A 144,179-nucleotide genomic window follows, 5' to 3' on the forward strand; every position below is an offset into this window, starting at 1 on the left:
GGCTGGTCTCGTTAGCTGTAAAATCAGGAAATTACTGGGTCTCCAAGATGTCATGTAGCTTGAATATTGCCATTCATTCCTTAGCTGTGTGGGAGCCTGCAGCACTAGTCCGTGGATGATTCATTTCTCCCCCGACCAAACACCTACCACGAGCCTTGTGTTGTCTTCTCTATCTTCTACCAGTTAAAATCGCCCAGACTTGTTGACCCCACACAGTAAACTCTAGGCTCTTGGACATTCAAGATCTTCTGTAACTGCCCCCCAACTGACATTTTCTAAGTGTTAGCTTTCTTCAATTCAAGGCCCAAACTACTATTTGCTATTCTGCTCAAATGCCGTGTACATCCAACATTTACATTGGGTGCACTCTGGTGTCCTTTCAGATGTCAGCTTTTGGCAAAATCCTATGCGTGTTGTCCCCAGACACGGGACCATAGGGGTCCTTTTTGGAGATACCATAGATTTCTGCATCAAGTTACCGGTTCTGCTCATCCTGCCCCTGCATTTGAATTCTGTTCATGTTCTTACAATTAGACTCAGGTCTTGTCCCCATACCATGTATTGGTAACTTTTTGGGAAAGCCTATGAAATCCAAGCCTGGAACTCTTTGCTTGCTCCTTCCCTCAATCTTAAAAATGTAGCCTGAACTACTCCCCGTCCCCATCCCTTTAACTCATCTCCCTCTAACTAATTGAGAGAATTTAGCTAAAGGTCTACTTGGGCTCCCTTTTCCTACTGCTGGACCCCTCAGAGGTGTTTCCTTCCTACTGGACTTTCTTTTCGTTCCACTTCCTGCATCCACCCTTTGCCATCTGCCCTTCCCTTCCAGTTCTGGAAATGGCCGATCCTAGAAAGAACACATCTGACTGCTGTCACTACACCCACACCCACTGAGGCCTGTGACCATCTCACCTGATGAAATAATGAAGGAAATTCAGAGCTCTAAAGATTTTACAGAGCTGTACCCTCCAAGAGCAGTCTTGTATTAAGGGCCAGAGACTTGAAATGTCAAGTTCCTAGTATTTCTTGAGCCATCTTCTTTTTTAAAATTTTATAAACATTTTATATTCTTAATAAAGCTTTATACTATGTACATTCTTTAAAAATAAGTCTTGTGGTCCTACGTATATGACTCCAGATACTGGTGCCACATGCTTATTACCATGGGTACCATACTAGACCTCTCTGAGCACCAGTGTCCTCATTTATAAAACAGCCATGGTCTTACCCCCATCACTGGGACATTGTGAGCAATAAATGGGGCCAGTTATATACCAAAGTCTAGCACAAGGCCCCCTACACCCGGGCTCCTTTCTTTCAATAACAGAGCCTTTCCCTGGAACGAAGACACAAATTCCATTTTGAGAGAAGGCTTCTAAGTTTGAGGACTGCCTGTTGGTTAGTAGGAGCCAGACCCAAGTGCATCCTTGCATGTCTACCAGAGGAACTCACATCATTGAAACTCCCGGTCCTTTCCTATGGCTCTTATAAGCCACAGATCCACCTTTAACATGCTCTCGCTGAAACTTTTAACCACAGGGGTCTTGGGAGACCTCTGCCTGAACTTTTGTGGGTTGAAAAGGGAGGCGGAGCTCAGGGAGGGGTTGTCTAGAATACTCTTGAAGTAGAATAGTCCACGGTAAGAAGATTCCCAAGTGATTTTATATACATTATCCCATCTAATTTCTAATCGACTATGTAGTGTGTGTGTGTGTGGTTCCTGTGATGGCAGCTGCTGCTATTATTATATGATTATTACTGTTACTGCTACTACTATTTAATACTCAAGAGAGTTGAGAAGTGTCCCAACAAAGCAGTTAAGGTGATGACTATTGAAACCAGACTGCCTGCTTCCGAGTGGAACTCAGTTTCGCATTATGGAATTGGAATGAGGATATTAACAGCACCCACTACATGGTATGGTTCTGGAAATTAAATGCACTGATATACATGAAGAGCTCAGAGAAGAATTTGGACAAAGGAAGCACTGTATAGAAGTTGTAGCCGCTGGTATGGCGCTCATAGTATTATTGTGCGCAGTCATGACTTAGCTTAGTATCAATTCCTTAGCCTGAGACCAGAGAATACACTAACCCTGCAAATGCCCAGGGCTGGTTACTATTTATAATTTATGATGATATGCGTATCATCATAGCATAGTGTGAAATTTCCTACATTAGATTCTGAGTTCCTCAGGCACAGAACCATGCCAACGAGATAGCAGAAGTATGAAAAAAGCGTGAGAGGGACCATGGGTCCAAATCTGGGAATACTTACATGGAAGAGGCATGATGGCACGTCAGTGCTGTATATAAAGGGCTACAGGAAGTGCATTTGCATGTAAGAGCAAATTTAACAGGGAGCTGTAACTTAAGTAACGTTAAAACATCCAGAAATATTATAGACTGGAAGGCCAAGTTGGTCTAATTCTTAGGGGAGCCATTAGTCCTTAAAGGACTCCTGCAGAGGTGGCTTTGGGCTCTGATCAGATGTCCCTGAGGGCCCTAGAGGTGCAAGAGACTGGAGGCAGGGGGACAAGTTTGGAGGTCTCCATAGTCACCTGCGGGGAGACGATGGTGTCAGCTGATGGTAGAATACTCCTCACAAGGCATAGGTACAGGCTGGAGAGAGAAAGTAACCTTGGCCATTTGGACCATTTCACGGAACTTCCTTGTGCCTTCAGGGCTTATTTGAGCCCAGTCTCGACTAAACCACTGCCATTGGATGATAGAGTACTACTGTTTGTGCCTAACTTTATGGCTTGGTCCTAGTCAAGGTGAAACACATCCAGTTCATTATGAGCAGCTTGGGTTGCATGGTAACTCGGTTAAGTGTTCAGCCTCCACTAAGGCCCAGTAGCAGGCCAGGGAAGTGGCTATGGGGATAGAAAGAAGGAAAACAATAGGAGAACAATGTAAAGGGAGGTAGGAATGGTACCCCAAGGTAGTAATAAGCCAATATGCTCCTGCCCTGAGACAGAGGATATCAAAAGTCATGGGGGCTGCTGGGGGCAGAGCATATAATATTGGGAATATACTTCAGAGCATAAAATATTGGGAAGGATGTGGTGTTTGAGACATAATTTGTGTTGTTTTTTTTTTTTTCCCTGCTTAAAATATGCAGGGTAGAGCCACCTGGGTGGCTCAGTCAGTTAAGCAACTGATTTCAGCTCAGATCAGGATCTCGCATTTTCTGAGTTCAAGTCCTGTGCTAGGCTCTGTGTTGACAGTTCAGAGCCTGGAGCCTGCTTCGGATTCTGGGTCTCCTCCACTCTCTGCCCCTCCCCTGATCTCTCTCTCTCTCTCTCTCTCTCAAAAATAAACATTTAATAAATAAAATATGCTGGGCATCGAATGGGTAGTAGAGATGGAATGTTAGGAGTTCAGAAAAGGCAACAGTAACTATGCATTGAATATGGTAGAGAGGTGGGGAGTAGAGGCAGCATTTTAAGTCAATGGCACTTGGCCTGAGCCTCAAAGACTTGGTAGGACTTTGCAGGGAATCGAAGACCATTCCAGACAGGGAAAAGGCATCAAGCTTGAAGTCCCTACAATAGTACAACTTGGCTCCTCACTTTGATTCACGGGGGAAGAATTCACCCAAGGCCATCAGCCAAGTGGAGGAGCTCAGAGGTCAAGGACTGTACATTTTTTTGGAGCAGTTCTCATTTGTTTGAGCTTAAATGAAGCTGAACCCTGCAGGGAAATGAGCACATGTTACACATCCCCAAAGCCAGGAGGCTTCGTGGCCAGGAAACTATGCTGGTCAGATAGTAACACAAATGAGTAATACTCCCTTTCTAGGTCTCATGTGGTTTGAGACCCTGGGAATCTGGGCCAGGCAGGAGACAAATAGGCCCGGCTCCAAGGAAGGGTGGTAAAGAGCATTGTTTTGGGAATTACAAGAGGAGTTTTCAGTCCATTGGCCCTGAACAAGCCAGGTTCCTTCTCTGGACTTTATTTTCCTCATTCACATCTTGATGTGATACTCTAGAGGATCATGAATTGCCAACAGGTGTACATGCCTTCCACCAGGGCTGCATCCTAATGACAGATGCTAAAATCCAACCACACAGGGCCCAGACTTAGGGACAAGTCATTTCACACATATTCCTACTCATCCTTTAAGATTCAGTTCAATGCCTCTTCACTGGGAAGCTCCGACTCCCACGGAGAGAGCTGTCCGTGCTGTCCTGTGTTCCCACGGCACTTAGGAATACATCATCATCACAATCGGGACTGTGAAAAGCCATGTCCAAAGAGCCATCTCTCCTCTCTTTCCCCTGTGGGTATTTCAGATTTATTCAAGTCTTTCAACTAGGATTTTTGGATCAGAATTCTCAGCCTCTAACACTCTGTGTGCCTGGCAAAAGGTGAATAAATAAGACATTGAATTCTCAGAGATAGGAAATTTCTCCTAATGAAGGCCGAGAGACTTATCTGTTACTTGGTCTGTGTGAGTGGGCAACCTCTTCATCTGCATCAACCAAGGTGTATTTATCATGAGGCTCGGATATTCCAGAACCTAACTAAATTGACTTTTCTCCCCCAGCCCTTACATTATAGGTGCAATATTAGAAAGAGCACAGGGCACAGAGTTACACAGTCGTTGGTCAAACCCAAAGTCTACCACTTGCTTGCTATGCTTTCTTAGAAAGCCCACCTCCCTTCTGAGCCTTCATTTCTCCATCAACAAAATCCACTAGTATTAAGTCCAAAGGGTTATTGTAAAGATTAACTAAAGCAGTATGCAAAAAACTAGCACAGTTGAAGGTTTTAAAAAGATCCAAGTTGAAAACCTACTGTATGCCAGTCTGACACCAAAACATACTTGGGCTTCCCTGTAAGTTTGTTGCAAAGTCAGAGAAAGTAGAGTTTTCCTTCAGGCAGAGGCTGGAGGTCAATTTCCTTCCTTCCTAATCAGGCTAGAGCAGAAGAGGGTTGCCGATGGGTCGGCAAGGCTAGGCCTGCTTTGTGCCTGGCCAACACCCAGCCGGGCTTAGCTGGGTCCATCCTGATGCCAAAGAGGCTCAACCACGGAGCAAAGCTTCACCCCTTGGAAACCACAGGAGCAGCTGCCCCCAGCAATGCTGGTCAAACGTGACTTGGCCGAGATAAGCAATGTGTGTGACCTACACCTCCTGACTAGGTCCTCTCGCCCCGGTACTGATGGTGGCTCTTTGCAGAGCACGGCTCTCCATGCAATGGGGATTCAGGTGACAGTCACTGAACTCCCAAATCGGCACCAGGCTGTGTGATTGGTGTCTGCTCACAGGCTCTTCACCAGCCCAAGCAACAGCACCATTTAACACGTGGGAAAATTGGAGTCAGCAAATCTGATACTAGAACTCTTTCGAGCTTTAAAAGCTAAATTTCTCTCTGTGATACCACAGAAGGGAAAGCAATCTGTACGTCCTCTTCAGAGGAAGTGGTCAATAATTACAATAGTGAAATTCACAGTAATAGGACATTCATCAGATTGGTAGCAGACGTTATGTGATATAGTTCTTAACGGGGAGTGATGTTGAGCCCCAGGGTCATTTGGGAACTCGAGAGCCCCACATCAAGACACCAGCAGATTTGGTGTCTGGTGAGGGGCCACTTCCTGGTTCAAAGATCTTATCTGCATGTCTTCATGTGGCAGGAGAGGCAAGGGAACTCTCTGGGGTCTCTTTCATAAGGGAACAAATCCCATTCATGAGGGCTCTGCCATCAGGACCCAAGCATTTCCCAAAGGCCTCAACTCCAAATACTATCACACTGGAGGTCAGGATTCCACATACATATTTCAGGGCTGAAACATTCAGTCTATAGCATTCCTAGTACCTAATAGATTCCCTGATGCTTAAGGAGATGGAGGTGCCAGCCTGTGAGGAGATGGTCTGCAAGTTGCTCTGGCCACAGATGAGCTGGTGTGGACTAAGAAATGGTTTCAGACTTCAGAGGGCTGGAAAGCATCCAGAAGCAGAACATTCTGAAGGTCAAGGGAGTCCTAGGAGTCGGAGAGAAGTTCTCTGGAAAGGAATTCCGGACTAAAATAGGCTTTTCCAAGGTCCCACATGCCAAGTGGATGGCAGGGCCTAGACTCTAAGCACCCTCTATACCCTTCAGCCAGGACCCTTGCCACGGTTACAGGACATTTGAGAGTGTCAATGTCAAATGCCTATGGAAGACCGCTGATGTAGGAATGTGAGGGATGAATAGGTAACATGGGCTTTCTGTGAAAGGAGAATGCCCTAAAGCCTTTAAAAATGCACGCATCTCCAGAACGTACCTAATAGAAGTGTTTTGGATGCAGGTGGTAGGGAGGGGTCTTCAGACAATCAAGTCTTACATGGGAACACCTGCACGCAAGTCACTATCTGCGGCTTCGTGCTCATGGTTGACTGTGCAAAACTGTGATCTTATTTAGTGGCCCTAATGCACTTGCTAACTGGTTTTCTACACTACTTTTTTTTTAATTTTCTTATTGGAATATTAATCAAGTTTGTTAAGTTGACAATTAGCACTTGATTTGACAATCCCTCTTAGTTTTCAGTTTATATTGCAATTGTCTCAGCCAAAGGGTCTCCCTTGTGTTTCTTACACCATAGCCCCTCACTTTCTGTACTTAAAATTCTCATGACTCTTTAGTAATAGACCTTGGAGGGACCTAGAAATTATTTGGTGAAACCCAAACATTTTATGGATGTGGTAATTGGGGTTCAGAGGAAAAGGAAATGACTCTGCTATTATAATAATCACAATCATAATAAGCAGGGATTACGATCATGATTAATATCTCTGCATATGTGTATAAAGATTAAGTTTATAAATCATTTTTACTCAACTGATCGTGCTTGAATACCATAGCAACATCATCAGGCAAACAGGACAGAGAGTATCCTCATGTGAATTGCTCAAAAATCACACTTAAGAGAATATATCCAAGTCTCTATACCAACAGCCAGGTCTCGTGGTAAGTTATTGTGTATCCTTGACATTATAGGTCTCTCCACATCGCTGCTTATGGAGTCAAGACAATCTCCTAGATTTGTTTATTGCTTTGAAGGACATAATGAGGCCAAGTTCAATGAGTCAGATTTGGATTCAAGTTCTGTTTCTACCCCAGAAGTATGGCCTTAGACAAGTTATTCAACTTGTCTGGACCACAGTACCTTCATTTGAGATATAGATTTCAATCTAATTATAAATATTTATAAAATGATAGTTATTAAATAGAGTCCTCTGACTCTTTGACCTCAGCTGGCCACGAGTGAGGTTACTATATGGTTATCTGCTGCTCTTGGAGACATAAGGGATCATTCTTGCTTAGGTCTCATTCTTATGCCAAATAAAGGCCCATACTCCTCCCTGAATGGGTGACCTCCCAGTCATGGGCAATGAAAAGTAAAGTGTAAGTTAAGAAGAGTTACAGCAACTGGAGGCATCCATCATGATTAAAGGATAAACAAATCTTTGAAGCAAAGTAGAATGTTTCTTTACAACAATGAAAACAACCTTCTACAGTCACTTACAATGGTTGTTTTGAAGCTGTTTTCCCACTCTAAGGTCAGACAAAGGGCAAGACTTCATTCTTGCATCTGCAGAATTGACTTCTTTTGTAGCTTGGTAAGAGCCAACCATGCCCTGTGGCCACCAAGGAAACGGATACTATACCAGGCTGCTTTACCGATGTGCACCTTCCAGGGGTCTATCTCCCCTAGTCCCTTGCCTCTGTATTGGCTGTGGATTCCTTCAATCTCATTGAAAATGGCACTCACCGTCTTAGGCTCCCAAGGTCCCACAGCCTGTTCCTCTGTGTCTTAGTCTTAGTTATACCAGCATCTCTTTTGTCAATTAAAGCTGAAATCTGTTTCTTATCTTTACCATTTCAAGATAACTGCCAACCATATTCTTTTGGGTTTACCTTTGAGGCTTCTTCTAAATTCAGCCTGGTTTTTTAAAATTTGAACAGAGCACAAGTGCAGGAGGGGCAGAGAGATAGAGAGAGGGAGAGGGAGGGAGGGAGAGAATCCCAAACAGGCCCCACGTGGTTAGTATACAGAGCCCCACACCAGGCTTGAACCCACAAAACCATGAGATCACGACCTGAGCTGAAATCTAGAATCAGACATGTAACCAACTGAGCCACCCAGGCAATCCCCCAATCCCTGGTTTTTAGTTTCTAATCCCATGTCCTCATTATGACCACTCTCCTTACCTACTTCAGTTGTTAAAAGAGCTTTCCCAACCTTCCTTCAAGAGGTCACTATCCAATATTATTGGATAGTAATGGTGAGACATATCAGAGGTCCTATCATGAAGATCTTCAAATGCTATGCTAAGACGTTTAGAATTCATTTGGTAAGTAATGGGGAGCCAAGTGATGGTGTCAGATTTGCATTTGAGAAAAATTCTAGAAGTATAGATGATGAGTTAAAAGGTGTCAGAGTGAAGGACACAGGCCAGGCTAAAGAGGTGATTGCAATAATCTAGCTGCAAGGTGACCAGAAACTTCAACGGAGCAGTGGCAATATAGATGGGTCAGAGGTGATGGTTGGAGAAATAGCAATGTAACAGAACTAAAGGAATTGGTACTTAATAGAGTCTAGGGGATGAGGGAGACCAGACTCTAGGGTGATGACAAGATGGTCTTGGGATGGATGGAAACATTTACAACGGAAAAGGGAAAACACAGTGAGAGAGGATCTTTCCTCAAATACCTCAAAAGCTGTCATGGTAAAAAGAAATTAAAAAACAAAGCAAGCCTTGATTGATTCATGTTCTGAAGGTCTTCTGAAGGCAAACCAAAGGCTGAGGTTGGGAGAGACAGATTTGAGTTTTGCAAAAATAGGGCTTTCTAAATGGTTGCCCCCAAATGGGCTCTGACTAGGAGTTCATTGGTTCATAGATGGGTCCAGTCCAGTCCCCAGTTGTATAATATACGGCACATCACTGATGAATAAAAAGATTCCCTCAAACATGGTAATTCTAGGATTGAGTCCCAGAAAAATCACACTTATGAAGACACACAGCTATGCTAGGACTGACGACAATGTTCGCCTGACAATTTGGTGGCCAGCGTTCTGGTCCCACCTCTGTACCTTCCAAACTTACAGGTGACATTAAGTTGCTTTCCCCTAGGCTCTATTTTCCATCTACGTAAAAGATGAGGAGTTGGAGTAAATCATAAGACAAAAATAGTGAGCACCCCTTAACACTAGCTTCTCTTACTACACCCACACGTCATGTCCTGGATTTCATGTGTATTATGTTCCTTAATCCTCACAATGGCTCTGTAGTAATTTTTTATTTTATAGCTGACTCTCTGGGGATCACAGAGATGTTGTCTGTCATTTTTACACTTTGTGATTCTACTGTTCTAATGCCAATGAGAGTTGGAGCTGAGTCTTGTTATTATAGCATCTGAGAGAAAAGTCCACAAACTGCTGCTGAGGTCCCTGCCTTTCTGTGGTTTGATTATCCTACCTTCCCTGGCTTCTGGAACAGACCACAAGATTCTGCTTGTTGCTCAAACTAGCCAGTATTTCAACTCAAAGGACAATAACAATACACTAGGTATCAAGGAACTTAAGGCCAAGTGAAGGATCTGATTATATACACAATATGCATGCAAGTGGGCACAAATGATTTGTCTGTCTCTCCCTCGAGGTCAGGTACCATGTCTGGCTCATTTTTGTTTACTCAGTGCTTATCCCAGGGTCCAGCACCTCTTAGGCACTCTGCCAGTATTTGTTCAAGGCAAGTTTTAAAACACTTCATCATGATTTTGGAAATGTTATAATATTCATTAAAGTATCGGTACATTCCACACGTATGGGCACAGAACTAAGCTTTGAAAATGGGAAAGCAATAGATTTGTAAAAGAAAAAAATTTAAACTTCTGACATATTTGAGATGCCCACGAGCATCCAACTGGAGCTCTCCCACAGTCACATGGATATACCAAACAGCACAGAAGGGGCGGAGTGGTGTTGAACTTGGAAATTGCAAATTGATCATCTGGATAGGTGGCATTTAAGTCCATGGGACCAGATGAGAGCAGCCAAGGAGTCAAAGAGAAAATAGGAAGTAACCAAAGAAAGAATCCTGAAACACTTCAACATGAGTGAGAAAATGGGGGAGAAACCAGCAAAAGGGACTAAAAAAAAAAAAAAATGCGGCAAATTATACAGGAGAAAAACCAGAAGCGAGGAGAAGAAAACACTTGAAGAAGGAAGTGATGCATAAGGAGTTCCAGTGCTATTGAGAGTTAAATGAGAATTTAGCATAGTATTTGGCAAAGTCCAAGTCATGGGGAATACTGAGGAGAGCAGTTCTGAGGTGTAGGGGTGCACATCTGCCTAGAATCATGTGCGATCATTCGCCTTTTTGATCTTCCATTCCATCCCTTTTCCTCATTCTGTTCTGCATTGCAGAGGAATGCAGTTTCTAACATGCCTTGCCAACTGCCAAACTTCAGACCAGATTGAGTTTGTGAAACATCTTGGCAGGAGACTGAAGGACAGAGGACAAGCCAGGTTATTTCTTCCACATATTCTCTGCTTTGAGTAGCATCTCCAGCAGGGACTGTATCTCCCCTGCGGTCCCACGTAGCTGTGGATAGTCATTTCTCTTTGTGATCCAAGCTTCCCAGTGGGCAGACCCATGGAGGTTCCAGCTTCCAGAGAGGTCTGGAAACAGTGTCTCCTACCTCTGTCTCTCCAGTCTACAGGCAGTCGAAGCTTCCTGAAACAGCTAATATCGGAGTTGCTTTGCCTCACCTTCCCCTTGCCACTCTTTCGTCTCCTCCTTAGGCATAGCCTACTCCTCGGGACGAGTTTGATCATATTCATCCATTTTTGGTCAGAATCTTGGGCCTTACGTTCCACACATTCTGGGCCACTATCCAGACATCCCTGTGGTTTCCAAGCACATTTTTGAGAAGGACATGGGGACCCAAGCCCCAAGAACAATAGTTCTTTGGGTGTTTCTGGAATGGTTCATGGGGGTGGCTGATAGCCTCTTTCTACTTAGCTGGGGTAAAAGCATTCTGCCCAAGGCATAAATCTTTCCTCGGATGTGGTGGGAGGGCTCATCTACAGGAAAGCTGTAGGCAAATAAAGGTGCCACCAGTTCCCAAGGTCCCATCTGATCAAGGCTGAAATGGAGGCAACGCACAAAAATTAACTCAGCATGCTTGGCATAAATGAATGGGAAGCAATCACTGGGCCACAGAAACAGGAAGGAAGCCTCAATTTCACCCAATTTTTTTCAGGTTAACAACGAGTTTCTATGTTTCACAGTTTGAAGATTCTGAGATTCTTAGATTTTGAGTTTCTCGGTGTAGTAGTTCTTGTGTCTCCAGGCTTCACCAGTTTATGGGCATACACTGTGACCTCTTAATAATAATTACAATTTGCTGGCAGTTTTGCCCCATCTGTGGGCTTGTTAGCCTATCCCAAATATCTTACCTCTGGGCTGGCTCTTTTCTTGCCCCCACACACTTGTAAGATGGGGTCCCTTCCGTGGCTCTGGTTCTCACCAGGCTCTGACAACACTGTTCTCTTCTCTTCTCCTTTCAGACCCAGGGGTGGAAAAAGCTTCCCGCAGTTAAGTGGTTCCTGTCTCTGTAGTGTCCCTTTGTTAAGTTCCTATTCAGTTAAACTCTGCTGAGTTTGTGGTCTCTTTCTTGTCAAGGCCAAGATGATATACTCAGGTACTTCTTGGAGTCCCGGCAGCAGGGCTTAGGGGGGAATTTGAGCAAATTCAGGAAACTTTCCATCATGCCATTTAACATCGTGTGCCTGCTCTGGGCCAGGTCCAGGGCTTCCACTCTTATTCTAACTGCCTTCACTGAGATGTGTAGCCTGGAAGCCACTGGAAGACCTCTCCCCACTGCTGAGTCCCACTGGCCATGCCATGGTGCTGTCGAGCTCCTGATGTCCACAAGACTGCAGGCTCTCACTATGCCAATATCTAGTCAGGGCTCTTGGAGTCTCCACCGTGCTGAGGCCTTTCTGGTTCTGCTCAGAGTTGAGAACAAACCTCTCTCTTACCATGAGGTCACTGAGCCAGGTGTCCCCAGTGCCTTACAGAATACCCTCCTTCCCCAGCAAAGTACTGCCATGTAACTTCTCCCTGGAGACCCCTCCATAGTCTCTGGCACAGGTTTGTGCAACTGGGCCAGGGGCTGTAATGGTATTCAGATGAAAGCTATTCTATGGCTATATCAGTCTGGGCAACACCGGATTGAAAAAGAGGGAGGCCCCCCACCCCCAACTATGCAGAGCCTTTAGTAGACTGTGAATCTCCAAAAGGAGGACATAGATATCACATCTGTCCATGTTATTGGACCAGGGAATACTTCTATTAAGAAGCACTTGATGGACTGTACTTTTGGGAGTTGCCGGCCTACAGTGTTACTGCTTTTTATTAACAGTGCATTACTTGGTATCTTTGTCAGTCCCTAATAATAATGAAGCTTTTTTAGGTTTTTAAATTTTCACCCTAGGCGGACAGAATGGACTCACCAATGAGAGGCTACTTTGAGGAGAGGAAGTCTATTGTCATGGAAACTAACTCTGGCTTGGGCTCCGCCAGACTAGAGACTGAATCCTGATTCAGTCACTGAGTAGCATTTGACAAATCACTTAACCTTTCTGGGCCTCGGTCTCCACATCAGTAAAATAGAACCAATAGAGTCTAGTAAATGTGATAATATGATAATGGTTAAGTATCTACCATTGTGTCTGGAATATAGACAGTATCCAGCAAATGATTTTCCCTTGCCTGGAAACAAATGCTCTAGCATATGGGCCAGACATTGCCCACCTCTTATAAGAAGGCTTGTTGCCTATTTCTTTCCAAATTCTTTCTTCTTCTGAACTTCTCCAGTATCTGAAAGATAAATAGGATCTGGAGAGGCAGGGAAATAGATCTCAGTGAATTAGAGAAAGTTACATCAAGAGAGAAACAAACTGTCATTGCAATCCCAACTCATTAACAATGGCAGCGGCTGGAATAGCTTTGAATTCTTGGACCTGCATCTTGCTAATACCCTCTGAGGCAATATCCACAAGGATTTCTTAATTTCTCATTCCAAATCTGGAAAGAACTATTTTCCCCTCTGGTTACTAATTCTCTTAACACTGTTCCATAATCCTTACTACGATAACTCACCAAAGCCTGCCACCCAAACACCTCAGATATTGCCATCTCTGCTGGCGACGTTTGGTTTTTGCAATAGAATATGTTTGTGTACAATCACGTTACGGATATAGAATTAAATATTCTAGGTTGATGCCTGGTCTTCACAATCATCACTAATCTTTACATGATGCTCAAAGATTATTATAAAGATTAAATTCAGGTAACCTTTGAAGGGAAAAAAAAGTCTGCTCTGGTTATATGATGATGACCCCTTTGTTGTCAATTTGTTTTGTTTCTAATCCCTTCACCAGGATATTTTGAGATGTTTTTTTCCCCCTCTCTGTCCATGGCCCCTCACCTGAACTCAGGTCAACTGTTCTTATTCCTGACTAGAGGCAGCCTGGGATTGGGCTAAAAGCACAGCCTTCTAGAAAATTCTTCTCTTCCTGACTTTTGTTTTCAAAGGCTTGAGGTGGGAATGTGGGTAGAGGAGGGATGAAAGGAGAGAGCAACCAGGGCATCTGGAGAGAGGCCGAGTGCCTTGGAAAACAGAACAAGAACATGGTTCCTGCTCTCCTTGTTAGGGGGATGGTGGGGAACATTATCTCCCACACACCCTGGGCTGAGGAAAAGTAGAAAGAGAAAACTACATGACCAAGAACATCAATAAAGCAGGAATCCAAGGTCTTCCTCCCTGACAGGAGAACTAGGAAGGTAACAAGGTCCTACTGTGAGGGTTTAGGCATCGTGTGGGACTGTGGAGACACAGTTGGGAACTTTCTCAGTGATCCTTTTGCTCTACACAAGATGCAGAAGCAACAGAGAGGCAGAGCTCTGGGGTTATCCACAGCGGGTAATGGAACACCAACCTCATCCTAGTCCTAGGAATCTTCAGCATTATGGACAATCCTGGAACCCTACCATGACCCTGTATTCAAGAAAACCCCAATAGCAGAACTTCGACTTTCCAAGACTATTAAAGAAATGGGTTTTGGAATTGGAAATTAAGTTATAGAAAACTAGGATACCATTCGTACCCTGTATAAGCAAGCTATATTTCATACCCATCCTTGAGTTATTTTCGGAGGGGGGGGTATTTTTTACAGATAAATTTCCTGAATAATTTCTGGATCGAGATACATATTTTTCTATCTCATTTCATGGTTCCAGATTATTTTCCAAAAGAATTAGCTTAATTTACTCTAATACCAAGAATGATCAAAGGTATTTTTACCACATAGTTACTTGCTTTAGTTACTTGTACTTTAAAAGATTGTTGCTAATTGAATCATGAAAATGTTACTCAATTTAACAAGCACTTAAGTTACTAGAGGGTTTGATTATTCCATATATTATTTGTGACTTGTATTTCTTGTCATACGTTAAGTTTTTGTTAGTATACAACAGCTTTGAAAGCAAAGATTTAATAGCTAACCCTCCTTGTGCATAATGCCTCTCCCAGAATATATACATCTTAAGTCTTCCCAATCCAGACCCAACCCCCAACCTCTGATCACTGAAAAATAGGTCTTTCATCAAGTGAGGTCAGACCTGACCGACCACCTAAAAGGCCAATTTTTCCCTTTCAGCTGAGATGGGCAGGCTCTAATTGAGCATCATGATTATAAGGAAATGATTCACTTTTGAAATACAGAGGTAATGTGATAGGGAGTAAGGCAACCCATCACATGATATCAAGACTTGCAGACACACGGGAGTTAAGACCTGCTACCATTGGCTGCACATTTTCTAAAGGAAAGGAAAGGAAATTACCCAGATGAGAAATGTGCCTTGGTTACAGACACAATATAAGCCTATGTAAGCAAACCCACGTTTTATTTGTAAAAATGAGTTTAGAAAACTAACAGCCCCACCAAATGTTACTCAGGAGCACTTTCTTCATTCAATCCAGGTAAGTTTGAGAGGCCCCAGTCGTGAAATTGAGAACAGCACTGGATGGGGAATGCCCTATTTTTCTTCATCTACTTCTCTTGCCTGGAGAAATTCACTCATCCTTGATGTAGCTTAACGCAGGGGTTACCTTCTCCAGGTAGCTTTCCTTGACCAACAGATGGAATGATTGGCAATCCTGATCTGGGCCTTGGCAAACATGTTCTTCTGTCGTCTTTGACAGAATCTTCTGTGTCCTTCCCCTGTGTCATTAACTTTTCTCTCTCACCTGGACCCCTTCTGTCAATAATCAAGCAGGCCCCAGTCTCTTCCTATTTATGAAAGACTCTTGGAGTCCACATTCCCCTCCAGGTACTGCTACCTTTCTATCCACTGCCGAATTTCTTGAAAAGATTGCCTACATTCTGCCTTCACTTTATTTTTCCTTCTCTCTTCAACCCATTCCAGTCCGGTTCTGCCGTATAATTCCACCAAATGGTTGTCACCAGAGTTACCTTCATGTTGCTGAATCCAGGCAACCACTTTGAATTCTCATCGTACTAGACTTAAGGGCACCATTTATCACTGCTGACCACCAACCCTCTGTCTTGATTTACTCCTACTTTGGCTCAGGGACACCCCATGTCACTTGACTTTCTTACAACCTTTCCAACTGCCCCCTCGACTATTCTTGCTGGATACTCATCTTTGTCCTGATCCCTAAATGCTGGCACTCTTTCCATTTGTTCATTATCTCTACTTCCAGGGTTTCACTCCATCTAAATGTTTGAGTCTCACCTCTACTCCTCACTTTTGCATTTTAGCTCTGTTTATCCAAACTACAACATGGCCTCTTTCACAGGCACTTTGAAATCAGTGGGCTCCAAGTGAATTCATCACACTCTTTCTCAACTGCTCCTCTTCCAGTGTCCCTCCCTTTAGAACGTTCCCCTTAAAGTTTGGGGTTATAGCTTATTTCCGCTTTGTTTTCTCATGAATTTCCTAATTGACCGGATCTAAGATTTATTTTTCTAATAACCAAGAAGAAAGCTTCACACTTCATTATCAGTTAAAAGCATTTCCTGTTTAATCAAGAGTGCCTCCTCAATTCACCTTTCCAATGTGATTCATCAGTATTGTCTATGATCTCATCAATTCTTTGAAAATTTTGAATGTTTTTAAAGATTTTATAGGATATGGATCCTTTAAAACCAGTAACTTTGAAACCACAGTTTACAGTGTTTCTCCAGCACCGATGGAACTAGATTTAAAGCAAATAAAGCAGAGTTCATTAAAAAAAAAAAAAAAAAAAAAAAGATCTGATGCTTTGAAAGGCTTCCAACTATGTGAAAAGCAATCACAAAAGGCCTATTCTATCCCCTTTGTGGCTATAGCGTGGAGCTGCCATGGAAGAGGCGACTCAGCTGGGACCTATCTTCATCATGTTTGTAGCCAAACTCTTGCAAAAACACATCAGCTAAGAAGATCCTGAATACTAATGACAATCCCTTACGTTTGCATAAGCAAACACAAGCCTAAGGGATTGCTTCACGATTTGCAAAGCACTTTACCATCACTATCTTGCAGCTGCTCTTCCCGCTAGGCAGGACTTTTCATATTTCACAGATGAGGAAACTGAGGCCCGGAGAGAAGGAGGGTCATTCAGTTTGTAAAGCCCTGTGGTGTGTAAGTAAGCTGCATTGCAGGTGATTGTATTCAGGTCTCTACGTTTCAAGTCTAGAATTACACCACCCCGTTCCACCCGCCCGTCCCCCCCGCCCCAACTCTGCCCCTTGTTTTACTCAGACTATGGGAATCCCAGTGAGAAAGCTATGCTCCATCATCTCTTCCAGGGAGAAGGGCAGGTTGATTTTTAAAAGAGGGAAAACATGGGAAAGAGATCATTTAGGATACTATCATGGAGAAGCATACAATTAGGGTAGCCTGAAAATTAGGGTTCGAGTTAAAGAATAGCAGGAGAGAAGACTGGAAAAGGTGGATGGAATCAGGGCAAGAGGGCTTCAGATGTTAGGCTAAGTTGTTTCACAGAGCCTGTTCCCACCACTTGAAGTGGATCACATCCCTGAGATCAAGAGTCACATGCTCTACTGACTGAGCTAACCAGGCATCCCAGGGTCAGCCATCCTTTGGAATAACCAGATGAAGGACTGTTTTAAAAGGGGCCTCACCCAAGAGGGCTTCAGACTGAGGTTGGAGGAGGGGGGTTTTAAGAGACCAGCTGCCATGTCATGAAGACACTGGAGCTGCTCTAAAGAGAACTTCACAGAGCTAAGAACTGACGCCTCAAACCAACAGCCATTTCTATTAGGCCATTTTGGAAACATCCAGCCCTAGTCAAGCCTTGAGTGACTTATTCCCTGTGCCCATGACTCCACTGCAGCCTCCTGAGAAACCCCCAGCCAGCGGTACGCAGCTCAGCTGGTCATAGATTCCCAAACACAGGAACCATGTAAGGTAATGATTCTTGTTTTTAGCTAAGTTTCAGGGTATTTTATGTACACCTCTGTGCTGCTAGATTACAACTCTCTTAACAAGAAGTATTAGTTCTCAAATGTTCCCCAAAGGGGATCACTGAAGGATTCACAGAAGCAGCCCTTTAGAGGAGAAGGTCAGTTGTGAACATTTACCCATCCTCCAGGACAACCATGGACGACCACCATCATTCCAATCTAGGAAGGCTTTATCTTCTGGTTCCTCCCGCTGTGACCCTGCACACACCTGCCCATACCTGGGCTAGCCAGCTTGGGAGAGAAAGAGCAGCAAGAGACAGGCCCTAGAAAGATGCTAATCCCCTCCAATCTGTGAAAGATGTTTTAACTTACAATGAAATTTGGCATTTTTGACTATTAAGTGGAGTTGGGCTCCTTCCTTGCAGAGATGACAAAGAGCGGACAGAAGGGTCAAAGGCAATTGCCCTGGTTTTCACCCAATGAACAGCAAAGACCTCCAAACAGATGCACTCTGAATAGACTCAAGGGAAAAGATTAAAATTCTGTGTCCTGTGGAGGGGTCCTTCAACACCGTCCCTCCATTAGTGTTCAGAATCATCCACAGCTTAGGCTCCACCCGGATTTTCATTAGCTCTTCCTTCGAGAGTCAAAGTTTGACTAGTATTCAGAGCATTTTATATTTTTTTAAATTGTTTTGAGAGCGCACGCACACACAGGGGAGGGGCAGAGAGGGAGGGGGAAAGAGAATCCCAAGCAGGTTCTGCCCTGTCAGCACAAAGCCCGATGCAGGCTTGAACTCAGAAGCCACGAGATCATGACCTGAGCTGCAACCAAAAGTCAGACGCTTCACCGATTGAGCCACCCAGGCGCCCCCATAGTATTTTATAAGTATCATGTATCCCAAGCAAAGTCTCTTGGATACCATGTGAGAATTAACCTCTTCTCAGCCCATGCTCTACTGGCTCTCCATATTTGGTTGTCCCTTTCTTCTGCCCTTTGTACACACCTCCCTTGTGGAGTTTTTTTAAATGTACTTCCTCAAGGTAGGTTTACTGCTCTTGCTCTCGTACTAGACGGCAAGCTCACTGAAGTTGGGTCCTATGTGATAAATGCTGTAATAGAGGTAAAAAGCATTGCTAACGTACAGGTGGATGGTCCCCTTTGTATTTGAGTTACTACAGATCAAGTATGCCTGAAAGACAGCCCATACCTTCCAGACACTATTGAGGGAGGATCAAAGATTAATAAATTCCTCTGAGCCACCAGAGCCCAGAGCCTGTTCAAAGATGAAAACCTGGTATGCACTTGAGGTCAGAGGCTGGGGTCATGGGCAGGTCACCAGCAAGCATACATAGAATCTACTGAGTAGACACTCTGAGGGGAAGCAAAGACAGGAAGTCCCAGAAGACACAGAATGGAGAGCCAATGCCTGAGAGGCAACAACAGGGTTGATAGGGACTCAAATTTATTCAGCAGGTCTCCATGAAGTGACAGGCAGACATTCTACAGTAGTTACCAAGGGCCAAAGCCATACCCCACCCATTGCTCCTTGGCTTAAAGGCATGGTACCCTGATTCTGGTCCAGATTTTCAAATAGGCGGGGTTTGAGACTGCGGTCTGGATCAAGAGGCGACACTCAAAGTACATTTGGAGAACTTTTTCAAAAAGATTAAGGCTGTGTTGATATTACATTTGACATTGAGGAGGGCCAAGGACTGACTGCCACAGGCATTGCTTATCGGACTGTCCCCAAAAGCTTTGCCAAAAAGAAAAAAAAAAAAGAGAAGGTGGCTGATGCAAGCCAAATGAGCTCAATTTAGTGCACAGGCTAACTTGGTGATCCCACAGCCTATCTGGACCCTAACTTCTCTCACTTAATGGGCCCATGAACAAAAAAGCCTCATCAAGACCCTCATGGGTGACTCCATCTTACCTAAATAGGCTCCCTATCACTGCATAGGGATGCTTCCACCTGACTGGGCCCCTGGGGATGGACACCAAAAAATACTAGTGCAGAGGAAAGGCAGCCTGTGCTCTGCTGACTTCCCTTTGGTCACCCCCACCGTGACACTGTAGGGCCTTGGCTTTGAAGGGGCTCCTCCTTTCAAAGGAGGGAAAGGGCTGCCCCTTTCCCCAGCCTCCCACCCACTCCCTTCCCAAAGTGGGGAGGGAGGGGGGTGTCTTGCCTTGAAAGCTCCAAACCCTGGCTTGTTAGCAGCCAGCTGCAACCCATCAACCCCGCTGATTAGGCATTTGAAAGGGTGGAGCATTTTAATGCCATGATTGACAATGGCTCCTATCACACACCTGCTGCTGTAAAATCCCCATAAAATGTCAGCAGGGAGTGTAAGTGATATATGGCAGGGGTGCTGCCCAGGGTAGGAATGTTAAGTGCTAGGAGCTGGGAGTGTCAGAACCTCAGCTACCGAAAACAAAATAAAACCAGCACCCAGTCGAATCCATTTCCAAAGACAGCGCCACCGAGGCCTAATTCACCAAGCCCAGCTCTGCCCGCCAGTGCATGAGCCTTAGCACTGGCCATCACTGTTGAAGCCCTACTGGGTGGGTACTGGGTGACCACCACCAGATTGTTCCTGCCCCATACAGGGGCCTGGCTCCTAGAGTCCAGGCAGCTTCCATGTGGGTCAGCAACTTGCCCGTTTGGGCTCGATTGGAGTCTGACGGACTCCGTGTGTTTTCTTGGTGCCCTTACCGGCAGGAGCCGATCAGTCAAGTGGCTCTGAGTGATAGTTTCCTGGGAGGCAGGTTGCCAAATCCAGGTGGCCCAATGCTAAAACCTCACCCTAGAGCCAAAGCTCATTTTGCTGCAGGCAAAATGAGGATGAAAAAGATTCCAGGTGGATCTGAGATCAAGGGCTGAGGAATTAGGCACAGAGGTGGGTCCCTCAAGGTGGAAGGTAACCTGAGTACAGTTTGCAAAGGTGGTCTTCAGTCCGGCGGGGGGGGGGGGGGGGGGCTCAGTGGGAGGGAGCCGGGAGCAGCAGACCTGGAATATTGCTCTAGAAGACAGTGGCAAGGGAAGCCCAGTTCATGTTTCCTATCTGGTATGCCAGGAAGGGGCTAATCCTGGGTGGTTACCAGTAAGAGCAGGTAGTGTGAATTGTACGCCGTGGGGTTATTAATGAATTAAGTTCTTTTACTTAATAAGTATCAAGTTCTTGGTTGACACCTGGGGTTACCAGAGCCCCCAGATCCTCTTCTTGCCCTCACTGAGCAAAGCGGGTATTATTAACGCACTTGTAGTCCAGCCTGATGAGTATCTGGTGGGATGGCGAGGTACAGGGAACTCCGGGGATCCTGGATCTGAGGGAAAATGCAGGGAATCCTGGAAACAGCGGGAATCTCTTATTTTAATTCAACAAGCATTTGTGAGCACCTGCTATATACCAAGTACTGACTATAAAGGGAATGGGAAAATTCTATCTACTGTCAACAGCTTAAGGACTGAGTGTCCATTTCTTCTAGGTCCACAGAAGCAAGAGGTAGCAAGAGACTATGTCCAGGTACAGGGCAGCAAAAGGGTACGGGTGATTATTACCGACTTAGGTTTTTCTTTTCATTATAAACTATTCAAGGGAGCTAACAGTTGCCAAGGAATGTCCATCATGCTGATTGGACAGTCACCAAGCTGCAAAGCATTCTGTGTCTCTCAAGGATTATGTATAGGACTGCAGCCTGTTCCTCTCAGAGAGCAAAAGTCTCCTGAAGCTGCTAGGGTTCCCAACATTGTTACAACTGTTACTTTATCTGCATGACAAATGTCCTCTCCCTGTGGAAGACTTGTCTTGCCACCTCAAGTACATTGGTTTTGTTCAGGTATGTTCATTTTTGATCCACTCATCTTATTAACCTCTTAGATTTGCTTTTCGTGGTTGGATACAGAAACACTTTCCCTCCCCTGTTGTCATTAGATATTTTGGTGTTCCTTTCTAATAGTTTCAGAGATTTGCTTTGCCTTTTATGGCTAACTCTTCTCCCATCTTGGCTTTTTCATGAATCACAGGCAGCCAATTATCCCAGTGTCATTTGGCAATTAGTCCTTCCTTTTCAACCAACTTTAAATGTCCTTTCTCCTATTCACGGTTTTCATATACGTGTAGACCCATTTCTAAACACACTAATTTTTATGGTTTGTCCCTGTGTCAATACCATACCATTTTAGGGATCATGCCTCTGTTGGGTTAAGGTTTTTTTAAAAATTTTATTGATTTTGGGGCGCCTGGGTGGCGCAGTCGGTTAAGCGTCCGACTTCAGCCAGGTCACGATCTCGCGGTCCGTGAGTTCGAGCCCCGCGTCGGGCTCTGGGCTGATGGCTCAGAGCCTGGAGCTTGTTTCCGATTCTGTGTCTCCCTCTCTCTCTGCCTCTCCCCCATTCATGCTCTGTCTCTCTCTGTCCCAAAAATAAACGTTGAAAAAAAAATTAAAAAAAAATTTTTATTGATTTTGAGGGTGATAGAGGGGAGGAGCAGAGGGCAACAGGGGTGGATACCAGCAGGCGTGCGCAGGGGAAGGGGAGAGAGAGAGAGAGAGTGCTGGAGAGGGAGAATCCCAAGCAGGCTCCACACAGCGTGGAGCCTGGGGCAAGGCTCACACTCCCAAACCTGAGCAGAAATCAAGGGTCAGATGCTTAATCAACAGAGCCACCTGGGGACCCCTGGATAAATTATTGACCCTTCACTTTTTTTTTTTTTTTTTTGTAAAATTTTGGCATCAACATCTTGACCTGCATAAAAAAATCCGTTGTAGAACTTTAGAATTTGAATTATAGGGATTTGGGTATTAATTTAGGGAAAATATCAATAGGACCATCTTCCCAAATTTGAATCCATTTAGATTTTTTTGTTCAGTCAAGTGTTATAATTTCCTCCATAAAGACGTTCGCAGATGCCAACATATGTTTTAAATGAATTATGCCTAAGTGCCCTCCATTTTGGTTGTTATAGTAAAAGGTATTTATAGTTTTTAAATTGCTATAGATTTACAGGTTTACAACTGGATTTTGCTTGATACAGCAAGTTGAAACTTCGGAACTTCATTTTTCTGCGGCTACTCTGCAAGTTTTCGAGTAGACAATTTTATCTCTGCACATGATACTGATTTTTTATTCTCTCCAGTCTCGGTATTTTGTATGCTTTGACTTACTGTTATGGCTCGGAACTTCTGTACAATCTGTGTGCTGCATCTGGCATAATTTGTTAGAATTATAGTTTATTCTTCATTTTCATTTTTCTATTTTGTCTGTTATGTTTACAATCTCCTATTTCATTCTTTGATTGACTTGATTCACTTCCACATTGATCTTTCTTTCCATAGTGTCTTAGATTCAATTGTGCTAGGTCATTTGGCAATAACCTCGAACTCTTGGTGGCTTACAATTTAATGGTGTATGCTCAATGCCCTGAAAAAAAAATTGGTAAAATGCTCCACACAGCCCCCCCACCATAAACGCACACTGATTGTACCATCAACGTCTTGTTTCTGCATCAACTGAAACAGTAACAGCCAACCATGGCACGGGAAGAGAGCCTGTGCTAATGGACTGAATATTTGGGTCTCCCCCACATTCATATGTTAAAGCCCAATCCCCCAATGTGATGGTATTTGGGGAACAGGGCCTTTGGGAGTAGTAAGAGATGAGATCATGAATGGGGAGCCTGCACGATGGAATCTATGCCCTTATAAAAAGCAACACTAGAGAGGGGGCCGTCTTTTTTTTGCCACATGAGGGACACAGCAAGAAGGTAGCATTTAGCAAGTCAGGAAGCAGGTTCTGGCCAGTGAACTACATCTGTCTGCCTACAGGACTTGAGCTTGGACTTTCCAGCCTCTAGACCTGTGAGCAAACACATTTACAAAATTTAACATGATTTATTATTACATATTATTTATTTATTATTATTTATTTCTCAGGCGGTTTCTGTTTTCACGTATTTAACACCTTTACTCTTTCCAATTCTAAAACTGTATTTAATCATCTCTAATTTGGAGGATGGGTTTTATTAACTCTTGTTAACTCTTCTTTTGTAATCATTTCTTGTTTTTACATTTTCTATTATAAGCTGATCTTTTGCTGTCTTCCCAACTTGAAGGGAGCCCGTCGGTTCTCGTATCTCAGAGTGTATTCCCAGAATATTTGTTCGTTTCCTTCTGCCATACACTCCAGGTGTATTACTGGTCAAGGATCATTTTATCTTATTTGATTGGTGTAAGGGTTCCTAAGTCCCATGACTAGAATTCAGACTCCAAATACCAGAGATCTGGATAGGCCTAGTGTTCCAAAATTTTCAGGGAGAGTATTTGCTAGTCAGAGTCCAGGTAGGGGAAACAAGCTTCCTTGGTCTCTTCCTATCTGGGTAGCCATACTACTTTTACAGCATTTTTTGACCAGTGTTGCATCTTTTGGAGCCTCTGTTTTATGCAGGTGTCTTAGTTTCAACTCTTTCGCCTCCCCCTCCCCCACACCACGGCAAACCCAAGCTCTTGGTGTTAAATGCCCTAAGTTGCATGATCAGTGCTGATTTTTGTAATTTTCCCTCATTTCCTGACATCTGATTTTTCCCTTTTCTTATCAAACAAAACTTGTTGTCATTCTTATTCCACAGTTTCTAAGAATTTCAGTGTGTGTATATATTCTTGTAGTTCTTCATGTTGCCACAATTAGAGCTTCTGTAAAACGAATGAATTGAGCATTTAAGCCTTTATCAATTATCAAGCATCTCTTTATCAGGTGCTGTAGAAGGTTCTGGAAATCCATATATACATGGAATAATCTCTGCTCTTGAATTTGTCCTGGTCTTGTGTGAAGAAAGTCAATGCAATAAAAATGCTGTAATAAAGAAATGAGGTAAAAAAACAAAACAAAAAAAAAAAAAAACCATTCTCAAAAAGATGGATAGAAGCCCAGTTCCTAGGTCTTAGAATGTAACTGAGATTTTTTTTCCAACTAGTGATCTTCTCTTTGCATTGATTTTATGTAAATCATTTTTGTGAATTTTTTTTCTGATAAGTTGAGATTCTGAAGAAAAGGAACTAGCACATGTCTTAGGCCTCAAAGGAAGTGTGAGGTTCTTAAGATCACTATCAAGCTGGTAGCAGTTTCCTTGAATTGCAGAAAGGAGTTCAAATATGGAAGCATCGAAAATGTAGGTTGCTTCTAATAGTGGTCCTATGGCTGAAATTGCCCAAGCTGATTATCAGGCACAGGGATTTTATTTTTAATTCTATTTTAACCTTCAAGAATGTAAATAACTTCAAGGGGTCATAAAGTTTGCCATAAAAATTTCAATGCTGATCAATTGCTTTTACATTTTCTAGTGAATCTTAATCCCTACCTATTTTTTTTTAGTTATTCACAATCTAGTATTGCATTTAAAAACGTCCCCCTAACTGTACATGATGGGCATTTTCATTAAAAGTATAATTCAGAACATTCACTAGGTAAGTGCATTTTGTTCTATTTTGTTCCATTTTTATTTCCATAATGTCTGCATAAGCTAACAAATTGAAGTTTTGATCTTGAGTAATTTTTGCAAAATTGAAGATAGGTGCAGTTTGTATTATTCTCATTACTAAATTACTCATGATCAAGTTTTTTTTTTTTTTTTTTAACATTTCAAAGGAGCATTTCCTTTATATCCATTTTGAAAACTTTTCACAGCCATATATCCACTCTCTCAGATACTGAGCAAAGATTCTTGTACTCAATGTTCAGTCGAGTTTGGTGTTAGAAACTCATAGGCAACTTCTCTTTAGTCTTCTTTAGCAGAAACCATCTTTGAATGGACTAATTTATCCAAAAGAAGAGATGCAATTTTTTTTCTTTTAGATCTGAATATTATGCCTTCATCCTCAGTGTAGTAAGTCAGTAATCATGAAATATTGGCATAGGTGATCTTATTTCACTCTCAGAAATTGGAGGTAGGTATTACTATTGTGCATTCAGAGAAAAGGAAACAGAGGAGGATTTTCAGTAATGGTGGCTGAAGATGTTGGGGTTTCCTTTCCACAACCAACGATGAAACTGGACAAAATTGTCAAAAGCAATCGTTTCAGGTCACAAGGACTGGACTACAGGCAGACAAAAAATTGAGAAGCACTTACTCTTGAAAAGCTATAGAACTTTGGGTAAGAAGGACCGGACTGTGGTCCTTTTGCCTGGGTCTGATCCTTGCTTTCTCCCTCCCTTCTTCTCACCAGATTAGCAGGAAGAACAGTAGCTTTGTCAGCCTCGAATTGACTGCAAAAACCAGCAGCTTTCCTGCCAGAAGCAATTAATTCAAGTAGGGACAGGAAGCAAAACCTTTTGGCTTTGCCAGCTAAAATGGCAGACTTAATTGGAAATGGATGGGGAAAACCCACAGCTGTTCAAGACCAAGGTTGCCATTCCAATTTGGAATGAGTGACAGGCCATTCAGAAACTTTATGGAGAGATTGTGGAACGGAGACAGTCATGTAAAGGTTGAGATAAGCTTTTCCACACTTTTCTTCTGTCTAGAAAACTACATATGCATAGGGGAGACCAAAGAGCCTGGTAAAAATTTAAAGCCAAGGTACACTTGAGAATTGCCTTAAACTTTAAATGCATTCCCCAACCCACATAGAACTGACAGTGGGTGAAGGAATCCAGATGTTAGATTTCCTCGATAAAAACTCCAAAGCAGCCATTATAAATATGTAAGCTATGTTTAATAAATTAAAGGAAAATGTCCTAACAATAAATCAACAAACAGGGAACCTACGAAATGGAAAATGTATTATAGAAAGAACCAAATGGAAATTCTTAACTAGCAAAGGAAAATAATTAAAATGAAACAACTCACCAGATGTGCTCAATAATCAATGAATTAGAAGATGGATATAAATTATTCTAGTAGAATAACAGAGGGAAAAAACTTGAAGTCAGCATAGTGTCCGATGTTTGTAGAAAATTATGTGTTCCAACGTGTGTGTATGTGTGTATACATACACACAATGGAGAGTTATGAGGTTAGAGACAGAGATAGAAAAATCTTTGAGGGGCACGTGGGTGGCTCACTCAATTAAGCATCAGCTTCACCTCAGTCATGATCTCACAGTTTGTTAGTTCAAGCCCCGCATTGGACTCTGTGCTGCCAGCTCAGAGCCTGGGGCCTGCTTCAGATTCTGTGTCTCCCTCTCTTTCTGCCCCTCCTCTGTGCACGTGTGCTCTCTCTCAAAAATAAATAAATATTTAAAAAATATTTGGAGATAATGGCCCATGTTTCTCAAATTTGATGAAAACCATTAACTTACAGATCCAAGGTCAATGAACCCCAAAAAGGAAACACACAAAGATTATCACACATAGACAAATTGCTAACAACAACCACCACCACCACCAAAGCCAAGAGAAATACTGGAAGAAAAACAACTCATCACATACAGGCAAAAAATAAATAAAAAATCCAGCTGGCAGTGGAATGACCTATTCAAAGTGTTGAAAGAAAAAAAAACTATCAATCAAGAATTCTATACCTAGCAAAATCATCCTTCAAAAATCAAAGTGAAATGAAGACGTTTTCCAAATAAAAACTGAGGGAATACATCACCAGCATACTTTTGCCAAAAGAAATACTAAAAGTCCTTCAGGTTGAAAGGAGATGACACCATCTGTTAACTTGGACCCACAGTCAGGAATGGAGAGTACCAGAATATACACCAGTTTTGTTTTTCTTTCTTTAGATAAGGGATAATTAGGATTTATTATTGGGTTTATAGCCTATATAGCCATAATAGGGATGATATTACTAGCAACAAAACACTAGGAAGGAAATGGAGCTATATTGGTACAAAGCAACTATCTTGTGCAGGAATCAAGTCAGCATTAACTAGAGTTAGATTGTGATAAATTACAGATAGATATTGAAATTTCTAAACCAGCCTTAAAAATACCTCAAAATTATATTTAAACTATTGCAATAATTTAAATGGTACACTCAATATTTGTATCACACAAGAAAATAAGAGAAAGACAAACAAGTCACAAATGAAAAATCTAGCAAACTGGCAAATTCCTATCAATAAGTACATTAAATGTAAATAAATATATTAATCAAAGGCATATATCATCTGACTAGATAAAGCAAGATCCATCTTTAAATCTTGGATCTAAAGACACAAGTCGAATTTTTTAAAAAGTGCAAACCATATACACAGTAATCATAAGATCATCTATTTTGTTTAATATTAATAAAAACTCCAACTAAGAAAAATTAGGGGCAAAAATGGTAATTTCATAATGATAAAAGCATCAATTTGTCAGGAAAATATGTTATAAATGTACCTAAAAACAGAACCAAAAGATACATTTTAAAATCGACTGTTAGGCATCAGTCTCTTGATTTCAGTTCAGGTTATGATCTCCCCGTTTTCAGATCATGCCCTATGTTGGGCTCTGCACTAATAGAACAAAGCATGCTTGGGATTCTAATAAACATTTTTAAATGTGGCACCTGGGTGGTTCAGTCGGTTAAGCATCTGATTGTGGCTCAGGCCATGATCTCACGGTTCGTGAATTCAAGCCCCACGTCAGGCTCTGTGCTGACAGCTCAGAGCCTCGAGCATGCTTCACATTCTGTGTCTCCCTTTCTCTCTTTCTGCCCCTTGCCTGCTTGTTCTCTTAACAATGAACGTTAAAAAAAAAAAAAGTTGAATGAAACAAATAGGCAATTGAACAATTATAGTTGGACATTACATTAGGGTCCTCCAGAGAAAGAGAATAGGATGTGTGTGTCTATATATGTGTGTGTGTGTGATTATAGATATATTCTTATAATAATGAAGTTTAAGTAGTTATACATTATAAGAAATTTATAAATAATTTATTATAATAAAGGCTTTTATTATAAAGAATTGTCTTGTATGATTATGGAGGCTGAGAAGTCTCAAGGTCTACAGCTGACAGGTTGGAGACTAGGAGAAATAGCTGTGTACTTCCAGCCCAAGTATGAAGGCTGAGAATCAGGAGAGCTAATGGTAGAAGTTGCATTCATGTCCCAGTCGAATAGTCAGGGAGGCAAAGTTTTCTCTCAGGTTTTTTTGTTCTATTTAGGTCTTCAATTGATTACATGAGCCCCACTCACAGTAGGGAGAGCAATCTACTCATGCTACCAACTCAAATGTTGACCTCATCCAAAAACACTCTTGCAGACACACCCATGACATCTGGCCAAATATCTGGGCACTCCATGGACCAGTCAAGTCCAAGTTCACACATAAAAGTAATCATTGCAGAGATTTCAATACAAATCTCTCAATAATCGGTTTAACAGACAATCAGTAAAGAGACTATTTCAACAGTATGATCAACCTACTTGACATTTCCTTTTATTAGCTGCCACATGTGTTACATGAGAGGGTCAGTCTGGTCTAAATGTACATAGTGGAGATAAGTAGGGCTACCAGATAGGTTATCTTGTCAGTAACTTGTAGTGCAACCAGACACAACAATGGGAGCATTAGGAGTGAGAGCTGGGCACAGGCCAGGGTAAGTGGCTTATTTTAGTCATCAGGTCAGATCTTGTGCACTAGCTCTGAATGGCATCAGCAGCTAGGCTGACTTGATACTGAATACCTCAATCACTTACAGTAGATGGTATCATTGTACCCAGTTATTTAGTCCTCTCCTTGTAAGGGATTTACATATCCACCTCAAAGGATTATATAGATCTGTTGCCATGGATATGCAATGCTTCTCTATGGGAGGGGTATAATTCCCTGCAACACAGATGTCCTGCTTGGCCCTATGGTTTGATCTAGCCAATGGAATCCAAAAGCCAATGGAAAGTATGTCTTAACTGACATACTTATGTCTGTGCAGCAACTTTAAAAGCTATTCTGTGGTTCAACCTTTCAAGAGTGGCATGTCACAGACAGGGCCTGCTTCTTCAGCCTGAATTTCAGAATAAAAAAGACACACTAATAGAAAGTTTCAGCTGACCCATAACATGACCCAAAATGGAGCCATGGCCTATCTGAAGCTAGCATGTGACGTTAGTGAAAAATAAGCTTTGTATCACTGCGATGTTTGTTGTTGTAGGATAATCTATTAAAAGGTAACAGATATACCTTGATACTGACCATTTCAATTAATGCTACTACCCCAGTGTGGTAGACCTTTATTGGAATGTCTGCCCCACCAGTTTTCTCTACTACTCAAGAGGTTACAGATCCATAGGTTAGGGCCATGGAAGCCAGACTGATATTCTATCTCCTTATCACATTTGGCCACAGCTGGTCAATGTGCCAAATTCTCTCCTTTGAGAATTTTACCCAAGGCCTGGAGCCTAGAAACTGGGAGCCAATTCACTTTCACTGAAGAGCTTCCAGAAAAGGTCTATGAAGTCCTGCTTGTCCCTGGAAAAATCCTTGTTCTTAGCCCATTCTGCTATTTTATTAATTTCTCTCAGATTCCATATGATATCCCATAATTCTTAAAAAAAAAAAAGTTGCCTTTAAACCTAAGCCAGTGCTAGTTGGTTTGCAACCAAAAGAACCTTAATACCTCACGCACCTAAAACTACTCTGTTATTGCTCACATGTATTCTTTAAATGTTGGCTCAGCAAAAGCCAGTCCCTGCCAACCGGGGGCTGCCCCTCCAGTGGCAGGGGATGTTGAAGGAGCTGCGAGCTAAGGGAATTGGCCACCCCTTTAAGTCCAGCCAGGAACAAAGCAGAGTCTGGTGTTTCCAAATCCCATCCCTGCATCTCAATCTCCGCATCACGTATCCTTTTTTCTCCCTCACCTCCGTAAGTAACATCCAGGTTTCTAGCAGACCTGGTGCATCCTCTCCCTGGATCACTGGGACAGTGGGTGGACCAGAACATGCACAACGCAGAGCCTTCTTGCTGTGTGAATGGGTGGTCCCTGGCACAGTTGTTTTTGGCCAAGTGGGTGTTGTATATTTTCAACTACAGTTGCACATCATTGCCTACACTTTTGGGCAGTATTCCAACTTAATGCATTAAAATATAATTGCCTTTATCAAGAGAAAGAACAGACCTGCATTAGCACATGGTTTTGCCAAGTTAAGGACCGCTAACTAAGGAGTAAAATCTTGTAAGAACAAGCCTTAGTACTTCTTTTATTGGCACTTTCACATGTTCTTCTCTTCTGGGAATTGGAGGAAAATATCCATCCAGCTACCAAATCTTTAGGATGCCTGTCAGATTTCTGGATCAAAGGCTCTAAGGTTTAGCAGTTGATACAACAGAGGAGGGATTTCTCCTTCCCACACGGCTCTAGCCAGAGCATCCTGGTCACCCCTATGAGCTTTAGATCCATGGCCCTAAGTATCTGCTGCATAGTTCCAATCTGTAGGTCAGTCCACCAGGTCTAAGCTGAGTTTGCTGCAAACAAAATTCACTCTCCCTCTCCCTCCCCAGAAGCTACATCTCTTTTCCCTCTCCACAGTTAATGTTGTTAACTATTCACCCATGCGAGCCAATTACAAGTTTCTCTATCATCTTGGACTCTACCCTTTCCATGACATGCTGAACCAATTATTCACAATCTTCTATTTGACTTTCCAAATCGTTTTTGAGTCTGTTACTCCAGTGCCTTAATAGAGATGAATAATGCTGAATCATTACAGTGACTTCATCATTAGTTTTCATATGAGCCACTTACTGTATTACCTCTTCTCCAATTAGTTATTCCCATTGCTACCAAAGTGATCCTTCTAAAGGGTAAATTGGGTGATGCTATTCGTGATGAAATCTTTGAATTCTATAGACAGATCTTTGATACTATAGGCAATACGGAAACACAAACAGTGTAGAAGGGCATTTAAGAACCTCCAATCATGAACTTTATCATCTTTTAAAGTATTAGTGCGTAAAAGTATAGAAAACTTTGGTTGATGTGATGAAAAAGCCAAAGTTCTGAGAATTCAGCTCTTCTCATGTCACCCCTTCATCTCCTACTCAAGTAAAAAGAAAGGATCAGGGAAAACTTGTGTGCCTTCTTTGAATTTTAGATTTTCTTCAGCATTTCCTGTTTTCTGTCCCAGAAAGAGCCACTTATTGGGATGTTTGACCACTTTATGCCAGTATGTGTCCAGTTGGGGCCACAAGATAGATCACTCTTTTTGGAGGTGACGGGGTAGAGACCAAACATATAGGAATGTTTGTCCTCAAGGGAATAAAAACTTTCTATTTTCAAAGAGCAGTGTTCTCGGTCCATCCTTAAACCAGCCTATGGCATGCCTATAGCACAGTGTGTGCCCAGCATTATCACGTTACAACCAGATCTTTCTTACGGACTTCCCAGCGCAGGATCAAGTGAAGGTCAGATGTGCACATCCTTGCTCTGGATCTCCCTTTTAAGCTCCTGAGAACTGCTCAGACAATACCATGCATGCCAATTATTGATGGTTCTCATGTGTGTTCAGACCTGTCCTAAGAAAAAATGTCTCCACACAACTCTTGATTTTGGGGGCACCAGCTGTGTGGTGCATTCTCTGCCTTTTCTCCAATCCCATTCTACATACCTGCTCTCCTCTGTGGAAATCCCACAAGCCTCAGTTCAAGGTCACTACAACAGACACCCCAGCAGAATTAATTGCTGCCTTTTGCTTGCACTGCATTTCACAATGCTCTAGTTAGCGTTTTCATTTTGAGTAGTATTAAATCAAACCCCCCACCCCGTGGTCTAGGCAGTGCGAGAGTCCCATCTGGAAGATGCCATGTCTGGCTTCTCAGATTTGTCCCCATCAGAAATGCAGGCCTTTTTGAGAGAGGTTCATTCCTGTAGTATAACTTTTTAACCTACAGGGACAACAGAATTTGGGGAGACTGAATTGTTCACAGAATGGGCCAGATAATTTTATCCTATCCTTACTGGTAGTGACACCATTTATCATCCAAACTGGGATATTTTGAGTACACCAAGATAAAAAAAATTACGTGAATTTAGTTAAGTATTTATTGATTGCCTAACAACCTATAATTATATTCACACATTTCTAAAACTAAGTTTCTAAAAAAAAAAAAAAAAAAAGGAGTAACAGCTATTAATTGAAGTTCTTTGTATTACTCGTGAACATCAGAAAGCCAAGTAATGCTATGTACCCACATTCTTTACTCAACTTCTTCGCAGTCTCCCTCTGTGGTACGACATCATTGGCATTTTTATGCAGGAAATTTTCAAGGTCATGTTATTTCAAATTTTTTCCATACATTATCAGACATCTTCAAGTTGTATTTTCTGGTTAATGAATTCAACTTGTTTACGGTCACAGTATTTTTGAGAAAAACTAAGTACAGAAGTATCTGGTAAGCTCAGAGGAAATTCCGTTCAGTTAAGGGGTTTACAGTTTTTGTTTTTGTGTGTATTAAAATGTGTGTAGCCCAAATATTTTTAGGGGTACTATCATTTGCCCTCACTTGGAAAATATTTGAAATCTATTTTTAGAAGGTAGAAGTGACCATATAGGTTCTCCCAAGGAGTCTTTTTACTAAATGTAGGTTTCAAAAGTGTAGGTACTCTCCATGTTATTTTTGGTTCCAATACAGAATACTTATCCAATTACAAATAGGAACTTCGAGTGATTTCTACTTGCAATAGCACACTGCTATCAAACTGTCATTAATTAGCTCTTTGCAAATTTTTTCTTCTGCTTAGGATTAGGTAAGCTCATCCAAGTGGGGTCCCCATTATAAGATTAGTGTCCTCCTTAGATTAGAGGTCTCTCTCTCACTACCACCCCCCACCCTGCTACCCCTGCCACACCCTCCCCCCCATAGGAAGACACAGCAAAAAAGGCAGCCATCTGTAAGCCAGGAAGCAGGTTCTCTCCAGAAACGAAATCTGCTAGCACCTTAGACTTCCCAGTCTCCAGAACTAGGAGAAATAAACATCTGTTTTTTGCCACTCTGTCTATAGTATTTGTCACAGCAGCCCGAGCAGGTTTAGACAGTGGCTATTATAAGCCAGATGAGAAAATGGAGGGACAGATCACCTAGAGTCAGACCCAATAACTTAGGCTACATGACCTTCAAACGCCAGGCTCCATCACCTTTTGCCCAGTGGTGTGTCTGAAAGGCAATTCTATCACCAGATTGTCTGGGAAAAGACAAGCCATCTATGTGTAGCCATTTTCTCCTTCCACAATGTGGAAAATTTAAACCCTTTCGGCAGACAGCCTGCCTGCACTCTCCGGAGACACAAAGATCCTGGCAAGTTCTGTGCTCCAAAATCACCCTTCTCCAATTACACTCCCCCAGGTTCCTCAGTTAGCGGGGCCCCAGCAGCTCCTCTCCTCTGAGCCAGTTCTGGGGTTGGGGCCTAATGCATCACAGGTGGGTCCTGGCTCCAAACTCATTCCAGATGGCCTCACAGCCTAAGCTTCCCAGCAACCCATTCTATTTTGGCTATCCTGGGATCATTAATGATGCTGAAGGACCATGAGTTCCGGGGATGACAAAGACACATGCTCTGAAGTCAGGACTTTGAGAGACCTTGTATATTGCAGCACCCACCATAATAAATGCATTCACAGAGAGCAAGTATGTGCTGACCTTGGCACTCAAAGGTCACTGTAAAGGGCCCATGAACTTGATATTGTGAATGGTCTGTCTGCTTGGCTCACAGCACAAGCATAAAGGAATCATCTGTGCTCTTACAGAAAATAACTCCACTGCCCCTGGGCTCTAGAGAGAGTAAGGATATATCCTTGAACCCTACTAATTGCTGTTCCAGTTATTCCTAGGGGGAGGGGGACATGCTGGGGCAATTGCAAGAAAAGTGTAATATTCTGTTAATTGCATCTTTACAGTACTAAATAGCCTTCTCTTCTACAGAAGAATTTCAACTCCCTTTCTAGCTGGAAAGCTTCCCAAGGCAGATACTGAAAGTTTAGCAAATATTAGACTATTCAAGGGGCTTTTAAACTTATGATCTGTTTTTGAGATGGGGGAAAAAAATGTTTGGAATCCATGTTTTAGGGTCTTAAGAACTCAGCCAAAAAATCTTAAGAGTCAAGGGCATGACACTTAAAGCCAGGCACTCAGTCATTTTTGGATTTAAGTTTCAATCCCATCATTTATAAACTTAGAGAATTTGTTGGAGAAAACTGTCCCTTCTCTCATGGTCATTTTCTGTGAAGTTAGGATAACCCCAACATAAAAGCGTATTTGCTGGTTTTGTTTACTTCCTGGCTCATTTTTTTTCCACCCTCATTCATTTGTTTATTCCCCGAGTACCGGCTTGGCCCCACCCTTAGTGCTAGACAGTAGAAGAAATCTAGTTCAGGAGACAAAATGGACCTTTAATTCAACAAATATTTGTTGAGCACTCACTACATGCCATTTGCTGCACTGCAGGGCAGAGAGTGGTGGAAAACAACATGTCAGTCCTCATGGGAGTTGGGACTTAGTAGATCTTAAGTCAGTTAGCCTTCAGTGGAATTATTGCTGCAAATGTGTGTACCTGCACACTGGAATATGATGGGGTGGAGTAGCCTGTACTTGTCTGGCTCCCCACAGCTCTCTAAGGAGAGGACAGTCACTCTGGGTGGCAAGGAGGAAGTTTATGCAGTGGCTGTTCTGGGAGAAGTCCCTATACATGAACACACACCTTCATTCCATAGACAAATTCCTAAAATTCTCCCAAAACTTTTTGTTACCATTCACCTGCTCACTACCAGAAATAGCAAGTTTTAGCACACGATGTTTTACTCCTGAAAAATTACAACAAAACACTAAGCACTGTTGAGGAGGTTAAAGTTCCTTTCAACCACTGTGCTAGAAATGGCTAGTTGTTTATCCCGTTTCCCCTTCTACCGGCTGAGAACATGGCTTTCGTGCTAGCTTAAAGACTGCATTTGTCGGCCTCTTTCTGGTTGAGGCAGATGGTTGGCAATGAGGTGGTTATTTTGTTTTTAAGGTGGAAACTTAACATGGGTTAAACAACAGGTTTGGGCAGGGTGGGGGGTTAATGCAGTAGGGAGTTAAAAGGTTATCACTATAGACCATTGGACGTAAACCTAGGTAAACGTAATGTGACTCTACCATGAGCTTGGGTATGCCACAAATGTTTGTGTGTGACTCTTTACATGTATTAAATGTTCACCTCCAAGCAAGCTGCTTCCTGTTTCTACCATTCACTCACCCAGGGCCACACAGTTCATTAGTAATGGGACTGACATTCCAACTTCAACTCCTTCCTCTACAAACTGGGACTTCCAAGTTTAAGAACAGTAGGACTTGAGACAGTACGTCCAAGACACCTAGCGTTATCTTAGAGCAAAGTTGGTACTCAATCCGTGGCCCGTTTTCACCCCTCCCTTCTCCACCTTTACTTCCTGTATCCTGGACTCCAGCAGGATCACAACAAACGTGTTGAAAACCAGTTTGAGTCTTCAGAATGTGTGTGCGTGTGGTGTGTATTCACACACGCATGGGTGAGGGAGAGAAGTTGTTGAGAGAACACTGTGCAGGCATCACGAAGATGCAGTCCAAGCGCTCGTATTTATTTGTATTGCAAAGGAACACGTATCAGCATCTCATCATCTGGACTGGAGACTGGACCCCTTGATTGGTTTCAATACCCATTAAGAAATCTGGCCTGGCCTGTGAGCCAAGCCTATCTTTTTTCCACGTTCATCTTTGCAGCTCCTATAGCACACCCTCAGGATGTCTAGGCTTCCGTGCAATGTAAGAACCATGATCAAACAAAGGCCCAAGGGTCAGCTACTTTGGGGAGACTCAAGCCATGGATGTGTATGGTTCTCATAGATACGTGCACATGCGCAATAGAAAATTGTTCCCAATAGCAGCTAAAGGAAAGACAACCAGTAGCCAGAGACATTGGGGATCAGTGTTGTGGGAGTAAGTCATTTGGCAGCTGCTGGGTGCAGATCCTGACTCACCACACTTGCGTGCATTGCCTGCCTCCTAGTTTCTATGCACTCTGTCATTTTTCATCTTCCTGCTTGTATTCCTGCTATCCCCTCCTCCCGAGATGCCACGTAACTCCCTCCATCCTCCAAGACTTCGTTAAGGCCAGAAGAGCTCTCCGAGAATTCCCTTCTCTGCAAAATCACAGACTCCTGGATAAAAAGAGATTACATGCTTTAGTACTGTAATCCCCCACACCCAAATAAACTATGGGTATGTAAGGATTTTCTTTTATGGAATGAAAGGCTAGTGTAAACAGTATTTTGTAAGAATGGTCACAATATAAAATTTCAGAACAAATGAAACTACCTTTCAACTCCAGTACCATATTGGCCTTTGTGCAATACACAATGATAGGTAATAGACTTGAGTGATATGCAGTTTGTTCTGAAAATCAGACTTGTTTTTTAGTTTCTTATTTCTGCGTAACAAATGACTTAATACCTGGTGGCATAAAATACGTATTTATCATCTCAAAATTTGAGGATCAGAAACTCAGAAGTGGTTTGGCCAGACAGTTTGGTCTCAGGGTTTCTCAGGAGGTTTCAATGAGAAAGTGAGTAGTCATTCTGCTTTCCATGGGATGGAGGGGTTTCCAGGGATGTAAGACTTCCAGGGCTAACTCCAGGAAAGTACCAGGAAAATGGGAAAGGCTGGTTATTCTACTCACTTCATGGCTGGCAAGTTGGCACTGGCTGTCCATGGGAATCTTCTGTTCCTTCACATGTGTGTGTCCCCCATTCTGCCTGAGTAACTAAACTATGGGGTGAATGCTTTGTACCAAAGAATAGGTGATTAAAAAAGACCGAGGTAGAAGCTGCAATGACCTCATCACCTAGCACGCAAGTCACATAGTCATCGCCATCATAGTCTATTGGTAATACCAATCAGCTCTGATGTAATGTGGATAGAGACCATACAAGGGCATTGCTATCAGGACACAAGGATCATTATGGGTTATCTTAGAGACTGCCTACCACAACTTCTTTGGAGGAGGGCCAGAGTGGAGCAAGGAGACTGGTAGGAGACTCTTAAAATCGACTAGTATGGAAACATTAGTGGATTGGACCATAGCCCTGGCATAAGTAATGAAGAAAAGCAAAGACATGTGATGTAAGAGTTGGGTGTATAATTAATAAGACATTTTTATATGCCCAAGAATACATAGCCATACTTTTGCAGTCTTAGATCCAGGTGTCAATGGTTGATCACTGGGTTTTTGGAATAAGCTACTCATAGTAGGTAATAAGCACCTACTATGTGCCAAGTTCTGGACTAGGAGTTTTAGTTCAGTAAGTCTCATTTGAGCTTCCCCTTTTGCAGATTGTTTATCAGTTAGGTAAGTTGCCTAAAAATCAATACCTAGTCAGAGTGTTGTAACTGAACTCAAACCTCCGGACTTATTGCTACACCAAGTCCATGATCTTGATAGGTTTTCCTAAACAACTAAATATCCTATGGCATTTTTAAAGATCTGGGCTTTTATTAGTTACCTAACCAGGAAAAGTCGAGCTACTTTCTTATCTAAATAAAGTCTAATAATTCTCTTCACATGTTAAAAATATTTTCTCTAGCCTTATTTCAAAATTATCACAAATGTTTACCCATAGGCTTAACATGTATGGGATATCGTTTAATGCCACAACCCTAGATCAATTTTACAGATGAGGAAGCCGAGGATCTAAAATGTGTATGATGTGCCTATGAGCTCAGAGATACTTGGAGTCATTGACAAAAGCTTAGCCTGAGTAATCTCTGTATTATGTAAAAAGCCTTCCCCTTTGGTGGGTGGGGGGGAGGGCATGCAAAGGGCAGGAGGGAAAAGAGGAGACCCTTCTCCCCTCACAGGTAGGGAACAGAAGACACGACTGTGCTCTTCAGAACCAGATAGACTCCAGTCCAAAGTCCTACTTTACCAGTTACCAGCCCTGTGTCCTTGGAAACATTTTAGCTCTTGGAGCCCCTGTTTCCTTTAGCTCTTGGAGCCTCTGTTTCAGTAAAAGATAATTATCTTCAAGTTGTGTAATGTTTAGATGTGTTAGGTTATGTTTAGAAAAACTGACTCCGTGTCTACTTTAAGAATTAAGTTCTTCCTTTTGTCCCCTTGACCACCCCAATTTGAGGCAGATTTGTTTTGTTTCAGTGTTTCAGACATTCAAGGAAAGACCCTTTTTCTCTTGGTGAACCAGAGTTCTGGTCAAAGTGCCTGAGGAGGATTTAAAGATGTACACTTTTCTAGAACACACGACCCAGAACAACCAGGTAGAGCTCTTGAGCTTGGCAGTAAACACGCAGCCCTGGGGCGGCAGTATCAGTCTTCACACGTTTTTGGACCACATTTTCCTAGTACACTTATTCCAAGTTTTGGATATTGTTGCATTTTTCCTTACAAGGTTAAGAAAAAACTTGGAATGGATAACTGTGTATGTCCTCAGACTATGAAATCTTCTATTACTTTTGTAGCATTTTTCAATTGACAAGGACTTTTCACACATGTTCCCTTGTTTCCTCTTGAAATACTGTGGGGAATAGGAAGAACATGAGTTAGTTCCATCTTACAGATGGGCTTGGGCCCAGAGAGGCATGAATAGGTCTTGAAGAGGAATCAGAGGTAAAGAAGAAGGTACCGTGAGGGTTGGGGACAACAGAGGAAAGATGTCACAGGTAGAGATTTACAAGACTATTTTGCAAAACTTTGACAGAATAAAGGAAGATTGGGCACAGCTGCTGGTTGGGTGTTGGGTGTGGGGTTGTGGGAAAGTGTAGATAAGCTAACTGGAGAGCAAATTTTATTATGATTTGTGGTGTGCTGTGAATGGGATCCTACTTGGCATTACTCAGGAGATTACACTGAAGATGTAAATTATCTTTTACATTCTTTTTGGATGTTTATCTGATTTTTTTTCTGATAATGATGCTATACCAAAGGGGACCACAGAATTTTATGCATCTATGTTCATCAGGCCTATTGGCCTGTAATTTTCTTGTCATGTCTTTGTCCTGCTTTGTTATCAGGGTAATGCTGGCCATGTAAAGTAAGTTTGGGAGGTATACCATCCCCTAGATTTTAAAAGAGATAAATATTGGCATTAATGGTCCTTGAAATGTTTGGTAGAATTTACTGGTAAAGCCAGCTGATCCTGGACTTCCTTGTTTGGAGAGTTTTAGTTACTGATTCAATCTTCTTACTGGCAGTCTGTTCAGATTTTCTATTTTTATCATGATTCAGGTCTTGGAATGTTATAGGTTTCTCAAAATTCACCCATTTCTTGCAGGTTATGTAATTTATTAGCATGTAATTGTTCACAGTTGTTGTTTTTTATGATCCTGAGTATGTGTGTCATTAATTCAAATGTTTCTTCTTTCATTTGATTCTGAGTCTTTTTTTTAGTCCAAAGGTTTGTTAATTTTGCTTATCTTTTCAAAAAGCCAGCTCTAGTTTCATTCTGATTTTTCAGTCTTTTATTTTTGCTCTTTTGTTATTTCCTTCAACTTTACTAGTCATTTGGGAAAGGTGTATCAAAACTGCAATGAGACACCATCTCACAGCCATTGAGGATGGCTGCTACCAAAAAAACAAAACAAACCAAACCATGAGTGTTGGCAAGGATGTGCCCAAGTCAGAATCCTCATGCTCTGTGAGAATGTAAATATTGCAGCCACTATGGAAAATAGTATGGAGGTTGCTCAAAAGTTAGAAATTACCATACAAACTAGCAGGTCCAGCACTGGGTATGTATCCAAAAGAACTGAAATCTGTGTTTTGAATATGTATTTGTACACCCATGTTCATAACAGCATTACTGCCAAATAGCCAAAAGTTAACAATCTAAGTGTCCATGGACAGATAAATGAAGAAAATGTATTATATGCATGCAATGGAACAGTCATCAGTCTTAGGAAGGAAAGAAATTCTGACACAGGCTACAACGTAGATGAACCTTGAAGACCATCTGCTAAGTGAAATAAGTCAGTCACCCAGAGATTAATACTGTAGGATTCCACTTACAAGTGTTACCTAAAGGGGTCAGATTCAAAGACAGAGGGCAAAATGGTGAAAGGCTAGGGGCTGGAGGGAGAAAGGAACGGAGCATAGTTTAATAGGTACCAAGTTCCTGCTTTGCAAGATAAAAAGAATTTTGTGGGTAGTTGGTTGTAATGGTACACAACCATATAAAGTACTTTGTTTTTCTAAGTAGGCTTCATGCCCAGCCCAGAGCCCAATGCAGAGCTTGAACTTATGATCCCAAGATCAAGAGTCAAATGCTTAACCGACTGAGCCACCCAGGCACCCCTGAATATATGTACTTGAAAATAGTCGACATGGCAAATTTTATGGTAGGTGTATTTCACCACAATTTTTTAAGTTACCTGAAAGGAGGTTCAGGACACTCATTTTACTAAAAAAGTTGTTTCGTGTGTGTACTTATTCACCTTGTCCCAGCATATAGAAAGTGGGAATGAAGCAGAGTTTAGCGAGGGGACTCGTCTCAGAGGAATCTTCAGGATTACAAGAACTGGTGGGTATCATCCATGTACTGTTCTAAATCCACTTTTCACCCATCCCTTACTTGCCCTCATCCAGGTTGTCCCATGTGGACCATATCCATGATCTCCTTTGTCCTTTGGCTCTAGTTGGGCTTGGCCAATGCGAAGTATCAGTCCATGATCTTTGCACATTTTTCTATTATGTTACAGGCCTTGGTCATGTTGATTTATAAGAGCTCTTTAGAAAAATAGGCTAGAGAAATAGGTTTCTAAGTGTAGGACTTGAGAGGATAGACCAAAGTTGCTGTGGGAGAGGAATAAATATTCATCCTACAAGAAAAGTGCAGTTCCTTTACACTGGGACCCCTCAGTGGGCATCTCCCCTCTCCACACCTTCTAATCCAGATGGATGTACTTGAAACAAATCCCCACACATCCAACTTGGGAACGTTCCTGTGACACTTCATATTTAGAGGCAACATCGAACAGTAGAGGATTCATTTCTCTTTGGCATCAGGGGATTCTGGTTTGATTCGTCATCTTCTAACTGGGTCACATTCCTGTGTTCTCCAGTAAGATGGGCAACAATGCTTACCTTGTGTGATATAGGTAAAACATCTAGCAGAACACCTTGTACGTAGAAGAGACAATAGATGCTTACTAAAAGGCAGAAGAAGGATCAAAGAAGTTATCTAAGGCATACTCCTCTTGAGAACCAAAGAAATTGATCTCCCTTCCTCCAAAAGACTTAGCCAGCAAACCCTCTCATCTAGATGCAAGGGCAGTAATTCAAAACTGCCTTTAAACTTGTTTGGACATTACCTTACCAAATGTTGCCTTTATTAGTGCCATACTAGTTGTATTCTTCTGTGAATAGTGTTTTTCAGTTTGTCCAAACATTTTCAGAGCAAACATCTCTTGCAAACCGCACATCTGCTCTTTCTGCCTCTCCCAATCGTCAAGGTACTTGGTGAGAACCCCCTTCCCCTCAGTTCTGCTACAGTAGGAGTTTATGTTCTTGCCCCATAGCCCAGCTCTGCTGGCTTCCCAATCCCTCCACAGCCTCCAGGAGGAATGGTGCCCTCCTGGCATGGGAGCCCATTTGCTACAAAAATCCCCATCTGCTGAAACCTTGTAGCCACTATCACTGCTGGGGAATAGGAGTCTTGCCTCATTTCTGCCTTTCAAATCTCACACCAATGCGTCTAATGTAGAATTCTGGCAGCAACAGTTTGAGAAATGTAGTTCCCAGGCTTCCAGCCCCTGTGAATCTACACACCTAGCTTTTTCCTAGGATGCATCCTGGTACATGCTCTTCTCCCCCCTAGAAGACCCTTTCTTCCTGCAAGTGGCCTGGCTAGCTCACTTTCCCTCTTCCTTTAGGCATTAGCTGACACATCCTTTTCTTGTGGAAGCCTTCCTGATTGCCCTTCCTGGCTGGGTGCATTCTGCCCATGCTTCCCCATCACCACACACTCTTGTCCTATTTTATACTCCTCTGTTTACTTGTCTATAGCACAGTGCTTTTTATGTAGTGCTCAATGGTCTACGGGAAAGGAGAAAGACCTTCAGCAAGTATTGACTGGGCATGTGCCACAAGCCAAGCATTACGATGGTCTTATTCAAAGACCAAGTGGACAAGAGGAGAACCATTACACTGTAAAGTCCTTATCTATTAAAAAAATTCATCATGATCTTTTGTACCACTAATTATCTCTCCACTTCCAGTGAAGGAGTGGAAGAACCAGCTCTGGAACGATGTTTGTAGTAGTTGCTTCAATGTAATCTTCCTCTTCTAGCAGGCAAAAGAGGATGGTTACCTGAGGCCTCAGACTTCAGTCTCCTTACAGAGATATGCATTCGTAAACCACTTCTGTTCCTGGCCTTGAGCAAGACTGGTCAAGCACGGGACACAACTCCCCTCAGACGGCTAAACTCTCAAGGACACCTCTTGCCTCTGTGAGCTCTTAGGACCTTGGGGTTTCTGACCCTGTCAATGGTCATCAGTGCTGCCAGGACAAATGAAGTCTGTAGTCCATCCCATGTGCAGACAGATGTTGTCAGTGGCAAGTGGGTCCATGGCTTCAAAACTGGTACAGTCTCATTATGGAGACTTTCCCCCCCTCCCCCCATGCTTCAAATCCATCAGTGGTCCTGGGATTGCTCATTAGGAGAGAAATGGCAGTGCATAAAATCTGATCTTTTGAAGATATAGATTGTAGGTTTACACCTGATGTTTAAAACCCCAAGGCATTTGTCTCCATGCCCTGGAGCAGGAGCAAGAGACATTTATTCAGGTACTCTCTACACATCAGCCTGTTTCAGCCCATTTCCTTGCTCTGGGAAGTAAAAAAGCTGATTCCTAACCTTTTGTCACACATTCCTTGGAAATCTAATGATTCCTTGGAAATCTAAGCTGCATACTCAAAGTCTGCAATTCATGTCCTAGTGACCTTAAAACTTAGTTCTTGTTCTCACTGTCCCTGTGTGGTGAAATAAGAATATTTTTTTCCCCTTCAACCTACATGCAAACTCCAAGAGGTCCATGGTTTTTCTGTTCACTCTTCATATTCTTCTTCCGGTCACTTAGGTCAAAACGCGACTTTAATTCAGGAGCCAGAAGATCTAAAACAAGGTATTAACCCCAACCCCAAACTTGAGAGTGAAGTTTTCCCCTTCAGCTTCGGGCTGCTTTGGGGGTCAGTTCCTGACCTGAGAGTCGGTACCAAGAGAGGGCAGTGAGGGGATAACAAAGTTCTTACTGGAACTGGCCTTGCTGTCTCTGTTGGGGCAGATGTCTGGGGTAGACTTGTCTCTGGGCTCTTCAGTAGGGCTCTGGAGCTACCTGCTGGGCACCACCTTCGACGAGAATTCCCGTGATGGGGGCCAGGCTCATTTTCCTCAGCTGGCAGCTGCTCAGCTCCTCCCTCAGCTCTGGGTTTGGGATTCTTGCTCTTCAGTTCCCTAGACCTCTCCCAGAAGCGCTCTTGGGCAGCAGTCTCTTATTACTGGCCCCAGAAAACACTCCTGTATCTGTAGTCCCAATCAGTCTGGGGTGAAGACTGACCTGGAGGGAGCCCCTCCATCCTGGCACCAAGGCTGCTTTACCTTTCTCAAGTGTGAGGTCTGCCTCAGGCTTGTGCCTCCGAAACTCAGGCAATGCTTATCAAATTCTTCCAATGGTCCCATGGAAGCTTCCATGACATTAGGCTGGAAGTAAAGCAATTAGCCTCCTCATTACCCCTATTCTCCTCTTGGATGGAAGTAGATTCTCCCAGACAGTACAAACTCCTCCCAAATCCTTTGCTTTCCCTCCCTCTTTAGCTTTTTTTTTTTTTTTTTTTTTTTTTTTTTTTTTTTTTGGCCCTATCTAAAAGTTCTGGAGTCCTGGAACTGGTTGTCTGTATGTCATTTGGTATCATAAGGGTATGGAATTATGCAGAGTAGGAGACAAGCGATTGATAATTCAATAAAAACGAAAGCAGCAAAATCCCAACATTCTAAATAACATATTCTTTTTTTTTTTTAATTTTTTTTCAACGTTTTTATTTATTTTTGGGACAGAGAGAGATAGAGCATGAATTGGGGAGGGGCAGAGAGAGAGGGAGACACAGAATCGGAAACAGGCTCCAGGCTCTGAGCCATCAGCCCAGAGCCTGACGCGGGGCTCGAACTCACGGACGGCGAGATCGTGACCTGGCTGAAGTCGGACGCTTAACCGACTGCGCCACCCAGGCGCCCCCTAAATAACATATTCAAATGAATCGTTTTGCATATGGTTTCAGGATTCAAGCCAATAAATGGAAGCCAGGACAAACTTGGGTTGGATTTGTTGATCCCGTTTTTATTAAGCTCTGGTTGGTTATAGTCTGGGCAACAACTATAGTAGTAGGGAGCCATAGGTATTCATCGCTATATCCCTATCTTAATATGTAACCAGTTAACAGAGTGCTCTGTGATAAATGCTATAATGGAGCAGAGCAATGGGGCTGGGGGCAGTCAAGCACCTGATTCATTCAAAGGACACGGGAAAGATCTCAGAAATAGGTGACACTTAGAAGGAGACACTTAAAAAGAGACCCAAGGTAGACCTACTGGGTGTAGAGGTGACTGAGGGCATCCGCAGACAGAAGCAACATGAGCAGGGCTGGAGAATCATGACAGCATGTAGAAAACGGGGCTCACGGAGGCACCTGGAAGATGGGACTAGAAAAGGTAGGTAGGCACATGGGGCCTCGACTGCCTTGTTCAGGAGGTCCTTCGACCTTCTTCTAGCTCTCCATTTTGTTCATTAGGGTAAATCCTGGGTCAGAGATCCACACAGGGAATCCTTTAAACATCTTGAGTAATTTAGGCATGAGATTATGACAGACTGGAGCAAAGTACTGGCAGGGAGAGAAAAGCTAGAATGGTAAAGGCAAGTGTAGCTGGGGGAGAAGATGGAAAATCTAACACACGAATAGGACATACATAGCTAACATCTAATATGTCCAATACGAAAAGAAGAACACAGAAAATGGAGCCAATAAGGGAGGGTGCTAACACGGAGGTTGAAGTACCTGTCAGGTTTGGGGCATGCTGATTTTGTAGTGCAGAGGTGTAGGGGGCCAGAACATGTGGCTGCAGTAGAGGATAGGTAGATCTACAGGGCTCCAGTCACTGCCTGGTTGCAGCCAGCTGCTCTGGGCTAGTTTTCCCACAGCGCTCAGTATCAGAGAGATCAATGAAGTGGAGATAGGTTTTAAGACCATGGGGAGACTTATAAATCAGGGGTAAGGAAGTCTTCATTCTTTCATTTCACCTTCGTTTTCAGAAGACAAGGAGCTTGGGGCACCTGGGCGGCTCAGTAGGTTAAGCTTCCGACTTTGGCTCAGGTCATGACCTCATGGTTCCTGAGCTCAAGCCCCACACTGGGTTCTGTGCTGACAGCTTAGAGCCTGGAGCCTGCTTCAGATTCTAGGTCTCCCTCTCTCTTCCCCTCCCCTACTTATGCTCGCTCTCAAAAAAGAATATGAAAAAAAGTTTTGTTTTTTCCAAAAGACAAGGAGCTGAAATTCATAACCCATTCCAGAAATGATTCCAAGGTTAATTCTTTCTGATGGTAGGTTAAATTCCTTGCTTAATGAAGGTGTACATATCTGGATTCAATCCCAGGTTGGATCAGGCAGTTCCACAAATTGGTCAAGTACAGGGCATGAGGCTACATGATCAGACCTGGGTCTGACTCATAGGAGCAGATGCAGGAGAGGTTACAGAAGTACAGTGGACAACTGCTTTTTGTCCACATGCCAACAACTTAATCTAAGGGGATTGCACAGTGTAGGTAAGAACAGAAGTTAGGATTATTTGTTGGGGGGGGGGGTGCCGTACCAAGCTTGAGCTTCAAAAAACAAGAACGTGAATTCAGTCAAGAGGTTAGAAACAAGGACTCGCTTTCCTCATTGCCTAAGGCAGGTGGTTTCCTTACCCATCCCACCAAGTTCGTCTCAGCTCCTTGTTTTGTTTGTGGCCCTTTATAAAGGTTTTTGTTTCCACATGTGTTCACTTGTGACTTCTCCACCAAACTTCAGGGAAACAACTTTATCTTTTCTACTCAACCTCAGAATATGCCTGGGAGAGTGACTGGCATGGAGGAGACAGATGTTGAGACAACAGAATATATAGCAAATAGTTCTGGAGATCATACACCAGATGATGCGGACTACCAACTCTTTATTAGAGAATCACTGTGTACAAGCGACATGTCAGCACAAGGACCTCGGCCAGACTAAGTCACTCTACGGTTCCTATGCCAGGCAAGTCCCTTCTGCTAACAGCCTTTACGTATTAGAACCAAAGACTTGCCATCTGCTACCTCTACTGGTGTCCAAATGTAATGTTTACATCGTCTCTAAGATATTCTGGCATTGACCGGCTATCCTGTTTGTACAACTAGTTCTAAGGGTAGAAACTTCTGGAGTGAGTTTCCGGAGCCCTTTGCTCTACAGGTAGCTTCGACAACTATGCTTTGTACTGTATTGGAAATAACCGGTATTTATTTTTACTTACCATTCACCGAACAGCACTTCCCTGAAGAAACGCGGCCTATGCTTGTTTTTATGTACACAGAGATGAGGAACAGATAAACATCTGTAAGCTGAGCCGGGAAACAAAGTTTCAAGAGGTATTTTTGATTACTCTTCACTTATTGGAGTTGTGGGAAGTGAGAATGCTTGGCTTTTTTTTTTTTTCGGTCTTTCAAAGAAGCCATGACCCAGTTACTCCATGATTAAAACCAAACAGTGCGGTAACTTCAGGGTGTAGAGAACAAGCCAGGGTTTGGGATCAAAGAGGTGAATGAACTTCAAGTATTATCTGGGAGGCAAAATCAGTAGCTAAGGAGGTGAACCCAAGGCCAATTGCCAAGGGTCAGTAGTCTCAGATCATGTCCTAATCAGGAAGCATTAGGTCATAGTTGAAGGACAGACCTTAAAGCAGTTACTGAGGTCTTGCCATCTGGCACCTTGGCCTTCAGTGACCTTAATAGTTGTAACATGGGTAGAAGTCAACTTAGGAAGGTTAATTATGGGGAACTTCAGAGAAGTCTTGCTGTTGGTCAGTGAGGTATCTGACAAAATTTCTCCTCAAGCTCCAGAATCACCTATACAACTGCTGCTTGACTATCTCCCGGGGTTTTCTCCAACCTGATTTGGCCAAGACCATGGTCCCAGGCATGGAATGAGGGAAGAATGCTGGTACATCAGTATGGGGACGGGGAGAGGGTCTGAGCTATCTGTTCTTTAGCTTGCTCGAACCTTCTGCCTCCATCGGATCTTTAATGTACATTTTCCATCTTTCGATGGAGTGTGGCTGGGCCCATTTGATCTTATGGCCAATGAGCCTGCCCGATTCAGTTCATGACCGATAGCTGTGGGTACATGGTCGCTTGGCACCAACATCCCCAATTCTACCAGGACCGGGTACCATAACAGGAGTTGGTTTTTAAAAATCATGCCCACAAGTAACATTTCCACTTTACCTTTTTTCCCAGAAATTTCTAATTGAAAATCTGATCAACAAAATGTACAAGGAATATGCCATATTTACTACTGGAGTGAGGGTCAAGTACTTGGATGATAGAGTTAAAAAGCAGAAATACCAAATACCTATTCTATCAAAGGCATTTTCAAAATATTGTTTTTCCCTTAAGTTTATGTTTAGGGCATAAGTTAAATATAAACTATTTTTTTCTAGGCTAAGAGCACAGCTTAAAGAATATAAAACCTGTAGATTTGATGTGGAAGTATTTTCGTCATCATAGAGCAATAGAACATAGGACAAGGAATTGAAAATAAGACTTCCGACTTTCAAGAAGAAAAAAAGGTAGAATTTTGGAAATTATAGATCAGTGAGTTTAATGTCACCCTCGAAGGAATGCTAGAAGGGACTACTAAAGGAGTTGAGAAATAATCAAGTAGGTAATAACTACGAGGAACTATTAGGTTTAATACTTTACTATGTAAATACCCTTTAAAAAATGTTCTGAGTCTGTAAAATAAAACATGCATAATTATCCATGAAGAGGACACATCCTTCTTTGCTTAAAAAAAAAAAAAAAAATGGCCAGAAGCTGGTGGTGTGATTGTCCCCCTGGAACTTGCATGAATTCCACAGGCATCTTTTTTTCAGTACTGACACTTCCAACATCATCAGGCCTGCCAGATCATATGGCCCAAGTAGTAGGGCTGCTTGTAACACACACAAATCCGGCCTTTTAAAAACATACAGAGCCTCTCTGGGCAAGCTTGTTTGGAATTGAGAAGGTCAGCAGAGGTGACTTGAATCTATGTGGGAAGCAAAGACGAGGAGAAAGGAAATCCTGTTCTTGTCCCAGTCCTATAAAGAAAAACACTGGGCAAAGTGCTGAGCCAGCTTCTCTCTCAGAAAACCCTCCCAGACTCATTTCTGTACCACAGGGTATGGATTCATGGGGTCAAGTGTGTTTTGTGGCAGGTTATGTGGTTGCTTTTCCAGGTTGTATGAAGCCGAGCCACGTGAAATCGCCAACACCCTACCCTCCGATCTGCTCACGATTTTCACTGTGATTCAACCTTATGACACATCCTCTCGAATTATGGGTGGCCAGGCGCACTAGTAGAGTCAACGTGATGAAAACTTAGAGATAGCCAAGGGCAAAAGGAAAGGGGTTGATTTTTGTTTGCTATTATTTAGGTCAGGAAATATGCCAGGTGCTTTTTACATTCAACACTCAACCCTCCTATGCAACCATCTCACTCAGTCATTAAGCTTGGTTAAACCTTCCACTTTACCTTGAATGTAAAATGAGTTTTAGTGATTTGCTTCAAGTCACACACAAAGCCCAAAAGATGTACGGGTAGAGTTTTGACCCAGTTCCTCTAGAAAAGCAGCCCAAGTGTAAAAGTTGGTGCTAACATTTTGCTGACAAGTCAAATCCCAGGGAGGCAGGAGTGAGGCAGGGGAGGAGCAGAGTTAAGGCAATTGTGCATTCTGAGCTACCACAACATGGCCACAAATCGTTTCCCTGCTCTTTTGGGCATTTTCAGAGAGGCTGTATGAAGCGGCTAGATTTTCAAATGGTCTTTCTAGAATAAAGGATTTGTGTATCTACTCCCATCTCACACCCCTCAAAAGGATGGCCCCGTGGAGCATCAACTCTGGAACTACTAGGTTACTCGACTGAAGATGTCAGGAAGTTGGCCCCATGGCAGGTCAGCCACAACCCAAAAGCCCCAGGGCAGAAGGTGATAGGACAGTACTTGGGCTTGAGGCAGGCACCAGCAGGGCAAGCCCTCAAGGAACCCAAGTGACGAGGGGCAATTGCACATTCTCCTGATGGTCTCTGCAAGCCACCCCTTCCCTCCCATTTGCAGGAACAGCTGAAGCTTCAGAAATTCGAGTCTAAGATCATGAGAACCAAGTAAGTCTCCTGTAGGTCCACACAGGTCAGAAGGCAAGATGAGGGCACACATCACGGCTGGTGTACAGTCTGAAGCCCCTAGGGATCGCGTGCGTGGACTTGCTTTCTCTTAACCTTTGAGCTATTCCTAAAAATGCTTCAACTCATAGGAGCACTGAAAGGAAGCGAAAATTCCAGTACTATAGACATCTTTTAGGTTCATGAAGGTCAGGTGCTCTTTTTCACACCTAGTGCTCTCCTTTAAACGATTTAAATTCTCCACGGATTTTTCTTGTTGTAGAAACACTAGAAAAACTTTATTTTTTCCACTTCCAGATATTTTTCCAAGTCACTCATCTCAGCAATGCCTCGAAGTAACCATCGGTAGTCTCGTGTGTGTGTGAGCACCTAAGAAATATAGGCAGGTATTACATAAACGGGAGGCAGAAAGGAACCAAAATGGTATGTAAGCAGTGTGCTGGGTATACATGTATTTCAACATCTTATTGTGTGTGGTAAAGTGTCTATAACAAAATATGCCCCTTGAGCCATTTTTTTTAAAGGTGTATCATTCAATGGCAGTAATACTCCTGTTCTTTCCTAGCCCACTGTTGCGAGACACGCATGGCTCTTAGATCCCATGCCCGGGAACTGCCAAAGGGCATCAGCAACAGCCTGTTGAGAGCGAAATGACTAAGGCTCCAAGACACAAAAGGGGAACCTGCTGAGGTACATGGGGAGGTTCAAGGTTGTGCACATGACACCAAGAGCATCCGCTGTACTTCTGTGGGGTCCCTGAGGAGTCAGGAAAGGACCTCTCCCACTCAAACCCCAGCCCAGAGGGAAGGCTCCAGTTTAGAGACATTCCACGGTGGGTCTTCTAGGTCAAAATCCTCTCCAGTGCGCAAACATTCACAATAGACACTGATCACCTTCTTAGGCAGGCCTGGGTCTTCCAGTGATGAGGGTGCGGGTCACTAGACTAGGTGAGCGCCCTTGGCATGAAGCGCAGGCTGAGTGCGGGAGAATTGGGTAATGGAGGAGGGAGGTGGTGATGATCAGCCACACCCTGGAGGCTGCCTGTAGTACAAGTGGAGTTTGTTCCATCCCCCACCCACATTAACCCTGGCAGAGACCACAGTGAGCCATGCCCATAGAAGTACACTGCACTGAGCAACCTTGCAATGGAGGCAGAGACAGCGATCGGGCATGACGGGGGTCAAGGATGGCCTGTCTCTGGCACCTGTGCCTCTCTGCCACCCGTTTTCCAACCCTCCTGTCCTTTCACCCGTTGCCACAGCACCAGCCTCACCCAGGCATAGGCTTTCAACACCTCCCATGTCTTTCTCCTTGGCCCAGGTGTTCCCAGACACCCCAGAACATGATGTCCACAGAAAGTCACTCAACACTCACACATGTGCTGCCCTAGACAGAGGGTAGCCCGTTTGGGTAAGCCTTGACTGGTGAGAAATGGAGTCGGTGAACATAACCTTCCCTTCCTGTTCTTTCTGCAAACGATTCCAAAGCACATTCTACACAGCTCCTCAGAGGGTCCCAGTGGGACTGAGCCCCCACCTTGCACACAGGGGAGACAAGCTCCATAATGCATCCTTGTACTGGCTTTCCCACATTTCCTGTAGGACACCTCCCATTCCCCTACCCCTCTTTCCCAAAACAACTTCCCCCAATCAATTACATGCTAGCAAGCCCTTATCCTAGGCTATGCTTTCTAGGAGAACCCAGGCTCAGACTCGTAGTGTGTGTCCAACTCTATGTCAACCACATAAGCCTGTCTCCCTATCATTATAAAGTATGTGAACATTTTTAATGGGTGTAACATAAGGCAGACTCTAGACGCTGCCTGTTAAGTAACCTTGGACGAGTTAACTTTTTGGTGTTGGTTTTCTTCTACATCAGGTGGTGAAAACACTATTACCCTCCTAAGGTTGAGAGAATTATTATGTTAATTCAGAGTAAGGTTTTGAACTTTGCCTGGCTCAGAATAACTAACACCTTGTGCTTTCTGTTATTTTTATTGTAGTTGGATAATTACAATTTTCTCACTGTTTCCACACTTACCCCACTGTTAAAAGTAATTCACTGTGTGAACCCTATCAGCGTGAACAGTCTGCCGATAAAACGGTCTACAGTGCGAATCATCTCTATCAGCCATTTCTACATTTCAGACCATTTCTTGAGGCTAGATTACTCCAAGCAGGATTTATGGGTCGAAATATCCCATGCCCATTGCAATAGCAGCACTTACCCGGTTAGTGCCTGTTGACCCCAAGATAGAAGTCCTTGGGGATAGGAGGCAGGGTTTTTTGATCCCTACTGTATTCCCAGCACCTGACAAATTGAGCCCCTCCTGCGTGCCAGCCTCCATGTTCAATAAACACAAACTACAGTATCGATGTGTATTTCTGAAGTGTTCTCCAGAATAGGTAATAGGTCTTCAATAGGTTTTTAGCTTGTGGAGTGTCAAGATCTAAAATGGATCAGGACATACTGTTAGAAACTCACGAGACAGACATGCGGTCAGGGTTGACAGAGCGGATGCTCAGAACGTATGACTGTCAACTTACCCATTCACCTCCATGTAAAAAAAAAAAAAAAGTAAACATGTTTCATATTCCAACTGTGTCAATAACCAAGGGGGAGAAACGGATCCCGTAAGAAAACAAACACTTGGCCTTCGTAATGAAAAGTCAATATTAGACCAAGACCCCAAATAGGCCAGGCAATTACCTGCCTCCCCTTAGCTCATGCCTTGAGGATTCCTCCCTATAGACCACGGGAGGAACAGCTGGCTTCACCAAGGCTCACCTGGTTAGAATTTTTCATGGAGCGTGACTTCAAGGGGAAAAAAAAAAAAAAAGCCCACTCAAGCAAAACTGTGCAAATTAATTTGGGTTGACGTTACCCAGTGTGTATCTCAACTGGGTGTCTGCAAAAGGGTCTCAAGGAAAATTGAAACCTAAAATGCTATACACACAGAAAAATAATTCACTACTTTGGAAGCAATAAAATTAGTACCTTCTGGAAAAGTAAACTCCGTTACAAAGGAATACTCAGCATCAACAAAACTGATGGAAATGACAACACACACCGCTATGAACTCAGAGAGGGTGGGAAGTTAAGAATTTTGACCCATCACGGTGCATCTTTGTGCCTGTCACGACACGTACTAGAGGCGTGGGACTGAGGGTACACACTCTTCCACCAGGATTATATAGTCACAGAACAATGCAGGTTATAACAAAGTATAGTGGGAACACAGATGCTGCATTAGCTTTGCTTGTCATATGGAGACCTTTTCTTATACATGTTTCCAGGAATAATGAAGACCCAAGATGAATTGCCCTGCTCTTTGAGATACACAAGTATTTTCACTCAACCCTGTGTCTTACTGCCCTTTTAATCTCCTTGGAATTCTAGGGGGGGGGGGGAGTGTTCTGGAAAGGTTTCTGTTTCTCCTGGTCATGATGGCTATGGCAAGGAGGTCCCGATTCTAACGAATTAGACCATTTTATCAATACCTGGCTGTCCATATATGTGGTCCCTTTTCTACTCTGCACCGTCCCGTGTCTTACCCCTCAAATACCACTAATGCCAACCGTGTAGCACCAGACTTCGATGGAGTGGTTGAATGATAGAGGGGGGTCTCACATTATAGCATCAGTAGTAACTTGAGTATTTAAATGTTCTTATTCCTCAAAGGGCACAGCAGGGGGAATATGGTCAGTGACACTGTAATAGCATTGTATGGTGACAGATGGCAGCTACACTTGTGAGCACAGCCTAACATATACAGAGGCTGAGTCCCTGTTGTCCACCTAACATGGCATTCTATGTCAACTACAACGATTTACAAAAATGTCTTTGTATAATAAAAAAGTTTCTTCAATATTAAGTCATTTATCCACTTACCCACTGGGAGTTTCTATCCTATTTCTTAATCCCTTCCTCCCTTAGACTGATTTACTTATTCAGAGAAAGAGTGCAAGAGCATGTGCACGTGAGCAGGTGAGGGGCTGAGGGAGAGAGGGAGGGGGGAAAGAGTCCCCAGCATGGGATTCCCAAGCCCCTGATGCAGAGCTCGATCTCAGCATCATCAACTGGGAGATCATGATCTGAGGGGGGGGGGGGGAATCAACCAAGAGTCAGACGCTTAGCCAATTGAATCACCCAGGCGCCTTGACTCCTGCTTTTCACCCCAAGTACCCGATTTTTATACCTAAGTTATTACTATTTTTATTTTACTTCTTATATAGATTTCTGTTTTGGTTCTATCATGGTACTTTCTCAAATGGGGTGGGATGCATTATTAGGTGTTTCAGGGGATAATGGTAGAAGAGGAAAAAATGACAGCGACATTGGGGTCTGAACACATTTTTCCAAACCTGGATCTTTTCTGAGTCACTTAAACGTTGTGCCCTGATTGAAAAGGACAACTACCAGCTCTCAAGTGTTGCAAGAGTTGATGAAATGGTAGACGGGGGACATCCATGGACCGACTGGATAAACCATGGAGAATTTAGGAAAAGATCAAAGGAATCCGGCAAGCTACGGCCCAATGAGCCTATAGACAAATGAGTATGGGTTCTACCATACTCATTCTTTTTCAGGCCAGGTTAGTTGTGAGGGATTTTTGCATTAATAAGCTCTTTCACATGAAGCTCTTGTGTTCAGCATTGAGAAGTCTGAAAGATTTTAAAAATCGGGCCTGCCTTCTCCCTGGCAATGACTGGTTAGGGGCTTTAGTAGTAACTGCCCCATCACAGCGGGCTGGCTTCAATCATTTCCACTAGCTGCTGGCCTCCATCAAACTCAGGGTCTGCAACGTCCATCCCACGAGTGATTCCAGGACCCTGCTGAAGACAAAAATACAACAGCTGGCCTGACAAGGATATGGGCAGTCACGAACATCAGGACAATAACAGATGAAATGGAGATTCTCCTGGAACGTCTGAAATGCAGTTTCTAGAATAACAGGATGGCAGAGGATAAAGTGTAGCAAGAGGCAGGAACGGGATGGAGGTGAAGAACTTAGGTTAGGCCCAAGCTCGGCAGTGCTACAACAAGTCACCCAGACCCAGCGGACCTCCTTGGTGCGGTTTTTACAGCAACATGAGCTTCAGTTTTCAGTTTCTAGGAGTCTGAGTTCTTTCTCGCCCTGTTTCCTCTTATCTTATCAAAACACAATTTCAGCAGCAAGAGAATGCAGGTAGGTAGGGGCCCCTCTGTCTCCTGATTTCTTCCATATGTGGGTTATTTCATTTTCCAAGAGGCCCTAGGTTTGGGGAAAACTACTTGTCCACTGTAATCACCTATGAGCTAGTATAAACTCTGGCTTTGCTGCAATTTATTAGTCACTGACATGCCAAAAGGAAAAAAAGTTTAAAGGAAGAAAACAGCCATTCGAGATTTTTATGTGAGGTTTATTTCAGTATGTTTGGGGTTTAAAAGAAAGATCCATTTCTATCAGCATCCAGGCAACATCCTGCACAGATTTAAATTTTTTTTTTTTTATTTTTGAGACAGAGTGCAATGGGGGAGGGGTAGAGACAGACACACACACAGAATCAGAAGCAGACTCCAGGTTCCGAGCTACCAGCACAGAGCCCGGCATGGGGCTCGAACCCACAAACCATGAGATCGTGACCTGAAGTGGGACACTCAACTTACTGAGCCACCCAGGCGCCCCAAGCTGCACAGATGTTTTGAAGCCCAAGTGGCTTGTGTGAGCCCGCATTTCCAAAAACAGCCCTAAGAATTGGACATTAGGGGAAAGCCACTGAAACCCAGAATATTGGTGTTTGAAATCCTCTCATGAGAAATCAAAGCTTGGGTCTGTAGTACTCCTGCTCCATAAATTCCCAATTGCCCCAAACTTCAAGGGGCAAAGTTGGTATGCCCTAGGGCCAGTGAAGGTCTTTCCTGTTTTAAGTAGTTCTTTTACAAGTCTCTGAAAACCCTCCTTCAAAAAGGTAGAGAATTAAGGCCCAAAGAAGAAATTGATCCAGCAAGCCCATGAGCCTTTACTCGTCATGGCACTAGTAGATAATCAGGCATGAACACCTGCCCTCACAGGGCTTCCATACTAGCAGAGGAAACAAATCCATACACAACGGGGGCTGGGCTAAGTATCCTAGAGAAGTTTATGCACAGACATGTCTAATCTGGGCTGCTGCAAGGTCTCCAATGAAGTGCTGACCAAGGAGAAGAAACCTCAAGGATAAGTAGGCATTAACGGGGCAGACCTGGTCAAGTCACGGGGTGATAGATATCCTGCCAAGAGGGTGAAGGCTTCAGAGATTCAGATCATGGGCAGCAGCAGAGGGAATGTTCTGTGCACCGTTCCTTATCTCCAGTTTCCGCCCCAACACAGCCCTCCCAAGCAGTTTTGAAATGTTGTCACTCCTACTCTAATTGTTTCACACACTTCTGTGCCGTGTACTTCCTCGATATTGGGAATAAAAATAACCAAAGATTTCCAAGCCCAGGGACCGTTACAGAATCTAGGAGTGCTGAGATGTCCGCCTGGTCTGCCTTATTTGCTCATGTTCTGGTGCAAGTGTTAATTGACAGAAATCTTCTAAACCCGAAAAAAAAAAAAAAAAAAAGAGGAACTCCCGGACTAATTGGCCTTTAAGTCAAAAATTTCTCCCTCTGAATTGGTTGTCAGGACAACTCCCTGACCAGCGAAATGATGTGCAGATTGCTCCCACATTCAAGCCTCGCCTGTTCATGTTGCTGTACGGGATTAGAGTCAACGGAAAATGTCAACAATCAGACCTGTGATGAGGGGCACCTGGATATCTTGGCCCCGTTTTGTAGTAATGATCATTGGATGGTTCATTAGCGAGAATGTTAACAAGATTAAGCAAATGTTTCTGCTGAATCAGCTCCAGTTCAAATTATATTGCTTTTGGCCCAAGACATCACAAGACACGTGGAGCAAAGGGCAGTTATAGTGTATTCTAATAATCATTGAAACAGTCACATCAAAAAGTCCTACGAACCTTGTTTAAATTAGATCCACCAAAAAACATTACTCCTTCATGGTCTCAGTGCACGTGGTCATTTCAAATATAGTGCTAAAAAATGACTCGAGCTGATTTTAGAGAAAACTGACGTAAAGAACGTGCGTCGACAGGTACCTGTCATTATTTTACAGGTTTTCTGGAGATAGTGAATCCTTGTTAAAATCACCTCGAGAGAACTGTGGTCCCGTTTCCAAATTCCCTGGAGAGGATTAACATGTAGTATACACCAAACCAAATTAACATGTCTAGTGGTCCAGCCTTAGAATAAGGTCCCATTGAAAGAAAATGGATTTTTAAATAAAGAAAAAACAAAGAAAATGGATTTTTCAAGTTTTTAGAACTCTTTCAAAAAGGCAAAAGTGAGATGTTGCCACATCTTCTAAGTTCTTTTCTCATTTCTCCCCCATGCAAAGCCATTGCCCAGCAGCCTGCTTTCCCTTCCCAGACTTTCTAAATTCTCCCACCTAGACTTCAGTATCTCCCATTTTTGTAACTTATCATCTGAATATGTTAGTTTCTCTTCCGCCACAAAATGCCTGCCCTCTCCAATGCAAATTTCTACTCAGGTCCTCTAAGAGCTCTCCCTTCTTCCCCTTACTAATTACCCTAATTTTGCAAAATAAATATCCAGGAACCAAGCTGGCGTAGACAGTTTTCCTGGGCAGTGTACATGTGTGAGTGAAGGCTAGAAGTCTGTGACAGGGGTGAAAGGTTAATGCATAGATATCCACAACCCCTTTGCTTGTCTGATGGGCCGACCTCTGCCAGTGTGTTGTAAATCCTTCCAAGGAAAGGAGTAAGCCTTACCATGCATATAATCATCCCCTGGAAATTTGAGTGACCACTGTACTAGCAATTGGGTGTATAGATAAGCCTATTGGAAACAGTTTTAAAATTGGGTTAGTCTTTGGGAGTTAATTCTAATCATTCAGGATCTAACATGGGTTTTGGCGATTTTGAAATCAGATGACCCATGTACTTGGGGGAGTTTTCACTTCATTACAGCCCATTAAAACATCACCTTTCTTGGAGGCAATGAGCATTGAAGGGCCCCTGTTTAACCTCCTGCAGGAGAGAAAGCGCTCCAAAGTGGGAATAGGATTGTCTGGGAACCCTTTGCTCTGCCACCTTATAAGGGCAGCATTAATCTCTATGGAACCACACACAACGCCTCCCTTGGGGCCTCGCTTGGCTGATGCTCTGAGCCACCCAATCATTCCCATCTCAGAACCTGTTCGTTTCACCCTACACATGAACCAGCTGCCCTAGGGAAATGAACCTCTTCCAGCTCTCTAACGTGGCAGACTAAGTTTCCAGGAGCTAGCAAGATGACTAACTGGTCGTATTCTTTTCATGCTTTCCCCACATTTATTCTAGAAATCGTTTTTGAGACCTGAGCTATGACATACAAAATTTCCTGCCAACAAAACATACAGGAAATTAAGTTTTTATGACTAGAGACAAGCCGATGGGTGAATGGGGTTAGAAGATTTCATTTTTTATTAGATGCAAAAGCTGATAAACATTAAGTGCTGGGAGATACGAAAATCCGAGGTTCTGGCATACAGAGGGGTGGCTGGCTCAGGAGGCAGGGGAGAAGGTAGCATCGTTGCCAACACAGTCTTCATGGGAGACACTCCATCAAGCAGTGACGAACGATCAGCGGGAAATATCAAGGACTCAAAAGTGAGCCAGTGTTCTCCAGAAAGCAGATCCTGAGAAAAGGATTAAAGTGCTAATGATGTATTTAAGGGACACCCAGCCCAATTAGCAAGGATGAGGAAAAAGGCAACGTGAAGGGGTACAATATCATACCAGCACCCACCTGGTGATAAACTGAAGCAACGTAGCGTATTGCTTGGCACATGCATTTGGACAACATGCGAGACTTCTCCAGAGAGGCACGAGGGCAAACTGAACCAGAGTAGTTCATCACAGGGAAGACATTTTTCTTTTTCTTTTTTTTTTTTTTTAAATCTCCCCAGCCATCTCCCATGTCTTATTTCCTTCTGGTCAAAATTTGCCTTGTGGGAGGGAGTTTTATCACCTGCCCCTCCCCCCCCTTAGGCTGCTTGGGGTGCAAGAGCCTATGCCCTGAGGTCTGAGGTCTCACTCTTGACTAGAAGTGGCAGAAGGAGCTCACAACTCCAAGCATGCAGCTGGTCAGCCTGGCTCGGGAATGGCAACCCTGACGGTTCCAGGGCAAGTGACTAGCTGGCTTCCGGTGGGTCTCATGGTTGTTGGTCAAGAAGAGGAGAACAAGCTGAAATGAATCCAGGGCATCGCAGAAGGGTCGTGCCATTTCTGTCTGGTTTAACAAATCTCTGACTGGAGAGCAGAAAACATCCTTAAATCCTTTCTTGACATTCACTGCCAAACTGATCTTTTAAGTGTTGATTATTTTTTGTTTGAGAGACTAAGACTGAGGGTGAGTGGGGAGGGGCAGAGAGAGAGGGAGACACAGACTCCAAAGCAGGCTCCAGGCTCCGAGCTGTCAGCACAGGGCCCGACACGGGGCTCAAACGCACAGACCAAGAGCTCATGACCTGAGCCCAAGTCAGACACTTAACCGACTGAGCCACCCAGGTGTCCCCAAACTGATCTTTTAAATACCTTCTCCTGTGCCTCAAGTCTTTTCATTAGGTCTGCCAGGCCTAGAATAGCTCATGCACATCAAGTCCAGTCCGTTTGACTTTGAAACCTGACATAGGTGGCTTAAGAGCGGGCCTGGCCATTGAACTTGTGGAATAGAGTGGACATCAGCACACAGGCTTACTGCAGAATTGCTCAAGTGAGGAACCACCTTTCTCATCAGTACTTGCTCCATCTATTCAATACTTCCCTCACTCTCAAAGTCCATTTCACTTAATATTTTGAAAGAGCATGAGTGGTGGAGGGGCAGAGAGGGAGAGAGAGAATCCCAAGCAGAGTCAGCACTGTGAGTGCAAAGCCCAATGCAAGGCTCGATCCCATGAACCTTGAGATCACGACCCGAGCCCAAAGTCAAGAGTTGGATGCTTAACCGACCGAGTCACCCAGGTGCCCTTTAAAGTCCCTTTCAGAAGGCTGGAACAAAGTAAATCCATAGATTTGGTACTTCAAGAGATATAAATAAGCTCACTTGACTAGCTCTAGAGCTATGGCCGCTAAGAGGACTGACTGCAATGAAGTGAAACCAAATCAACTTCCTGAAGAAATGATCGATGTGGGTGATGAAAAATGTTCCAGAGCATCTTTGGAACTGGGCGACAGCTAGAAAGAAATACCTGAGCACCTGCCTGACAGGTCTAGCTTTAAGAAGAAACACTAGGTCATAGCTGTGGACAGTCTAGGGCTGAAAGGACCTTTCTAATTTTTTTTTCAACGTTTATTTATTTTGGGGACAGAGAGAGACAGAGCATGAACGGGGGAGGGGGCAGAGAGAGAGGGAGACACAGAATCGGAAGCAGGCTCCAGGCTCCGAGCCATCAGCCCAGAGCCCGACGCGGGGCTCGAACTCGCGGACCGCGAGATCGTGACCTGGCTGAAGTCGGACGCTTAACCGACTGCGCCACCCAGGCGCCCCCTGAAAGGACCTTTCTAGAGGAACAGTTCTAGCTTCCTGTGACCCATCCAAGACACCATTGGTGATTGTCATATGCTATCTTCCCTGACCAGCCAGACCAGGAGGGAGAAGCTAAAAGGTGGTGAGACCCTGCAGGAAATTATTGAGTCCTTAAGTGTTAACAGATAGCCTGAGCGGCCAGCAGGAAATGCTGCAGCAGGAAGTAAAGACACCTCTAGAGTCGGCTGCAGGTTCAGGGTCAGCTTTGCTTCTAGGTGATTATGGATAACTTACTCTCTCACAGCATCTCTACTTCCTTAACTGGCTAATCAAGGGTCAGAGTCTTCTAGGTCTATAAATGGTGGACAGACTTTGAAATCATCTCTGGATTCTTTGGATTTAGAGGTCTTGTTTTAACTCTGAGATAAATTCTTTAGAAGCAGATCCAGACAGATCTGTCAAAGTGGATCCAGATCCTCACTTTCCAAAAGAAACCATGTATAGAAGGGGAGGGAAGGAAGACAAGACCCAAGTTCAAAGATGTGATTTTACCTGAAGGTGTAAGCTCAGACTTCATTCTATCAAGAGCATGGGGGTATGAAGGGATCAAAGTCATCCCACCCTGAAAAGCATCCCTACTTTCCCCGTCTTGGCCCCCAGAGCCATGTGAAGTGTTTTACTAGTGGGAGGCCAGCAACATGTAGTAGCCATTGGTTTAAGGTAAATTCTGCATCCAAAAGGATAGTCCCCCCTCCTTGCAGGTAACTCCAGCTGGCACTTGAGTAATGCCTTCAAGAGGTTGTTTAGCCACTTTACAAAGCCAGCAACTTCTGGACAAGGACATCCACACATGTAGATTTTGAGCCTCATTCCTGGTGCCAAGGGTTTAAGTCAGGTTTCCTAAGCTCTGGGATTCTTGTATGAGTAACTTGAAGGAGTACTTTCAGTAGCAATCACCAAGGAGGGAAGAGAGATGGGGTTTCAGCTCAAGTCTATTTCAGCATGCTAAGGGAGTTCTAGAACATCAACGCACCCTAGAACTGTCTTACCCTGAGGCAAGTGATCTGTGCTTTTGTATCCCAGCATCAGTCAATTGTTGGTCTTGGGCCACCCCTGGGGACATTTCTACAGGAAGTGGTGTTCATCAGCTAAGGGCAACTTTCTGGAGAAACATACATCTGAACTCTCAGCATCCCACATTCACATCGGCTGTGATTGATAGACATGCTGACCCAGGAAAGAAGATCTGAGTGAGTCTAAGACAGCTGACTGCACTTTATCTTCTAACTCTCACAAGGTTTGGATGAGCTGAGAAGATTGTCACAGGTCACTACGCTTGTAGGTGCCCCATTCCAATTGCCTAGTCCAGGCATCTACCCAACTGTCCCATTAGAAAAGTTCTTTCACAGGGCACCTGTGTGGCTCAGTTGCTTAAGTGTCAACTCTGGCTCAGGTCATGATCTTGTGGTCCATGGGTTAGAGCCCATGTCAGGCTTTGTGATGACAGCTCAGCCTGCCTTGGATTCTAGGTCTGCCTCTCTCTGCCCCTTCACCACTTACGCTCTCTCTTACTCTTAGAAACAAACATTTTAAAAAAATAAGAAAAAAAAAGCTCTTTCACTGCAACTTCGGTCCATGTAGTCAACATTTTGTTAAATTCTGTGACTAACACTAGGCTGTGCTTTGAGAATATGGAAATAAATCCAACAAGCTTGCTGTGATAAACACCCTATTCCCAGCATTTTATAGACAGCATTAACTAAGATTTTATACAGTAACTGAAGTCCCACAGTCTACTGTAGTCACAAAACCATTCATCAGGACAGGGCATTAAAGCTTATAGCCACCAAATGTTTCCATATCCCTGCCTACAACATCCGCCGTTATCAACTTCCCGATCTGATTATATTCTGAACGATCTGATTTCTCTGCCAAGGCTGGTTCTACTGACGAAATCAGCACACGTAGTCATGATAGCAGCTTCTATTTGGAGTCACTTAAAGCAGGGGCGCCTGGGTGGCGCAGTCGGTTGGGCGTCCGACTTCAGCCAGGTCACGATCTCGCGGTCCGTGAGTTCGAGCCCCGCGTCAGGCTCTGGGCTGATGGCTCAGAGCCTGGAGCCTGTTTCCCGATTCTGTGTCTCCCTCTCTCTCTGCCCCTCCCCCGTTCATGCTCTGTCTCTCTCTGTCCCAAAAATAAACAAACGTTGGAGTCACTTAAAGCATATTACATATCTAAAACGATCAACAGTTTTTACCAGTTCTAGAAACCATTGTGTAATGAAGATTCTCCAAGTAGGGTTGGGGAATGAGAGAGAGAGAGAGAGAGAGAGAGACTCTGAAGCGGGCTCCAGGCTCTCAGCTGTCAGTGCAGAGCCCAATGTGGGACTTGAACCTAGGAACTGCAAGATCATGACCTGAACCAAAGTGAGACTAAGCCACCCAGGTGCTCCAAGACCCACGTATTAAGAATTCATACCTCTCCTTTTCGTGAGAGGGCCAGAGGGACTTTGGGCTCCCTAATAATACTCTCAGTAGGTAGGAGGGCCAGAACCCATGCCTTTAACCTTTAGGGAACGCTTTCTCAACCTCACATAATACTGACGTTTTGGCCAGATAATTCTTTATTGAAGGCACTCTCCTGTTCATTGTGCAGGATTAGGCAGCATCCCCGGCCTCTACTCACCAGATGCCAGTAATGGCCAAGGTTTCCTGGGGAGCACAGCTGTCATCCCTACCATGGTTGGGGACCACTGCCTTAGGGGATGGTGTTTCATGTACAATAATCATACCACGGGTTTTAATAGCAGATGGACTGGTGTTTGAAACTTCGCTTCACCACTTACCAGTTATATGATCTTAAGGGAGAAACTCACAAGAGCCATATGAACTAGTGGGAACACAAAGTCCTAGCTTCAAGGGAGTAGGTTGTACCTCCCCCATTGTAGGCTCAGACTGCTCCCTCCCATGGGCTTACCAAAGCAGATCACCAGAGAAGGTTGCTGCCATACCAACACTTTAAGTCCTCTTGGTCCCGCCCTCCACTTGAAGCTAGGTTTCACTGCCCATATGACCCTCAAGTACAAATCTTGTCATAGTAGGAGTAGTATTGATTGATATTTCCTCTAAAAGAAATGGGAACAGACTAAGGCGACAGAATCATCAGTACAGCCTTTATCACTCAGAGTTTAGTTTTATTGTGTTCCAGTCAGCTCCCAGCATCTTCTAGGCACACTTCCAGAAGGCTGCTTGGCTGCCGCACACGTGGTAGGTTAGCTGTTGAGGACCAGCACCCGGCAGCAGAGCTTAATCAAGGCTGCCTGAGAATGTGGACATAAATGCCTCAGCTCTCTGGACTCAGTGGGGAGAATCCTGAGGGATGTATACTAGATCATTCAGAGAGTAAGCTCCAGCCACCAATGGTGGTAGCTAGCTTAATACGTTCACTTACTACCCATATTCCCTCTGTCTCTTCTTCATTCCCCTGTGTCACTGCTCCTCCCAAATAAACCTCTTGTATCAAATCTTTGTCTCAGGGTCTATATCTGGGGAACCCAAACGAAGTCTCGGAAAAAGTTAATATTTGTTAAGTGTGAGAAGGGAGGGGAGTCATTTTCAGAAATAGATAAAAAAAGCTGTGCTGTCCACTTAGTGGGAGATCTACATCCTACTAGAAATAGGTGCAAACCACCGTCCCCCTGCCCACAAGGAGTCCCGAGCCTTTAGACACTTCACTTGCTGGTTCTTCTTCCCCTCTCAGTCAGGGCTGTTTTCATGGGCTTTGCAGTGAGCATGCACCATAGAATAAAAGGAGGAGGGACTGAAAGTCTCTGCCTCACCTCAGAGAATATATGTTTGTTCTCATCAGACTACTTTTTGCCTTATATAGGCATAGGTGACACGTTGGGGGGGGGTGGGGAGAGGCTGGTAAGGCTGCAACCTCTGTAATCCTCAGCCAATGAGGAACCAGGAGAAGGACCTGCATGCTAGGAGAAAAAAAAAATCACCTGCTCTGACTGCCCAGATTGTGCCCGTCCATCAGACACCTGCTCTTGCAAAACCTTGATGAAAGCCTTGTTTCACTGTGCTCCAAGTCTCTTGTATCCTCCTCTGACTGCAGCAGCAGGCTCATTTCTCACATAAAGTACCTATAGTTCATGGCCTTTGAGCTCACCCCCATCATAAAGTCAACCTCTCACGGTAGAAAGGCTCTTCAACGTGCTTTGAGTCACTATCAACACCGTGCCAAGTTTAACCATAAGGCAGGAACTGGCAACGGAGGGAGGAGAACATGTACTTTCAATACTTTGCATTGCTCTAGACCTTTCGTTGGTGTCCATTCTTAGCAGGAAGGTAGATTAGCAAAGGCAGTTGAGCCTGGATAGTGTTGCCATCTCCCCCTCCACAGAATTCGTCAGAGCCCAGCAAGGCTTGGACACCTTTCACCATCAACTGCCATTGTGCAGACTAGAAAGAACATGACACTCTCCCAAAAATCAAGATCCATGGGTTTGTTAAGTCTTCAACTGTTTTATGTTTTTTATCAGCCTAAATACAGAAAAGCCTTTTCAACAGATGGATTGCATCACATTCGGTAAACATTGTAATTGTTTGGAGGATTACTGCTTACACTGAAAAATGTAATTTGCAAGGATACACACAGACGACACATTCCGCCAATACGCACAGTGACACCATTTGCCGTAGATGAGGCCCCATCATATGCCTTCTGTACGGTTCTGACACACAGATCTAGAATTAAACAGCAATTATTGCCAACATCTCAGACTGCTGTTTCTGCCCTTTTGCTGTTTCACGGGAGCTTGAGCAATGCAATAAAGCACATCTTCCATTCCCTTCTTCCCAGAATGTTCAGAGACCCTGGAGGGCAGCCAAATGACACAGCCTTATAATGAAATCAGCTCTTTGATTAGGTGTGGGCGGAGCAGATCTTTTATAAGATCAGTATCCCTTAGCTGAAGCATTTCACAGTCCTGCCTCAGGACATTTACAAAGCCCCTGGTCTAGTTTACAAAGCTCTTCTCAAACAATTGTTCTGGGAATGAAATCAGAGGGCTTGGGGAAGGAACGATTCTTAAGAGGACAGTTTGGGGGCTTTAGTAACTTGCTCAGGTGATGGCTGTCAGACCTGGAGTCAAACTTGAGCAAACAAAGTTCCAGCCTCTCTCAAGCTGCACTGGGACGGTTGCTCACTGTTTCTAAGCCATTTTTGACAAATCTTCCAAGAGATCCTTGCCATTTTGAACACTTATGTAGCCACCAGGAAGAATGTCCCCCACCCGCTGCCCCCAATACTCAAAATTGAGTCATGGATGAGGAGGGGGCTTAAAAGCAAGCTGAGGGCCAAGCACAAACTAGCATTACCCAACCCCCCTCCCCCAGGGTGGGATATAGGACATTCCTCAGGCATTCCTGGCTGTCCAAAGACAAGGACAGAAAACAAATGGCTAAATTGGTAGAGTCTTCATCAGTTCATAAATACCTTAGTAAGCTACATAAAAAAGGCAATCCTATCAACAGCCTGAAGTCCAGCAACTCCCTACCATATTAATGTTAATGCTTTGCTAGAGGGAAAAACAACCTTAGCTTGACAATAGCTAGGTCTCCAATAAGTCTTTACCATATGGAGGTCTCTTTGTAAATTTCCTTGACTTTATCTCTGGACTCCATCCAACAGTCACCACCACCCCCACCCCCACCCACTTGCCATGCACCTCTTCCCGCACATGGATCCTGCCCCCATGCTTTAGTAAAACCACCTTTTTGCACCAATGAGGTCTTCAAGAATTCTTCTTGGTCTTTGGCTCTAGACCCCCCATCACCCAAAACTTCAATGGAGAAGAGGCAAGCTCCTCAGTGGTGGGGATTGGGAGAGAAAAAAGAACAGGTTGGTTATAATGAGATCATCTTCATATGAACATTCTCTCCTCTAATTCTGAAAGTTCACAGCCAACCTTCAGGGCAAAGTTTTTTTTTGTCCATCCAAAGAGAAACGCAGCATACAACGTTGCCTCAGCGTTTTCTGATTACTGAAGAGTCCAATTCTCAGATTCTAAGGAAAGAGCAGACCTAGGCCAGCTGACTCCATCTTGTTCTGTGTCCTCCATTTTGTTCTGTATCCTCCATCTTGAGTGACTATGTCCCCGACATGGCCACAGAAAGAAATTCCCACTCAAACCGCAGACCACGCCTCCTCCCCTTGAGTAACTTGCCACTCACCCATTCAAACTTCCCATTTCAAACCACACCCGGTGACCTGCGCAACGGGACTCTGACCCCAATCGGCTAAGGCCATGACATTACCTCACCAACCGCCCCTAGATCCCTATAAACCTTTGTACTTTTGAAACCCACTCTCTCTCTCTCTGGCATCTCACCACTGCGTCAGTACAGGTAGGGGATTGAGCTCGAGCTAGCTTGAATAAAGACTCTTTGCTCTTGCATTGGACTTGGCTCCCCTGGTGGTCTTTGGGGATCACGAATTCTGGGCATAACATTTGGGGGCTCGTCCGGGATCCCCAAGACCCCCAAGGGACCTCCGACCCAGAGAGCCTGACTGGCCACCGTTAGTGTTGTTCGTTCCCTGTCTCTTCTGTGTGAGCTCATTTCTGAAATTCTGGTAGTGCCAGCACGGTCTAAGTGGGCACACTGGAAGACCACGGGCCGTGAGTTTCAGAAGACATTCCGATCCTCCTTCTGGAGGGATGTGGAATCCCCTCAAGGTCTGAGACAAGGTGGGTCGCTCCCACTGGTCAGCATGAGGCCATCGTCTAGCTTTCAGTTTGCTTCCACGGAGTTGGAAGACTGTTTCTAGGGGCCCTTTGTTTCTGTGTTTCTCTGTTTTGTTCTGTGGACTTACTGGACAGACGTTATGGGACAGACTCAGACTACTCCTGTAAGTATTATGATTGATCACTTTAAGGATGTCAGGGTAAGAGCTAACAACCTCAGTGTGAAGTCTGAAAGGGTCGGTGGCAGGTTTTTTGTTTTTAGCAAGTGGCCAGCTTTCAATGTTGGATGTCTGCCAGAGGGAACTTTCGACCTCCCTACCATCCACTGAGTCAGGGGTATCATCTCTCGGCCTAAGACAGGCCATCCTGATCAGCTCCCTTACATTATCACTTGGCAGGACCTTGTAGAAGACCCACCCTCTTGGCTTAAGCCCTCCTAGCCCCATGCCCTCTGGAGCCGAAACCCATTCTTGCTTTGCAGGGGACAGAGAAGAAGACAAGAAAAGTCTACCCAGCCTTCAGCAACCCTCTACCCTGTCCTACAAGGGGGAACTGATGAAGGAATTAATTTTTCCATCCCCGTCTAAACCCCCCTAGGATGCTGGAAGAACACCATCCTCCCCCTCTGGAGAGGCAGATGCTGTTCCAAGAGCGGGAGGCAGAAAGGCTCCAGTGGGAAGCCCGCCCTTTACCAGACAAAGGGCTCAGAGGGAGCAATCCGCCTCCGCCGCCGACTCCACTATTCTGCCCCTGCGAGCCACTGGACCCCCAGATGCGGAGGGGAATCAGCCCCATCACTATTGGTCTTTCGCCACTAGTGACCTCTACAATTGGAAAGCTCAGAAGCCTGTTTTCTGAGAAGAAACCAGCAGGGCTTATTGATTTATTAGACTCTCTTCTTTTTACCCATCAGCCCACGTGGGACGATTGCCAGCAGTTTTTGCAGGTCCTTTTCACGACTGAAGAAAGAGAATCCTCAATGAGGCCCGAAACTAGTTCCGGGCACAGATGGAATCCCACCACCAACCAGGCTCAGATAGATGCCTCCTTCCCCTTAACTTGGCCCAAGTGGGATTTCAACATGGCAGAAGGTAAGGAGAGGCTCCGGGTCTACCGCCAGGCTCTAATGGGGGGGGGGGGTGTCTCCAAATGGCTGCTAGAAAGCCAACCAATTTGGCCAAAGTAGGAAATGTACACAGGGAAAAGATGAGTCTCTGGCTGCTTTTTAGAATGGATCACGGAGGCATTCCATACCTGGACCCCATGGATCCAGAGGCTCCAGAAAGCAAAGCAGCTGTTGTCATGGCCTTTGCAAACCAATCGGCCATAGACATTAGGAAAAAATTACAGAAAACAGGCTAGGAGAAAAAAGTCTGCAGGACTTACTGGTGGTAGCCGAAAAGGTATACAATAACTGGAGCCTCCTGAGGACAAGCAGGCTCTCGCCAGGCAGCTGCCAGCAGTAAGCAGACTCCAGACCTGGACAGAATACTACTAGCTACCACTGCTGACTCCCCCGAGGAACGAGACTGCCATCTCCAGCAGCTGGCGGACGACTCAAGAGGAGGTAAAGGAACCACCAAGGGGGGGGAAGCAGAGGCTGCAGAAAAATCAGTGTCCATACTGCAAGGAGATAGGGCATGGGGCCTGAGATTGTCTGAAAAAGACCGGCAGGAAGGGAAGCAAGACTGATCGAGTAAAGTCTTAGAGCTAGATGAACTGAGTGTGATTAGGGGAGTCGGGGTTCAGACCCTCTCCCCGAGCCCAGGGTGACTCTTAAAGTGGAGCGGACCCCTGGTGACTTCCTTATCGACACCGGAGCACAACATTCGGTCCTCCACACCCCACAAGGAAAACTAGCCAGCAAGAAGTCCTGGGTATAAGGGGCAACTTGTATGAACCAGTATTCATGGACTAGCCTAAGAACAGTAGATTTGGGGATGGGCCAGGTATCCCACTCCTTTATGGTAATACCGGAATGCCCCTACCCGCTGTTAGGATGGGGCTTACTAAGATTGGAGCTCAGATAACTTTCAGACAAGGGGGGTCCTCAGGTCACCGATGGCAAGGGCCACCCCATCCAGGTCCTGACCATGAAACTCGAGGATGAATACCGCCTCCACCAGGAGGCACTCCTGAGAGAGATAATATAGACAGATGGCTACAAGAATTCCCCTTGGTTTGGGCAGAGACGGGGGGGGGGGGGATAGGACTAGCCGCTCACAGGACCCCCATCCTGGTAGAACTCAAACCAGGAGAAGGTCGGTAAGCATCAAACCAACACCCATGTCTCAGGAGGCCCGGAAGGGGATCCAGCCACATCCGGAGACTACCAAGCCTAGGGGTACTAGTCCTTGCCAGTCTGCCTGGAACACCCCCCTACTGCGGGTCAAAAACCCTCACACAAATGACTATCAACTGGTACAAGACCTCCGGGAAGTAAATAAGAGAGTCACGGACATACACCCCAACTCTTCCCAACCCATATACTCTCCTGAGCTCCTTGGCGCCCTCCAGGGTTCTGGTATACTGTACTAGATTAAAGGATGCCTTCTTCAGTCTGCCGCTGGCACCCCAAAGCCAACCCTTGTTTGCCTTCAAGTGGCATGATCCAGAGGAGGGCTACAGCGGACAACTCACCTGGACACAGCTGCCTCAGGGATTCAAAAATTCGCCCACCATCTTCAACGAGGCACTACACGACGACCTGGGTGAGTACAGAAAGGAGCACCCTGGCCTCACCCTCCTACAGTGCATAGATGACATCCTGATTGCTGCCAACATGGCCAAGGACTGCAAGTGAGGGACCCAGGACCTGCTGGCTACCCTGGGGGCCTTGGGGTACCGGGCATCCGCGAAGAAGGCTCAGATATGCAGGGAGAGGGTAAGTTACCTGGGATATATCCTGGAGGGTGGACAGCAGCACTTATCAGATGCCAGAAAAGAAACTACCCCCAAAGATCCCTACTCCCACCTCCCGAAGAGAAGTAAGGGAATTCCAGGATCGACTGGCTACTGGCCACCTCTGCATTCCGGGTTTTGCTGAGATCACCAGGCCCCTATATGAAGCTACCAAAGAGGGGAAAAACATTTGAATGGACTGAAAAAAGAAGAAACTGCCTTTAATCAGTTAAAAAAGGCCCTCCTAAGTGCCCCAGTCCTGGGCCTACCTGACATCACAAGGCCCTTCCACCTCTTTATAGATGAACACAAGGGAATAGCAAAAGGGGTTCTAACTCAAGCCTTAGGTCCCTGGAACCGCCCGGTGGCTTACCTGTCCAAGAAGCTAGACCCAGTGGCTGCCAGCTGGCTGCCATGGCTAAGAATTATTGCGGCAACAGCACTCCTAGTCAAGGACGCAGACACACTGACCCTAGGACAGGAGATCTGGATCACAACCCCACACGCCATTGAAGGGGTCCTGAAACAGCCTCCTGATAGATAGGTCAGCAACACACGTATGACTCATTACCAGAGCCTCCTACTCAACCCTACACGGGTGTGGTTACACCCCAGTGCAGCCCTCAATCCTGCAACCCTGCTGCCCGACCCTGACCTAGGTGCTCCGCTACATGACTGTGCGGGGATCCTGGAGCAGATACTGGATTCCGGACGGATCTGACCGACCAGCCCCTCCCCGATGCCGAGGCTACTTGGTTCACTGATGGCAGCAGCTTTGTGCGGGATGGACACAGGTTTGCGGTACAGCGGTGGTCATCGAAACAGACACCGTATGAGTGGAGGCTCTACCCTCCGGAATGTCAGCATAGCGAGCAGAGCTCGTCGCCCTTACCAACGCACTAACGCTGGGAGCTGGAAAATGGCTTAATGTCTACACAGACAGCCATTATGCATTTGCCACAGCTCATATTCATGGGGCAATTATCAGGAAAGGGGATTACTGACAGCAGAAGGACGGACTATAAAAAATAAGGAGATACTTGACCTGCTTACAGCCTTATGGCTTCCCTGCCAAGCTGGCCATTATCCACTGCCAAAGGGCACCAGAAAACTGATAACCCGGTAGCTAGACGTAATCGAAAGGCTGACCAGGCAGCCAAGGCAGTAGCCCTTTCTTCAGTCCCCACCATGACCATACAACCACCGGAACCGGGAGACCCAGTTTTACCAGACCAACCCAAATACTCCCAGGAGGAGTCAAAGAGGATCAAGAAACTCCCCATGACCCAGGAGATAAGGGATGGTGGTATACACCTAACAAGGAGCTCGTGCTGCCAGACCAGCTCAGAGTCTCAGTATTAGAGCACATGCATCAGTCTACTCTACTCACATGGGGGGGCCCAAAAATTAAAAGACTTAATCTGACATGCTGGAATCAAGATTCACCAACAGGACACCAAAATAGAGCAAGTTGTATCTGCCTGCAAGACCTGCCAACTCACCAACACGAGAGCCACATCAAATAAAAAAGGAACCAGGCTCAGTGGCACCAGACAGGGAGCCCAATGGGAAGTCGACTTCACTGAAGTTAAACCAGCATGGTTATAAATATCTTTTAGTGTTTACAGACACCTTCTCTGGCTGGGTGGAGGCATATCCAACCAAGCATGAGACGGCTCAGACAGTGGTTAAGAAGCTACTAGAAGACATCTTACCCAGGTATGGTTTTCCTGCCATGGTAGGATCAGACAATGGACCAGCTTTTATCTCACAGGTAACGAAGGCAGTAGCCCAGGCTATGGGGGCAAACTGGAAATTACTTACAGGCCCCAGAGCTCAGGACAGGTAGAAAGAATGAAAAGAACCCTAAAAGAGACCCTTACCAAATTAACCATGGAGACTGGCGGAGACTGGCAGAGACTGGCGGGGACTGGGTGACTCTCGTACGCTCTTTACCAGGTTAGGAACATTCCTTACACCCTGGGTTTTACTCCCTATGAGATCATGTTTGGCAGGCCACCACCCATTATTCCCAACCTTTGAGCTGAACTTCTTGCTGAGTTTAAAGATCCAGAACTTTTTCTTTCCTTGAGAGGGCTCCAGAAGGTGCACGAGGACATTTGGCCGTGCCTCCATGCCATCTACAAGGCTGGCCCGACCCTGATACCTCATCAGTACAGGCCAGGAGACTGGGTCTACATCAAGAGGCACCACCGAGAGACCCTCAAGCCGTGCTGGAAGGGACCCTACATTGTGGTGCTGACAACCCCCACCACTGTCAAAGTAGACGGCATCGCGACCTGGGTCCATCACACCCACGTTCGGCCAGCGGACCCCTCCTCGATCTGGAAGGACTTTGCAACACAATGGGCCCTCAATCGGGACCAACACAACCCGCTCAAGGTCAAGTTACAGCACATTCGACCCACCTGATATTGGTAATTCTGTTAACTCTGCTTGTCATTGCTCATGCTGCCGGGAGTCCCCACGCCCCCCAAAACATTACCGGGCAGATCATAGACACCAGCTCAGGGACCGCATGGGGGCCATCCAACTAATGGTCCTCTGTGCTCAGTACAAGCCCCTAATAACAGAAGAAGACAAAATAGAAATGCAGCCAGTCCCATGATTGGGTCCGCAAGCTACATGACAAGGGGGGGAATGGAAGAGCAGACCTAAGCTGGCTGACTCCATCTTGTTCTGTGTCCTCCATCTTGGGTATGTCCCCGACATGGCCCCAGAAAGAAATTCCCGCTCAAACCTCAGACCACGCCTCCTCCCCGAGTAACTTCCCGATCAAACCATGCCCGGCAACCTGCCTAACAGGACTCTGACCCTTCCCCAGCCAATTGTCTAAGGCCACAACCATTACCTCCCTGACTACCCCTAGACCCCTATAAAACCTTTGTGCTTTTGAAACTCGTTCTGTCTCTCCGGCATCTCACCGCTGTGTCGGTGCAGGTAGGGGATGGAGCTCGAGCTAGCTCAAATAAAGGCTCTTTGCTTTTGCATTGGACTCGGCTCCCTGGTGGTCTTTCGGGATCACGAATTCTGGGCATAACAAGTGAATTAAAGCAACATCAAAGTCTGAACATTCCCTAACCCCACTCCATCCCCATAGTTCAAGAGACATTAGCAGTCTAGAAGATTCCCTCTCAGCGACCCCTCTTAGATCACTAGCATCTTCTTCCCCACCTTCTAACCACTATCTTGATTTCCTCAACTATTGTTGAGCTCCGCCTGAGTTTAAATTTTGTGTAGAGACATTTTTGCTCAACATTGAGTAGTTCATATTGATCATGTGGCTAGAGTTCATTGATTTTAATTGTTGTATAGTATTCCAGTATGTTCAGATTCAGCAAATGAATGTGTGTGATGTCCAGTTAGATTTGAACTTCAGATCAAGTTTTTAGTATGTCCCATGCACTATTTGCAGTGTTTATACACAAAAATAGGATTGCTTGTAAGGGGTGACTGGGTGGCTCAGTTGGTTAAGCGTCCAACTTTGGCTCAGGTCAGGATCTCATGGTTCATGAGTTCGAGCTCCACGTTGGGCTCCGTGCTGACAGCTCAGAGCCTGGAGCCTGCTTCCAATTCTGTGTCTCCCTCTCTGTTGCTCCACTGCTCACACTCTGTCTTGCGGTCTCAAAAATAAAGATTGAAAAAATTTTCACACACAAAAAATCTACCTGAAAACTTAACTGGGCATCCTGTATTTTGTCTGGCACTACTGGTTTTAGGACCTACAAGATTTATTACTTTACTTTTGGATTGTTTCTGCTTTTGGCTATTGTATACACATGTTGCTGAAAGCAATCTTGTACACATCTTTAAGATTATCAAGCAAACCATTTCTGGTTTTCATCTGAAAACCATCTGTTTTCAACATATGAATATATCCAATAAAAATGCAAAATTTTGGTGCTATAATTTGATCACATGTTCTAAACATTAAGTATTTTTATTACACAATATTCCTTTGAGTGATTGAAATTGTTGTTATAGTAAAATTATGGTACATTTTGTTGCCTTTTTAGAAACTCCATTCATGGTTCTAGAGAACTATATAGACTTTGAAGACCACTAGGTGAGTCAACAAAAAATGAAGACACTGCAGAATAAGCAAATAGGAGCACTTAAGATTTGCCTCAGGCTCTTGTCTAGAGAGCATAAGCTAACCCATCACTGAAAGAACAATCTCAAGACTGGAAAGAAAGAAAGCAGCTGAAAAAAGGAAAAAAAGCAATTATAGGTGGGGTATTACTGAGCTGGCATGGCTTCAAGGAAGCTTTACAGGTTGCTTAATCTTAAGAGAGGTCCTAAGAGAGGCATATGGATCCACTGAGTTTGACTGAAGCATTGTGGGAGAGAAATAGAAGTGATTCATCTTTAAAGTGTGCCTGTGAGGTACTAACTGTCATACTTCCAAGTCTGGATAATCTAACCTCTCTGTTAAGACACTGGGGAAACCACATTCTGTGTGGTCACCATCTAGTCAGACATAGGCATTCTGCAACCCGCACCCCACCGCCCGCCACCCTTGAAGGTGATCAAAGTCTTGCAGAAGACCTGCCCTTCCTTGCTTGGGCAGAAAAGGAAACACCAATGATGGAAGGTGAGGCAATGGCTGTGCCGGCCAGAGTGTTGCAATCATAGACAGGCAAAGCTGTCACTATTACTGTCCCTGGAGACAAATTCCAGGACTCAGGGGACAGATGATTGAACCCATCTGGAGTAGCACCTATATCTGATCAAGTCCAGGAAGGGGGTGCAACATGGATTTTCAATAACACAGAATGGATAGAAACACGGTAAGCCAAAACCCAACTGTGGCCCTATGAACAGTCACAGATAAGAAATCCAGGCTTTATTTTAGTTCTTTGGTTTCATTAGAATTTTCCCCAACATTTTATTGTAAGATTGATAAACAAAGACAAGCTGAAAGTATAACACTGCAAACACTCCTGTCCACGACTTAAAATTCTAGTTATTTTCATTTATCTACTGTTAATTCAACATTTTTAATGCACTCAACTTTCAGAATCAGATGTTTTACCCATGAATACCTTTTGTAAGTTTAGTATTTTCAGTTAAAATTTACATATAGTGCAAGGCACTGGAAATACATAAAGTGAAAAACCCTGAAGACCTGTCTCTGACTTCATTTGTTTCCATGGTGACAGATTTTTTTTTTTAATGTGCTCATTGGCTATTCTTGTGGTTTTATTTGTCAAGTTTCTATTAGAATGTTTTGCTGAGTTTTTATGGAGTTTGGAAATTCTTTTTTATAATTTTCTTTAATGTTTATTTTTGAGAGTGACAGAGGATGAGAATGGGTTAGGGGCAGAGAGAAAGGGAAACCCAGAATCCAAAGCAGGCTCCAGGCTCTGAGCTGTCACAGCAGAGAGCTCAAGGCAGGGCTTGAACTCACAAACTGTGAGATCATGGCCCGAGCTGAAACTGGACCCTTAACCAACTAGCCACCCAGGCGCCCCGAGTTTGGGAATTCTTTATTCCAGACACTCGGAAAACCTGTCTGACAAAAGACTCAAGTAAGGAATAAGCTAGGAGAAATGGTTTTCTTAAAAACATTTTCCTCAAAAGATATTAGTGTTGACGTATTCTCGTTTATTCATTTTTTTTTTAAATTTTTTTTTATTTTTTTTTTTAATTTTTTTTTTCAACGTTTATTTATTTTTGGGACAGAGAGAGACAGAGCATGAATGGGGGAGGGGCAGAGAGAGAGGGAGATACAGAATCGGAAACAGGCTCCAGGCTCCGAGCCATCAGCCCAGAGCCCGACGCGGGGGCTCGAACTCACGGACCGCGAGATCGTGACCTGGCTGAAATCGGACGCTTAACCGACTGCGCCACCCAGGCGCCCCCGTTTATTCATTTTTTATGATACTTCTTAAAAACAGGACCATAGAATGCAGTAAGAACTATCCTTAAGTGCTTACCTCCCAAACAATATAGTGTCTTATGTCTTCTAGAAGGCTTATAGTTTTAGTCAAGTTTAGTGGTGTAAATCGATCTGAAGTTTTCTTTATGGTAGGAGATGGGGGGAAAAACACAAACCCTGAGCCTCCATTTCTAAGTGAACGTCTAGCAATTCTAGCACCGTTTGTTGAAAAGATGGTCTTTTCCACCATGGGGACTTTGTCAAAAGTTACTATTAAGCGTGGGTTTATTTCTGCCATCTATTTCATTTTCATGGACCTATTTGTTGATCCTTATGCCTGTACTATGCTATCTTGATTACGTATCTTTGTAGTAAGCCTTGAACTCTGTTTGGGTCCTCCAACTTTGTCCTTCAAGATTGGATAGTTTAGGTCCTGTGCATTTTCATATGCATTTTAGAATCTTAGTATCAACAACAACAACGAAAAAATCCTGGTGAATTTAGGATTAGGATTTCATGGAATCTATAGATTTGTGGAGAACTCAAACAAGGAGTCTTTCAATTCACGAACATAGGATAGATCTCCATTTATTTGGGTCTTTTCAAATTTCCCAGGAGAGCAGCGTCAGAACAGTGAAGACCTCTGAAAATCTGCTCTTCCACAGAAGTAACAAGAATGCTAGTAGAAACACTGTAAAAACAAAATGAAAACAAGAGTCAATGCTTTAAGAACTCTGAAAGGTAGCCAAAGGCTTGCAACAGTTTGTGGAGACTGTTTTCAAGAACAGAATTTGGGGAAGAATAGCACTTAGTGGTGTTTTAACTTGCCTTATACCAATACCCCTCCCCCCCCCCCCAGATCATGGTAGCCTTGAAAAGTAACAGCCTCACAATCATGGTAGTTATCAGGAATAGAAGCCTAGCACTTGGAGGCCAGAAACGAGTTCGGTGCTACGCTAAAAGCTGGACTTGCAGAGAACAGTCCTTATCTTGCCTGTCTGCCAATTCCCTGGGAATCTTCAGAGACCTTGTCTTCAGCTGACCTGATGCAGGGCTCACTCTGCACCAAACTGCCCTTTCCCTAAGGCATTCATCGAGTAACTCTCAGCAGCAATCATTTAACACCACATGGCTCGAGGTGGTATTAACACAGCTGGGGTAAACAAAAAGCTGACCAACAAACATAAAAGGACAAGCTGGGGGATGACGGGTCCAGAGGGGTTTGGAAAAACTCCAACCTATTCCTGGGACTCTAGAAGGCCACACACATGTAGAGCTGTGTATGGTCCCAGAGTTGTGTGCTTGCTCAGCAAAGACCTGAGAAGGTCTGAGAATCTCTTGCCTCTGGCTGACCTTGAGATGCTGTATAAGAGTGAAAGCAAAAGGTAGAGCTTTAAACGGTCTCCCAGAGCACTGAAGACACGCCTCAAAGTATACACACAGCTGCTCAGCAAAGGATAGCAGACTTGTTGGTTTAGGGCATTTAAGGAAACCTCAGTTCAAGCATTAGTTGACCACAAAGCTAATCGACAGAGACTTCAGTAGCCACGTTTAAAGTGATAGTTCTTGGATCTCATGTGCGCACACAAAAAAAACGTGAGGAACTTCAACTTGAATCTTGGACTCAACCCTCAGATTCTCAATCAGTACATCTGGATAGAGGCCAGGAATCTGTCATCTTGACTGATCAGGACTTTGATTACCTCTTCAATACAACAAACTCTGCACATTCATAATACACAGAAGCTTACAGAAAGTATTTTTCTAAATGGAACTAAGTCTGTTACGGTTTCTTAATCTACAGAAAAGGGCCAAGAGATGGGATAAGAGAGGGGGCTGATGAGAATAAGGAGTCTCATGTCTGTGGGGAGTGCATGGAAGTGTCTATAGCATTTGTGCTGAAATTGGTAGCACAGAGGCAAGATAAGGCCATGTCTGAGTCCCCAGATTTGCATGGGCAATCTGGTAGGAAAAAATGTCGAAAGGGACGGTAGAAATTAAGGCGAGCGTACTGAGCCACATGATGCACTGCTTCTTAGAAGGCAATTCGAGGGTACCCTGAGATGGTACTTTAGTGAAAATGAAGTGCCCTTATAGGCCTTGGTTTTCAGCATCAGGATCCCCTGTATGTTCTATTTCTGGTTTGCCCTCAAAGTCTATCATTGCATGCTACCCATTTCTGAAATGGTTAGGAGTTGGAGGTTACAGAATTTCCTTTTAACCTTTATTAGAAATGGCCACTTAAAGGATTATTTCCTCATATGTGACAGAGCAAAAGTCACGGTTACCTACATGAAAAGTTACCTACATGAAAAACACGTTTATACTGACACTTGAGCCTAAGGGGTTTCTTAAGTATCATAGGACATATAGGAGCATACAAAACAGAACACACTTGTTGCAGGTCAGTTTCTCAAGAAAGCAGGTTGAGATGCATATTTGCACACACAAGGTTTCTTGGGGAGTGCTCTCTAGAACACTCTTGGGGAGGAAAAGGAGGCAGGATTGAGCCAAGGGGGCATCTGAGCTACGATGTAGTCACAGTGAAAGCCTTAGCCAATCCTATAGGCAGTCATAGAAAACACTGTACCTGGGATAGCCTTTCAAAGTCATCCTGAGGTAGAACAAAAGTCCTCGTATTCCCCTCCCCCACTCCAGAGAGCATGAAGGGGGAGGGGGGGCGGTGGCAGAGGGAAGAAGAACAGAGAGAGGGAAAGTGTCAAGCAGGCTTCATGCTCAGCTTGGAGCCCAGTGCAAGGCTCCATCCCCCAACCCTGGGCTCACGACTGGAGCTGAAATCAAGAATCAGATGCTCAACCAACTGAGCCTCCTAGACACCCCTTTTCCCTGATACCAAGCCATCACTGAATCCAGGCTGGGTCTGGCAGTGAGCATGACCTTGGGCTAACAGTTCTCTTCAACCAAGCGCAAAATGAAGACTCAGCTGAGTACTGTTAGCTACTCAAAGTGTTGGCAGCTAAGAATAACAAGTGCTTAATCCTGAAGTGGGGGTAGGGACGGGAAGGATCTAAGTGGCACAAGAGCATCCACCGCTGTTCAACCACTGTACTCCTCAGGTGAACTTGCCTCATGCCTTCTGGAAGAAGTCCTTGCTGCCTTCTAGGGGGAACAGGAGAGTTAGAATGAATTACAGTCATGGCCAGTCTCAAGGCCGTAAATGATATTTGTCATTACCCTCCCCTTAGAGGATTTCCCTTGCCCTTAACTCCTCTGCTGACCTTGAAGACCTCTACCTCTGGTCACATGCTCTTTTCCGGTCAGGGTTGCTACACCCCTTCTTTTACAGTCACTACTTGTCAAAGGAATGCTCACAGGTGCCCAAGTGGCCAACTAGGTTCCAAACATATGGTGTCTCCACTTTTTTTCAATATATGAAATTTATTGTCAAATTGGTTTCCATACAACACCCAGTGCTCATCCCAAAAGGTACCCTCCTCAATACCCATCACCCACCCCCCATCAACCCTCAGTTTGTTCTCAGTTTTTAGGAGTCTCTTATGCTTTGATCCTCTCCCACTCTAACCTCTTGATGGTGTCTCCACTTTTGAACAGCAGCACTACTTGCTAATGATCACGTCCAGTTTGGTGACTGCTTTTCCACTCATCTCTTAGTGAGAGGGCATAGAAGCCAAGAGGCACTAGCCATAGCTTGAGCTATCATGGGGTTCCTGTATTCCCTCATGGCAACATTACCATTTGGATAACCAGGCTTTGCAGAACTAAAGATCCCCAAGTTGCAAGGACTAGAATTACACGTTACCAGGTTTGGTCATTAGGAGTGATAGAATGGGGCCACTTTTGCTTTACCCGTTGGTTCCTGAGCCCAGGTACTTTCCCCGTTAGTGATAAAACACCATACAATGGTTGATTTAGTTAGTACCCCACCATCCCAGAGTCTTCCAGGACGATCCCTCATAAACTGGAACATCAGCTATACTTTTAGCAGGCTGTTCCATCATTTCAAGCCTGGAGCTCTGGGTGTTACAGTGTGGTATACAACTAGTAAATCCCAAGGTCATGTGCTCACTGCTATCCTACTTTGCTCAAAGTGGCTCTCCTGCTCCCGATAACATGAAAGATTCTCTTCCATTGGATCTAATGCCTTGTTGGCCTTAAAATAGTACTGGTTTGCAAAGGCAAACCCATGCCTGGAGGATTATTCTATTCTGGTCAAGATGAATGGCCAAATGACCAATTAGTCTCCAAAGATGGTGCCACATTCTGAGGCTCAAGCCTGCTGGCATTTTGTGTCTGGGAGCAGTAACTAGCCCAGCTTTGCTGAGTGAGAGTCAAAGCTTTGGGGTACATGCATAGCTTTCCATCTCTATAACCATGGCCACTCTACTCATACACTTACTGGGAAAGCATGGAGGTCACTAATGACAGATTGGTTGAGGTCAACTGGAAGGATCATTCTGTCTACCTCATTATAGGGTCTTTTCTGGTGTAAAAATTTAGTGTCTCTCAATACAAAGGTCCTAAGTTATGCCCATTCCCACATGTATACCTACAAACCTCCTCCCCTTACCTCTTTGCTCCTCATCTTTCATCCTTTTGCTTCCAGACCCCCTATTTGCAATTTAGGTTATTTCCCACTCTTTGATTCTCTATGTACTCTTACATCCTTTTCCAAAGTGTTTAAGAACACCCCTCGAACCTCTGCCCATTTGGAAGATTTTTTCTCTCTCCAGTATCCTAGTTGAGCTGTATATAGTAGCAGTCCTTTATAGCTACATTTGGGAGGACCCATTTGGGCCCAAACTTGACTTTTACTTCCATCAGCTGGACAGAAGAAATCCCCTATACAGCTATGGGTGTGAGTTGAAGGAGGGACCCATGAAACATGCATGTATGGCATGGCAGTCTGGGTCACCTAACCGTACAGCTTGTGTTTGATCCTGGATATACAACTTCCATTTCATGATGGATTACTGCAGACTTAAATTTATGACTCGGTGAACGCAACAGAACCCAACTCAGGATCGATAGTTCTGGCCACATAGTCCCTCTGTGTCCTAGGATAAGGTGCTCTCTACTGGGTCCAAAAGAATACTCAGAGCTATTTTTCCAAAAGGTAGATAGTTGAGACAGAAGGCATGCCCCTGTTCTAACACCAAAGACTGACATAATTTTATTAGAATAGGCCACTAGCTCTACAGGTTTTTCTTCTATCACAGACACCTCCAACACTGCAGGATATGCCATATTGTATGGCCTCAGCAGCAGGGTCGTTTCCAACTCCGGCACCGGTCAAAGCTGGCAGCCTTTTGTGTCATCTGGTATATAAATCAGGAGGTTATTCCCAAGGATAGCACATTTTCCCTCTAGAATCTGAAAAGGCCTATCAGGCACCCATTGTGCTTCTTACTTCATGGTAAGGAGTATCTTCTACTTTGAGGCTGTGTTTTAATATGCACCACTAGACTCAAAATCTTAACTGAAATGACAGGCCCTCGAGTCTTCATCAGTTAACTCTTACCTTCTGGTGTGCCTCCAATATATTTGCCACTTATTCAACTGGGCCAATTATGTCATCAATGTAGCAAACCAATGCAGTGTTCTGTAAGATGTCCAGATGGACCAGTCCTTTCAGATTACCTTGATAGTTTGAACATAGCACCGGGAAGACAATCACAAGTAGAACCTTGTCTCCAGGCTGTGTAGCTGAGGCTCTTTTAACTGGCTATACAGCATGGTATCTCATCTACTGAATCGGATATATGGAAGTACTTTCTCCAAAACCTTCTTCTAGAGCTTGGCTTTCATAGGGGCCAGTCTGATGGTTTAAGGAAGGGAAGCATTGTGAAAGGATGCTATTTTTAAATGGTGGCACTCGTGTTTTCCATTTCTTTCAATGACATGCTAGAATTTCTGTCTTGACCAAAGGCAAGTTTCTAAAACTCGCCCTCTAATGGCCATCTCCATAACGATGGTTCCTACCCCACCAGGTAAGAAAGCTGTATTTGAGTTCAGCTAATGAACAAGCATTTCCATTCCTCTTAGGCAGTCAGGTACTAGCAAATGGACCATTAAGTAGGTCTGTGGACACAGCTCGTGTGAGAAGTCAATTACCTGGTTCAATGTGTAACCTAACAGGCGATTCTGCTTTCAGTTCTTTAGCTATCAGTGTAATCTTGGAATCTAAGTGTTTGAGGAGAGACATACCCAGTGTTGGTGATCCCAGTTATTACATTCAGACCCCATTGGGAACTAAGAAAGAAATTACCACTATGAATACTTGCCATGGTGTTACAGAATCTTTCTTCCTGGGGATGCAGCTTCTTTCAGACCTTGGTTTCCAAGTCTGAAAAAGAGGCTCAAGGTCTAGAAACTTGGCAAAATAGGACTTCGATCACTGCTACCTTTAGCCTCATTGTTCACGATTTCTACTGGTTTCATAGATCAAGATATGTCATTATTTCCTGTTCATCCGTCCATCTTATCCCTAGGGACACCTTGATCATAACAATTAACTCTCCATAGGTCTTCTCTATCGATCTTGCCTCACTGTAATAATTGGGTGATGGTTAAGCATGGACACTAGTTTATATGGTTTCTGTATTCAGTCATCCTCACCGATTTTTCAAAGTCTAGATTTGCAATATCCTGTTTTCAGCCACGGACTACAGACAACAGCCACCAGTGAGTTTCTCAGTTATGCTAGTTTCCCCTCAACAGTGCATTGCTTGTGGTTTGGCAAACAGTGACCACTGGACCTTTCCATGGGACACAGTCATCTGGTGTGTTTTTCATCCTGATATTCCAACGTTCCCAACTTTTAAATCCTTTATGTCATGGCCAAAAAGCCTACATGCCAAAGTTTTTCTGTTGATACGGTTTGAAACTATCTCTAGATCTGTTTTGTCATCCTGTGATTGTGATGATACCAAGACCAAGAGGTAGTCTGGATTCAAGATCTGCAAGCTAATCGCAGAAGCTGTTGCTAGCCACTGAAATGAGATAGTCAACGATCAATCAACAGCACTATTAAGTTGGATACACTAACCTCTGCAGGAATATTCTAGAAAAACAGACGCACCATTAATCCAGCTCCCTTGGAATTGTAAATTCCTATAGCAGCAAGTCTGGCATCTATGCCTAGTCCTACAGGATGATTAATAGTAAGCTAGATGACATCACGGCCTGTCTTGATTCTAAAATCTCTTTTCTTCTAGTTTCCTCGACTAGACTTACCTGTAACATGTCATTTCATTCTCTTAGAGTCCAAGTTTTGTGCTTTGTGAGAATTAAGTTATCTAAGACAATCATACACTCCCTCCTTTATACATTTTTCATGGCGGAAGATGTAGGAGCACTTGGCTCTGTGGTGGCAAAGCCATCAAGACAAAGTCCTAGGGGGAGCATACAGTCTCCAATAGTCACATCTCCATAATCCTTGAACTATCTGTCCAAGAGCCACTTTTCCCACCAGGCTGGTCATAGCTAATAATTAAGCATGACTGGTTACTCAATCTGGGTCTTGCTTAATATGCTAATCTCCTATAGTTTTTCCCTGGAAATGATTATGTTCTGGCTGAAGTTTTTCCAGAGCTGTCCTTGAAATCACATCTCCTTATACTCAGTACTCTTCTCGCTCATAGGTATTAGACCAGCACTGCACCCCACCCAATTCTGCTCATTCTTCTCAGGCATTGCCCCCCATAAATCTTAGATATTTGATTCCATCTGGACACACACTTGTCTCAAGACTTGGACAGATAGTAATGGGAGTAGTCCAAGGTATTATGTTGGGGTCAAGGTCTCAAGTGGACTGTAGGATATGTAGAAAGTCCCAGGAACACAGTGGCTGCCTAAGAGATTTTACTGCTGGTGATCTGCAAATATCTCTTAGGGGATATGGTTATTGGAAATGCAAAAATACAAGCATTTACTGGTATGTGGGGTAACAAGATCTTTGACAGCAAAGATGGCTAGCTGTTCCTAAGTGGAATCAATACTCTGTAGATGTTTAGTGAGTAACAGAGTTTTTAACAAGTAAAAGCTAAGTGAGGGCCAGAAGGCAGCTCTAGTAGCTTACAAAGAGGCCCTTACCTTACATTGGAGGTACCTGAATGGGTCCTTCATGATTTTAGCTCTTCAAATCTCCTTGAGTCCATGGGGACCAAGGAGGAATTGTTTCTCTACCATGTACCTCACAAATGTATTTATCCCCAAAAGTTGTAATCCCTGGTGCCACGTAGATGTACTGCTCAGATTTCCCTTCAAGACAATCATGTGTAAACAAAATAGAAGGTGGGGAGAAAGGGGGTGTTCTTCGGCTGCTGTCCCTCCCAACAGCTATGGGGTCCACAGAGACCACATTCTTGGAACAGTCCTAGCTAGTGATGGAGCACAGCATGGTTACAGGAATGTGTGGCCATTCCTGTCTGATGCAGGACTCTTCCAGGCAATTTATGAGAAAGTTTTGGTCAACTAATGGAAAAACCCCGTCAGAACTACACTGTTGTCTAGGTCTTCTATCCAATCCTTCCTTTTCCCTGGTTTCCGGAGTCAGAACTGCATTGCACTTCATAGTCTCTCCCTTCCATCCTTATACAATCCCTCTAATCTTATGGATGCTAACTTTGACAGATCACTGACCAAGTTAAGTCCTCTGAGAAGATATATTGTTACACCTGGTTCTTAGGTCAAGCACAGACTCTCTAACCTGGAAGCATTGTGGTCAATACACACATTCACCACATTTCATTCCTCAGGGCTTCTGTGTCATCACATCTAAGCCTCATCTACATGGGAGGTGAAAAGTGATTAAGAGCCATACTAGCAGCATGTCCTAAGCCACCGTTACTCTCAAACAGCCCCAAAGACATACTCAGGGAAAATTTTTCTTAAGATTTTTTTCACTCAGTAATTGGAGTCAGAACAGCACAGGAAATAGGTCTACCCAAAGAGGGTGGACAAATTCAAGTGATGCCAGAGTCACACTTAGAAGTTGATACAAAGCCATAGATTAAGCTGTTCAAGGGTGAAAGTTTGGGGATTTATCTGGGGTCTATGGGAACGAACCAACTACTTTCCTCAAGCCCAAGGATTTGGTAAGGACTTTGGGGGAAAAAATTAAGACCTTACGTTCATGCCTACGTCATCAATAAATAGGTGTGTGGGATTGAAGGGAATCGGGTGCAAAGAGATCTTGTGTCCCACACTTCTATTTCAGAGAGAAAATTGACCAAGGGTCCAGTTGCTGCTTTGTGAAATCCAGCTGTACATTTGCATCAAGATCATACATCTAAAAGGCTGCTGCCCAGTGACAACATGGCTAGGGCACTGATGTCCACTTTCTTAGGAGACAGGGGACCCTACTAAGAAGGGTGGAAAACTCAATGCCCTTTATGACAGGAATTTGGAATTGATCAGTTGCCAAATGGCTGGCAATGAGGTCCTCAATGCGTTTGGCAGGTGGACAAAAGATAGCCCCCTGCACAAGAAGTTCCTACTCTTGAAATATTCACTGGAAACTTGAGAGGGTATATGAGAGGAGAGTAGATTAACCAGTATTTTACATCAGCCAAGGAATTTTGCATGGAGTCCTGTCTAGACCTGCTATCACTACCCAAAGTCCTGATGGCTTCTCTAAGGTTTGTGTGTCCCCAGAATGATACTACTACTCTGGTTCCATTAAGAAATAATCATCAGGGTGCCTGGGTGGCTCAGGCCATGGTCTTGTGGTTCATTAGTTCAAGCCCCGCATCAGGCTCTGTGGTGACAGTTCAGAGCCTGGAGCCAGCTCAGATTCTGTGTCTCCTTCTCTCTGCCCCTCTCCTGCTCATGTTCTCACTCTCAAACATTAAAAAAATTTAAAGATTTAGTGATGAACCCTAGGACTCAGTGCTTCTAATACTATCTAGGATGCACTATAGTGTTCCACAAGCTCAGTCTTCCCAGACTGAATTTGGATGGAGCTGAGGTCTCCCCCTTCATTCAGGTTACCACTTTGCCACTAACAGATCAAGACAAGGGATATTAAACTTTAGTCTAAGACCAATATAAGCCTTAGTTCAGGTTTTTCCTTTAAGGCCACTCTGGATACTTCCATTTCTCAAAATCTTCGACAGCCTCAGGCTTTATAGCCATGAGGCTAGGTTCCAAATAGGATGAGCTCTCTTTAGATAAAGTATGTATAGCATTATAGGTACAATTTGTTTGATAGCTTGGAGTATGATCAACATTGAAGCTTAAAGTGCATGATGCTGCAAGGGAGTTTAAAGAAAATTGTTGTTTAGAAGTACTAATGGGGTCAGTTCCAATGAAACATTTTCAAGGTGGAACCTCAAAGGCTATACTCAATTTCTTAATAATCCTTCCTGCAGATACAAACTCCATGGTGGAATCCTCTATAGTAACTTTTCCCCTGCTTACCACTGGCTGACAGTTTCTCAGAGCAGTCTTGAGATGGAGTCTTCCTTACACCCAGTATTTCTTCCCCCTTCTTCTAGGGCCAGCAATGAACCCCATTTATTCCTGCTCACTCTTCTCTCCATGCTTCACAGGAATTTCTGTCAATAGACCTTATGTGTGGGTTTCTGTCTTGAAGCTTGTACCTTAGAAGACCTAGATGGATACAGTAATGGGAGTGGTTCAAGAGAATATGCCATAGGATGGGGTTTGAGGATCTCAACAAAACGTAGGGCATGTAGAAAATCTCAGGAATATAGTGGGTGCCCAATTACTGGCGATCTCACTCTAGGGACCTGAGAAAGTATGCCATTAGCAATGCGATGACACAAGCAATGAACAGTACAGGATAACAATGTCTAGAAGGACAGAAGAGGTGGCTAGTTCATCCTAAATGGAATCCATGTTGTACACAGGGAGACAGTAAATGAGAATGGTTAACAGATAGCTAAAGGGTATGCAGTTAAGGCATCTTTATTAACACCAAAAGGCCCTGATCTCCTTCATAAAAGCAGAAGGCTGAGGAGCCAAGTTTGAAACCAATATTGAGACATGGCATGTTCAGCTAGAGAGCTGAGATCAAGATGAAGATCAAGGCTCTGCCTGGAAAAACATGGGACCCCAAAAAGTGGAACGAGACATTTGGGTGGGTCCTCAACAGTTTTAGCTCTTCATGCTTCCCTGAGCCCATGACACCAAGGAGGCATTACTTCTGAAAAGACATACCTAACCGGATTTCTCCACTCAAGAGGTAATCCCGGTGCCAGGGATTTGTGCTGTTCAATTCCGCCTTCAAGAGAATCATCTTCAAGGAGTAGTTTATGAAGACAGTGCTTCAACTGCTACCTTTTCAAATCGGGTACGGCAGTGAGATCCTTTTCTCTTCACGATCTTGCCAGCCAAGAACAGGACAGCAGTGTCCCAGCAGCCTGGTCACTCCTAGCTGTCTCAGTACTCCTTTGTAGGCATTCATTGACTGCAATGTAGATCTGAGAAAGTTCTGTTCAGCTAACAGACTGCACGAAAGACTCCTGTTGAATAATTCATCTTTTAGGTGTCAGACCTGTAATATACTCCAAAGTCTCGTCCCACCCACTCTTCTCCCTTCTCCCTTTTATCCGTTACAGATATGGCTGATATAGTCATAGGTTAAACATTCAAGAGCTGTCTTCTTTCTTTGACTACATGCCCCAACTAGCTTTATAGTTAATATCTGAAGTGTGTCAGCCATGGCTCCAAGGAGGCTCCAGGAAACAAACTCAAGCAAGGGCAGGACAAAGGTAGAGGTGCACTGTGTCAGAAGTTCAACACCACACCCTCACGTTTGGGTTCCTTCCCTTCACACTACCCACTCTTTCCTTACTTTAAGCATCTAAATCCTTGTTGCAGGCTCTACTTCTGTCTGGGTGAGAACCCAAAGTAAGGCATTCACAAATTGGAGCACTAAATAGCATCATTGGCCTTGGATGGGATTATAAACAGGCTAGTAGTAGCCTATTCTGTCCAAATAATAAGATTCACATTCCTCCACGTGAATTTTGTGGCTCTAAGGCCAGAACCCACTAGGTGTGTTCCTCAAACATGAGAACCATTGCTGTCAATGGCTTGGACCTGGTCTTGAAAACAGCTCTCAGACTCATCTGGGAGGAGTCATGGAATAGGAAGCTATAGCCATTAAAGCCTTATCATTGGTGCACATGGTGTCAAAACCTCAGCTTCCAATAGCCTAGATTTGAAGGGAGGTGTTCTAGGCTCCACTTATAGCAGATTACAACTGTACCAATAACAGGATTTGAGAAGGGACTACTGAACTTGAGTTCATGACCAATCCAAGCCAAGCCTCAGTCCAGGATTTGTCTCTTAAGGCCACCTTCAATACTTCTGCTCACAGCCTTGAAGGGCATCAGGCTTTAAAGACAAGAGTATAGGTCACCATCACCATCACATGACCTTCGTGTGCCCCCTTAGGCCAAACATTTCTATTTTAACATTTCATTTTTAGGATTAAGATCTATATGGACTGTATCACCTCTACCATCAAGACTTTATAGATTAATATGGTCAACTTTTTTAAATCTTCAAATACCTGGTATTCTACAACTTTTGAGTTTAGATGCGACTTATTCAAATTCCTAAGGAATATTCTAAAAATGACACCCTCAAGACATGACATTTTCTTCTGTTCAAACCACAAGGCAAAAGTGTTCAATAATCTTTCTACAGATGCTAAACATCTATTCTTCCATTCTTGCACTTGCACTTGAACATCTTTATTTGCTCACAAAAGGCTCTAAGTTTTAAAAACCAGGAATGTTATGTTAGTCACTGAACTATCCTATGGTGCCATAGATAAGCATGAAAAGGTCCACATGTGTGCAATTATTTTATGCCTCCGTTGAACAAGGTTGTGGCCCATCCACTCCTATGTTCTTTTGCAATGGTGAAAAGCATGTGAGATTTCTTCCACATAAAAGGTTTTTGAGAAACCAGAATAGAAACATGCTTGCTAATTTTAGACCAAGTCATGTCTTTCCCAATACCATGTGGGGCTATCCCAATATTTTGAATTTTTTTTTTTTTTATAATTGAAGTAACACGGGTTTAAGTTCTTTAAAAATTGGCACATTAAACAATCCTATCAGTGTAATTATTCTAATAGGAATTGATTTCCCAGCAGTCACAATAGTAAAGGAATCTGACCTCATAACTATTATCAACACCCGTCAGAAAGGATTCATATTGGTTTAAATGTAGGCAATATTGAAGCAATACCCAATTGCTTACGAAATCATGTAAAAACAAAAGAAAAAAATCTCTATTATGAACTCAACACCATCCTTACAGTTATTTCCCCAAACATGTTCCATTTTATTATTTCTTGGAGACTTGCATGGACATAATCCCTGTAATTTATGTTAACTTTGACACAAGTTGACCACAAAGTTTAAAAGTCCTCTGGAAAGAGATCTTGTTACCTCCTTCAGTCAAACCCAGATCAGCTGACATGGCAACACTGGTCAAAACATACTTTAACCATACTTCATCCTTTGGGGCCTCAGACACAGGAGGTGTAATCTGATTAAGGACCATCCAAGCATGTTCAAAGACTGTCACTCTCAAATGGCCCCAAAGACCAATGACATTTTTTTTCTACACATGCTTTTACTCCGCTATAGCAAATGGGTGTTCCTATAGAAGGTCAAATGAATTCAAGGTAATTCCAGTGTGCTACCTAGAAGCTTATACATAATCAGAAGTTAAGCTGTTCAAGGGTGAAATGTCAGTAATTTGTACCTAGAGTCCATGAGAATGAACCAACCCCTTTGCCCAGATCCAAGGCTTTGATAATTGGGACTTGACATGCACATAAAGGTTTTGTGTATTTTCTTGTAATATTCATTGGAGTTTGGGGATCCGGGGTGTTGGACTGCACAGACCTTCAAGAAGGTATGAATGGAGGGTCCAGCTCTAAATCGGCACTGTGGACACACCTGTGAGGGCTGCTGTCCAGTCACAACATGGTAGAGGTGCTAAGGCAAACTTTACCTGAGAAACAGGGGACCCTTTGACAATTCAAAGACTTGTCAAGTGAACTTGGAACTGTGTGGCTGAGCTGGATGCTTCCCAACTTTTCTTTTCTTGAGGTCACACTTCAACTGATGGCTTTCCCAGTCTTCCTAAACTTCCTCCCTCTGTACCTCCCGGCAAGCCTTTTTACTCAACATCATCTCTGCAGGTTTCATTGCATCGTGGCATATGAATACTACACAAAGCAAAAGTGTACCATGTAGTGTAGGTTACAGGGTTAATCCAGGTCAGAAGGAGCTGCCGGTTAGTTGCCAGCTAAATTATACAAGCCCTGCTGACATGATATCCCCCCCCCCCTTTTTTTTTTGCCTGCTTCTGTTTAATCCATAGATTTTCTCCTTTAGACAGGGGATTTTACGATGCCCTGGTAGTGATGCTATAAGGCCCTTCAGTAAAATAAAGGGTATGTACCATGTGGTAGGCACTGAGGGGTATACAGGACCCCTTCAGTAAAGGGGTTCTCAATCCTGGGGGTGATACAGACAGACCACCTTCATCTCTCAGCTCCTTCATGATCACTCCAGCTGTAGAGAGCCACTCCATGCCAAAGGTCATCTCTCTTCCTAGGTTGACCCACATTCAGTGATCAACTGATATATAGGATGCTGTGGCTATGTAAGTCCAAGCAGGACAGCCTGAAGGACAATGCTAGGTCGACAGCTTCTGTTGTTGGTGGCTGAGACATTTCTGGAGTACAATGCCCCACAAATTCACGATTTTCTCTTCTCTCTATACTCTTACACAATGATTCCAACAGTAGACCTCCTTAGTTAACATCTTGCTTATCACTTCAGAGTCTGCTTCCTAGGAAATCCAAGGTACTGTAACTAGGAAAAGTGGGGCAAGAAATAGCTGGCAAGGAGATCACCACTTGTGGCAGCTGGAGAACAAATAGCTCCTAGCATTAGATGGTGTTCCAATTGCTAAAATTTAGTTTTAAGTTGAATGATATAGGAGAGTAAATTAGCTCTATTATAACTCTTGCATGGAATCATTTTTGGATTTCCCCGTCACTACCCAAAATCCTGATGTTTTACCTAGGGTTCTTGTCTCCCTAGCATGATACAACTTTAGTCCCATCGAGGTTCAATGATCTTCCCTGGGAGCTTGTGCTCTCAATCCATATAGGATATACTGCAGCCTGCCACAGCCTCCATTTTCCCACATACTAGATTTCAAGACTCTGGACATCTCCCATCATGCAGATCACAACTTTACCACCGAAATGAACAAGACAAGGGACTAATTAGAGTCCAGATCCAACCTCAACTTCAGTCCAGGTCTTTTCCTTAAGGGTACCCTCAATCCTTTGACAGAAACTTGGACAGCTTCAGGCTTCAAAAGGCATGGGGAAAGATCACCAAAAGTAAGATCTTGGTGTTACTTCTTTAGATAAGCCTTTGTAGTATTTTTAGTTTCTAGGATTAAAATATAGCATGATTATATGTCCTCTATTACATAGAATTTTATAGCATATGGTCAACTTTTTTAAAGCATGAAGTGAATGGTTTCACAGATAGCTATTAAATTCAGCGCTACAAGTACTAATAATTCTAGTTCCTATCAATATTCCAAAATGGAATCTCAAGAGTAAAAAGTTCCACTTGTGATCATTCTACATATGCCTAACATTTTTTACTTGCACTTGATTGTCAACATATTCTTCACAAAATGTTTTAAGTTCCAAAGTAGGAATGATTAATAATGTTACAAGTGTCCCAAGAACCAAGCTTTTTAAATTACATTTAAACGGTCAGGTACAAAGGAAATGACCATTGTGTTGGTCTGTGGACAAGACTGGGCCAGGACTCCATTAATTATCTGGCCAAATATGTACCTTCTCTAGGAGAGACCATGATTATACTATCCATCTCTGGATAACTTTTTATGGGACCCATGTCTTAGTCATCAAATTTGGGGGGGGGGAATAAATGCCCGTGTTGGTGCCCCCAAATTCATTGGATTGGGCCCTCTGGGAAAGCTAGGCAATCAACCATTTGGTGTTGCAAAGCTTTTCTTCCAAGGATGTTTTAGTTCCTATTTCTAGGCCTGAGAAGAGACATCTGACAACTTGTCAAAAAATAATCATGATTGCCCGGTCTTCTGGTTGTTCTTGTTGAGATAAGTCTTTATTAGCCTGTCCATCCTTACAAATGCCTCGATCTTCCTTAGGAATGCCTTGTTCTACTGGCCTAAAAATTTTTTTAAAATATTTTTTGAGAGAGCATGAGTGGGGGAGGGGCAGAGAGGGAGTCACAGGCTCCAGGCTGAGCTGTAAGCACAGTACCTGACACAGGGCTTGAACTCATGGACTGCAAGATCATGACCTGAGCCAAAGTTGAACACTTAATTGACTGAGCCACCCAGTCGCCCCTCTATTGGCCTTATTCTTATATATATATATATATATATATATATATATATATATATATGAAATTTATTGACAAATTGGTTTCCATACAACACCCAGTGCTCATCCCAAAAGGTGCCCTCCTCAATACCCATCACCCACCCACCCCTCCCCCCCACTCCCCATCAACCCTCAGTTTGTTCTCAGTTTTTAACAGTCTCTTATGCTTTGGCTCTCCCACTCTAACCTCTTTTTTTTTTTCCTTCCCCTCCCCCATGGGTTCCTGTTAAGTTTCTCAGGATCCACGAGTCCACCCTGTTGGAGGTCTCCAGTTGTCTATCCTTTCTTGTCCTGATTAAGCAATGCCACTTAGTTTTTACTATTGATGGTGGTAACCTCACTTCTATCGAGTAGTTTAGATTTGTACTATCAGCATACAGAAAACAGGCACTACAGAGTGTCTCAATGATTCTAGTTCCCTTTTGACACTGCATTCCCTATTGCTCTCGTTGAGGGTGTTCACTGGGCCTTTCTTCAAACAGTCACCTAGGTTTTACATTTCCACACCCTAGCATCCCTAGGTCCATGGTTTATTGTTTTAATGTTTGAGAAAGAAGAGTATGTGCAGGTGGAGGGGAGAGGGGGAGACAGGGAGAGAATCCCAAGCAGGCTCCCCACGGTCACCTCAGAGCCCAGTGCAGGGCTCAATCCCATGAACCGTGAGATCATGACCTGAGCTGAAGCCAAGAGTTGGACACTTAACAGACTGAGCCACTCAGGTTCCCCTAGGCCTGTGTTAAGTTTTTCATTCAGTGAACAGCCTAGAATCTGATACTGAAGGCTTTTTCTGATACTTTAATCAAATTTACAACATCTGTAAACCCCCGTCTCCTGGGATTATGATGATAGTAAGAGGTGATCTGCGGTCACCTGGGAGCTGATAGCCCTGCTAATATGTTTAGATCACAACAACCCAATTAACTGCATCGAGAAGCTTGATCTTTGCAAGAGTATTTCAGAGAGGCAAGGAAGCAATATTCTTCTCATTCCTTGAGGATAGAGATTATAAATTCTTGGATGAGAAAGCTAGATATCTAGGTCCAATTATGGAATATGATCAGTAATGGCTGATCCTGTGGTAGGTCTTGAGAATGCTATTTTTAGTCTGATAGGTCCTACTTGGTTATCATGAAGTTCAATTCCCTTTTTTTGAACAGGGTCTTCCTAGATTTGATCACTTAGATCATTTCTTGGTTTATCCAGTGACTACTTCAGAATAATCAGACTCCTGTCTTAATTCATTGTTCACGGCTCGAGTTTTAAGGATACCTAACCGCAAAGGCAGATTTCAAGAGAAGGTACGGTAAAGGAGGATAGGTACAGCCTGAACGGCCACACCTCCAAATTCCTTGAGGCTTTCCTACCAAGGCCACAGCCTCCCCAGGCTGCTCATTGTTGAAGCCTGACTGGTTATTCACTATGGGACTTCTTTGCTTAATATGAGCAACTTCTATGGGTAGTTTTTCCTCCAGAAATCTACAATGTCCTGGATGAGACTTTGTCAGCTGTCCTGACGACACTCTTTCTACACAGTACTTCCTCTGCTATTTCTACCCCATCCCCACAGGTATCAAACCAATATTGAACCACATTCCTGCTCAGTCCGCTCTTCATTCTTTACAGCCATTTTCCCCTTTAAGTGTTGCTTAAATACCCAATTCTCTTGATGGTTGCTTCTTAGAAGACCTGGGTAAACAGTAATGCAGGTGGCCCAAGAGATCAGGGAATATTTGATGATTTTTTTTTTAATGGAATGTATAGGTCATACAGCAAGTCCCAGGCATGTAGCACTTCTCAAGGCACTGCATGTGATCTGGGGAAGTGACCCTACAGAGACCAATTCTCATAGCAATTCAAGGACTCTAGTGTTAAGAGGTACTGGGCAACAAAATCTAGGACCGCAGATATCCCCAGTTGGTCCTAAGTCAAGTCAATATTCTGGACAGGAATACTAAGTGAAGGTAATTAACAGATCACAGAGCTTAAACGTGAGCCAGATGGCATCTCTGGTAGCTTATATGGAGACCCTTATTTCCTACAGAAAGTCAGAGGTCTAAGGAGCAAACTTAGACTGAAGTTTCTGTAACAGACTTGAACTGAGCATGCAGGATTATCAGGATTCTGTCTGGAAAAACACAAAGCTCTAAAATATTTAATAGAGGAATCTGGGCAAGACCTCAGATTTCATCTCAATCCTTTTCCTCTGGCCAAGGGAAATCAGAGGAATTACCTCTCAAACACGCATCTCTGGTTTATCCGCTCTCAAGAAGTAATCCCTGGTGCCACGAAGATATGGTGGTCTGATTTCCCTTCAAGGGCAACATCTACCAGAAGATTAGCCAGGGGAGACGTCCTCCAGCTGCTGACTTTCCAAATCAGCTGCAGCATCCACAATGGCCCCATTTTTCCTGGGATGCTTCCAGCTAATGACAGCACAGCCATTACAGGAGTTGAATACAGCACAGAAGGATGCAAAAATCCTTCTGGAACAGTCTTAGGGCCTGAGTTCTCACTGACAGCAAGTTTCTCAACACTACACGATGGTGTAAATCCTCATTCCTTTTGTTTCAGGCATCAGACCTGCCTTCTATCCCAGTCTCTCCCCTACTCTTCTCCCTTCTCACATTTTAGTTGTATTCCAGTTAATCAGCAGATCAATCTTGATGCCTGCTTCTTAGAAAACTTCACCTGACTTTCTAATCTTAGGGACGTGGACTTTCTAACTTTGTGGGCAACATTGTCAAGGTTACATGGGAAGTTTTTAACTGGATCTTTGCCTAAGCCCAACCAAGCAGCTGACTTTCGTTCCTCAGGACTTCTGTATCACACCTGAGCCTCACCGATAAGAGACTTGCTACCGTGGCCAAAGACCCTAATTGTTTTACCTCCCCCCTATCACTTTCAAACAGCCTTCAAGACATTCAGGGGTTATCAATCTACCCCAGTATCATGGGATTGCACATTCAATCCCATATTGGCAACTCAGTCTAACAGAACCCAGTTTAATGTCAACTGAAGACAACAGTAAGAACAACAGGTTCTTGTTTCCTACAGTTATATCCTCTGTTGTGGACATGGTAAAGTATTTCTTCAATACTTGAACAGTTAGGAGGTGTTTCTCTTACATTATGAAGGCTTACATGCCTTCCTAGCCTTTCAAGCTCATTTGGCCCTTCAAAAAGTAGACTGAAGTGCAAATAAACCTCTCAAAATCAAGATCGTTTCTCTATGAGGTAGATCTCTAAAGTGTGGCCCTCAGATAGTGGCCTGCATGTTCTATTATCAAGAACAAGAATGAGACTGCCTGGTTTTATGGTCCTTACCTTGAATATATTAGTGATTTCTCCCAAATGTTGGATAGCACAACAGCAAGGTTAAAGTGAAGAAGAGACCTGGTTCTGCCTCCAATAACGGTCCTCCAAAGTGTCACCCAAAGCAAAGGCACTCGATAGTTTCAATAGAGTATTTTTTAACATAGTAAGATGTTGAAGTAGAACAGTGGTTGCTAGTCAGCCCCAAGTCAAACTAAAATAATGATGTAATTGAGTAAAGGGCCAGGGGAATCATCTGGTAGCCTTTTCTCTCTAGCACCAGCCTCCATGTACCTGAGGGTTTCAGACAGATGGAGAACACACTTCTGCCTAGAAAACTTGGTTCCTTTTTGACCAATACTCAATTTTTAGTGTATCAGCTGTTTCCATGTTGTGTAGAAGACTGAACACCCATGGAGATCATTCTCTGTAGGGAACAAACTGATTAATAACTCTAATCTCTCATTTTCTGGGGGAGAGCTGGGAGTCGTCCTGCTTTCTGGTCAGGAAGACACCCGTAGAACCTCACTCATGTCTGCCTTCTCTGAAGAGCTACCTGCTTACTGTCTCCATTTCACATCTGAGTCCCTTCAGGGAATTCGACCCTGACCACCTAAAAGTTCCATGCTTGCAGTTACTTTTCTGACTCCCCTTTATCCCAAATGTAGGGTGAACACTTCTGACTGCCTGGAACACTTGATTACATTCAGTCTACTTAAGTTAAGCTTGAGGGCAGGGATATTGATCTTATATTCACTGGGTAGGCAGTCGGACCTATCTTGCCTGACACAAAGTAGACACCCACTGATGGCATTTTTCACCTGAAGTTAGATGTAGTCTTCAGGTCTTATTGCCAAGTTCCTTCCAGGAAGCAGTATTAAAGGTTCTATCTTGGCCATTAAAAGGCAAGTTGGAAAACCTTCCATTTGGTCATCTCCCTAACAGTAGTTTTTAGCCACAGGCTAAGAACACTGCTAGGGTTGTACCACTTACCATTCCCATTCCAATTATGCATTCTGGGAATTCCTACACTCTAGCTTCCCCACTTCGAGATCTTGAATTTTTTTCGTTCACGTCACTGCCTAGAACCTTAATTGATACTGGAAGGTGGCCTTTCTTTTGCCGTCTTCAATAAGAAATGTATCAAGATCCAGGAGTTTTCCCTTCCTGGGAATTTGAGGATACCAAAGAGGCAGTCTGGCTTCATGATACACAAGCTCATCTCAGGACCTCTGCTGTCAGCCACCATGTCCAAAAAAACCAAACCAAAACAAAACAAAAAAAACACTCAGTGGACTGATCACTGATTTTGTGTGGGATTTTTTTTTTTCCAGCAATGCTCCTGAGAGAAAAGGAGGGGTATTAACTCTATTCCCCATGGATGGGTGTTGCACATTCTTGGAGTAGGAAGCAAGATATCCATGGCCAGTTTTTTTTTTGGGGGGGGGGGGAAGATGACCAACAGTGGTTAAGTGACATTATATTCGGCTCTATTTCTAAAAGGGTTCTTCTAGTATTTTTCACTGGGTCTACTTGTTTACAGTGTGGCTTCACTCCCTTTGGATGAGAATTATTTCTGAATACAAACTCCCTGTATTAGATCACTCAGATGATGTTCTCTGGATTTACCCAGTGACTGAAAACAATCTGATCAGACTCCCTTTGTTTTCATTCATTTTCCACAGCTTAAGACCTAGGGACACTTGACTCAAGCAGAAGACTCAAGAGAAGGTCCTGTAAAGAGGGCAAGTTCCTAGGAGAATTTTAACTTCCCATTTCCTAACCTCTCAATTCCTCAAAGCATTCATACAACTCCTCACCCCAGGATGAGGCGATTAATGTAGATTCATTATGACTGGTTACCAATCTCATCTTTCCTAGTCTTTAAAGTCCATTTCTGCATTTATACTACAGTTACTTCTCAGTGACAACATGTCCAGGGCACTAAGAGCCTTTCCTGGTCGACAGGGGACCACATAGATAATTTGAGCACTCTGACAGTAATGCCAAACTTTCCTTAGACTGCGTGGCCCTCTTGGCTGTTTCTACCCAAACTTCTCCTTCACTGGGGTCTCACCTCCATCAGACTGATGGTTCTCATGGCCTTCACAGGCTTCCTTTGCATTTCCTTCCATATGAGCATTTCCCTCAAAATCCCTTTACTATTCTTTTTAATCCTGTTTTGGTACCTGGCACTTGCAAGATCTGTTATAAATGATGTGAAGAAGGCTCAAGGAATACCCTTGGTTCTTCGAGTATTTTGTTTGTTGAAGACTTGTTTTATCAGGCCTAGTTCTTAGTCGTAGTTTTAAACTGACACCAGCTATTTTTCTCAATTGGATTTTACAGGCCTTCTTCCACCATTTCAAGCCAATCTAGTCCTTTCAAAGGGTAAAATCTAGTACCAACAAAAGGTTACCTTAATAGGAGACAGAACTTGAACTTCAGGGCCCTAGTCACAGTGACCAACATATTCCATGAGCTAAATAAAGACCAGATTTCATTGATCTTGATAATCTCTACTTTGAGTACAGAGGTTCAAGGGTTTCACCCAAAGATCATTGTCCATTTCTGTCCACATATGGTGTAAGTCCCTAAATACAACCTATACTCTCTGCGAAGGAGCTTGAAACAAATGATGCACTTATCAGGGGCACCTGGGTGGCTCAGTCAATTCAAGCATCCAACTCTTAATATTGGCTCAGGTAATGACCTCACAGTTCAGGAGACTGCACCCCACATTGGGCTCTGGGCTGACAGCATGGAGCCTGCTTGGTATTCTTCCCCTTTCTGTCCCTCCTCACCTTGCAGTCTCTCTCAAGCTTACAAAGTGATGGGCTTCTCACAATATCTGTCTCTGTTCTGATTCAGGTTTACCTGCTGCTAATCCTAAGCCAGTGATGGGTATGCAATCTTCTGACCATTTTGTATTTCATAAAAATCAACTATAAGATCGCTCACTCTTCTCTTTTTATGAAGGGATGCAAAGTAACTTCAGGGTATACCTAACATCTTGTCCTTGAAATGTAGTCATGTTTACCACCTTGTAAGTACTCAATACCTGGTTTTGAGTTTATTAGTTTTGCATATACAAAAGCAATAGGGACCCTGTGATTTGAATTCATCCATGAACTAGCGACCATCTTTAGACATTTTTTAATTTGTCTGTTAGGGACACTGATTTGAGACACTCACATTTTAAAGTGGTTACAAAGGCAGTGTAAAGGGACAAGTGAAACAAAAGGATGCTGTTGGTCATCTTGTTCTCCAGGCAAAATTTCCCAGTGGGACTAGGATTTTCAGAATCTGAAGTGCCCTGTGCAAGGCTCTATGGAAGCTCTAGAAAATCTTAGGCAATAGGTTCTAAAGTTCAGGCAAGGAGAAAATGGAAAAGTTATTCTGTCAGCACCTCAATATGTATTCTTTTCATTGGGGTTCTTGCCTTTCAAACTCCCCATTCCTTGGCTTTAAACTATCAGCAAGTCGGAATCCTGGTCTCAGGATCTTCTCTAGGCCAACTTAATCACAATTTGAAATACTATGATCATTTGTCATTGAGGAATGGATTACCAACACATTAGTAGATTCTATTCTGCCCAATAACCATGAATATTTTTATTCTCACATGTGTTTTGTGACTACAAGCTTACATGCTAACCACTGTCATCAATGACCCAGACCTGGCCTTGAAAACCGTTCAGGCAATGGACTTACTTGGGATGAGCCAGGAAACAGGAAGCTATAGCCTGTAAACCAATTGGTACACATAGGCTCACAAGAAACAAAGCCAAAGTCTAACTGTATAGCATGTAGTATATATGGTATTTAGCCAGGTTAGAATCATCTGCCATTTTTTCTGAATTTCCAGCTTATTTATATAAGGCCTCAAAGATGATGCCACTCTGACCTGGTTTCATCTACTTTGTCAACTTTCACTTCTAGACAGAGCTCTCAACATGCCCTAAGAAGGAGGCCAGGAGGCTTTCAGTGGGAGAAATCAGATCCACGTGTTCAACACTGATGCAGGACACAGGAGCCAGAAATCCTTCGAGGAGGTATCTTAAGTGTGGTACAGACAACCTTTAGCTGCCCCTTCATGGATTGCTTCAGCTGCAGAAGGCCACCTCATGCCTAAGGTCCTTGCTCTTCCCACACTGACCCACATCCACTGACCAGCTCACATGGCAAGATCAAGACATGGCTATATTAATCCATTTAGAACAATTATCAAAGAATCCAGCTCTAGAGCTTCCCATAAGGGTAGCTCAAGCTGTTTTGGTCACACTGCACCACCAATTCTTCGGTTTCCCACTTCTCCATTTTATAGGCATAGATCCAAAAAACATATGCCTCACTATCTTGTATATAAAACTTCATCTCCTATCTCAACATAGGGGGAACCCAAGGCTCAGCATTGCTGGGACAAGTGGACAAAAATGAAGTCATCAAATGGGATCCGGGGAATCAATCTCTTGCCAGCTGGCTGAAATCCTCATCATTGATGGTAGGTGAAGAAAAGGGTCCCGTGTACACGATTCTTCCTTTTTACCAGCGGCTTACAAAAAATGAAGTACATTAACTGGTACTACAGATCAGGCAAGCAGTCTTGCATGGAACCCTATGTAGATCTCCCAGTCTCTACCCAAAAGGTTCTGATGGCTCCTTTAAACCTACTTCTCTGGTTCCACTAATGGTCTCCTCTGGGATTCTACTCTTGAATCTAGGGCTGCCAAATCTCAGCCCTCCAGGGGTTTCAATATGAATGTAGTCAGTACACACCCGTTCATCCAGATTACTTTTCCAGGAGTATTTAGGACAAAACAAGGTGCTATGAAACTCAAGGCCAGGACAAACCTAGCCTTGATCTAGGTCTTAAGGAAAATTTCACTGCTCTATTTCTCAGAAAGTTGGAAAGCCTCAGGCTTCAAAGAAATGTTTACTAAATAGGTTGATCTGCTTGTCCCTTCTTTAGACAAGCAGTTCATTCATAGTTTCTTAGTTTCCAGGATTAAGATATATAGAATGATTACTATTATATCTGTAATATATGGAGTTTGATAGCTTATATGGCCACAGTTTTTAAGCCTTCAAGTACACGGTATTGCACAGCATTTAAAATAATCATTTTGAAATACTAATTCTGGTTTCTAAGGAAATATTCCAGATCAACCTCAAGACTAAAAATGTTTAATCTGGAAATAGAACCAGGGATAGAAGTAAGTACCCATTGATCGGATCTTCATTTGCATGCAGAATCTGGAAATTGGAGAAAAAAAAACAAAAACAAGGCATCCAAAATGGGCTGAAAATACTTGAAGGATAATCGGGCTTGCTCTCCACCATTGACTCAATTTCCCAAATGATAACAAAGGTTCAGAGAACCTCATGAGTCACATTAGTCCCTTCTGTTGTCACCATTTTTTATTCTAAATACAAAGATCTTTCAAAGATCAGAGTATGGTTTCAATCCAGTCTGATTTATTTTTGCAGAATATCAAGACTGTTGGTTACCAACTATTTGTTTTTGTGGCCATCACTGATAACAGATGACTTAGGTATAACCCCTTAACTAAGTCCTAGTCTAGATGAAAGAGTTCTATCAGATGTAAAATTCAGAGGAGTTAAGAGATAGCAGTAAGGCAAAGTAAATTGCTCAGAGTGGGCCAGGAAAATGTCACCCTTAGATGTCACCTTCAATTCTTTCTCCTTTCACCATGTGAGTTGATTGCTAACGCTATTTTAGCCTAAGGAATACGTGGTGGTCAGTTGCGAGGAGGCTGACACCTCCAACCCTTCCAACAGCTGTATCTCAGTGTAAATATACCCTCATATTCAGCACTCACGTTTTTATGCGAATTTGTATGTGTATTAAGAATCCCTGGATCTCTTGTACCAAAACTAGGGGGCTGATACCATGTCTAGTTCAAGCAACTGTAACAACTAGGCTTCAGACTGGAATACTTTTACCTCTTGTGACAGAAAGTTCCTTGGACTCAACGTAGCAAGACATTCCCAGGAAAGCTGGAACAACCCTCCTAAACACCACTCATCTCAAAGTGTGCAGCACTGTGACCACCTATCACATCACTGTGCAAACTAAACCACTTATACTGTTTAGCCCCAGTAGCATAGGGCCCTTGTCCCCCCAATATTTGTCAGCCTTGTGATATAACTCAAGCTTATCTACCATAATGCCTCAGCACTGGTTTTCTCTGGAAGCCATGATGGGGATTGATGTAGATTTTATCCGTCTGTGCCATTAGAAGGATGCCAAGGGTAATTTTCCCCCTGAACATCCTAAAGGACACGAAGTAACCTGGCCAATATTTCTTATGAGACACTGGCAGTGGTAGACACAGAAGATGCACCACCCAGATTCCCTCCCAAAGGAGGGCTTACTACACCTAGGGGCAGAGAGAGAGCTCAGTATACTGCCTTTGGATACCAGTTCCAAGGTCTAACTCGGCTTCAGAGAGCTGTGCCACACCAGGTCCAAGTCTTTGGAGAAGCAGCCCACCTTCAATGACTAAGCCAATGAGTTTACAGGAAAGCTTTCCCTTTTCAGCCCCATGAGGGACTATTCAGGCAATGCAATTCAGAGATCCTTCTCCCTGGCAGGGGCGTTGTGGAGACTAACTTCTACATTCAGCTTTGAATGCCCTATGGTCTATTCTAGACCTAAGCCAAGAAATCCTGCCTGGCCACTTTGCTCAACTTACTCCATTCTAGACAAGCTATCATTGAAGTTATGGAGGATCTTCCACTCTAGCTTGTGTGGCAGCCATAGAGGTGGACTACTCCCATCTCCCTTCTAAAAAGAGGGGACTTCCAGCTTAGTTCCTTCAGGATCTGACCTAGTTCTAGCTGAATCCACATTCTTCCCAGGAGCTCCTATGCAGTAATTGGGCACTGTGGGAGAACCAGATAATCGCCATTTCCCGAGATCCTTCTATAAGCCATCTTTGTGCTGGAGCTCCCTGTTGGGCTGGCTGAAACTTACTCAGAGCTACATTGCAGTTCAAGCTCTTCCTAGTGGATTCTTCCTCCTCTTTTCAGGAGTGTTAACCTTACATAGCAATGTAAAAAAAAAAAAAATGTTCTTCACTGCCTAGTCCAGTCTCTATCTCCCTTAGGTATTAACCCCCCAAAAACCTTCTGGTCTTCAGCTGACAACTTCCTAAGTGAACTTCAGATTCAGTGATACAAGTTTTCACATTGCTTCAAGTGTTTCCACGAACATCCTGTGTGATACAACCACTGAATTATTGGACCTTAGTCAAGACCTGAAAAATATTTCAGCCCAACTGTAGTTTTTGGAGTTCTAAGGGGGGGAAAAAAAACTCATGTGGCAAAACCAGATTCAAAACTGATTCAAGGAACAGGAAGTTCAAGGTGAGCCCCAACGTGACAAAAATGAAGTAGCCTGAGAGCTACTTAAGGCAAGTTTGACAGAAGGTGCTATTTTCCAAAGAGCTGGCCTTACCTTTTGTCAGGCTTTACTACAGTTCTCTACAAGTTTCAAGTACTTATTTCTTCTGTATTCCAGACCATTAGAGATACTTCCTAATTGGACAGATCGAGGGGTCATAGAACTACAGAACCAAGTATGAACTACTAGTTGCTTCTGGACAACCTCTAACTCTAGCAAGCTCAAGACTTCCAATGATCCACATAGTCCTAGAATAAGATACAACCACTTCTACTCTTGAAAGGGTGACCTAGGTCTTTATTAGCTTTTGCTGTCATGGATTAAGGAATAGGAGGCCAAGAATCAGGACTTAAGTGCTCAGATGTTTTACGTTACAGACTGAGGATTACTTCATGTAATTTAAGGAGTAGCATCTTAGTTTTAGCAGGTGTCTCAATTCGAGTAGTGGCTTACATGTAACTGATAAAGGTAACTGATGCCAGTTACTGAACTACAACACCCAACACACATTGCACTACATCAGCTCATCAACACATTCTGAGAGGTCAACTGAAGACCCAGGACTGATCGCTCCAGTCAGCATGGCAGCTGCAACTGGTGTCCCTTCGCTTCCCTCTTTAGAAGCCCCTGCCTTCACCAGGTCAGGATGGTTTTTCAGGACACTATTCAGGACACCAGCTAACAGCAAAGATGGCCAACTCAAGTGGATTTCCTAGTCCTGACATGTATCTTAACTTATTCGTCTGTCCTATGAGGGAACAGATTGGACTAGGTTTGGTAACTTTGTTGAACCAGCCAGTAGGGGTGCTGCTTATGGTTAGCCTGCCCTTGCCAGGGCAATTTTGGGGACCATCCCTTGCAGCTGCCAGACATGCTTTGGTTCCAGAGGACTCTCCCTTTGGTTCCCCCACCACATGGTAGTCAGCCCCAGTGCTCTTCACTGGGGCAAGAAACTGACCTCTGGGTGAGCGGACAGTTTCTAAGACCAGAAACTCCCTTGGTCCTTCCCATTTGAGCTATGAGCCATTTCTATTGTTTGAGTACCTATTTGAGTGCAAAGAGACTTTTTACCCAGTTTGGTTTTGATTTGTCAGGAGAGCAGCTCTTTTGTGATTTTGGGCGACAGCCCTAGGACATGGAGTGTGTAGTTTAGCTGATAGCCTGCTCTGGTGCATTTTGAATAAGTAGTTCCATTCTTATTCACCCTTAAGAGTCATCTTTTATTGTAATACAGAATGGCTTCCATACACTTTAGAATCTGGTTAACAATGGCCTTTAGAAGCCTCCTTAAAATACGGTTTTGCAGGTGGAGCTGTACTGCAAGAGGGCTGGCCAAGAAGAGAAAGACTTTCTGTGCAAGCCCTTATGCTATTCCACCAGGGGACTAAAAAGAGATGAGCTAACCTGATGGTACAGAGGCCAGCAAAGAAGGCTACTGCCCTGGTACAAGATAGGGAAATTGAAGGAAGATTACAAATTATACATCCCTGATCTGCCCTTCCACCCCCCCTCCCGTTTCTGGCAGATTTGCCACATCCTCTAGAGGAAATGCTGGAGCCCTCCAGAACCTTCCAGAGCTTCACTCCCTCCTCAGTATGAACTCGGGCAGCACTGGAACCTGGAGTAGACACCTCCTGGAAGATCCCAGCAAAGGACTGAGTTTGGCCAGGGAACAATTCCAGCCAGAGCAGGGCAATGCTCATTGAGGCAGTTTCCCCACTGGTAGTATAAATCAGCATGGACAACTGGCCACATACTTAACGTCTTACAGTGGTTTTTCTACTTTGGATCTGTTTAGCTGGATAAACAATAACCCCTTAGTATGATGATCTCAGAATGAGCTTTTTACCTCAATATTTGCAATTCCCTGACATTGGGTAGATATTCCTATTTTAATAAGCTTCTCACAGCTGGTGAACCACCATTAGAGTGAAAGAAGGCTCAAGAGGCATGCAGGCTCCATTTAAAGGATGCTGATCTAGCTTGTATGCAATGACAAAAGACCCCGAATAACCAAATATTCAAGAAGACCAAAGCAGGAGGCATCACAATCCCAGACTTAAGCCTCTACTACAAAGCTATAATCAAGATGGCATGGTATTGGCACAAAAACAGACATAGACCAATGGAATAGAAAACCCAGAACTAGACCTACAAACGTATGGCCAACTAATCTTGGACAAGGCAGGCAAGAATATACAACGGAAAAAAAAAAAAAAGACAGGCTCTTTAACAAATTGTGCTGGGAGAACTGGGCGGCGACATGCAGAAGAATGAAAATAGACCATTTTCTTACACCACTCACAAAAATAAACTCAAAATGGATAAAGGACCTGAATGTAAGACAGGAAACCATCAAAACCCTAGAGGAGAAAGCAGGAAAAACCTGACCTCAGGTGCAGCAATTTCTTACTTGACACATCTCCAAAGGCAAGGGAATTAAAAGTGAGCTAGTGGGACCTCATGAAGATAAAAAGCTTCTGCACTGGAAACTAGTCAACAAAACTAAAAGCCAACCAATGGAATGGGAAAAGAGATTTGCAAGTGACATATCAAAGAGCTAGTATCCAAATATCTATGAAGAACTCACCAAACTCCACACCTGAAAAACAAGTAATCCAGTGAAGAAAACTTGAATACACACTTCTCTAAAGAAGACATCCAGATAGCCAACAGGCACATGACAAGATGCTCAACATCACTCATCAAGGGAATACAAATCAAAACTACACTGAGATACCATACCCCGCCAGTCAGAGCGGAACAAATCAGGAGACTATAGATGCTGGAGAGGATGTGGAGAAACGGGAACCCTCTTGCACTGTTGGTGGGAATGCAAACTAGTGCAGCTACTCTGGTAAACAGCATGGAGGTTCCTCAAAAAATTAACAGATCTACCCTATGACCCAGCAATAGCACTGCTAGAAATTGACCCAAGGGAGACAGGAGTACTCACGCATAGGGGCACTCGTACCCCAATGTTTATAGCAGCACTTTCAACACTAGCCAAATTAGGGAAAGAGCCTCAATGTCCATCAACTGATGAATGTTACATACACAATGGAATACTACTTGGCAAGAAGAAATATGGCCTTTTGTAGCAACACAGAGGGAACTGGAGAGTGTTATGCTAAGTGAAGTAAGTCCTACAGAGAAAGACAGATACCACATGTTTTCACTCTTATGTGGATCCTGAGAAACTTAACAGAAGACCATGGGGGAGGGGAAGGAAAAAAAAAGGGAGGGAGCCAAACCATAAGAGACTCTTAAAAACAGAATAAACTGAGGGTTGATGGGGGCTGGGAGGGTGGGTGATGGGCATTGAGGAGGGCACCTGTAGGGATGAGCACTGGGTGTTGTATGGAAATCAGTTTGACAATAAATTTCATAATAAAAAAATAAAGGATGCTGATCGAAGTCCCGATGCTGGTGTTGCTGTTTACTTGTTGGAACCATACTGGGATCTGAAGGACACCAACATGCTTTGACTGAAATCGTACAAAAAGTTCATCCTGGTTGTTTTCCGAAAGAGGGCTCAACAGAAAAGCCTTTATCCTACAGTGCTCCTGACATTAAGGTCATAAAACTTGGATGGAAAATGAAAGACGAACTCATTGTAGCTGGTGGGTAAACATTCACACTGCACCATGGCAGAAAACAAAGATGAAGAGGTAGAATCTCTGGTCACTTCTCACAAATTCAGGGTTCTTGGGGGTGGGGGGGGGAAATCAGGGAGGTCCCTTGGGTAAGAACTGGTGTGCTTACTGTAAAGAAGAAGGACACTAGACAAAAATAGAAAGGTCAAAGAGGGGGTAAAAAAGAGAAATCAAGTGTCGAGGGGTAAATCAGATGCAGGCTCTGATGAGGAGCAAAGGGGCCCAGGTATTCCCACTGATCCGGCTAAGCCAATAGTGATTTTCCCTCAGGAGCCCAGGGGAAATGGACAGTAGTCCATGGACGTTTTAGGACACACTGGAGCCACTGATTCAGTTATTAAAGTAGCAAAAAGTTCCAGTAGACAAGTATCTACAACACGATTTACTGGGGAACAGAAAAGGCTTTCTGTAGCCTATAGAATAGAAAGTCAGTACAGAAATAAGTTTCAATAGACACCCAAGCGTCCCATCCCCTTGAGACTGGCTTTGTAAATTGAATGCTCAAGTCACTTTTCCAGAAAAAGAGCATTTCAGACTGCAAGTACCTCCTAAACCAACCTCCGGACTACAGACGACTACACTGGGACAGGCAGCTTTGGTTGCTGACCTAGTCCCTGGAGACCTATGAACAAGTGAGGAAGGTTGTATGGGCAGATGGAAAACCAGGTAAAGCTAGTAAGAACCCGTTTCCATCATGTTGAGATGACAAAATGCCAAGTAAAATACCATATCCTTTGAAGAGGAAGTTGCAAGAGCATACACCCAGTCTTCCAAGCTTTTAATATGGGCTCAGACCCTGCACGTCTCCCTATGGTATTATTTTGCCCATGTTTTAAAACAAAAAACAAAACAAAAATAAAAACACTACTTTCTTCTGAGTACTTATTTTTGTCAAAGACCTCCTGACTTGATTTTCAGTTAGACATAGATCTGTATGTGCCCAATCTATAGGTGTTCCTGACTACTATACCCAGGACCTATGGATGGTTCTGCCTCAACTTTGAAAAATGTCATTCTGTATTCTGATAGGGAAGACCCAATTGTTATTTGCTTTTGAATGGCAGGAACCAGGTCCTAGAACTTCCCACCATTACTGTTAGACAGTTTTACCTCCAGTTTAAGAATTGCCCCTATTTGGGGGAAACTGTTGCCTAGTGACTGGAGGACCCTCCAGTTCTACTTACAAAAGCCTTTTTGACAACACTATCTGCTTGTTAAGTCACCTGCTGACTGTGGATACAAGGTCTACTCCCCACAAGGTGATTTGCACGTAAAATAATCTACCTGTGCTGCAGCCTAACAAGGGTAAAGCCACCTACTGACTAAGACTTGCTGTGCTCAAAGCACCCACTACCAGATGCCAACTGAGGGCGTTCCTAAGCATAACTGGATTCTGCCACATATCAATTCTGAACTACGGCTAATTTTAGCTTTTGTACAAGGCATTACAAGGATTAGAAGCTGAGCCTCTGATTTGAAGAGGAGTGCCAGAGCGTTTGATATTCCAAGAGTCTGATTCCAGTCCCTACACCTTGGGATTGGCCTGATCAAGAGATCTTTCTAATCATAGGTGCATAGAAGACAAGGTATTGGAGTGGCAGTATTAATCCAAATGTTGACGATTTTCTCCAACCTGTTGGCTTCCCCACCCCCCCCAACCCCCACCAAAAGAACCAAGTGTGGCCACCCTGTCTGAGCAGTTGCTGCTACTCGTACAGTTTTACAGGGTGCCAAGAAAGTCACCTGGCCAACCAGTAACAGTCTATGCATATCATTAAGTACTTACTCTGCTGGAATGGAGGGAGGATTTTAGCTTACTACTGGCTGAGTGGGGGAACTATCAGGGAATCCTAGCCCATAACCCTACTGTGAAATTAAACCCTGGCAATTTTGTTTGCTGATCCTAATGATCACCTTGAGCAGGATTGTTTACATATTGATTTAGAATATTCTAGCAGGGCCAGAACTTACAGACCAGCCTTTCCAATACTTGGACTGGGAACTCTAAAGATAGAGCTAGCTCTACGGGACACGGGCAGCAGAGGTTGGAGATCCTATGGTGACCTAAGAGATAATGCAGGCTGAACAACTGCCCCCCAGAAATTCCTCTCTGAAGGCCATCACCAAAGAGCTCTCCTTTGGTCTGGTGAGAAAGTGAATCTATACACCAACCCTCACTAGGCCTTTCTGATGAGTGCATGCTCATCGTGTCATTTGAAAGCAGCAGTCACTGGACATCTAACAAGGGCATTGAACACCATATGGAGACCCTGGACTTCTCTTTGGACATGGAGAAAGCAGAAGGCTACAGGTTAAAGGAACTCCATGAGGAAGTCAGCAGACCACCATTTGGCTTGCAAATCTCTATCAGGAGAAGCTATAAACAGTAGGCTTCCGGTGAACCAAAGTTAAAAGAACCTCAGTGAATAGGACTGAACAGCAAAAGGCAGCACAAGGCAATGGCAGAGCAAGACTTGGTAAGAAAATCCCAATTCCTCTATTACCTTTTCAACTGCCACCAGCCAATATGCTTCACAGAGACATCATGTGGGCCTGCCTCCAGCAACCAAAGCTGAGCACTGAAGGCCAGAAATTAGATGCAGGTAAGTAACAGAATATGCTTACCCTAATCAGAAGAACTTACCTGTCCCGGCAAAGGAGGCTAAGATTTTTAGGCTGTCATACAAAAGATTAGAGGTGGACAAAGGGGATAGTTCTCTGCAAAGAAGTTGGGGGGGGGGGGAGGAAAAAAAGGCATCTTCTGATAGAACCTATCCTCCTGAAATGACTGCGCCCCCTGAGGGTGGGGGTTGGTTGGGTCTGATACTCTCCTGGAGGGAGTCGATGCCTTGGCCCCAAAGGCTGCGTTTGCCTCTTGGTCCAGAATTGCAGCCAGGGCTGGGAAGATGCAGACAGTGGAATTGCTACAGGAGGCCTGTGATGTCTGCAGACCCAAGGGTTGGGTTTGCCTACAATTTCATGCAGGCCAAGCCTGGGTGCCTTAAAAAACAAGGGAGAGCACACACACTTCCTTGTACCTGGCTGCAATTTTCCATCCCCACACCTGGAGGGTAATAGGCTGTATCCCAAATGTATTTGGGGGAATAAGGCATTTGTGAAAAAACTTTCAATGAGATGACAATACTAGGAGTACAACTGGTTTGATGATTAGTGGTAGAAAAGGAACTAACCAACTCTGTCGTGCCACTCATATCTGGGGCCCACAAAATACTGCACACCCTCCACGCTTGCTTACAGGACACAGCCTGGTGGGTTGCAGAGGTCACCGTCAGACCCCCAACAGGGCCTGGGGCTTTCTGTGTTGGGCTCCAGAGGCTTAGGTTCTAAGTTGGGAATTTCTGCAATACTAACTGGAATGAATGGAAAAGCTAGTTTAACAGGTTCGTTCATACCACTCATTGTTTAACTTTCTGGAATAGAAAGGACCTTGGCAGTTCTTTTAAAGTGGGAGTCTGAGCGGAGCCTTGTGGAGGGGTGGAGTGGAGAACAGGTATCCTTCCATGCCTATTTCCATTTCTAGGATTCTGACTCCTCTGGAGGTTGCTAACCTTCTCAGGTCCAGGACTTCAACTGTTGAGTACCTTAAACCAAAAGGTAGTTATTCTCTCCCCACTCCCAGAACCACTCCTGCTCAAACATTTTGACATTTTTAATAACCCACAAGACCTCTATGGTCTATCGCTGAACCGGAGATCCAGAACACTTAGCCAGTACTGTTTCCATTTACAACTGTTCTTACTGCTTAAAGATATTTAAGGTTACTTCTAAATCAATTGATAGCTTTAGGTTTTAATTGTGTATATGAAATCTACTGTATTACAGGAGACCATACGCATTACCAGCGAATTATGTTTAGTTTCAACTCACGATTAAGCCCAATATGCTTTTCAGTTAAGAGATCCTTGGAGGAGGTATGATGGACAAAGGGAAACTATTCACTTAATATATAGGATTTGAGGAGTTTATTTCCTGAATTTATAGTCTGGGGACTCTCCAAAAAGAGGGGCTTTTCCACTTGTTTTCATGGCAGTTTCTACCCTTGTTTTCTTGTTATGGGTTTATTGGGTTAGAAGTTTGCCCCCTCCAAAACGTACTGGGAGTAGCAGAGTTCGGACGTTTGTAACTAACATGGTATGGACCAATTTGGGCTGCAATCCTCACATGTTACAACTAGAAAAAACACACCCTATGCAAACTTTAGCTCTACTGGAGGATGTAGAATAGCCATCTGGGGTGGCAATCACTTATCGCTTAGAGTATTAAAAACCCAGTTAAAGGCAATCTGTTAGCAGGCATTGTGGCCAAACAGGCCACGAAGCCCACCAGGTTTTGGGTTTCCGGATTCCTCCTATAGACTTCCCCAGTAGATTACAAGAGATCAGGAATGAACTACAGAATGAGGTTGACCAATACAGATAGAAGTTTTAAACGGAAAATACACATTAGGCCACATTATTGCCTGAAGATTTAGTCTATCCTGTAGAGAAATATTTTGCAGCAAAGATCCCACTCTGAGTGGGGGGCCTTGAGAGACAGGGTCACTTCAAATATGGTTGAACCCAGTTTTTAAAAACCCCAAAATCAAAGCCAACAAATAAACATCACTAAGTAGGGGATAGGACTTTTGTCAATCCCAAGACTTAAAAACTTTCCACCAAAATGGGAGTGTAAGTATGTCCAATGGGAGACTGGCAACGGTTATACCCAAATGCCCAAGGCCTCTAGTAATTTGAGGTACCTTAGTATTTGTGGACACTTTCTTAGAACGCATGGAAGCTTATCCACTTGAATTGAGAGGGCTTCATGAGTGCTAAAAATATTGAAAAGTCACCCCACCTTTGGGGTTGCCAAGTTCAATCCAAAGTGATCAGGGCCCAGTATTTGTTGCTGGGATGTCTCAGCAAGTATTTAGGATATTACCTGTTAAGTGGAGGCCTCCAAGAGAACTGTAGTAAAAAAACAAACAAACAAAAAAAAAAAAAAACCAAAAACACGCAACCACTTTTTAGCTTAATTTCATCTAAGACATTGCCTTGCCCTTCTCCAATAGAGGTAGCCCCCCAAAGTTGGCTAAAATTAAGCCCCTTCAACCTTGTATACAGGAGACCCTTCCAGTCCACAGCCTTGACCTTCCTGACCCCTGAAAGAAGTCAAATTGAAGTTTAAACGCTGTGTGACCCCTAAGTCAAATGTTTAGCATACAGTAGCTTCCACCTGATCTAGTTATCAGATAGACTACTTCATCCTTGAGTCCAGCGACAAAATGGAATTCAGAACCTGGAGGTAACAGGGACCTGAGGACGAGCTTGCCGAGGAGTGGATGGAGCCACATGACCCATTACTGACCACCTACTGGTCCTTCTAGGTTAGGTAGGATAAAATCTCGGATGGCTGACTTTGAGGGAAGTGAGCCCCACTGCAGCAATCAGGGACCTGAATCCTCTTAGTGGATCTCACGATCAGTACAACAGGAGATACGTATTCCATAAGCTTCCTTAAACTTTCTCCTAGTCGTTTGACCTAATACTGTGCATATTCTGTGGCTAGCAGGACCATTCTTTCGTGCATAGCTCCCAAGTAGTCATTGGATTTGCCACCTCAAACCTTATTCTGTCAATCATGGAAACCCACTAGAGCATCCATTTAGAATTTCAGATATACCCTCATGTCAGCACCATAATCCTCACAAAGGTGTAAGGAGTTGTCTATCCAATCCAGTAAGGGTCATTTGAAACATTCCTATTTAACTATTCCTGAAAATAGTCAAGAGGCTTAGTATCAAGTGATGCCTAAACCAACTACAGCCCTGCCTCTGGTCAGAATAGGGCTAGAATTCTTTTTTCTGAGAACTTCTGTTAGGGACTTTAATCAAGTGAGTTGCAGTTCACCCTCAGATACCAGACTCATTCAGCCTCCCACCCCTAGCATGATGAGAGCTCTGCTCGGGGGAATACCAGAACGAAGTTGCTTTGGTTACATTGTAGTAGCATGGTTGGGTGTCGTTGCCTATCAACATGTACTTGCTAACGTATCTTACACTCAATTATCACTAATGCAATCCTGGCCAGTCCACAAGAGTCTCTGCATGCTTTAACAAAAGTGGTATTGATGACAGAAAAGCCCCAGATAGAATATTAGCAGAACAAGGTAGTGTTTTTTGTAGTTGCTAATTCATCGTGCTGCCTATAGATTAATACCCCCGCCCAAGTTGAAACAAGGATCAGTAGAAGAAGCCTGCCCCTTGGCTTCAGACCCTAAAACTTAGCTCCATACTGCAGACAATGGTTCTCTGGTTTGTTCTCCAGGGTAACTTTAGGTATTCAGTCTGTATTAGACTAATTAAGATGAGCTCAATACTTATATAAGTTGACATGCATGTGTTCATCAAGTTGATGATTTGCATGGCTCAGGTATTTTCTAGAGAAAACTGCAGAACAAGTGTCACTGTTTAAGTCCTCACGTAAGAAAGGAATTGGAGTGCCCCTCTTAAAACCAGTTGCTTCACTCTAGGACCACCCCAACACCCCAGTTCTGCAGGAAGTAATCAGACTCCAGACAACATCCTTGACCCTTCATTCCAACAAGGCTAAGAGGACACCATGGACAGTTGGGAATTGTATCAAGACATACTCCCTCTTGAACTCTTTCTGCCTTGAACACTTCTCCCTCCCTTGTTATTCCAGGTCAGACCTGTATGCAGATTTTAAGCCCACTGGCAAACTAGTGGACTTGCATTTCTATGGGAGCAATGAAGACACAGAGCACATTGCACAAAGTCAACTCATCAGCACATTCCTAGTTGTCAACTGAAGACATCTGATTATTCAAGCCCGAGTGGCAGCTATAGCTGGTATCTTTTTGCTCCCCATTTATCCCCTTTGAAAACCCCTGCCTGCACCAAGAGGCCAGGGTCGTTTTTCTTCTCGGTTAGTCTGCCTTCTTCTCGGTTAGCTGCCACTTTTGAATAGACTCCCTTTCCTTTCCCAAACACCTTGTCTCTGGAATTCTTGGCCTGTTGTGCAGCAAACCCATCAGATCTGGATTTGCTAACAGTACTGCATACTAACCCACATTGACATTGTGATAGTGATGCAGCCTGTGGCCTACCAGATGCTAACGTGTAGCCTGATGCACATGGCAAGGACTTAGCACATCCTGAAAAATAGAGGCAGATATGAGAAAGATGTCCTCCATATACAAAGCAAGCCATCTTTACAATAGTGAACAGAAGGTACAAGAGAACCTTCCCAGTACCCAAGAGGAAGCCAAGTTTCCCCTCTAGTGCTGAATGTGTAACTTTGGGATGGTAAGTATCAAGATTACAGGAACAGTCATGAGATGTAGGAGCAAGTGGCTCTTAGGGTTCTTCCAAAGCAGTCCCCGTAGGAGAGACAGGACCAGCTTCAGATATGGTTTATGGCCATTCAGGTTGCAAAGGCAGTTTGCAACAGTGGGTAAGAGCTTTTTTGAGATTTGTAGTCCATTCATGTAACAGCTTTCTAGAAGTGTAAATTTATACTTGAAAAATGAATTTGAGAGCCCAAGTGGCTCAGTGGATTGAGAGTCTGACTTCAGCTTGGGTCATGATCTTGCGGTTCAGGAGTTCAAGCCCCACATCGGGCTCATTGCTATTGGCCTGTTAGCACAGAGCCCGCTTTGGATCTTCTGCCCTCCCCCTACATATGTACTCTCAAAAAAAAAAAAAAAAATGCATTTGAGTTGGGAAGACTTAGAGCATTACAAAGTTATTCTATGCCTATATGCTGGATATATTGTTTGCCCCTCTGTAGCCTTTCTGCCTCCTGTTAGGAGGCTAACCTGAAGCATTTTTCATGCAGAACTGCCAGGGGTGTGGTTTGGATTAGTTTGTTGGTTGGGGGGGGGGGGCACTATCAGCCAGAAACCCAGCAGGAAAAAGGGGCCATTCTCTTGGCATTTTCTGGTGAGCTGTGTTCATCAACAGAAGGTCCCTTTCTCATAAGGCAGCCCACTCCTACCTCCAGGTTCAGTTGTAAACCCCTTCCCTTGGAACCTTCAATAGGACATGACTGGTTTTTAAGTCTTTGGTTGTTACTAGCTCTGGATTATTGCATTCTCCTTTGTAAATCTGTCCCTTTATATGGATCTCTCAATTGGAGTAACCTATTTCATTCCTTGTGGGTCCTGCCTACAGTGCCAGGCCTTGATAATGAATCCCGTGATGTAGATATTGCATATTCAAGGGAAAATAACCTGGAAGCTTTTGTTTTTCTGTAACTTGGAAGGATGTTTTAAGGTCATCCCAAGTTCTCATACTTTTTATCAATATAGTTGTGGTCGATTACTGGTATTGGCAGCAAGTTGGGACCACGTGTTTGCTAGATTAAAGATAATTCAAGATGCCTAGAATTGACTGGAGACATGGCAAAAATCTGACCATTTGTGCTCTGCCTATTAGGCTTTTAATATTTCAAACCTAGGAATGGTTTTCAAAGGCACTAGCAAACAGGTCTTGATGTCCTTTTCTTGGCCTAATCATGAAGACAGATCACAAGGTCAGCTTGTAATATTCCTTCTCAGGTAAAAAGTCTATGCCTATGTTTAGGACTACCATGGGATAGTTTGAAGCCACTATCTGAGGGATGTTTAACTCCATTTCAGCTTACTTTGATGTTCCTTTCCCTGTTCTTTTCCAAATGGGATCCCTATTCTCTGGTCCACAGAAGTGTTGAAAGGTGTAGTTGTAATATGAAAGACTTTAAACATAGCCTCAAGTGCTCAGCTTTCCTCATCTGCAATTTACCATGGATTCTTGAACTCTGGCTCGATTATTGCATTTCGACCTTAGTTAGCAAATCGAGTACAGTTTAAACAGGGCTTCACAGACCACAGACCCATCCAAGTATCCAGAGTCCCTATGTTCTGGCAGTTCTTATTGGGAAAGCATTTTGAAGCCTTGTAACACAAAGATGCAGATTTGCAAGTCTTGAAATCCTGAAACGCATGGTTCCTCATGGATATCCAAACTGAAGATCAGAGAAAAGCAACTCCAAGGCCAAGCCCAGGGCCTCCAAAAAGAATGACTGAAGCAGTCCTCAAGGAGTTAACAACAGCCCTTCTCCAAAGGGCAAGAAGGTCTAGGTTATGGCTCAGCTGGGTCCACCACATTAGCAGCTCCTTTAGACAAGACCTTACACTAGAAGCCAGTGATGGAATAGTTCAGGAGTTTAACTAGTCACTCAGGTATGTACAAAAGGGAGGGGAGTCCCAGGTAGAGAGTGCACCACCACAGCAAGAGGTCTCATGATAGTCAAGACAAGCAGTCCGGTTTGCGGGTGGAATATATCCTATCTCCCATTGGCAGGATTTGAATAATCGCAGAGGCAGGCTGATTTCTGGCAGCTTTTCCTGGTCGGGAAGGCAACTAAGGAACAAGATCAGAGGGGCTCCATCAGTCGCTTTGGTGTTGGAGCTAAACCTAACAGTTTTCCTGTGACTTGCCAACTTCTTTCTGCATGGTCATTCACCTTCACCGAAGTAGTTTAAGAAGTGAGGCAGGACAGGAGATACCAGATCAAGACCCTTGTGAAATGAACTCTAGGGAAAGGTCCAAGACCAACAAGGTTGAAGTCTCCAGGACCAGCAGGTAGGGGACTTCAAGTTTAAGGGAAAGGAAGCAGTACAGCCATACCATTTAAATGGGGGAGAGGCATGGGGAAAGCAATAACCAGTTGCCAGGATGAGTTGGTCTGCTCTCCAATTCCCATAGGTCAGGGATCCTGGAGTCTAAACACAGCCTCTTGCCAGGGAAATCTTCAGAATAGGGAGAGAGGACTTTTCACAGGAGTTTTTCCTCTTTTTCCTGGGATTTTTGGCTTAGTCTTACCGTGCTGGCCACATAGCTCAGACCCCAGTTTAAAAAGCCACAGAGGTTGTTTTGGGAGGACTAGTTTCCTGGAGAATTTTTCTGATCAAATATAAAGATATTCATGTAGCAAACCTTCCCAGAGTTAACGGAAGGCATTACAGGAGATATTCAATCCACAATGGGAGGTAGAATTTAGGCTTTGTTGGCTGTTCCAGGATGTGTGAACAAGTCAGGATTTGAAAGAAGTCAGGTATAGAGAAGTTACTTGTTAAATGAGGAGACAGGTTTCCAGAGACTGGAGGAGAGTGGAAGGCTTGGGAGATTTTAAGTTTAGGAGTGAAGCCAGTTCCCCTCCACAGACAGAGTTATTGAGGGTTACCTTTAAGTCATTTTTCTGTGAATTAAGTAGAGGAGTATGGTAGTGCGGCTTAGAGAATTTAAGTCTGAAGGTTTATCTAATCTCACTTGCCCAGTAGTAGGGTAAGTGACCCATGACAACTTCTAGTAGCTTTTCAATCACCAACCACAACGCAGCTAGGTTTCTGGAATGAAGACTTTAAGGCTACAACTTCCACGTTTGACCGGTAAAGCAAGTGATCAGAGGACTCAAGGTCAAAACAAGGCTTACTTTGCATTTCAGTAACAGTAGTTGGCCAACACAAGCAGAATGCTATTCTGACACAGGCTGCTCTTATCCCCACCCAGACACTGGAAGCTGGGAATACCTGAACTCGAGTGAACATAAGGCCTTGCTTAGAAATACAAAGGCCTACTTGAGGCCCAAACCACTTGAGGCTGGGAGAGTCAACTATTGTCTTCAGTAGAGCACAGAAAGCCAAGTAGTTGCTCCTGGAAGCTGCCACCCCAAGGTAGGTCACTAGGGTTCCAGGCCAGGGGTGGGATGGGGAGGTTGAAGCTAGGAAATCAGGGTTTTAGGAGAGATGTAGATTTCCATGTTTATGGGCACCAGTGAGAAAATTTGAGAGGAGGAAAATGGGTAGTCCCGCGGACTTTAAACCCAGAGGGTTCCTGCTTGCTAGGCTCCCAAGCAGAGCAGGTAGTGGTTACAGAATATGCAGGTAGGGATAGTTACTAACAAACTCTGAACAAAGAGGGGAAGCATTCCATGAGAATAAGACTGAGTATGTTATTCCTTCTAAAGGACCCCCAGGATCAACAGTCTTAGTGCAACTCCACTTCAGATTTGTGTATCACCTTCTGTGGCCTTCCGGAGATAGCTTCATCAAGTTGTCCTTGGGCTTCAAAGAAGAAATTCGGAGTAAATAACCCTCTCGGCTGTCTTGGAATCCCTCCAGACTTTTGGACTCAAGCATTTATGTCCCCCTAAGTGGTTTCCTAACTATGCTGAGCTACTCCCAGTGCATCAAGTCCCAAAGTGCAGAGCCCTGATGTAGCTGTTGGGAATTCCTGGCCCACCATGGCTCTATTTCCAGTTTTTAACAGAGACTGTAAGTTTGTCTATAGCTAGTGTTAGGGATAGAAAATATTCCTTCAATGAACAGTCTAAGTTCACTCTGCATAAATCCTCAGACGGCCACCATAATGTCCATCAGATCACTATCCGTACCCATACGTGCTTTTGTTTTAGGCTCAGGATTTTACCCTTCTAGAGCAGTCTGTTTAAGCACTTTTAAAGTATCTCAATCCCCAAGAAACAGGCTTCCTATGCCAGACTCCCAGCTACCTGTCACAGTATTTTTGAAGCCTGTCCTCTTACTAGGTAAGCTTGCTATAAAGCCCCGATTCCAGGACTCCAGGCCTTATTTGCAAGGAAAGGGCCTTTCCTGTTACATACTTTTAGCAAGAAACATCTTTTGAGGTCTCCTTTTCCCCCAGTACCAAGACATTCAGGATTGTTCTGTCCTCTGGGGCAGTAGTACCTGTTGATATCCTTTCACCACGGACACATTTAAGCTTTGGCAGGCTTTCCATCAGCCATGAAGTGTGTAACTGATATGTATTTGTGCCCAGTCACGAGTTTGAACACAGGAAGTATAGAACTCTTCATTAGCGATTCTCGAAGTATGAGTATCTCAAGTTCCTACCTAGGACTTGGATTAATACCCTTGTCAACTACTCTGATTCTATGATCAGAGTGACTGGTATACCTTATGCCTTTCAGGCTGAAGTCAGTCTTCCTTTTGAAAAGGGTTAGGAAGGAGAAATAGTCCTCATCCAGTAGGACTCTCAAGACTTGCACTGGAAGGGAAGTGGGGCATGAAGGAACACAGATGTCCCAGTAAAACGGAGATAGAAGCCACACAAGGTACTTCCCACTATCGAGGCAGGTCTGGTCTACATTGCTGATGTGACCCTGACAGATGGTTACAACTGCCTATGCGTTTACTGGGCCTGGTGTTGTTCTAAGTCACAGAACTAGGTCTTTCAGTGAAGGCCTAGTCAAGAACTACAAAGCTGGTTGAAGGAACTGGGTAAGAAAGGACTTGACAACTGCCTCAGAATAGTCCAATGCAGAGATAGATTCACTCCATGGGCACCATCAAGGAGGCCTATTGGGCAAGATATAGTCATGGCTCAAGAGACAGATCTCATTCAGCATCTGCACAGGAGAATCTTAAAGATTGCATCTTAGGGGCGCCTGGGTGGCGCAGTCGGTTGGGCGTCCGACTTCAGCCAGGTCACGGTCTCGCGGTCCGTGGGTTCGAGCCCCGCGTCAGGCTCTGGGCTGATGGCTCAGAGCCTGGAGCCTGTTTCCGATTCTGTGTCTCCCTCTCTCTCTGCCCCTCCCCCGTTCATGCTCTGTCTCTCTGTCCCAAAAATAAGTAAAAACGTTGAAAAAAAATTAAAAAAAAGATTGCATCTTAATCCTACAAAGGTACAAAGTGGAAGCAATTCCAGCATTTTGCTCACGGGAGATATTGATAGGGTTTTTACAAGGATAAAGCCATCTATCCATCTATATATTTAGATATATCTCCTCACATGGTACACCATCAATGTACCTGGATATTGAAGATGAAAAACACTGGATATTCTTGCAAAGCAGGGAGTCACCTATCAAGCCTGCAAAAGCCAGTTTGCAGCCCGTCACCTTAAGTCACTAACTGAAGTAAGGGATTCTCCTAGTAACTACTATTCTCAGTATCTTTAAGGGATACGATTCAGTTTGGGAACACTACCAATGGCTGTTGGACTGCATGGTTGGAACCACTTCTATTCCAAAGGCAAGAGCCACACATATGCTCATTATACCCCATAATATTATCATCTGATACTACCAAAAACTAGCATTTCAGGCTACTCCATGGGAACAATGGTCACACAAAGAGCCAAGTTTTACCTTAAGCAGAAACCTGGTCAACCTTGCTAAGAGAACAGAGGTCTGCTGTGCTCTTTACTCTGGCAATTGACTGAAGACTGAAGGAATAGGACAATTTCAATAGAGTCTTAAGACCTCAAGAGAAAAAAGCAAAGCTACAGGTGTACTTTTCTAATTCAGCTTATTCATCTGTTTTGCTAATATTTTTAAGGACTCAGCCAAAGTCATTATTTAAGATGTTATGGCATTTTGTAACATATTGTAGAGCCATACTCTGAAATGGTCTGCCAAAATCTTGCTTAGACACTACCTTATTTCTCTGTTCAGACCTAGCTTTAAGTATAGGATTGAAAAGTCTGTCCTTTTCTTTCATGTGTTTTCTGGAATATTTGGGGTTTTGGTTTTTTAACACAACAACCAATTTTCTGACACCAACTGAGGGTCCAACAATTCAATTGACACTATGCATAGAATTGTGGACAGATACAAGTTCAAGGACTCAGTACCACAAAATTGCTTCTGCTTTAAATACAAGTTCAGAGATAACCTGAACATCTGCCCAACTTGACTCGAGTTCTTAAATCCCCTTAGGTTCAGTTTATTGGAACTGTTCATCCAACTGCCAAATGTTTATGTGTACTAGTTTATGATGAAGGATAGGACTCAGGAACAGCTAAGTTTAAGAGATGTGTAGGGCAATGTTGGGGGTGCAGGGAAGGAGGCCTGGTAGTTGGTACAGAGCTTTCATGACTTCTGGGCACACCACACTCCTAGCACTTTTAGGTGTTCACCAACCCAGAAGCTGGTCAGATTTCTTTGCTTAGGAATTTGATCCCCAGCTCCCACACTTCTCTTTTCTGCAAGTCAGGGGAGAGAGCTCAAAGGTCTAACCCTCCAAACATGTGTTGCTTCTGGTCAAAGGCCCATCCAGGGTCACGTAGAGGGACCACTCTAAGTTGCTTCATTAGCATTGACTCAAGTATGATCACAAGGGGCTCCTTATGAGTAACAGTAGACCCTCCTAGCACTCATGAGATTCCAAAGATTTTGAGCTTTGTGCCAGGAACCAGGGACCAAGACCAAATATAGGCCTTATACAGCACATAGTCCAAGTGGTTTCCTTGGGCTTTTTAAATACCATAGACCACTTTGTTTTGTGGGTTTCTCTTAAAGCCCAGTGTATTGGTCTAAGTACATTTTCTATGTTGCATTTTAACTGTGCAACAGAAAGATGTATGATACACCCATTATAAATGGGTTAAGGAGCTCTAGACCTACCGATTGGTAAATGTGCCATTTCAAGAGGATCAAGACTGGGTGCCCACACTGATCCTGACTTGTACCACACTCGACTGTACACACTACCTTCATCATTAAAGCCTGTAGTAGAGACATTCACCTGTTTCAGTAGCACTTTTATGAAGAAGCAGAGTCCTGGAAAGCCATAGAAGGGCTTCGTGGATCCTTAAAGGGGTAAGGAGGGCTTGGAATGGCTCCCCTAGCCTCAGAAGGGCTAGCTTCGAGGACAGGGAAGTAGAGCCTTTAGCCTGTTTCCAGAGCAAACATCAGGCAGCTTTCTAACCGAATCAGAAACCATTCCCTTTGACAAGGAGTTCGGCAAGCCAACACTGTCAAAAATGGTAAAACCAGAGTGACAGAAGTAGCAGGAAGGAGTCAGGCAGAAGCAGCATTTTTACAAACCAATCAGAGGAAAGAACCACCTACAAATGCTAGTCAGACTTTGCAAGAATTCCTAACACCAAGAACTTCTACCAAAAAGGTTAGATCGTTTCTGTATGTATGTATACATATAATCTAAACTTGTATTGAAATAAGATTTTCTCCAACAGGGACATATGGGGTTTCATTAAGTCCTAAACCTGTTTCCTAGCTGCTCCTGTATCAGGATTGTTTCGACATTCTGCTTTAAGTAGTGAGGAGTTCCTAGCCCTGAGGCCAAGTCCATAGTCCTCATGGTTGTTCACTTACTTTCACGGTTAAGCGGCTCACTGTTTAACATCCACCAAAACAGGATTCATCCAATAGCCCCCCTGACCCAGTTTGTTAACCCACAGTCCCTCACATTGCAGAAACAGACAATTCTATCAAGTTAGCTGTAGCTATGTCCCCAGTCCATCCTCATCCTCACACTTCATCTCCTCACATGGGCATTTTTATCCTCTCCCATCACAAGAGGGATTACAGCATAATAGGATTTTAGGAGACCACATTCATATAGCTTCATGTTAGTTTTTGTCTGTTGTGCCTAACTTACTGAACTTTGTCATAGATATGCATGCTTAGGAGTACTGTGTACTTTTGGTATGATCTGAGGTTTCCCACAGTCCCAGGGCGGGGGGCGGTCTTGGAAGCTATACCCTACAGGTAAAGGGAAAGGGGGACACTCAAGGGACTGCTGACATGGAAATTTAATGAACATTTCCCAAGTGATTTTTCCGGGAATATCGGTTTTAGAGAACAAAGTTTCAAAGATGAAGTCAAAATGCCTTAAATCCGGCTGCATCCCTCTTGGTTTAAAAGTTCTGAATGGAAAGCCAACAGGGTAAGTGCCATTTGTACAGGTAAATGGAAATTAGAGTAAGGTAGGAGTCCCCTGTAATAAGGATTTAAGCCCAAAAATGTAGGTACAAGCAGGAAGCAGAATGAAGTGTAGGCCTACACGTTTTTCAGTAGGGGCTGTAAATTAAACCAGACCCACGGGAACATTTGGATTGCTCTGTCTAGGTCAAAGAAAGGAGTCTGTTTCTATAATCACAGAATGATTAGGTAACTGGGTAGGTAACAAGTGCCATCTCCACCCCTTAAAGTACTCGAGTGTACCTAAGGACAATATGTTGATTCAAATACACTTGTCACTTTCCTACTATCTAGGTCCAGACTGATACCAAGTGATAGAATATAAATGGCAGACCTCATGGTTCAGGCAGTGACACTATCTGCCCTGAAGACAACCACCAAGAACCCTCTTGCACTGTTGGTGGGAATGCCAACTTGTGCAGCCGCTCTGGACAACCATGTGAAGGTTCCTCAAGAGATTAAAGATAGGACTACCCTATGACCCAGTCATAGGCACTACTAGGAATTGATCCAAAGGATAGAGGAGTGCTGATGCATAGGGGCACAAGTACCCCGATATTTATAGCAGCACTTTCAACAACAGCCAAGTTGTGCAAAGAGCCTTAATGTCCATCAACTGATCAACGTCATTGTTAGCTATACATACAATGGAATACTACTTGGCAAGAAGAATGAAGTACTATTTGCAGCAACATGGAACTGGAAGATACTACGCCAAGTGAAAGAAGTCCGCCAAAAGACAGGTCACAGGTTTTCACTCCTGTGAATCCTGACAAACTTAACAGAAGACCATGAGGGAAGGGAAGGGTAAAAAAGAGGCAAACCATAAGAGACTCTTGAATGCCGAAAACAATCTGAGGGGGAAATGGGCGATGGGCACTGAGGGCACTTGGTGGGAAGAGCACTGGGTGTTAGATTCATGCGATGAACCACGGGGATCTACCCCAAAAACCAAGAGCACACTGTACCCACTGTTACCAGTGTGACAAGTTCTATTTGATAACGACACCAAGATGTAGCTTTCCCGAGACTAGGACATTGATTTCACTTACCCACAAGCCCAACTCCCACACACTGTTGTCTCACAGCAACAGCAACTCTGGCAAGAGATTCTGGCTAGTGCTGCTTTTTTACCCCTTTCTATGGTTTCAAAAGACACACACACACACTTATGATTGAGTTTTCACGGAAGACGCCACTGGTGGCAGAAATTTTAAGCTACACACACACCTTCCTCGATTTGGTAGCTGGAGGAGAAGCCTTGGATATTAATCCTATGGATTATTTCCCACATCCACAGCCCTCCTCCCATACTCCAGACTACTACTGCACATGGTCTGCTAGACCCCTGGGCAGCTAAGTACTCCTGGGAGAATACCAAACCCTCCTAAGTGTGGGCCTGTAATCAAAGTGGAGCGGGGTATCCATGTGTTGAGCAGTTTATCCAAACTGATTTCCCTACGGGTTTCTAGGATCCCATGGAGTTCAGTTAGAACAAGAAAACTTGGACAAATTAGGATCCCCAGTCCTAGCTGGGGCTGTTGAATCTTCTTCCAACATTGCCACTGGCCCTAGGTTGAGGAGTATGGGACAAAGTCACTACAAAGAATATGGCCTAAGTAGGGTCTCAGTCTGGCTTTAAGGATAATCAGAAATCGGCATTTAGACGCTTAGTACAAAATCAGGACTATTGGCAAGGGGTTTCCAAATAACTGAAAAGCCAGAATCTGATCAAGCAATGTTCTTTAGGCAATGGGAGAAGGGAGAAGAGAGTAAACCTGTAATAATCCGGCAGTCACAGGAACTCAGACTACAAGGGACAAGAACAAGGGCTGGCCAACAGAACTGAAGTTCTATAGGCAAAGGCTAAATATGGCCTGGTTTACCATAGGTCACTAACAATTGGACAATATTGAAAGTTGTAATGGCCTTTGAATAAAAGAATGCAGTTTCCCAGTAAAACCATGAAGAGTAAAAGGGAGAGTTTTCACCTGTTCAAAGCAGATCCTAGGGATTTTAAGTAGAACCCTCTAGATGAATTACTGGAAGTTTAAGATACAGGAAAATTAGTATGCAAATAAGCATCCCTGAGAGTTTAGCATGAAATAGATCATGTTTTCTTTAGCTGAAGGAGTATTTGAAAAGGCGATCCAGGAAGGACTGATGATAAAAGTATCTATGTGTCTTAAGAACTGTGTGGGCATCTGATAGAAAATAGTTAAGCGTTTCGAGGACAGGATTTAGAGATACATGGGACCCCTTCCCCTCCTTATGCTCTGCAGATCCACGGGACTTTGAAGTAGAGGCTACAGAGGACAAGGAACAGAGCATCCGGCAAGCCCCCAGAACAGGCGTTCTAACAGTTATACATCAGGAAGGCCACTGGAGGCCAATTGCTGGGCCCCTGCAGACCTTGATACACCAACCAACTATGTAACCTGAGCTGTCCATCATGAATTGGGCACCTGATGATCCAAGCATCTACTATGTTGGACACATGGATCCAAGTTCCCTAGAAAGTAACATATGGTATCAGGCCCTGGGCAGGTGTTGAAAACAAGGCTCTAGTGGAAGATGTTAAAGAGGAATTAAGCATGTACAAAGTTCATTGGAGAGTAACACCTGTGATGGAAGGGGGGGGGGCGGGGAAGAAACTAGATTAAGCAGGGAGGACTTTCAGACTATCATGCCAACCTAGTAGTCTCTGCCAATCCCATACAAAGCTTGGGAGCCCTTTAGAGGAGTCCAGCCTACAGGGGAGAATGGCAGTACCAGGTTTTACCACCATGCTAGGTCATTGGCTAGGGTCTGTCCTGAAAGGAGCGTGATCCTGGGTACCACGACCTCACTCCCTCCTCTACCAGGAGCCTCCATCAGTGACCAAGATCAGTGCAGATACCTTAACTGCTCCTGCACATCAGGTCGAAGAATTACAGAGCTTGACACTTTCCCCCCACAACTTTCTTAGGTCAGGCTCCAATAGTGGCTGGCACGATGATGTACCATTACCAATTGCCTTCCTCTCCCTGTATTGCTTTTTTTCTACTGGCTTTCCCACATCTCAGTTCAGCTATTCACAGCCACGTTCATGTTTCAGAAGCCATCTTATAGGCAAAAGTCTAGGTGACACTTATTCTATGTGACCGGAAGAAGGCACACCTCCCCGGTTTCAACAGGGCCACGAAGCGTGGGGGTGAAACGCTTAACACTGTTCCACACTAGCTTGTGACAACTCGGACTTGCCTAACGATTTGCCCAAAGTACCACGGATGCCCGGCCGAAAATTGGACACTGTGGGGACCTAGGGCCACAGGTTTTCATTAGCATGAAAGGTTCCCCCCACCCCCGACCACCCACCATGGGAGGTAAAAGTTAGGGGGACAAGTAGGCTTTCTTGATAGGACAGTCTTTACAATCCTTCCATTAACCTGGTGTTTGCACCGGTACAACTCTGCATCATTAGGGAATTGTTTTTTTACCTTTAACATTTAAAATCTTTGTCCGCCAAGGTGACTGGACTTTTGGATTTCAGAATGAAAGGCAACGGTGATAGGAACAAAAACAGCTGTGACCACTTCGTCTAGTCAGAACTAGATTCTCATCAGGGAGAAGCCACCAGTCTTTCCACTCATGTGACAACAGCAGCTTCTAGACCACAGAGAGGTAGACCCCCAGCTAGGGGCAAGTGGAAGCTCTACAGGATCACCCATAGCTTCCTGCACGTACACAAGTGCTCCAGGTCTTCTGGACATCTGTCCCCAAACCCCTTCTTGCCCACTTGCTCCATGGTTCTGGTCCATTACCTCCCATTGCTCTCAAGGCCTGCTCCCCCTTAGATGGTATGCACGGACCCACTCTAAACTGAAAACCCAGTTTATGGCTTTTGACAGATGACTCAACTCCATAATGGGCACTGCCTGACCTTCTGAACTTCACCCCTGGAGGCTTCAAGTTACCGGTCACCGTCTAGGCACCTTCCAGCTTTCTACTCTGATCCAGTGAACCAGCTTAACAGGACTATCAACTATTAAGTTCCAGCCTAGGGTGGGACTACCCAGTTATGTAGCTTGTGTATTCTGTTACATTGGTAGCCCAAAATTCATAGGGAACTCAGGAAGTTGCTCAGATTCCTTTCTTACAAATAGCATTTGTAGACCCCTTTCCAGAACCTATAACTGCACTTGGGTTAAGGGAGATATGGCTGGAGCAGGGAGCCTAAGCCTGTTTTCTAAGGCTGTCCATTTCTTCAGTCTTCCTCAGGCTCCCTATTTTTAAACGTTTACCTTGTTGGAACTCGTCAGTACCTCAGGTGTTTAAAAATCTTGGTAGTCCTGAAAACCTCACTATTTGCAGGCTTTTTCCACTCAGTTTGAATAAGCTGGTTGCTGATCAAAACAAAGTTTAAGCTTAAGCCCATCTGTTTTACGTTTATCTTGTATGACTACAATATTTGACTGGCATTTCTATGGTGGTGTCAATGTTTGAGGAGGAGAAATGTCCGTGTTCTTCTGCTGCCCAGAACTTTAAGGACACCAACTGGGATCACTATCAGTCCTAGGGGAACAATCTGCATGTGAACAACTGATTAGTCAGCTGCTCTGTTCAATTTCATGTCAATTCCATGTCAGATGATGCCTCCTATCCTATTTGGAGCCTTCCACTTCCATTTGGGGAGCTACGAATTTGCCATCCTAGGATCTGCCTTCTGAAACCTTCAGGACTTGTCCACACTGAGCCTCCAGCAGCCTGTTAGGTTTACACTTGGTACTAGGTCCTATGAAGGCTTCTACAGAGTTGCTGCTCTTTTAAGTTCTCTGTATCGGTCTTTCCAATTGGAGCCACAGATTCCCTGTAATGCCAATTCCCGGTGGACTGAAGAGTTGACTATCACGTCATGGTTTTCTTAGTCATAGGCATGGGACGAACAACTTCTAAGCTCCTTATGTGATGGTGCCGAAACCCTAAGTCCCCTCTAGTCGGAACTTTAAAGACTTGTTCCTTCAGGAGAAAAATGCAAGTCATTCAGAAGAGTCAGAATCGGTTCTAGGTCGATTAAGACCTCAACGGCGATAGTGGGTGAGGTTACAAAGCCCCCAGGAAGGTCACCCGTTCTTATGCTTGGAACCAGATGGACTTATCGAAGTAAGCATCTGCTCACCTTCCACACTGGCTTCTGCTTTTGTGAAGTCACGTTACTACTTGGGTTCCCCTTTGTTTAGGAAGAAACATTTTCCTCCCGATCTCAAGAGGCTTCTCTCAAGAGACCAAGTTATAACGGAGGGTGAAAAAAACCCCAGCCCAGCAGCGCTAGCCATAGTTTTGGCTTCACAAGGAACAAAAAGGATTACGTTTGACAGTCGCCGAGCGCGTTCCCTGTGCGTGGGGATCAGCAATACCTGGAACACAGCACAGGTACACTAACCCTCCATAGAGGGATGGTTCCCAGAGATTCAAGCATTACCATGTGATCAGACAGCTACTTCTCCAAGGGCAGGAGGGAAAAAAAAAAGGGTAGAGAAAAGCCACTTACTAGGCCTAGGCCTCAAATTTAGACACCTTTGAACGACCACACCGTTTCTGGCGTCAGCTGAGAAGGCACTGCAGCTGAATCTCTCAAGTATTATTTCAACAAATAGAGGGCCTAAACCATGGGAGAACGTTGGGGTTAGGTCTATGTGTTATTGATACGGCTGGGGAGACACCAAGGCCTCCATGGGTCTGCGGCTCAGCCATCAGCTGATGAGCAGCTGGGGGTTGTGGAGTTCCTCTCCCAACAACAGCTCAGGTAGAATTCCAGGGTTCTGGGATGTGGAAGCGTTTCACACCTTGTGGGAAACTAGGCTCTTTATGGTTGGTGATGCAATGAAGTCAGTTTTCTCGATGTGTGTGATTGGGCCACATCGAAGCCTTTATAAAGCAGCATTAGAATACGAGCTCTAGAGACTACCCAGTATTTAGTTCTGCTACATCACTTTTTGGGGTTGAAAATTCAAGGTCACGGAGAAACACCAATTTGGAGTATCCACTGGATGTATTAAGGCAGCAAAAGTCTTTTCCATGCAGCCCCCCATTGCAGAGTTCAACTTGCTTAACGGCTATGGTCAGATAATGAGTGGATGGGACACACGGTTGCTTTAACTACCTTCAACAGAAGCCCCTCAGTAACTGCTTTTTCGTGTGACCTGGAGTCGATCTGGAGTTTGACCTAGACTCACCTGGAGTCACGTATACTTGGAGTTCCCAGGAGCTCCAACTGCTACACCCACACTCCTACCCCTAAAAGCCTTCAGTGACCACAGCAAAGCTCAAGTAGCCACGTTGGAACTAGATGCCAAAGTGTGAGGTGCCAAGCAGAGGCAAGAGCTTTACAGGCCGAGACAATAGCCTGACTTGAGGCACAGGTTTTCGAGTTTATGGCGTATGCAGAGAGTGAACCCAGGTGAGAGCATTTTGTTACCAGGCGAGGAAGACAGCTTTGAGCACTGAGCTTACAAGAATGATCACCAGTCCCCCCAGTTTTTCCAAGTCTTTTGCCTTGTCCCACACTTCAGCCTTATGCCCGAGACCATTTTTTTTAAAATTTTTTCCAACGTTTTTTTTATTTATTTTTGGGACAGAGAGACAGAGCATGAACAGGGGAGGGGCAGAGAGAGAGGGAGACACAGAATCGGAAACAGGCTCCAGGCTCTGAGCCATCAGCCCAGAGCCCAACGCGGGGCTCGAACTCACGGACCGCGAGATCGTGACCTGGCTGAAGTCGGACGCTTAACCGACTGCGCCACCCAGGCGCCCCCCAAGACCATATTCTTACTTCCTACCTGGCTTGCGCCCCGGGGTCAGTTCTACCCAGCCTGCAAGACCTGCTCACAGCTTACTGAAGTTCCTCTATCCAAAGCTTTTCTCCAGTTCCGCAGCACAATCAAGAGCTCCCTTATTTACGTCAAGATCCTAGAATCCTTTGAGGTGCTCCTGGCAAGTGCTATACCCAGCACTGGGATGTTAGAAGCTTCCCTGGGCATTTTCCTATAGTCACCAAGTAGCAGTACAGGAAAGCTTGCAAGGTTATGGAGACTTGTCCAGGTTAACCAAAAATCCTCATTTTCCTTCCCCCTCCCCTAGCTAAGGAGATTTACTTGCTCTAACTACAACCCAGCTGTCCCTTATTTTGCTACATCACCACCTCCATGCCATCTATTCATCTTAAAGCTTTCACGGGGTGATAAGCAGTGATTTCTATGGAAGTCTGTAAACTTAAGTCTTAGAGCACCTCATGTCACAAGAATCCACTCAGTCTGTAATGGTTTTGCCGGCTGGTCACCTTAACTCTGCTTGGCTGAGATCGCTGGAAGAGCTTTCAAGTAGGAGCTATGGACGTTGGAGTCAGTGCAAAGTGGGGAGACACAGTCAAAAGAAGTTCTTTTTAGAGCTTTCTGACACTAGATAGCAGGACTATGGAAAGATCTTACCCCCTTAAGTTGTGCTCGTTTGTCCTGAGACTTTAGATTCTTCACCTGTCCTTTCTCAAGCAAGCTGAGAAATGTTCCCCCCGGGACTACATACCGTGGACTGCTGGGTTATATTTTAGCTACACTTGTGCAATTGCCTGGGGTTGCAGCTCAAGATCCATGCACTTGCAGACCCTGCCCGAGATGGCGACCAGGGAACCACAGCGCCCCAGCAAGGTGCAAAGGAGGTGCCACTTTAGGGACTCTAGCTGACCTAGGAGAAGCCGTTTTTAGAAGCCTGGTTATACAGGGTGAGGTACTTGAGTTTTCTAGGATCAGACCTGGTAGAGAGTATCCTTTTGATAGGTTAGTTGAGGCATTTGCTCTCGACACCCGTTAAAAGTGTGAGTGGAAGCAGCCTAGGAGGCATAGCCAGCAGCTGGACAGGCCTACCAAAGCTGATGTCCCGTGTTTCTGGACTCACGGTTGACAGGTTTCCACGTGAGCATCAAGGCCTGCCCAGAGCTTAGGATACCCGCACTAAACGTCAGACTTAACCTTTTTGCTACTTCACAGGATACCTGGATTTCACTACTCCGTATGGATTTTTCATGGAATACGCTGAAGTTAGGTGATCAGTAGCAGGCTGCCTGCTCAAAGGTGCTCAACCCCTCTTCCCCCTCCTAGAAACAGTCGTCAAGTGTAGCTTATTCTGCTTCTCTCTATTCAGCTGTTACTTGGCCATTAACTACCAGTGCCTAAGAGTGGGTTTAACAGCTTGTTGCAATCATTCTGGCATTTTATCTGACCAAGATTTCAGCAGTTTGAGCCCCGAAAGCAAGGTGATTAGGCACAAGTCAACTTGAGCTCTTGCTTGCACCCTAGGTGAGAAACTTCAGATTTGGAGAGCAGGAAACCCCAGAAAGACCTGCTTAGCTCCTTGCCCATGCCGCTGCTTTGCATCTGCCTTCAGAAGCCTTAGTACAGAAGAGCAGAGCTCCAGCAAGATACATGTAGCTGGAAAACAAGCTTCCTGTGAAATAAGTAGCCAGACTCCATCACAACGTTTCCTCTCTAAGCAGTAGAAAGGTCTAGCTGACCAGTTTCTATGTTCAATTGTCGGAAAAGGGAGACGGACCTTCCCCTACCATTACGGGAATAACAGCAATTGCCATAACCACTAAATTATGGAGCGTCTCTGGAGCACAGCTTCTCCTGCTAGAGGCCAAAGTGAAAGACGGAGAGCCCCTTCTATAGGAAGCTGGAAGAAAACTTCTGCGGGCCTGCTTCCCCCTCCCTGGCAGTGAATCAGACAAAGCCTGAAACTCAGGGAGCAATCTCAGTCACACAAACCACCCCCTAACACTTAGGGAACAGCCTTGTTCAGAACTAGGGTAGAAAGAGGAGGTGAAAAGCCAGCTCTCCTGGAGGTGACAGCACGATGCTTTGTAAAAGAAGCCACAGTGAAAAGAGAACAGTCCTGCCAGCACAATGGCCTTCCAGGCCTGGAAAAGGAACAGAAAAAGAAACTTCTTCGGGGAAAGAAAGCAGATACTACTCCCTCCCCTATCCCCTAGATGCCCCTCTCTCTCACCCAACCCCCTACCTCAAAAAACACAAATCGGCAAACCCAGAGTCGGAAAAACCGCCCCCACGGAAAAAGCCACAAAAGCCCAGAACACGACGGGCATGAAAACCCCTCCTCTAGACCAGCAAGCGCCCAAGGCCCGCTTTTAAAGGCAAGCGTGATTGGCGCATGCTCACTGGGAAGAGAGTTGCATCAGCGAGGGGAGAAACACCTGTCTTCCCATCCCTCCTCCCATGCTGCCTCCTCGTGTCACTTCCAGGCACCTGCGGCCTCCAGGAAGAAAAGGGGACGCCAAAGCGTAGCGAAGGCAGCAGCTTTATCTGGTGGGTTCCTTGGGCACAGCCGGGCCTCCTCTGACCTTCATTCCACCTTTACCCCCAGATCTCCTCCACATTTGTGCTACAGAGCGCCCACGGAGAAGTGCTTCTCAAAGACTAGCTCTGAGGACCTTCGCAGTATTTTCCCAAATAAACACAAGCCTTCGCCTGTGGGTATCTCCACTCACGGATAGGGCTGCCAGGTTTAACAAATAAAAGGACCGGACTCATAGTAACATCTGAATTTCAGATAATCAACAAACGGTTTTGTAGTCCAGGTACGCCGCATGGTAAGCTGTACTGTACTATTTGGGGTATATCTGTATTGCGAGGTTATTCGTTATTTACCTGAAATTCAAATGTAATTGGGCATCCTGGCCTTCATCTGGCAGGCCTTCTCAGGGGGCCCCAGACCACCCAGAATGCCTCCCCCGCTTGAACAACTGCGGGCTAATTTCTTCACAATGATAATGAGGAAAACAAGACGACCCGTTGCCGCTAACCTATTGCACCTGAAACTTTGGAGCACCGCCAAACAGACCCAGGTCTGGCCCGCCCTGAAAACAGTTCCTCTCATATTCAGCAGGCTCTGGAGAATAGGCCAAAGCCTGAAGCAGCCCCTTGGGAAAGAATTTGCTGTTAAACTTCCTGTGTAACTTGGAATAGATTTAGCCTTCTCTGTGGTTATTAATTTCCCCCAATGTGAATTCAATAATGGCGGCTACTCTTCACTGAGCCAGGCACTTCATTGATGTTATGTCTCATTCTTCCAACAGTGCTGCTTGTTGGGCATTATGATCTTGATTTTACAGATTTATATTTTACAGAACTCAGAGAACAAAGGGCCCATAGTGGGTGAGAGCTAGGATTTCAACTCAGGCCCCATTTGATGATAAATCCTGGGATCTTTTCAGTTGCTCACATCACTTCCTAAGTTTCTCTGGGCTGTTCATTCATGTTTGTTAGATTGGTTGCTTATAATTAGGTAATACAGGCACATAATACAAAAGTACGAAGGTATAAAAAGGCAAAAAACAAGAATCCCTCCCTTGTCTCCTATCCACTCAATTCTCCTCCCCAGAGACAGTCAGCCAGTGAATAGATTTCAGAGTCCGTCCATTTTCTTTCCCACACAGGTGGATTTGTATGCAAATTTTTCTGCACTTCCTTCCCGTTTCTCCCACTTAATACATGCTGGAGATCTTTCCATTTCAGTAAATGTAAAAGTGCCTTATTTTAATGGCAGCATATTATTCCATGGATGGGCTATATTTTTACCAGTGCTTCAAAGTGGTAAATTTCTGTTTCTTTTCCATCATTTACTGTGTTTGGAAACAATGTTGTGATACATACTTTTCTGCAAGCTTATATTTGTACATGTGCTCTCCATGGGGTACACGGTTAGGAATGGAATCCCTTGATCGAAGGATAGATACATTGTAAACTTTTAGAGATATTGCCAAATTGCAGTGGGGTGAGGCAATTTACCCTTTTTTCAGCAATATAAGATGACCTACTGGCCCCCGATATCCATTACCCACGTTTGTGATCTCCGAATTCTAGACTCCAGCGCTGTAAGAAAATAAATTTCTCTGGTTTAAACCACCCAGTCTGTTGCGGTCTTATGGCAGTCCTAGGAAACGAACACACGCATTATAGGGAGTTTCTTGCCACCTGTTAGCAAAAACCACTTCTTACTTCCATACTCTGCCAATGTGATAGGTGAAAAAATTGTGTCTCGTTATGAATTTCATTCATTTGCATTTACCTTATTATAAATGTGACGGGAGATCTTTTCCCATGTTTGAACCTTTTTCTTTTTCTTTTTTAGAATTGTTCATCTGAGTTGCCTGGGGCCCCAGAAATGAAGACAACACATGAGTAAATTCTTGTGTCCGGGTGGTAAAATAATGCCAACTTTTTTTTTTTTTTTAATTTTTTTTTAACGTTTATTTATTTTTGAGACAGAGAGAGACAGAGCATGAACGGGGGTGGGTCAGAGAGAGAGGGAGACACAGAATCTGAAACAGGCTCCAGGCTCTGAGCGGTCAGCACAGAGCCCGACGCGGGGGTCGAACTCACGGACTGTGAGATCATGACCTGAGCCGAAGTCGGCCACTTAACCGACTGAGCCACCCAGGCGCCCCTATGCCAACTTGTTAAACCTTTTGTTATTAATTTGTGGAAGCACATCCTATTTTCAAAAAAGTACCTTTTCCCTGTGATTTGAGTTTCAAATATTTGTAGGTTGTCTTTCAACTTTGTGCATATGGTAGTTTTTCTAATTCAGCGCGTTTACTTTTTATGTTGTCGGATTTATGACCTCAGAATTTGATGTCAAACTTAAACTTTCTCTGTTCCAAGGTTATAAAACAAATTCTCCAATGCTTTTTGTCCCACACCTCTGTTTTTTAAAGTATTTAAAAATTTTAACTGCTCAGAAATGTATTTAGCCGTCATTTGCATTTCAAATGTTTTCCTCCTGGTCTATAATTTTCTGTTGACCTTTTATGGCAGATTATTTTGTTGTTCCACGTTATTTGCCCCCTATCCTATAAGAGGATTTTACATCTTGTTGACCGTAATGCCTCCCATCCAGGGAAAAAGTCAACATCCCTCCCACTGATGTGTACTTGGTGAATGGTCACCAATATTTTCACAAAATGAGATCATGTTATACAGTTTTGGGGTTGTTTTTTTTTTTGCTTGAAGGAACGTCATGGGTTTCTATCAACTCTCTTGCTCTTTTCCCTTTGCCACAAGAATGGCATGTCCCAAAGAAAGGCTGTTCCTTCAGCCTAGGTCCAGGAGATCCACAGCCACCAAGAAGTAATGTGAGTGAATAATAAATGCTCACTGTTATACACTACTGAGACATTAGGGTTGTTTGTTACCTCAGCAAAGCTGACTAATTCACATTTTTAGTTTTATCTATGTTTAGCTCTTGTGTCATGAAGTACAAATACAATCCAAAAAAGAAATTGGGTGCCTGGGCGGCTCAGTTGGTTGAGCATCTGACTCTTGGTTTTGGCTCAGGTCATGACCCCATGGTCCTGGGCTCAAGCCCTGCATCAGGCGTGGAGCCTGCTTAAGATTCTTTCTTTCCCTCTCTCTTTCTCTCTCTCCCTCTCCCATGCTCTCTCTCTCTCTCTAATAAAATATAAAAAAAAAATTTTTTTAAAGGAAAAAAAGAAACGTTCCTTGCCATAAATTACCACTAAGTTAAACCCATCTTAGCACCACCACCCAGGTCAAGAAGTGAGATATTGCCATCCCTGGAAAATAAGATTGTACCCTTTCCTCACTGTTACGGGCTGAACTGGGACCCCCTCGATTTCATATGTTAAAGTCCTAAGCCCCAGGACTTCAGAATGTGACTGCATTTGGAGACAGGGTCTTGAAAGAGGTAATGTTCATATGAGGTGACATGAGTGGGGCCTAATCCAATATGGTGTCCTTGTAAGAAGAAGAAATTAGGACAAAAACACACACAGAGGAAAGACCCCGTGAAGATCCTGGGAGAAGACCGCCATCCACAAGCCAAGGAGAAAGGCCTCAGGAGAGACCAATCTTGCTGACATCTTGATCTCTGAATTCTCGACTCCAGAGCTATAGGAAAATAAATTTCTGTTGTTTAAACCACCCAGTCTATGGTGTGGTCTTATACCAGTCCTAGGAAAGGAACACACACATTCTAGGGAGTTTCTGGCTACCTGTTAGCAATCACCACTTCTTCCTTCCATACTTCCTTCCATCACTCTACTGTGTTGCCTGTTTATTTATTTTCATAGCAATATAATTATACAGTGCCTTTGTGTGTGTGTGTGTGTGTGTGTGTGTGTGTGTGCGTGTGTGCGTGTGTGTGTGCGTGCATTTGGCTTCTGGTGCTCAAAATTATGTTTGTGAGATTCATCAGTTTCTTTGCTATAAAAATATTCTATCCTGTATTAACCCCCATCTGCTGTCAATGCCAAGCATCCTCCTGTTTGTGGACTTTTGGGTTGTTCTCAGTCTGGGACTGTTATGAATAATACTGCTATAAAATTCTCAGACACATCTCTTGGTGCTTATTTGCATACATTTCTGTTGTGTATCTACTCAAGGGAAGAATTGCTGGATTAGAGGGTACTTTAGTAGACAGTATCAAATACTTTTCAAAGTGGTTTTAATAATATATATCCTCACCGAATGCAAACTGGTGCAGCCATTCTGGAAAACAGCGTGGAGGTTCCTCAAAAAATTAAACATAGACCTACCCTATGACCCAGCAGTAGCACTGCTAGGAATTTACCCAAAGGATACAGGAGTGCTGATGCACAGGGTCACATGTACCCCAATGTTTATAGCAACAATTTCAACACTAGCCAAATTATGGAACGAGCCTAAATGTCCATCAACAGATGAAAGGATAAAGAAGACATGGTTTATATATACAATGGAATACTACTTGGCAATAAGGAAGAATGAAACTGGCCATTTGCAGTAACGTGGATGGAACTGGAGGGTATTATGCTAAGTGAAATAAGTCAGTCAGAGAAAGACAGATACCATATATTTTCACTCTTGTGTGGATCTTGAGAAACTTAACAGACCACGGGGGAGCGGAAGGGGAAAAAAAAGTTACAAACAGAGAGGGAGGGAGGCAAACCTTAAGAGACTCTTAAATACAGAGAACAAACTGAGCGTTGATGGGGGGTGGGGGAGAAGGGAAAGTGGGTGATGGACATTGAGGAGGGCACTTGCTGGGATGAGCACTGGGTGTTGTATGGAAGCCAATTTGACAATAAATTATATTTTAAAAAAATTAAAAAAAATAATTTATATCCCCACCAGAAGTTCAGGAGGGTCTCTGATGTTCTACAATCTTGCCAATATTTGTTATGGTCAGACTTGTTCTATTTTTTTTTCATTCAAGAATATAAAATAGTTTCCCATTATGGTTTGAATTTGTATTTCTATGAATACAGATGAGGTTAAGTACCTTTTCATGTATTATTAATCGGTCATTAGAATATTCTGATCTGCAAAGTCTTTTTTCAATACGTTCATATTTCTATTGGATTGTTAGTATCTTTCATACTAATTGCAGATATTCTTTGTATACTATGAAAGTGAGTCCTTTGTTGGTTATTATGCCATGAATATATTCTTCCATTCAAAAAATGTAAACTTGTCCCTACCTTACATCATATTCAAAAATCACTTCCAGATCCATCGTGGGTATAAATAAAAAAGACAAGACAATACAACTCTTAGAAGATAACGTGAAAGAATATCTTCATGACTTTGAAGTAAAGAGGGTCTTCTTGAGTAGGGAACAAAAAATAGACTAATAAATTTGATCACAACAATAATAAGACATTGTTCATCCCAAACCTCCATTTCGATGAAAAGGCAAGCTCACAAAAAGGAGGTGATATTTTTAGAGGTGTTTAAGCAAAGCAAATACTCATTTTTATTGGAAGAAGTTAATGATAATATTGAAAGTTGGTTCATTGAGAAATGATAAAACAAACATTATATAAAGATTGAAGAACAGAAGCACATAATAGATCACTGTTTCTGGGAGTAGTACTGGAAGTGAGGATGGGTGATAGGGCTGGACAAAAGAACTTTTGGGTTTTATTATTATCCCTCTAGAGTATTTGATTTGTTAATTATGTGCATGTAATACTTTGATTTTTTTAAAAGGACACTCTGAAAAGAAAAAAGATGGAGTATTTCTTAAACTCTCTCTGCAGTACCCCTGGAATAAAAAATGAAGACACCTTGCGGAAATATAGGCGATCCCCTAAAACAGCAATGACAAACTGAAAAATGCTTTGAGGGATTGTATTTCATAATAAAAATCACAAGACCTTGGGGCACCTGGGTGGCTCAGTCAGTTAAGCATCTGACTCTTGATTTTGGTTCAGGTCATGATCTTAAGGGTTCATGAAATCAAGCCCCACATCTGGCTCTGAGCTGTCAGTGGGAAGCCTGTTCGGGAGTCTTTCTCTTTCCCTCTCTCTGCCCCTCCCCTGCTTGCACTCTCTCTCGATTTCTCTCTCTCTCTCTCTCTCTCTCTTTCTCTCTCCCCCCCCCCAACAAATAAACTTTTAAAAAAAATCACAAGAACTTTGTCTTCTTCCTCACAATATATTCATGTTAATTTAACGTGAAATCATCTTTCATTTAAAGTACTTACATTGTCATTCAAATCTTCAGGTAAATTTCATGCTCAGGGCGCTCCAGCTTCAAGTAGCCTCAGGCCACCCCTGTTACCCCCCTGGGGATGTAAGTAACCCCAGTTTGAGAAGGCTATTTCTAACTTGTTAATGCTGCCTTAATGGCTAAATATACTATAGCTTCCAGATGTATCTATTTCAGATGTTAGATAGGGAGCACAGGGTAGTGTAATGGAAACAATATTCATTTTGCAATCAGAAGATGTAAGTTCAGCCCATGACCTTAGCGTGGGCCAGCCACTCTAACCTCCTCAACTATAAAACAAGCGTGATAAATACTGATTTTGCTTACTACACCACAAAATGGTTCTAGAGCTTATGTGAGAAATTATTTTGTAAACAGTGTAACATTTGTCTTCTAGTGTAGAAAACTCAGGTCAAATATTAATGCCAACATTTTAAACATAAGTTGGATACTATGATACATATTAGGGTCTTTGTAGCTTCTCTGTCTCCTACTTCAAGGAATTTGCATGGTTTTTTTCTAATGTTTATTTTTGAGAGAGAGAAAGCGTGAGTCGGACGGGGCAGAGGGTGAGGGGGACAGAGGATCTGAAGCAGGCTCCCTGCGGACAGCAGAGAGCCAGAAATGGAGCATGAGATCGTGACCTGAGCCAAAGTCCAATGCTTAACCAACTGAGCCACCCAGGTGCCCCAAGGAGTTTGCATTTGACTTATAGCTTCTTGGTGTCTCCTACTCAAGGAGTTTGCATTTGACTGGGCATAAGTTCCATTTTACAAACACTTACAGCATCCACTCCATATCAGGCTATATGCTGGGAACTATCGATATACAGTTGATCCTTGAACAACATGGGTTCAAATTGCATGGGTCCACTTACAGGTGGATTTTTTTTCAGTGAATACAACACGGCACTGTTGATATATTTTCTCTTATGACTTTCTTAATAACATTTTTTCTCTAGTTACTCTAAGAATATAGTTTACAATACACATAACATACAAAATAGGTGTTAATCAACTGTTATTGGTAAGAGTTCCAGTCAACAGTAAGTTATTAATAGTTGCATTTATGGGGGAGTTAAAAGTTATCTTTGGATTTTCAAATACACAGGAGACTGGTACTCCTAGCCCCCACATTGTTCAAGTGTTAACTATGCAAAAAGGAATCCCTGTTCTCAAGTAACATACAATCTAGAAATCTGAATTACAGATTTAGTAGCAAAGCCTATCACATCAGCATGCATGTTGCATATTTTTCTGATGGTGTTACCTGGGTGAAGTCATTTCCCTTTTGGGACTTCAGTTTCCGTATCTATGAAATGAGCATGCTGGGACTTTGCATATATTTAGGATTTATTGATTTCCATTATTCTATATTTACCAGGACTCTTTAATGCTTTTTTTTTTAAAAAAAGTTTATTTATTTTGAGAGAGGAGGGTGCAGGGGAGGGGCAGAGAGAAAGGGGGAGAGGGAGAATTTCAAGCGGGCTCCACACTGTCATTACAGAGCCCAACGAGGGGCTAGAAGTCACAAACTGTGAGATCATGACCGGACATGAAATCAAGAGTCAGACGCTTAACTGACTGAGCCACCCACATGCCCCTTTAATTCTTGTTTAAAAAACAATCTGCAGCAATTATGGGACTGAATATCTTCTTCTACTTAATACATGAATTAGGGTTCAACCAGGAAGCTCTCAATATTAAGCACAGAAGAAACTGGTTGCACTGTTGAAAGAAGAGCTGAGAAACCAAGAGATTAGCAACAGTAGGCAACTGCTGTCATTCCTATGGCTGGAGCGAGTGAGGTCTCCAGAGCCCCATGGTCAGGGTCACCTGGGTGGAGATGGAACCAGACAGGCTTGTCTAGGGGCCAGAAAGGAGACATAGCCAGGGCCGGAGGCACAGTCAACCTGGAGTTTTTTCTCTCTCTTCTGCCTCTTATCTCTGACGTGTGCCTCCCGGGGTCAACCCCACTGGAACTTTCTAACCAGGAGGCTGGGAAATGCAGAATCGTCCCCAGAGATACGGAGCAAAGCAAAGTGAGAGTGAAGAATGGAGCTGAATACAAACAGCACACAGACTGGTCCCCTCACCATGAGCCCGGTAGTCCTCAAGGAGAGTGCCATGTATTGGAAAAGACCAAACACATACTGGCTAAGCAACAAAAGCGAAAATGATGGTAGCCCTATTGTTTTGTTGATACATGTTACCTAAAATCCAGAAATTAACATCTTCATTTTTCAAATGAAGAAACAGGCTCGGAGAATTAACTTGCCCAAATTCACAGAACAAGGAAAAGTGAGGCAAAATTGGAACCTATACTCACCTGCCTCCAAAGGATGTAAGCTTTCTTCTGTCCACATTAGGTGTTGCCAGTTCTCAGTAAGAGGGGTGTTCAGAGAGTAGCAGAGTCTCTATTTTGTCCTCTGAGAAATGGGATTTGGGATGGCTCCAACAGGAATCCTTTCTCAGTATAGGCTGGCATCATCTAGGAAGATTTCTGTAGAAAAGGTAGGGCTTTTGAGAGCGGGGGAGGGGGGGCGGTTCTTAAAGCATATGTAAGACTCATGGAGAAAGAATACGAATACAATTCCTTGTGTTTTTCTCTCCTTGAGCAATCCCTTCTCTCTGCAGATTTGAATGAAGTTCTGAGCAATGAAACATAATATTGTTTACAAGGACCCTAATGAGCTCTCTTAGGTCTGTGCTTAGGGTATGCGAAGCAGTTGTCCCATTACTCAGCTCTGGGGTCTCAGGGGTAACCCAGAGAGTGTCTGAGTCCACCCTCCATCCCTAGAGCCTTGTGCCCTAACTGAAATGTACCTGCATGTTTGACATTAGCGCTCCTGGACAACTGGATCTCTATTGGCCATACATCTGAGAACTCTCAAGAACACTGTTTATTCCTTGAGAAATCTGGAATGAATTAGGCTGAATAAATTGGCTCTCAACTTGGCTGTTTCAGATGGCAGCAAAGGAATAACATATGCTGCTCCCCCTTCCTTCTCCCCCCCCCCGTTTTTTTATGAAAGGGGAAATGAAAACACACCCATATCCACACAAAAATTAGATTTGGTCAGATCGTGCTCCACTGCTCCAGCAAGTGGAAACCTTTGATCAGAATACTTAGGTGTCTCAGAAGAGAGGTAGGATCGCATGCAGCCTGGAGAATCCATTCTAATGCATGTCTGCAACCTGTGTAGCATAAATCGAGTTGAACTGCAGTGGCCACAGAGCCACTGTTGCCGGGGCTACTGAGCAGTTAGCAAACACAACAAAGAATTCTCCTTCCCTAATCCTCTTACCAATCTCACCTTTCTCCTCCTTGCCAGCTGTTCACCCAAAGAAAGCCACGTGGAGCCTTGGAAATATTATTCAGGAAAAAATTAGAAGGAAAAAAAAAAAGAAACAATCGAGCATAATGAAGCATGATTACACCTGCACGTGCATCATCTTAACTGCGCAGACTCAGCTTACAAATAATGAGAACAGCGACGGGTGGCACTTTCGAGCTCCGTGCTAAGTTCTGAGCACATATGACCTCACTGCCGCATAACAGCAGTTTCATAATCAAAGTACTATTGTTCTCCTCACGTTATGGATGGTAGAATTGAGCCTTCGAAAGTTGGAGTCAGTTTCCTGAGCTACTTTAGAAAGTAAAGGAGCCGTGTTTCAACATGAAGTCTTGTGTTGCGCATGTCCTGGTCACCATACCGTAGCCCGTGTGATGAGCGTGGAGGCGGGCCGCCCAGACCCCCCTTCAAGAAAGGCTTCGCTGCCCAGCCGCTGTCAGCAGGTGGCACTCAGCTGTCGGCCCCTGTTGGGCTCACCTCAGCTGCACGGCACCAGCTCGCCCAAGAGCCAGTCTTCCCCAGGGCAGCCCGCATCCAAAGACCAATGGGCAGTCCCGGACACATGGCCACACGGTATCCCATGGTCAGGCTGGCGGGCTTTCCTGTCACCTGGTACACAGCCAGAGCAGTTTTCCCAGTTGTGACATGTGACGCCTGTAGGACGTGAAGACTCCTGCCAAGTATGTATGTATAAGTATATACATATGGATATCTTATGGAATATGATTCAGCCTTAAAAAAGAAGGAATCCTGCCATTTGCAATAACACGGATGGACCTTGAGAGCAGTATACTAAGGAATATAAGGCAGGCAGAGGAAGGCAAATACTCATATGGAACCTTAAAAAAAAAAGTCAAACTCATAAAAACAGAGTGGAAAAGTGGTTGCCAGGGGCTGCGGGGGTGGAGGAAACAGGGAGTAACGGTTGATACACGTGTGAGGTGGTGAATACATTTATTAACTAAATGGGAAGAATCCATTTATTGTGTAGACATGTAACAAATCATCACAATGTACATTTTAAATATCTTACCATCGTATTTATCAATTATACCTCAATAAAGCTGAAAGATAGTCTTCAAAATGCTTAAAAATAAACATATGACACAATGCGCAAATCTCTGAAAAGTATATATGTAAAAACTAAGTATTTTTCAGATTGAAGACCGTTTCCAAAATTCAAATTTTGCGCTAAAATCAAATTGCTTTATGGCCGCATTTCTACTTAATATGAAGGTGACAAAGTTCTCAGCTGTCTTTTCCTGGGTAGCCCTGAGCATCACTGAGCAGGGGCAACTTCCTCAAGGTCACCTCAACAAGATGGGACTTCATTCCACTATCGTTTGTTCACTATTTGTCTGCACCTACCTTCAAGCTCCCTTAGGTAAAGCCCGCATCTTCCCGTTCACCCCTTTATCACCATGCCTAGCACAGTATCTGGCAATATTAATTAATTTATTCAACAGTTGCCAGGCGGGCGAGCCATAGATGCAGAGATTAATTCATTCCACGGCATCAAATTTAGACTTGTAGCCATCCACTGCCTGGTGGAGGTCTTCTTTATTTCTCAGTCACAAACAGATTTTCCCTCCTCAGCCCTTGAAAGTGGAAGAAACCCAGGAGGAATTAACCTTTCACTCAGAAAGCCACAAGAGGAAGGACTGCATTAGATGTGAGCAATTGGGAATCCTGCCACCTCAGGACTTCTGTAACATTTTAATGAGGCAGACCTTTATCTATTTCCTTTGCCTCATCCACCTCCCTCCCATATCATATGTCCCTATTGAATCTCATTCTCAACGGCACCAAATGCTGGCTTTCGCATCTCAGCAGAAACAAAGGACGACCCCTTTCCAAGCTTCCCAGGTTCCACACTGCCCAGATAGTGCATTTTGTGAAGTGCTCTCAGCCTCTAGAGGCACTGAGTCATTGTTTCCTTTCCGGGCAACTTCTAAATCATGAGCCTTGTCTTCTCAGAAAACTTACGGCTCTTCATCTTATCCTCTCATTTGATCTCCGAAATGATCCTATGAGGTAAGAGACCAGATGTCATGCATCGAAAGATCAGTGAACCAGGAAATCAGAAGAAAAGGATTTTCATTTCTCTCTACTATTTATTAGTTGTGTGATCTTAGGCAATTCTCATGACACTCATAAAAAGAAATGGGTTTATAAGATTCAGCACTGGATGGATATTTAATGAGGGTCCTTTACGTGTATGGTTCTAGATGCTGGAGGTACAGTGGGACATAAGACAGGTAATTTCTCTTTTTTCACAGAGCCTCCATTCTAGTGGGGTGCAGACAGATGAGAGGCAGCAAATAGAAAAGAGAATTTTGGGTATTGATAAATGTTTCTGAGACAATAAAGAAAGTAATGCGTTAAACAGTGATCAGTGGAAGCTGTTTTGATTGGGCAGTCAACCTTCACCCCACAGAAGGTGAAACTTTTCCATATCTGAAAGACAAGAGGGAGTCGGTGAAGAGCTCTCGAGCTCTCCAGCTCTCCAGGTAGTGGGAACAGGTATTCAGAGCTGGTCACGAAAGTTCTAAGAGGACGCAAGCTTGGCTGTCTCTGACAGTTCTTACCATGGGTGGCTCCCATTTTACAGATGATGTTCTTAAGGCCAGAGCAGTGAAGCAATTTGCTCAAGAGTAAATGTTGAGTTCTTGGAAGAACATGGATTCAGACTCACATCTTAC

The sequence above is a fragment of the Lynx canadensis genome, chromosome C1 (assembly GCF_007474595.2).
Source record: "Lynx canadensis isolate LIC74 chromosome C1, mLynCan4.pri.v2, whole genome shotgun sequence".
Taxonomy (NCBI): Eukaryota; Metazoa; Chordata; class Mammalia; order Carnivora; family Felidae; genus Lynx; species Lynx canadensis.